We start from the raw sequence: 144179 nt of genomic DNA, 5'->3' as shown, positions 1-144179 counted from the left end.
AAATTTTCTCTAGTCTAGATAATTTTTGGCATACTAAGGTAATTTATCAGATTGACAACTTTTGGTTGGGTGGGGGGCAGTTCTGTGCACTTTCTAGCCAGATTCTGTTCAGACTAAATTAATATTTGGACCAAATGGCCCTTCATACTTTAATATCCTAAAATTACTTCCTCCACAGGACATAGGGAATCTTCTGCTTTAAGAGTCTGGGTGTGGGGTTCTCCATCAGCCTGAGACAGGCCTAGGCTCAGCTGGACTTAGAGTGGGTTGCTGGCAGAAAATCTCAGAATGAACCCTGATAAGTTGGCTTGGGAGTGATTGAATTTGGCGAGCTCAGGAAGATGATGCCATAACTTACACAGTACAGTAGTCCCCCTTAATTTGTGGGGGTTACATTCCAAGACTCCCAGTTGGATACCTGAAACCATGGATACAGTGGTACTGAACTCTATGTACTATATATTTTTCTTATAGATACATAGCTATGATAAAGTTTAACTTATAAATTAGGAATAGTAAGAGATTAACAATAATAAAGTTTACCAATATACTACAATAAAAATTATGCAAATGTGGTCCCTCTCTCATTCTCAAAATATCTTTTTGTATGTTATATTTTCAAATCGTGGTTGACTGTGGGTAACTGAAATCATGAAAAAGGGCAACTGTAGATAAGGAGGACTACTGTCCTAGAGAGTTAGTTACTCACCTTCCACTCACTTCTCAACCCCCTCCAGTCTGGCTCCTGCTTCTTCCCTAGAAACAACTTTTGCAGAAGTCATCAATAACTGATTATCACAAATCCATAGACATATTTGGTTCTACAAGGCTGAGTCCTGGCTTTCTTCTGTTGTTATTCTACATTCTCTTCCTATAGGGCCTCATCCACACCCTTGACTTCAATTATCTCCACCATGTATGTCACTCACAAATTTTTATTCTAACCCAACATTTTATCTAAACATCGGACTTGTAGGTAAAATTGTTACTCACTATCTTTAATTAGATGACATGTCAAACTCAACAGGTCTAAAGCCAAATTCCAGGCTTGTCCCAAAATTAGTCCTCAGTGTGCATTCTCAGTTTCAATGAGGGACATCATCTCGCATCCATTTACTCAAACCAGAGACCGAGACGTCATCTTCGATATCTTGTTCTGCCTTTTATTCGATCTGTTTTCAAGAACAATTGATTTTATGGAGATATCTTTTGAATTTTCTCATCTCTTTATATTTACTACTATTGCTACATCAAAGTGTTTTCTCCTACTAAAATAACCTCCTGAATGATTTCCCAACTTATACTCCTTTCCTTCTCCAATCCTGTATTGGAGTCATCTTTTCAAAACATAAATTTGTTTTGTGTTACCACACTGCCTAAAAACCTTTAATGATATCCCCACTGTATCCAATTCCTCTTGGGTAGAGGTATGATACCTTAACTTGGCCTTCAAGGCCTTCCATGGCCTGGCCTCTACATGTATTTCCTGTCTCATCTTGTGTCTGTATATTTTGGTTTCTCTTTGTTGGGTCACTGTGACCTCATTCAACTTTTCCTGTTTTTCATCTTTCCTTCCAGCATAGGCATTTTTACATATTCACTTTACCCTCCTCTTGATCTGGTTAAATTCTACTCATCCTTAGATCGTAGATCAGTAGTAATTCCTTCAGGGAATTACCTAACATCCCAAATTAGGTCTCTTGTGTACTCCCATAGCACTGAAGATCTCTGCTTCATAGCACTAACCACAGTTCTAACTTAACTTTTATTTGTCTATTATTAGATGATAGTCTTTCATTTAGACTACACTGTTAGCCTGATACGGACAGGGCCATTTAATTTTGCTAACTTTTCTTGTCAGTTAGATAATGCTACATAATAAATGACTCAAAAATTTAATGACTTGAAACATTAACCATTGCATGATAAGATTTGCTCAATGTCATTAGTTGTTAGGAACATGCAAATGAAAACCACAATGAAGTACCACCTCATACCCAATAATATGGCTATAATTTAAAAAACAAACACAGAAAATAACAAGTGTTGGTGAAGATGTGGAGAAATTGGAACCCTCATACATTGCTCATGGGAATGTGACATGGTCCAGCTGCTGTGGAAAGAGTTTGACATTTCTTTAAAAAGTTAAACATAAAATTATCATATGACACCATAATTTCACTTCTAGGTTTATACCCAAAGGAACTGAAAACAGGTATTCAAACAAGTACATGTATATATTATAACCACATTATTCACAAAAATCAAATGATAGAAACAGCCCAAATGTCCTTCAATGGATGAATTGGATAAACAAATTATGGTAGACAGGCATACCTTAGATATATTGTGGCTTCAGTTCCAGACCACAACAATAAAGTACATCACACAATTTTTTGTTTCCCCGCGGATATAAAAATTATGTTTATTTAACTTTTAAGTTCAGGGGTACATGTGTAGATTTGTTAGACAGGTAAATTGTGTGTCATGGGAATTTGGTATATAGATTATTTCATCACCCAGGCAACAAGCATAGTATCTAATAGGTTGTTTTCCAGTCTTCACCCTCCTCCTCCTCTCTACCTTCTAATAGGCCCTGGTTTCTGTTGTTCCCTTCTTTGTGTCCATATATAATCATTGTCTAGCTCCCATAAGGAAGAACATGTGGTATTTGGTTTTCTGTTCCTGCATTAGTTTGCTTAGGATAATAATCTCCAACTCCATCCATGTTCCTGCAAAGAACATGATCTCATTGTTTTTTTAATGGCTGCATAGTATTCCATAGTGTATATGTACTACATTTTCTTTATCCAGTCTACTGTTAATGGGCATTTAGGCTGGGCATTGTGGTTCATGCCTGGAATCCCAGCACTTTAGGATGCTGAGGCAGGCGGATCACAAGATGAGGAGTTTGAGACCAGCCTGGCCAACATGGTGAAACCCCATCTCTACTAAAAATACAAAAATCAGCTGGGTGTGGCTGAGGCAGGAGAATCGTTTGAAACTGGAGGTAGAGGTTGCAGTGAGCTAAGAGTGCGCCACTGCACTCCAGCCTGGGCGAAAGAGCAAAACTCCATCTAAAAAAAAAAAAAAAAGGCGGGGGGGCTTTTAGGTTGATTTTGTGTCTTTGCTATTGTGAATAGTGCAGTGATAAACATATGTGTGCATGTGTCTTTACGGTAGAATTATTTATATTCCTTTGAGTATATACCCAATAATGGGATTGTAGGGTTGAATCGTAGCTCTATTTTAAGCTCTTTGAGAAATCTCCAAACTGCTTTCCACAATGGCTGAACTAATTTACATTCCCACATGTAGTATATAAGCGTTCCCTTTTCTCCACAACCTTTGCCAGCATCTTTTGTTTTTTTACTTTTTAAGAATAGCCATTCCAACTTGTATGAGATAATATCCCATTGTCATTTTGATTTGTGTTTCTGTAATAATTAGTGATGTTGAGCATTTTTTCATGTGCTTGTTGGCTGTGTGTGTGTCTTCTTTTGAAAAGTGTCTGTTGTCCTTTGCCTACTTTTTTTTTTTTTTTTTTTTTTTACTTGTTGAATTAAGTTCCCTTTAGATGCTGGCTATTAGACCTTTGTCAGATACATAGTTTGCAAATATTTTCTCCCATTCTGTAGGTTGTCTGTTTACTCTGTTGATAGTTTCTTTTTCTGTGCAGAAGCTCTTTAGTTTAATTAGTTCCCATTTGTCAAATTTGATTTTTGTTATAATTGCTTTTGGTGTCTTTGCCATGAAATCTTTGCCAAAGCCTATGTCCAGAATGGTATTTCCTAGGCAATCTTCTAGAGTTTTTTTATAGTTTTAGGTTTTACATTTAAGTCTTTAATCCATCTAGACTTTATTTTTGTATATAGCGTATGGAAGGGGTCCAGTTTCAATCTTCTGCATATGGCTAGCCAGTTATCCCAGCACCATTTATTGAACAGAGAATCCTTTCCCCATTGCTTGTTTTTGCTGGATTTCATGAAAGATCAGATGGTTGTAGGTGTGTAGCTTTATTTGTGGGCTCTTCATTCTGTTCCCTTGGTCTATGTGTTTTCTTTTGTACCAGTACTATGCTGTTTTGGTACTGTAGCATTGTATTGTCTGAAGTTGTGGTGATACCTCCAGTTTTGTACTTTTTGCTTAGAATTGCTTTGGCCATTTAGGTTCATTTTGGTTCCATATGAGTTTTAAAATAGTTTTTTTTTTAAAAATTCTGTGAAGGGTGTCATTGGTAGTTTAATAGGAATAACATTGGATCTACAAATTGCTTTGGGCAGTGTGGCTGTTTTGACAACATTGATTCTTTCTATCCATGTGCATGAAATCCTTTTCCATTTGTTTGTGTCATCTCTGATTTCTTTCAGCAGTGTTTTGTGATTCTAATTGTAGAGATTGTTCACTTCCCTGGTTAGCTCTATTCCTAGTTATTTTGTTCTTTTTATGGCTATTGTGAATGGGATTCCTTTCTTGATTTGACTCTCAGCTTGGACGTTGGTGTATAGAAATGCTACAGATTTTTGTATATTGATTTTGTATTTTGAAACTTTGGTGAAGTTGTTATCTGATCAAGGAGCTTTTGGGCAGAGACTATGGCATTTTCGTTTGCAAACACAGGTAGTTTGACTCCCTCTCTTCCTATTTGAATGCATTTTATTTATTTCTCTTGCTTGGTTGCTCTGGCCAGGACTTCGAGTACTATGTTGAATAGGAGTGGTGAGAGTGGGCATCCATGTCTTGTTCTGGTTCTTAAGAGGAGTGCTTCCAGCTTTGCCCAGTTAGTATGATGCTGGCTGTGGGTTTGTCATAGATGGCTCTTTTTATTTTGAGGTGTGTTTCCTCAGTGCCTACTTTATTGAGGGTTTTTAACACGAAGGGGTGTTAAATTTCATTGAAAGCCTTTTCTGCATCTATGGAGATGATCATGTGGTTTTTGTCTTTAGCTCTGTTTATGTGACGAATCATATTTATTGATTTGTGTATGTAGAACCAACCTTACATCCCAGAGATAAAATCTGCTTGATTGTGGTGGGTTAGCTTTTTGATGTCCTGCTGGATTCAGTTTGCTAGTATTTTGTTGAGGATTTTTGCATCTATGTTTATCAAGCATATTGGCCTGAAGTTTTCTTTTTTTGTTGTGCCTCTGCCAGGTTTTGGTATCAGAATGATGCTGGCCTCATAGAATGAGTTAGGGAGGAGTCACCCCTCCTCTTTTTTTGATGGTTTCAGTAGGAATGGTACCAATTCTTCTTTACACAGCTGGTAAAATGTGGCTGTGAATCCAACTAGTCCTGGGCTTTTTCTGGTTAGCAGACTTTTTATTACTGATTCAATTGTGGAACTTGTCATTGGTCTGTCCAGGGCTTCAATTTCTTACTGGCTCGATCTTGGAAGGTTTAAAAGTTATATTTAAATTATACTGTAGTCTGTTAAGTGTAGAAGAGAGTTATGCCTGAAAAATGTACATACCTTAATTAAAAAGTACTTCATTGCTAAAAAATACTAGCAGTTATCTGAGCCTTCAGTAACTCATAATCTTTTTGCTGGTAGAGGGTCTTACCTCTATGATGGTGGCTGCTGGTTGATCAGGGTGGTGGTTGCTGAAGAGTGGGGGAGCTGTGGCAATTTCTTGAAATGTAAGACAACAATGAAGTTTGCTGCATTAATAGACTCTCTTTATTCACAAAAGATTTTTCTGTTGCATGTGATGTTGTTTGATAGCATTTTGCCCACAGCAGAACTTCTTTCAAAATTGTAGTCAGTCCTCTAAAACTCTGCCACTGCTTTATCAACTAAGTTTATATACTATTCTAAATCCTTTGTTGTTATTTTAACAATGTTCACAGCGTCTTCATCTGGAGTAGATTCCATTTCAAAACACCACTTTATTTGCTCGTCCTTAGGAAGCAACTCCTCACTGCCCAAGTTTTATCATGAGAGTGCAGCAATTCAGTTACATCTTCAGGCTACTCTTCCAATTCTAGTTCTCTTTGCTATTTCTACACATCCACAGGGACTTCCTTCACTGAAGTCTTGAACCTCTCAAATGTATCCATGAGGGTTGGAATCAACTTCCAGCTCCTGTTAATGTTGACATCCTGACCTCCTCTTATGAATCACAAGTGTTCTTATTGACATCCAGAATGGTGAATCCTTCCCAGAGGTTTTCAACTTACCAGATTCATCAGAAGAATCACCATTTACGGTAGCTATAGCCTTATGCAATACATTTCTTTTTTTTTTGAAACAGGGTCTCACTCTGTAGCTCAGGTTGGAGTGCAAAGGCATGATCATAGCTCACTGTGGCTTTGAACTCCTGGGCTCAAGTTATCCTCCTGCCTCCTCTTAGCCACCAGAGTAGCTGGACTGCAGGCATGTACCACCATACCCAGGTATTTTTTTCTATTTTTCAAAAAATTGAGATTGGGTCTCCTTGGGTTGCCCAGATTGGTCCTAGACTCCTGGCCTCAAGTAATCCTCCCACCTTGGCCTCCCAAAGTCTTGAGATTACAGATGTGAGCCACTTGCCTGGCCAACACAATGTATTTCTTAATAAATCTTGAAAGTTAAAATTACTTCTTGATCCATGGGCTCCAGAAAAGATGTTATGTTAGCAGGTCTCAAAGGAATGTTAATGTAATGTAAAAGCTCCTCATTGGAGCTTTTAGGTGACCAGGTGCACTGTCAATGAGCAGTAATCTTTTAAAGGAATCTTGTTTTCTGAGCAATAGGTCTAAACACTAGGCTTAAAACATTCAGTAAACCCTGCTGTAAACAGATGTGCTGTCATCCAGGTTTTGTTGTTCCATTTATAAAGCACAGACAGATTAGACTTAGCATAATTCTTAAGGGCCCTGGGATTTTCAGAATGGTAAATGCACATAGACTTCAAATTTAAGTCATCAGCTGCATTAGTGCCTAGTAAGAGAGTCAGCCTGTCCCTTGAAGCATTGACTTCTCTAGCTCTGAAAGTCCTAGATGACATCTTCTTTGAATATAAGGCTATTTTATCTATGTTGAAAATCTGTTGCTTAGTGTAGCCACCTTCATTAGTGTTCTCAGCTGGATCTTCTGGATAACTTGCTGCAGCCTCTTCATCAGCAATTGCTGCTTCAGCTTGCATTTTTATGTTATGGAGATGGTTTCTTTTCTTAAACCCCATTAACCAACCTCTGCTAGCTTCAAGCTTTTCTTCTGCAGCTTCCTTACCTCTCTCAGACAGTCTTTGATATGGTTTGGCTTTGTGTCCTCACCCAAATCTCACCTTGAATTGTAATCTCCATGTGTCGTGGGAAGGAACGATAATCCCTACATATCGAGGGAAGGAGGTGATTGGATCATGGGGTGGTTTCCCCCATGCTGTTCTCATAATAGTGAGTGCGCTCTGATGAGATCTGATGGTCTTATAAGGAGCTTCCCCCTTTGCTCACTTCTCTTTCTTCTGCCACCTTGTGCAGAAAGTGCCTGCTTCCCCTTCTGCCACGATTGTAAGTTTCCTGAGGCCTCTCTAGCCATGCAGAACTGTGAGTCAATTAAACCTCTTTCCTTTATAAAATACCCAGCCTTGGACAGTTCTTTATAGCACTGTGAGAATAGACTAATACAGCCTTAATAGAATCAAAGAGGTTTAGAGCCTTCCTCTGAATTAGGCTTTGATATAAGGAATATGTCTGGTTTGATCTTCTATCCAGACCACTCAAACTTTCTCCCTATCATCAATAAGGTTGTTTTGCTTTCATGTCATTCATGTGTTCACTGGAGTAGCACTTTTTGTTTCCTTCAAGAACTTTTCCTTTGCATTCACAACGTGGCTAACTAACTATTTGGTACACTGTGCCTAAGCTTAGGCCTGTCTTGCCTTTTAACATGCCTTCTTCCTAACTAAGCTTGATCATCTCTAGCTTTAGGTTTAAAGTAAGAAATGTGCAACTCCTCCTTTCACCTGAGCACTTAGAGACCACCGTAGAGATATTAATTGGCCTTGTTTCAGTATTGTTGTGTTTCAGGGAATAGGGAGGCCTGAGGAGAGGGAGAGAAATAAGGGCATGGCTGGTCAGTGGTGCAGCCAGAACACACACAATGTTTATTGATTAAGTCTGCCATCCTTTATGGGCATGGTTTGTGGCACCCAAAATGTTAACGTCAAAGATTCCTGATCACAGATCACCAAAACAGGTATGAAAATAATTTAAAAGTTTGGGCTGGGCACTGTGGCTCATGCCTATAATTCCAACACTTTGAAAGACTGATTGCTTGAGGCCAGGAGTTCAAGACTAGTCAGGGCAATATAGCGAGACCTCGTTTCTACCAAAAATAAAAAAAATTATCTTGACATGGTGGTGTGCACCTGTGGTCGTAGCTACTTGGGAGACTGAGATGGGAGGATTGCTTGAGCACAGGGGGTTGAAGATGCAATGAATTGTGATCGTGCCACTGCACTCCAGCCTGAGTGACAGAGTGAGATTCTGTCTCCAAAAAGAAAAAAAGAAAGAAAAAAGTTTGAAATATTGTGAATTACCAAAATGTGACACAGAGACACAAAGTGGGCACACACTGTTGTATAAAACAGTGCCAATAGACTTGCTTGATGCAGGGTTGCCACAAACCTTCGATGTGAAAAAAATGCAGTATCTGTAAAGTGTAATAATGTGAAGCAGAAGAAAATGAAGTGTGCCTGTATATATACACATTATTAAACCACAAAGAGAAATGAAGTATGCATATATATATATACACACACACACATACACATTATTAAACCACAAAGAGGAATGAAGTATGCATATATACACACACACACACACACACACACACATTATTAAACCACAAAGAGGAATGAAGTATGCCTGTATAGATACACATTATTAAGCCACAAAGAGGAATGAAGTATGCCTGTATATATATACATTGTTAAGCCACAAAGAGGAATGAAGGACTCATATATGCTATAATATGGATGAACCTCAGAGAAGTTATGCTAATGAAAGAAGCCAGATACAAAAGGTCATCTATTTTATTATTCTATTTGCATGAAATATCTAAAATAGATAAATTTATAGAGACAGAACACAGATTGGTGATAGCCGGAGGCTAAAGGAATTGGGAAATGGGGAGAAATTTGCTTAGTGGAGTGTTTCTTTTTGGCATAAAATGTTTTGGAGCTCAATAGAGATGATGCTTACACAACATTGTGAATGTACTAAATGCCATTGAAATGTTCACTTTAAAATGGTTAATTTTACATAAATAAATTTCCTTTTTTTTCTTTTTTGAGACAGGGTCTCACTCTGTTGCCCAGAATGAAGTGCAGTGGCATGATCTTGGTTCACTGGAATCTCTGACTCCCCAGCTCAAGTGATCCTACCACCGTAGCCTCCAGAGTAGCTGGAAATACTGGTGTGTGCCACCACACCTGGCTAATTTTTGTATTTTGTTGTAGAGACTGGGTTTCACCATGTTGCCCAGGCTGGTCTCTAACTCCTGGGCTCAAGTGATCTACCTGACTCGGCCTTTCAAAGTGATGGGATTATAGGCGTGAGGCACTGTGCCTGGCTTCAGTAAGTTTCTTAAATAAATCTTAGCCATTTATTATTTTACGAGAATCTGCACAGTTGGCTAGGCTCAGTTCTGTTGATCTGGATGAGGTTTAATGATCTCAAGTGGGCTCATTCATGCATTTGCAGTTAGCTGTGGCATTGATTGGGGGTTGGAAGATCTAGGATGACTTTGACTTGGATGACTTGGCTCTATTCCACACCCTCTCATTCTCCATTAGGGTACCCTGGCTATTTTCAAGGCAGAGGCAGAGGTTATGATAGCAAGGTCTCTTGAGATGTAAGTTCAGAATTGGCATCCTTATTTGTCTCCATTTAGTTGGTCAAAGCAAATTGCAAGACCAGTTTAGATTCAAGGGGTGAGAAAATAAACTTTATTCCTTAATGGGGAGCCAAAATGTTACTTTACAAAAGAGGTAGATACAGGGAAGGGTGGGGGGAATTTACAGCTGATCTATCATAGTTTTTTATCCCTAGTGCATGGTGTGCACTCAGTAAGTATTTGTTCAATTAATGAATGTCATTGAATTTAGATCAGAAGGGGATCTAGGGTCCTAATTCAACATTTGAAATTATGAGTTCCCATGAGCTGGAAAGAAAAAAAAACAACAAAAACAGAATTCTTGGAGGTATTGATATACCATCTCAGATTAGCCTAACTTTTCCAATCATAAATCAGAAACTCTTTCACTGTCTTGCAAGGAGGATGGAATACCCCATCATCATCCTCTCTGGCCCAGCTCTCTCTTTCTCCTCTCTGTTTTGGTTAGGATTTTGAGGACTTCCTAGTGTTAAATTCTGAGCTAAAACAAGTTTGGTAGCTATGCTAGTGGTGTGGCTCGCTTAAAAAAACAAATAAACTGAATCTCTAAAAAAACAGTCTGATTTATGGTGTTTGCTGATTTCTATGGTGTAAATAGTCCCATGCTGGCCAATTTCAAGCTACCAGCTTAAAGTGACTGAATGCACAGCTGGGAAAAGATGTACATTTTTGCCTCTTGAGAGTCAACAAGAGCCAACTCCAGCTTACCACTGGTTGGCTCTGTGGGGCCCAGCTCAGCAGCACCTTGGCTGCCTTACCTCCTGCTCTTCCAGGACCATCAGAGTCAACAATCGGCTCTGATTTTGTTCTTCTGACATTTGAATTGTTTCTTTCACTCATTTACTCAATGATAATTATTGAGCAACTCTCATATACAATTATGTTAGGCCGTGGAGATAAAATGATGAGCAATACGAATATGGTCTTCACTCTTATGGAACTCCCATTCTCCCTAACTGAATCAGTACTTCCAGATCCTCCTGAGGGAGTCCTATATCTCTAAAATTGTGTTCATTGAGAAGGTGTTAGTGTGGTGGGATTTCAATCTAGAGGAAGAATGCCCCTATTTTAAAAAAAGTATTCCATCCGTAGGATGAGAATGTGGTCAGTCACAGAATTGGTATTTACCACAGTCCTTTTGGACTGCTTCTTTCTGGATTGGAACCTAATATTCAATTATAGACCAGCTATATGATTCAGTTTGATGGCATTGCTTCATCACAATCTGAAAAATTATTATTTATTTAAGCATCACACAGAACGCAAAGAAATCAGAAGGCATTTAACAGCTTTACTGCGTCACATAATATTCAATGTAGTGTAATCAATACATAGTATTCTGTAGAAATAAACCATTCAGATTCTCACACATCTGAAGAAAGAAGAGATCATGCTCAGAAGTGCTTTCTTTTCACTGACTGAATGATAAGGACACCCTGGGGGAATCAAATATTCATTTAAAGACAAATACTAAGGCATGTATTATCTTTTCTTTTCAGTTGTATATAATGCTTTTTTGGTATACTATTAACCATGAACATATGTTTTCTATTTCACTTTGTTACCAACACACAGTGTGGTTTTTTCCTTTTTCCACAGGGGGTGGGAAGGTGGGGGTAGCAGTGGGAGTGGGCAGGTGGGGTGAATCAACATATAAAATATAACTATATATACATATATTTCATATTCTGTTATTTTTATATGTCGATAATATAAAATATGTCTTTTATATATATATATATATTTCAGATGACTGACTGAAGTTCCTAACACAAATTATGCTTTAGTGAACAAAAAAAATTTGTGATTTATTTACTGTGTCCAGGACCCAAACATAAAGCTTAATACAGTCAGCATCTACGACACTCGCAGCTTTAATATTAATTGCATTTGGAAAAGCAGCATAATAGCAATCTTTGTGTGGGACAAGCAGCTGGAAGGCATATTTTCAGAACACAAAGCAGCTGGTTACCCTTGGTAAGTGTAAGGAGATTGACTTGGGAAACAGTAACTCATTCCAGAAAAAGAATGCACTCTGCTCAGCAGTCAAGGTCATAGAGCCTGGAGTCGTCCTAGAAAACAGACTTACTGCTGGGGCAATTTGGTCTAACAAACTGTTATTTCCCCATGCAAAATGCATTGTCCTCCTGCCAAGTCTCATGAGCATGTAAAGAAAAATAACCACTTGTACCAATTGCTTTGGGAACCAGTGTTATTGTGGGCTGTGAGTGATAGGTTGCAGTGAAGTTCTGTGGAGGGCCCCTCAGGGACACAGAATACAAAGATCTGTGTTCTGCTAAATTTCATGAGGACTTGTGTGAGTCTTAAAACCAACTCACTGGCCAGCCTTACCATTGGAAGGAGATGTACTGAGCAGTGATCACATGTTTCTGTTTGATTCAGAACTGCATGTTGGGAGACTTGGCTGGGGAGAGCTTATGTGGGACTCCTCTTAATACCAAAATTAATTTCTCTTTGCTCCATGTTCCTACAGCACATTATTTCACCTCTAGTGGAGCATACTCTCCATTCAACCTGAACTGAGCATCTCTAGAGAGTGGAAACTATCCTGGTTTATCTTAATATTCTCTCTGTTCTTGATAGGTATAGAGTGAACATTTGTTCAGCTGAAGTGAGAGGAAATTTAATTATTTCACAGGCTTTGCAGTTCCCAGCTGATCACACATTTTCTGTTTAATTAATGGGGCCTTTAGTGGATCTGCTGCCTTGGCTACCTCTGGTACACTTGTGCCTCTTGGGCCTTGCCTCTCTCTCTTTCTATGGGAATAATTCTATCTGTCTTATCCATTTGACAGGATTTTTGGTAAAATCAAATAACAGCATATATAGAATTCTGAAAATTTTGGAAAGGACTTTGAATACTTGTAGTCTTAAATTCCTTCAAGCAGGGAGCTCCAGTGTCATCTCTCCCCAGTAGTCATTTGACTTCTGCTTGAGAGCTGCCAGTGATTCTAGTGGGCAAGATGGTTCAAAGCTATAAAGTGAGATCTGCTAACAACATCCCTTTCTTTGTTTCTCAGTAATTAGACAGGAGGGTCTCTCCTATGTCCTTATTCTACCTAGTGACAGAAAAATGAGCCCAGGTTTCTTAGTCATTTTAAGCTCAGCTATTTCAGCCAAACTCATCTCTCTGGTGGCAGAATTTAGTGCCTTGCATGCTTATAAAGTATTGGGCTTCTGGAAGGAGTCTGGTCCTGAAGAAATGCACTACATTGGCACCACTGTGAGACACAGTCCTGCTTGATTCCTGGGCACAGCACCTTTTCACATTGGTACCCACTAGAATGCTCAAGTTCCATTTATCTCAGATCATCAGCCTAGACCAGCAATTCTTAAACTTTTTGGTCTCAAGACGTGTTTACACTCTTAAAAATTATTGAAACCCCAATAATTTGTTTTTATGTGTTATATCTATCAATATTTATCACATTGGAAGTTAAAACAGAGAATTTTGAAATATTTATTGCTTTAAATACAAAAACTATTATGTGCTAACATAAATCACATATTGTTCATGAAAATATATTTTGCAAAATAAAAATTAATGTTGAGTAGATTTAAACATTTCTCCCAATGTCTTTCTATTAAGCCAATATTTGGCTTAATAGAAAATAGATTATCATATCTGTTTCTGCATTCAAACTGTTGTGATATGCTGTTTTGGCTGAAGCATATAAAGGTAGTCTGGCCTCATATAGATGTGCGGTTGGAAAATAGAAAAATACTTAATAGCATTTTCAGACACTGTCCCTATTCTCCTCAATTCTATCCCCACACTCAACAAGTGGTAGTTTTTTTTTTTTTTTTTAATTATTACGCTTTAAGTTCTGGGGTACATGTGCAGAACGTGCAGGTCTGTTACATAGGTATACACATGCCATGGTGGTTTGCTGCACCCATCAACCCATCATCTACATTAGGTATTTCTCCTAATGCTATCCTTCCCCTAGACCCCACCCCACAAGAGGCCCTTGTATATGATATTCCCCCTCCCTGTGTGCATGTGTTCTCATTGTTCAACTCCCACTTACGGGTGAGAACATGAGGTGTTTGGTTTTCTGTTCTTGTGTTAGGTTGCTGAGAATGATGGTTTCCAGCATCATCCACGTCCCTGCAAAGGACATGAACTCATCCTTTTTATGGATGCATAGTATTCCATATTATATATGTGCCACATTTTCTTTATCTAGTCTATCATTGATAGTATTTGGGTTGGTTCCAAGTCTTTGCTATTGTGAACAGTGCTGCAATAAACAATAAACACTGTCTTCCACAATGGTCGAACTAATTTACACTTCCACCAAAAGAGTAAAAGTGTTTCTATTTCTCCACATCTTCTCCATCATCTGTTGTTTCCTGAATTTTCAATGATCACCATTCTAACTGGCATAGATGGTATCTCATTGTGGTTTTGATTTGCATTTCTCTAATAACCAGTGATGATGAACTTTTTTTCATGCTTGTTGGCTGCATAAATGTCTTCTTTTGAAAAGTGTCTGTTCATATCCTTCGAACAGTTTTTGATGGGGTTTTTTTTTTTTCTTATAAATTTGTTTTAAGTTCTTATAGATTCTGGATATTAGCCCTTTGTCAGATGGATAGATTGCAAAAATTTTCTCCCATTCTGTAGGTTGCCTGTTCACTCTGATGATAGTTTCTTTTGCTGTGCAGCTCTTTAATTTAATTAGATCTTGTTTGTCAATTTTGGTTTTTGTTAGCATTGCTTTTGGTGTTTTAGTCATGAAATCTTTGCCCATGCCTATGTCCTGAATGGTATTGCCTAGGTTTTCTTTTATGGTTTTTATGGTTTTAGGTGTTATGTTTAAGTCTTTAATCCATCTTGAGTTAATTTGTGTATAAGGTGTAAGGAAGGGATCCAGTTTCAGCTTTCTGCATATGGCTAGTGAGTTTTCCCAGCACCATTTATTAAATAGGGAATCCTTTCCCTGTTCCTTGTTTTTGTCAGGTTTGTCAAAGATCAGATGGTTGTAGATGTGTGGCATTATTTCTGAGGCCTCTGTTTTGTTCCATTGGTCTATATATCGGTTTTGCTACCAGTACCATGCTGTTTTAGTTACTGTAGCTTTGTAGTGTAGTTTGATGTCAGGTAGTGTGATGCCTCCAGCTTTGTTCCTTCTGCTTATAAATGTCTTGGCTATGCGAGCTCTATTTTGGTTCCATATGAAATTTAAAGTAGTTTTTTCCAATTCTGTGAAGAAAGTCGATGGTAGGTTGATGGGGATAGCATTGAACCTATAAATTACTTTGGGCAGTATCACCATTTTCACAATATTGATTCTTCATATCTGTGAGCATGGAATGTTTTTGCATTTGTTTATGTCCTCTCTTATTTCCTTGAGCAGTGGTTTTTAGTTCTCCTTGAAGAGGTCCTTCACATCCCTTGTAAGTTGGATTCCTAGGTATTTTATTCTCTTTGTAGCAGTTGTGAATGGGAGTTCACTCATGATTTGGCTCTCTGTTTGTCTGTTATTGGTGTATAGGGATGCTTGTGATTTCTGCACATTTATTTTGTATCCTGAGAATTTGCTGAAGTTGCTTATCAGCTGAAGGAGATTTTGGGCTGATACAATGGGGTTTTCTCAATATAGCATCATGTCATCTGCAAACAGAGATAATTTGACTTCCTCTTTTGCTAATTGAATACCCTTTATTTCTTCCTCTTGCCTGATTGCCCTGGCCAGAACTTCCAATACTATGTTGAATAGGAGTGGTGAGAGAAGGCATCCTTGTCTTGTGCGAGTTTTCAAAGGGAATGCTTCCAGCTTTTGCCCATTCAGTCTGATATTGGCTGTGGGTCTGTCATAAATAGCTCTTATTATTTTGAGATACATACCATCAACACCTAGTTTATTGAGAGTTTTTAGCATGAAGGGCTGTTGAATTTTGTCGAATGCCTTTTTCTGCATCTGTTGAGATAATCACGTGGTTTTTGTCATTGGTTCTGTTTATGCGATGAATTATGTTTATTGATTTGTGTATGTTGAACCAGCCTTGCATCCCAGGGATGAAACCAACTTGATTGTGGTGGATAAGTTTTTTGATGTGCTGCTGGACTTGGTTTGCCAGTATTTTATTGAGGATTTTTGCATCAATGTTCATCAGGGATATTGACCTGAAATTTGTTTTTGTTGTGTCTCTGCCAGGCTTTGGTATCACGATGATGCTGGCCTCATGAAATGAGTTAGGGAGATTCCCTCTCTTTCTATTGTTTGGAATAGTTTCAGAAGGAATGGTATCAGCTCCTCTTTGTACCTCTGGTAGAATTTGGCTGTGAATCCATCTGGTCCAGTACTTTTTTTGGTTGGTAGGCTATTAATTGCTTCCTCAATTTCAGAACTTGTTATTGGTCTATTCAGGGATTCAACTTCTTCCTGATTTAGTCTTGGGAGGGTGTGTGTATCCAGGAATTTATCCATTTCTTCTAGATTTTCTAGTTTATTTGTGTAGAGGTGTTTATAGTATTCTTTGATGATAATTTGTATTTCTGTGGGATTGGTGGTGACGTCCCCTTTATCTTTTTTTATTGCATCTATTTGATTCTTCTCTCTTTTCTTCTTTATTAGTCTTGCTAGTGGTCTATCAATTTTGTTGATCTTTTCAAAAAACCAGCTTCTGGATTCGTTGATTTTTTGAAGGGTTTTTTGTGTCTCTATCTCCTTCAGTTCTGCTCTGATCTTAATTATTTCTTGTCTTCTGCTAGCTTTTGAATTTGTTTGCTCTTGCTTCCCTGTTTCTTTTAATTGTGATGTTAGGGTGTCAATTTTAGATCTTTCTTGCTTTCTCTTGTGGGCATTTAGTGCTATAAATTTCCCTCTACACACTGCTTTAAATGTGTCCCAGAGATTCTGGTATGTTGTGTCTTTGTTCTTACTGGTTTCAAAGAGCATCTTTATTTCTGCCCTCATTTCATTACGTACCCAGTAGTCATTCAGGAACAGGTTGTTCAGTTTCCACATAGTTGTGTGGTTTTGAGTGAGTTTCTTAATCCTGAGTTCTAATTTGATTGCACTGTGGTCTGAGAGACTGTTATGATTTCCATTCTTTTGCATTTGCTGAGGAAGTGTTTTACTTCCAATTATGTGGTCAATTTTAGAATAAGTGTGATGTGGTGCTGAGAAAAATGTATATTCTGTTGATTTGGGGTGGAGAGTTCTTTAGATGTCTATTAGGTCCGCTTGGTCCAGAGTTGGGTTCAAGTCCTGGATATCCTTGTTAACCTTCTGTCTCGTTGATCTAATATTGACAATGGGGTGTTCAAGTCTCCCACTATTATTGTGTGGGAGTCTCAGTTTCTTTGTAGTTCTCTTAAGAACTTGCTTTATGAATCTGGGTGCTCCCGTATTGGGTGCATATATATTTAGGATAGTTAGCTCATCTTGTTGCATTGATCCCCTTACCATTATGTAGTACCCTTCTTTGTCTCTTTTGATCTTTGTTGGTTTAAAGTCTGTTTTATCAGAGACTAGGATTGCAACCCCTGCTTTTTTTTGCTTTCCATTTGCTTGGTAACTATTCCTCCATCCCTTTATTTTGAGCCTATGTGTGTCTTTGCACATGAGATGGGTCTCCTGAATATAGCACACCAGTGGGTCCTGACTGTTCATCCAATTTGCCAGTCTTTGTCTTTTATTTGGGGCATTTAGCCCATTTACATTTAAGGTTAATATGTTATATGTGAATTTGATCCTGCCATTATTATGCTAGCTGGTTATTTTGCCTATTAATTGATGCAGTTTCTTCATAGCATTGATGGTCTCTACAATTCGGTATGTTTTTGCAGTGGCTGGTACCAGTTGTTCCTTTCCATGTTTAGTGCTTCCCTCAGGAGCTCTTGTAAGACAGGCCTGGTGGTGACAAAATGTCTCAGCATTTGCTTGTCTGTAAAGGATTTTATTTCTCCTTCATTAACGAAGCTTAGTTTTGCTGGATATGAAATTTTGGTTTGAAAATTCTTTTAAGAATGTTGAATATTGGCCCCCACTCTTTTCTGGCTTGTAGGGTTTCTGCTGAGAGATCTGCTGTTAGTTTGATGGTCTTCCCTTTGTGGATAACCCAACTTTTCTCTCTGGGTGTGCTTAACATTTTTTCCTTCATTTCAACCTTGGTGAATCTGGTGATTATATGTCTTGGGGTTGTTCTTCTCTAGGAATAACTTTGTGGTGGTCTCTGTATTTCCTGAATTTGAATTTTGGTCTGCCTTGCTAGGTTAGGAAAGTTCTCCTGGATAATATCCTGAAGAGTGTTTTCCATCTTGGTTCCATTCTCCCCATCACTTTCAGGTACACCAATCAAACGTAGATTTGGTCTTTTTACATAGTCCCATATTTCTTGGAGGCTTTCTTCATTTCTTTTCACTCTTTTTTCTCTAATCTTCTCTTCTCACTTTATTTCATTGAGTTGATATTCAATTTCTGATATCCCTTCTTGTGCTTGATCAATTCAGCTATTGATACTTGTTTATGCTTCATGATGTTCTTGTGCTGTGTTTTTCAGCTCCATCAGGTCATTTATGTTCTTCTCTAAACTAGTTATTCTAGTTAGCAATTCATCTAACCTTTTCTCCACGTTCTTAGCTTCCTTGCATTGGGTTAGAACATGCTCCTTTAGCTCAGAGGAGTTTGTTATTACCCACCTTCTGAAGCCTACTTCTGTCAATTCGTCAAACTCTTCCTCCATCCAGTTTTGTTCCCTTGCTGGTGAGGAGTTGTGTTCCTTTGGAGGAGAAGAGGTGTTCTGGTATTTGGAATTTTCAGCCTTTTTGCACTGTTTTCTCCCCATCTTCATGGATTTATCTATCTTTGGTCTTTGAAGTTGGTGACCTTCTGAGGGGGTCTCTGAATTAACGTCATTTTTGTTGATGCTGATACTATTGCTTTCTGTTTGTTAGTTTGTCAGGCCCCTCTGCTGTAGGTCTGCTGGAGTTTGCTGGAGGTCCACTCCAGACCCTGTTTGCCTGGGTATCACCAGCGGAGGCTGCAGAACAGCAAAGATTGCTGCCTGTTCCTTCCTCTGGAAGCTTCGTCCCAGAGGGGCACCTGCCAGATGCCAGCCAGAGCTCTCCTGTATGAGGTGTCTGTCAACCCCTACTGGGAGATGTCTCCCCATCAGGAGGCATGGGGGTCAAGGACCCACTTCACTTGAGAGGCAGTCTGTCCCTTGTCAGAGCTCAAACGCTGTTCTGGGAGATCCACTGTTCTCTTCAGAGCTGCCAGGCAGGGACGTTTTAAGTCTGCTGAAGCTGCGTCCACAACAGCCCCTTCCCCCAGGTGCTCTGTCCCTGGGAGGTGGGGGTTTTATCTATAAGTCCCTGACTGGGGATGCTGCCTTTTGTCGGAGATGCCCTGCCCCAGGAGGAGGGGATCTGGAAAGGTAGTCTGGCCACAGAGGCCTTACAGAGCTGTGGTGGGCTCCGCATAGTTGGAACGTCCTGGTGGCTTTGTTTACACTATCAGGGTAAAACTGCCTTCAAGCCTCAGCAATGATGGACACCCCTCCCCACACCAAGCTCGAGTGTCCCAGGTTGAGCTCAGACTGCTGTGCTAGCAGCCAGAATTTCAAGCCAATGGATCTTAGCTTGCTAGGCTCTGTTAGGGTGGGACCCGTGAGGGAGACCACTTGGCTCCCTGGCTTCAGCCCCTTTTCCAGGGGAGTGAACAGTTCTGTCTTGGTGGTGTTCCAGGTGCCACTAGTCTATAAAAAAAAAACAAAAAACTTCTGTGTCTAGCTCGGTGTCTGTCCAAATAGCCACCCAGTTTGGTGCTGGAAACCCAGGGCCCTGGTGGCGTAGGCACCGGAGGGAATCTCCTGATCTGTGGGTTGCAAATACCATGGCAAAAGCGCAGTATCTGGGCCTGAGTGCATGGTACAGTCCCTAATGTCGTTCCTTGGCTAGGAGAGGGAGTTCCCAGACCCCTTGCGCTTCCAGGATGAGGCAGTGCCCCACCCTGCTTTGGCTTGCCCTCCTCGGGCTGCACCCACTGTCCAACTAGTCCCAGTGAGATGAACCAGGTACCTCAATTGGAAATGCAGAAATCACCTGCCTTCTGTGTTGATCTTGCTGGGAGCTGCAGACCGGAGATGTTCCTATTCAGCCATCTTGCCAGCAATCCCCGGTAGTTTCTAAAGGTTAGTTGCAATGTGGAAGCTGAAACCATAGCAATAAATATTTTCTATTCTGTCACATTAAAATCCATTGGTTTATCTTGTACTTAGGATACATCTTTTACTCATACATAATTTCATAACATCATGTCCTGGTCTTTTGGAAAATTGGTTTACTCAGTTATGCAAATCTTCTAAGTGCTAACACATTTCATTATATAACATCCAAACTCACAGTCATTAACGTCATCAATCCGTTAATGTCATCTATTTCATGAGAAAGGTCATTAAGTACCAGGATGCTATCAAGCTCACAGGGGTGGATACAAGTTTTCAAAAATTTTTTACTTGAAAGCAAAAACTGAGTTATGGGCAACAAATTCTGTTAATTGTTTTCTTTGACATGCCAGACTCAGTTGATTCATTTTCAAGAAAATACTCAAAAATACTCAAGTCTGCCAATACTGAAATCTGAATAGTCATAATCTTTCAGTCTTTTAGGGGAATAAAAATGCTGTTCTGTGAAAAAAAGCACTTAGTTCAGACTGCAACTCAGTTGCACTCCTGCTTTACCTTTTTTTTTTTTTTTCTTTTTGAGACAGAGTCTTGCTCTGTCACTTGGACTGGAGTGCAGTGGTGTAAATATAGTTCACTGCAGCCTCAAGCTCCTGGGCTCAAGCATTCCTCCTGCCTTACCTTCCCAATTAGCTAGAACTATAGGCATGCACTACCATGCCTGGCTATTTTGTTTGTTTGTTTTTAGAAATAGGATCTTGGTACATTGCCCAGGCTGGTCTCAAACTCCTGGCCTCAAGTGACCTTCCCACCTTGGCCTCCCAAAGTGTTGGGATTACAGCTGTGAGCCACTGCTCACTGCCCAATCCTCTGCATTTTCCCTACACAACCATTGCATTTTGAAATGCAGCAAAAGTGCTTTATACATACTATCTGTTTTAGTCTGTTTTCACACTGCTGATAAAGACATAGAGCCTGGGAAGAAAAAGAGGTTTAATTGGACTTACAGTTCCAAATGGCTAGGGAGGCGTCAGAATCATGGTGGGAGGTGAAAGGCACTTCTTACATGGCAGCGGCAAGAGAATAATGAGGAAGAAGTAAAAGCGGAAACCCCTGATAAACCCATCAGATCTCATGAGACTTAATTCACATTACCAGATTAGCACAGGAAAGACCGGCCCCCATGATTCACTTACCTCCCCCTGGGTCCCTCCCACAATATGTGGTAAGTCTGGGAGATACAATTCAAGTTGAGATTTGGGTGGGGACACAGCCAAACCATATCACTGTCCATTTCCTCCCATGGGATATTAAAAATACTCATACTCAAGACATTTAATAAAATTTTAATTTGTACTGTATTATCAAAGACATTCTTAAGTGAAACTGGCTTATTTTTTGTTTAATTAAATGTGAGTGTGTGGTGATAAAGGATACAATGACAACTAGTACAGTTTGGTGCCACTGCCTTGATTCAGGCTAAAGTACCAGCAGTTTAACTCACTGTTCCTTTTGCATCATCAGTGCAAATATCAGCACCATGAAAAAGGCAAGCAGCATCTTAGTATTAATATGAGAATAGTTTCAACCCCATGGATGTCCCGAGAGGATCTCAGTGACCCTTGACAGTCTGTGAACCACACTGATTACTGCTAGCTTGGACACACAGAGCCCTCCTCATTCTAACTGGGAGGCTTCCAGTCTTTCCAGCCCTTTCATAGCCATGTTCAAACACTTGGCCTTGGGGAAGGACATTGGTTTGTTCCCCATGTTTTTAAGGGGGCATGAGGAATTTGCAAGGCTCCTCAGGTCCCTTGGGCCCAGCATCAGGTGCAGTACTGTTATTCCTTCTGTTATACTGTAGTACAGGCATCCTGAGAAGGTTCTCATCATAAGGAAGTCCTGTCAGCTCTCAGGTCCCCAGCTTTGTGTATGAGTGGGTTTGTTTTCATTAATATCGGAGCTTGGTGGGCATTTACCCTCTCAGGCACACTCCTCAACATTCTAATATTGAACCCAAATCTGCCTATTCATGCATTGACATAAATCCCATCTTTTGGACTTAAAAAAGCAATTCAAATCCTTTACAAAAATCATCCTTTTGATTTTTTCAAAAAGGCTATCAAAACCTCCCTGTCACTTCTATTCTCAAAAAATAAATGATATAATGGGAATGAGATGGACATGGGTTTAAGTTTTCCACAGTCCCTTGAAGTGTGACCTTGGGCAAGTCACTTCATTTCTTTTGTTTCTGGTTCATTATCTCTAAAGCAGAGATAATAATTCTTAACTCCTAAGGTGCTATGGTGATTTCAGTGTTTTAAGGAGGGGTCCCCAACCCCAGGGCTGCAGACTGGTATCAGTTTGTGGCCTGTTAGGAACTGGGCAGCATAGCAGGAGGTGAGCCGCATTACCACCTGAGCTCTGCCTCTAGTCAAATCAGTGGAGGCATTCGATTCTCATAGGAGTGTAAACCCTATTGTGGACTGGCATGTAAGGGATCTAGGTTGCATGCTCCTTATGAGAATCTAATGCCTGGTGATCTGAGGTGGAACAGTTTCATCCCGAAACCATCTCCCCTCCCTTCCCCCCAAGTCCGTGGAAAAATTGTCTTCCACAAAACCAGTCCCTGGTGCTGAAAAGATTGGGGACCACTGTTTTAAGGGATTAAATTTAATGCTGAGTGCATAGTAGACATACAACAAATGTTATTTCTCTTTGCTTTTTGAAAAATGTCCTACTCCTAATTTATCTTAAAATACAAATATATTTTGAAAATCTAATAATAAGGTATTATTACTAGTGGTAATGGTACCATAATATCAGTAATTTTATTAAGAATCGTTGCCCTTATCGCATGTTGGTCTTCCAAATCTATAAATTTGATCCTAGGGTCTACCAGTTGACTGTCAGTTTGGTGCTTTTTTTCTTCTTTTTGGATGAAATAATAAGGTGTAGAAATGTTCAGGAATCTGAGTTGAAAAACTTAAAACTATTCATACATTAGGCGTCTCCATAAGCAAAATCAAGATGGATGCCTCATATTTCACAGAGGGAATTAAAGAAAAGTATGACAATAAATAAATAAATCTCTTATTGTATCAGCAAAAAGAAGAAAATGGCTCCAGTGGCTTTCATTTTTCTAACAAGCAATGAACCAGTGACATAGAAGCTAAGATTTCAAGAGTATGGAAGAATGATCTAATTATGAAGCTCTCATAAACTTGGAAGTTCGTAAGAATGAAGTTGAGAGATGTGGAAATGTACCACTAAAGGATATCATGGAGTATTTGGAGATGTAAAGATTATTAATCTCTCCAGGGCCAGGCTAGCCAGTAATGGGGTGGTGATTAGGGAAGGCCTCTTACAGCTTTATTAATCTGAGACACCTATCTGGAATCTTGTTTCACAGGAATAAGCTATTTCATAAAAATAAAAAAATTTCAGATAATTAAATTATATACCTCCTGAAACTAAGACTATTTTTATTTTAAATTAGTAGTTTATAACCCGGGGGTTATGAATCAGTTCTAGGGAGTTTCTGAACTGCCTACAATTATATGGAAGATTTTGTGGGGTTTTTCTCACATGCATGTTCCTGAAGAGAGAATCTATTATTTTTAGAAGTTTTTCAAAATGAACTATAATCTATAAACACTAAGAACTACTGTTTTAATCAATTCTTGAAGTAATTTTTTCCAATTCATTATTAACTTTCCTATCTTATTTGCTACTAGTTGGGAAACTGACACATTCAGGGAAATTGATTTTACATTCTTATGATTTCAAATTCTTGTGTTGTCTTTTTGTGTTTTTTTGGTCTCCTCTCTCACAGGTAGTTACTTTTCCCTTGTTATCAGTAAGTTTGCTTCTAGCAATTTCTCCCTGCCTACTATAAAGTGGCTGCAAAATTAAATAACAAAGCTTGTTAGAATGGTAAATAGACTCTGCGAAAGAGTGTGCTATGAATAAAGTGTTCAGGTGTTCGTGTGCAGACCATGGGATATCTCTTTTGGCAAGTCAGGGACCAGTCTTGCTTACTTCTCATTCTTCACTGTGGTCTTCATGAACAAGCTGACCACATATCTATGATTTCCTGAGAGGTAAATGTGTTGTTTACACAATGTAGAATCCACTAGGATGTAAATTTCACTCTTGTGTTATTAGTTTTTGTATTAGTCAACTATTGCCACAGTAATGCTGCATTCCAAACCACCCCAAAACTAAGTGGTGCAAGCATTTATTCCTCTGCTTGTCAGCTGGAACTTTGCTAGTCTAAGTGTGTTTAGTTGGGCTTCACTCAGAACTGGGTTTTGAGTGGGTTGGATGCAGGACTACCATAGCAGTTCCTGGGTCAGTAGCTATTTGAGGCAAAGATGGGGTAAAAGAGAGGTGAGCAGAGATATATGAGAGTGCTTAAGGCCTAGGCTTGGGACTCGGACACTTGCTTCCATCCACCTTACACCGGCCATAGCAAACCACGTGGTTAAAGTCAACAATGGGGAAGGAAGAATATTCCTCCAAAAAGAGCAAGTGAATATTAGCTGAATAATTACTTAATTGACCACAAGCTGCTGCCTTTTATAAGTAAATTTAGATTTTTTTAATGGAAAAATAACTACAGATCACCTTGGCATGATTTTTTAAAGGCAGATTACACATTCTATTAAGATCTCAAAACTTCCAAAAGAAAGAACTTTTTATTGTCATTCATCCTAAGAGTGCAAGTAATGGACCAAAAAACAAACAAGGCAACAAAACAAAACAAAACAAAACAAACCAACCTCACTCAGCTTAAAATATAAAGGAAAAAATATTGCTAATATTCCCTTAGCCATAATATTTCAAACCCAATTCTGAATCACAGTTTATGGATATTGTCATTTGAGTGGCTTTCTTGAGCTCCCACGATACAGTAATCCCACAAGGGGGCAGTTTGTTGTTTCTGATAATATAGGGTCTCTCTGAATTCCCTTTCTTTTTCCTTTATTACAACATCTCTGGGTAAGTAAAGAAATTTTCCTTCATAACTTATTCATGGCTGGGAAGAAAAGTACAATCCTAGGGAGAATCACTAGAGAGAGGCATTGCCAGTCCTCAGTGACTCAGGGACAGCTCTCATTCATGTTTCCAAGGATCAATGAGAATAGCTTTCCTTAATTTAGAACAGGGAGATGCTGACCTTTATATGTACTTTCTGGCTTTTTCTGTCTTGATGTAAGTTTCTCCCTTAAAACGGGGATGACACAGCCTGTGTCTCTAAGACCTAATGAACAACACGCCACAGGCAGGACATGGGGCAATCTTGATGGGAAAGAGCATGGGACTTGGTCTCAGTTGGCCACAGTTTGAATTCTGATGGCTATTAATGAGCTGTCTGCCCTTGGGAAAGTGACCTGACTTCTCTGAGCCAAGTCACCTTATCACTAAAGAGAGTATACTCATGTCTATCTCACAGCACTGTGTGTTTTACACAAATTAGCCCTCAAAATTAGCTACCTACAAAATGGAAGGTATTCATCAGTGTACATGAGTAGGAGAAACTAAGAGAACTCTGGTTCTGGAGAGTTTTCAGTCCATGGAAGAACGACCAAAATAAAGTGAAGAGCACCTTTTGATTTTAATCTTGGATGGCATCTGTACAAAATTAAATAGAAGAGAAGCAGAGAGGAGTGAGTTTCCAAACACTCAGATGTTTATAAGAATTGTTCACAGTCATTGATTTTACACCTTGACATCCTACAAGTTTTGAAAAGGCTAATTCAGGCAATATGCTATTCCTTCCACTGATATTAGATAGATGAGAGTGGTGCAGGATGGAGAAATAAAAAAACAGAGATGGACACATTTGCCACTCTTTTCAAGTTTGTTTTTTTTCTTTTTTTTTTTTTTTTCCTGACACGGAGTCTTGCCCTGTCACCCAGGCTGGAGTGCAGTGGCACGATCTTGGCTCACTGCAACCTCCACCTCCCAGGTTCAAAAGATTCTATGCCTCAGTCACCCAAGTAGCTGGCATTACAGACGCATGCCACCATGCCTGGCTAATTTTTGTGTTTTTAGTAGAGACAGGGTTTCTACTAGTGAAGCCAGGCTGGTCTCGAACCCCTGGCTTCAAGTCATCTGCCTGTCTCAGCCTTCCAAAGTGCTAGAGTTATAAGCATGAGCCACCGCCCCTGGCTGTTATCAAGTTTCTAAATATTAACTTTTTATGGAGAGACTGTTTAACTCTGTCGTAAAAACTGTGTCACCTCTGTACAATGTAGAAGTAATCTGTAAACAAAACACTAATTGTATTCTTTAACATTTAAAATAAGTTTTCTCTAAAATGGAAAATCCCATAACAATAGTATCAATGACTATTTCTAAGCCTTCCCATGCAAGGCCCTATGCAAAATGCTTCATATGAATTATCTAATAGACCTAATAGACCTGCATGAGGACAAATATTGAACTTCTATTAAAAATAAAGACATTGAAAACCAAAGGATTTAGAATGCTGATAAGACAATATGGTTTACTTTGTGCAGTTATCCTAGATAGGAAAAAACACCACAAAATAGCCAAATAAAATAAATACAAATGGAAAGACACACACAGCTCACTACAGAGAGCACTGGTTATCAGCATTTTTCACTTAGTTCCATGGAGATATTTTTATCGACTGTCACTCATGGCTTAATGACAGGGATGGGTTCTAACAGATGTGTTGTTAGGCAATTTCATCATTGTGTGAACATCACAGAATGTACTTACACAAGCATAGATGGTGTAGCCTGTTACACACCTAGGCTATATGGCACAACCTATTGCTCCTAGGCCACAAACCAGTCTAGCATGTTACTGCACTGAATACTGTAGGCAACTGTTACACAATTTGTGTATTAAGTATTTGTGTATGTAAACATACCTAAACCTAGATCATTCAGTAAAAATATGGTATAAAAGATAAAAAATGGTATACCTATATGAGGCATGTACCATAAATGAAGCTTGCAGGACTGGAAATTGCTCTGGGTAAGTGAGTAGTGAGTGAGTGGTGAGTGAATGTGAAGGCCTAGGACGTTACTGTCTACTACTGTAGACCTTATACGTGCTGAATAGTATATGTAGGCTATACTAGATTTATAACAAAATATTTTTCATTTTTCAATAATAAATTAACCTTAGCTTACTATAACTCTTCTCTTTTATAAACTTTTTAATATTTTAAACTTTTTGACATTTTTGTAATAATGCTTAGCTTGAAACACAAGCACATTCTACAGCTATATAAAAATTCCTTTCTCTCTCTCTCTCTTTTTTTTTTTCTTAAAACGGAGTCTCGCTCTGTCTCCCAGGCTGGAGTGCAGTGGCGCGATCTCGGATCACTGCAAGCTTTGCCTCCCAGGTTCATGCCATTCTGCTGTCTCAGCTTCCTAAGTAACTGGGACTACAGGCGCCCGCCACAACGCCCAGCTAATTTTTTTTTTGTATTTTTAGTAGAGACAGGGTTTTACTGTGTTAGCCAGGATGGTCTCAATCTCCTGACCTTGTGATCTGCCTGCCGTGGTCTCCCAAAATGCTGGGTTACAGGCAAAAATTCCTTTATTTATATCTTTATACGCTTTTTTACTATTTTAAGAATTTTTTTTTTTTTTTTTTTTTTTTTTTTTTTTTTTTTTTTACTTTTTAAACTTTTGTGTTAAAACCTAAGACATAAACACACATTTGTCTAAGGCTGTACAAGGTCAGGATCATCAATATCACTATCTTCCACCTCCATATCTTGGCCCATTGGAAGGTCTTCAGGGGCAATAACAAGCATGGAGCTATCTCCTATGAAATGCCTTTTTCTGGAATCCCTCCTGAAAGGACTAGAAGACTGTTTTACAGTTAACTTGTTTTATGTGTAGAAGGAGAACACTCTATGATATTGATAAATGCTGACTCACACCTGTAATCCCAGCACTTTGGGAAACAGAGGAGAGAGGATCACTTGAGCCCAGAAGTTCAAGACAAGCCTGGGCAACATAGCAAGACTTGTCTCTACATAAAAAAAAAAAAAAGCCAGTCATGGTGGTGTGCCAGTAGTCCTAGCTACTTGGGAGGCTGAGGCAGGTGTATAGCTTGAGCCTAGGATTTCGAGGTTGCAGTGAGCTATGATTATGACTCTGTACTCCAGTCTGGGTGACAAAGCAAGACCCTGTCTCTAATAAAAATAATAAAAATTTTAAAAAGCTAAAAAAATGATAAATAGTATAGCAAATACATAAACCAATGATATAGTTGTATCAAGTATTATGTATGTTTGTATAATTATATGCACACTTTTATATGACTGGCGGTGAAGCTTTGTTTACACCAGCACCACTACAAATACGTGAATAATGCATTGTGCTATGAAGTTATGATGACTACAGTGCCACTAGGTGATAGGAATTTTTCAGCTCCATTATAATTGTATGAGACCATCTTTGTATTAAATGTATGTGATCCATCGTTGACTGAAACATCACTATGCAGCATATGACTATATTTTGAAAACAGAGATATCTTGAATTAGCGCAGAAAACTTTAATAACACTGAAATGTATAGAAAATAGGCTGAGGATTAAATTACTATTCTTTTATATCCTCTGCAACGGAGGATGTTTCTCCTTTGTGTCAAGAAACCTCTGCAGTATTTGTTAACAGTAAATTTGTAGGTTGACTGTGTAGCTGAAAATTGTCACTAGGGGGCAGCCTATCACTGAAATGTGGATGATACTTCCTGCATCATCTGATTTCAATAAGAAACTGGCCCAGGGAGTCACACGTTCTCGCCACAGCTTCTAAAGGAAAATTGATGCATTTATAAAGTGTTGAATCAGCACAGTCACTCGGTGGTGGGTAACGGAAGGAAAAAATCTTGCATAACATTAAAAGCCCAGCATAAATCAATAGTTAGGCATACAAATGTTGTGTGCTTCGATCACAAAACCTTTATGTGTGTGTGCTGAGCAGGAAAATATGAGCTAGTGTCTTTTAAAAGAGAGTCATAGTTTAACTTTTGTTGTACACACACACACACACACACACAGTTTCTCTTTTGCTCACTCTCTCGCTCTCTCTCTGAATTAAAAGCCACTGTGCAGGCAAACATTTTACAATTGGGAAGGAATTGAAACAAGAAGAAATTGATTAATTCCTTTAGCTCTTAAACCCTAGGTTTAAGCTGAGCAGAACGCTGTGGCCGGGCAGTTCCTCCCCTACTTGGTGACTTTTGCTTGACCCTATATTTTCATCTATTGTTTTTCCTCTTTGCTACTCTTTCTCTTGCATTTTATATTCCTCAAGTGATCTCACCTAACAAAATCAACAGCCCCAGCTCTGAGGAGAGTCGTCGCTGTGTTTTTTTAACCAGACTCTGAATGGTCTCAGAACATTACACAGAGGCAATATTTGAAATGTGATCCTGCCCAGTTCTCCTTTGAGCAGCAGAGCTGTCGGGTGCTATCGTATCTATGATCATAAAAGGCCTCTGAGAGCCCTAACATCCCTGAGTGACTGGTGTGACCTTGTGTAGTCTGGGAATTGGAACAGAGCTAAGGGTGGCCTGACTCACTGTCACCCAGGGCACATGTGCATGGGGTGTGCATGTAGAAACTTAGGAGCCATGCCCAAAAGCCCTTGATGCAAATGGAGCTTTAAAATGAAGAAAGAAATCTATTAGACTAGAGGTAGGAATCCACAGAAACTTAGGCCTATAGAATTAGCAATCCAGTAAGGCAGAGGCTAGAACTTGTGGCAGTAGTAGGCATGGCTGGGTGTGGGCTCTTTAACCAGACTAGGGTTTGAATCCTAGCTCTGTCTCCTGCTACCTGGATGACATTGGGTCAGTTACTTAACATCTCTGTGCTTTAGGTTTCTCCTCTACAAAATGAGTGCTTGAAATACTGCCTGGCACATAATGAATTCAATGAAGGTTAGCTATTATTATTAATGATACAGAGATGAGAGAAGGAGACTTAATGAAAATCTTAGTTTCCTCATCTGTGAAATGGGAGTAATAGTAGAATCCACTTTATAGATTATAGAAATATGGGAAGAATTATAGAGGCATCATAAGAATTATAGAGATGTTGGCCGGGCACGGTGGCTCATGCCTGTAATCCCAGCACTTTGGGAGGCCAAGGAAGGTGGATCATCTGAGGTCAGGAGTTCGAGACAAGCCTATGGAGAAACCCCATCTCTATTAAAAATACAAAAATTTGCTGGGTGTGGTGGTACGCACCTGTAGTCCAAGCTACTCGGGAGGCTGAAGCAGGAGAATCGCTTGGGCCGAGGGGTAGATGTTGCAGTGTGCTGAGATCATGCCATTGCACTCCAGCCTGGGTGACAAGAGTGAAACTCCATCTCAAAAAAAAAAAAAAAAAAAAAGGATTATAGAGATGTTAATAAGAATTACTTGAGCTGTTATATAGGAAGTACTTAGACTAGTACCTGCCTGTGGTAAGTGCTCAGTAAATGTTAAATGTTAACTATTATTGTTATTAGAAACCTGAATGGAGATAATGCTACTTTCCACTGTAAAGGACTAAAAAGAGTTGTGAGGAATGAATGTTTTCAGTGCCTCATAAACACCCAGGATGCTCCATAAATGTCTATTTGTTTAATTACCTAGCTTGAGAATTCTGTTGCTGAGGTTGCTTAGTATCCATGAAACCTAATTTCAGCAATGGGAGCCTAGTTTAATAGCATTAGTCCCACAAAGCAGTGGGTCAACTGTTCTATGTCCTGGAACCTCTTGGATAATCTGAAGATATCTATGGATTCTTACCCCAGAGAAACATACACCTGTTCACCATTTTGCGTACACATGCAGGAGTCTTTAAGCACGTCTTGAAGCCCATCCAGGGATTCTGTAGAAACCCATTTTATATTCCTCAAGTGATCTCACCTAACAAAATCAACAGCCTTGATTTTGGTCTGGAGCTAAGAATTTCTATAATAGAAGAATGTAACTAAAAGGAATTTTTTTTTTTTTTTTTTTTTTTTTTGAGACAGGGTCTTACTCTGTCATGCAGGCGGGAGTGTGGTGGCATGATCTTGGCTCACTGCAACCTCTGCCTTCTGGGCTCAAGTGATCCTCCCACCTCAGCCTCCAGAGTACCTGGGACTACAGGTGCACACCACCACGTCTGGCTAATTTTTGTACTTTTATTAATAGTACAGATAGGATTTCACCATGTTGGTGAGGCTGGTCTTGAACTCCTGGCATCAAGTAATCTGCCCACCTTGACCTCCCAAAGTGGTGGGATTACAGGCGTGAGCCACTGCACCCAGCCGAAGGGACGATTCTTTACAGATTTTATTGTCAAGAATAGGGTTAGGAAGATGCCCCAAAAGTTAGCACAGCCCCTAAACCAGTGGTTCTTAAACTACTGGTGGTGGAAATTCAATAATAACCTGAGATACTCATTAAAATTAAGATCCTTGGGCTGTTTCACCAGATATTTTAGGTTAGTAGGTCTTCAGAGTGGTATAACCCAGAAAATCAAATTTTAGCATGTGTCCTATTAATTTTTATGTAGGAGGCCCTTGAAGCACACTTTGAAAACTGTTACCTTAGCTTTGGAAAAACTTAAATCAGATCTTGTGGCCATTGGGTTCTTAGTGACGTAGAATTACAAAAGAAAAATAGAAGTCATGTCCCTCTTAAAGCTCAGTATACTATTCATCTAAACAAAAACAAGCATGAAGAAGAGGAGTAAAACTGTAGCTCTCTGGAAAGGCCTGGTAGGACTGGGGAATAATTTTCTCAATGATAAGTTTTTCCTGAGAGACATAAGTTATACTACCAAAAGATTAGATGACAGGAGGCATTTTGATCTCAATCTCAACTATATTACAGAGGTAGTTGTCTACCTTCACTCCAAAGGAGTCAACATGTGCTGTGTTATTTCATATTTGGGGGCATGTACTCATTTATTCCCCCAACCCCTATCAGCTGGTTATGATTGCTTTTCTCAGTCAGATGGCAAACTTGAGGGCAAGAACTGTATTTGGTTATTTATTTCTATTCTTGGTATAGGGTTTAGTAGATGTTGTTTTATAGACTCAATAACTGTTTAATTAAAATATAAGATGGAGAAAGGCAATAATATGAACCCTGTGGTTGTAAATCAGCATGCTTCTAGCCTTGGCAATATAGAAGGGCTTTTTGGTAAAGTGAACAACTTGAACTCACTTTGATCACATCCTTTATCAGAGGTTTCCTCTCCCAGACACACAATGTGGAGGATGAAATAAACTTCTTGAAGCTTCATTCTCATTTGACCATTCTACATAGTGTTGGGAAACATTCTTCTTACATGGACATGGCTTTTGTGGGCTCACTTTCTCTGGAGTCCTCCTTACTTCTTAAATGTTCCCAAGGTCAGGGTGGTGCTGCTTCTTTCCCTCTTGTTACACAAATGACATTGTGAATGGTGAACTCCAGATAGATCAAGGGCTAAGGAAATAGTGTCTTCTTACCCTCTGAAGCAGGTGTGGGACAATGGCCTCCAGGGTTGCTACAGAAACCCAGACAGTGCCTGCTGACTCAAAACCATCAGCCTCCAGAAAAATGAGGTTTTCAGGGGCCCAGAGTTATGAACAGCTATTTACCTCAATAAACCAGAGTATGTGGCTCTGAAAACAATGGATATTGTAGATATCATTTATATCTAAACTGTTATTTTAATACAAGAAGGCCATTTTATAAAGAATTGTCAAGCATGTAGTATTGGGCCATGTTTGGAATTCCCATCAGCCTTATTACTTCTGAGCTTCAAATTATTTGCTCCTACCTGAATGCAGTTGCCTAAGGCCTTTTTTTTAAAAAAAATATTTCTTTTCTTGGTGGCTATTTTTTAAATGGGCTTTAAAAAGCCTGGAGTCTTAGGAATGTTGCATAGAAATGTAGGCAAACAGAGAGGCAAAGTAACATAAGGCAGTGTTTTAGGCAAATATATGGTAACATAAGGAAAGCTTAAAAATGAACATTGGTGCTACCTGGCAGTGCACATCCTGTGTTTCATTAAACCCCAAACATCTGAAAAACATTTTCTGGAATTCATTGCCTTTAACTCCCAGAAGAATCTGCCTTTCTCTAAGTGACAGACAACATTATCCCCACGCCTGTGGAATCTGCTATGAGCATTCAGCAACAACAAGGGGAGGGATGAGATGGTGCCAGTAATGAGGAAACTCAAGCCATTTTTGAAAAATGAGCAGAGATCAGATGAGCTTTTACTGGCAAGAATTGAGGAATCTTTTTGAAAATATGGCTCTGCATCATAATAATCTCAAGGGAATCCAAAGTGTTTTTAAACAAAAGAACACAAGTAAAATCTTGCAAAGATAACACATACAAGTCTCCCTGGATATTCACCGGTGTTTTTTTTTTGACACTAATGAACCATTGAAGATGCTTGAAGCAGGCTAATTGAATGGAATGGAAGGATGCCACAGTTGCACAGCTGTTTTCTGAGGTCAGTTGTAGAAGTAAGGAGAGGTGAGGCTCCAGCTAGGTGCCCTTGGTGAGGTCTAATTGCCAGTGTTCAAAACTATCACCGGGAGGAACTGCCTATTGTCCCATCAAAGCTGTGATCCTGAAATGGGCAAAAATCAGTGCGCTTAAAAATGAAATTTCTAGCTATTGCTCTTTTCAACCCTTACAATCTCCCCTCTGTATTATAGTTTAGTGGACAGACTTCTCAGTGGAAGACAATAGCGTGAGAAATAAAAGCATCCGGCCGCATTCATTTATTCACATACTTTTCCAGTTGTGGGCCGGTGACCATTCTATCAGTCAGGCTTCTTGTAGGAAACAGGCACAATCAGCTGGGAACAGGATTCCCCAAGTCTGGGGAGAGCTGGAGCCCTGGAAAAGGGCACCTATGGAATGCTGGTATTGTCTGAACTCCAAGTGGGGAGGGCGCAGGGGAAATAGATCAGTTTCTCCCCTTGCTCTCTGATCTTGGCCAATGACTCCTGTGGGACAAACCCACCTGGAAGCCAGAGAGGGCAAAGTAGCCCTGTGATGTACTAAGTTCAAATCAGCCTCCTGGGGCAGAGAGCAAAGCAGAGAGTAGAGCAGAAAATGGATGAGGGGTGGCAAGCAAAAACAAACAAATGCAATCAAGCTTCCAGGACAGACCAGACAGTGCAGCATAGTGTCTATGTGCTATTTTTAAAAAAGCGATTTATAACAAATCAGATATGTATTCCCTCCCTTCTCTATAAACCATCATAGTACTCCTTCAATAAAAATTCTGCTGAAGAATGTTAAATCATGTGGGGTAGTATTTTATTTATTCTAGTTGCTTTACTTCTCTTCTCCCACCCATGAGTAGGGCACAACATATATGAATATATTTTCAGACTTCTCTGTCTACTTTTAGGTCTTCTTTAATATAAATTCACCAGTAGCAAAGACTGCAAGGTTGTACAATTTGGGCTTTTGCTAGGCAATTAGCATGTTCTCTGTAACCAAAGTTAATGATGCTGGTAAGATCTTGCAACTTAAATTACTCATCTCCTATGTTAGTTTCTCAAAGAGGATTACAATGTTGGACTTTGTGTAGGATATAGGAACTGGGATTTCAAGGCTGTTGTGGAGGTAGAAAGCTGGCTGGCTAGGAGAGAAATGAGAGATTCACTCATCTCTTCGACAAACATTTGTGAACCTCTACTTAATGCTGGGCAGTTTGCTAAGTCCAAGAAACACAAAAATAGAAAAAACTTGTGAAGCAGACCAATACTCCAAGGAATTGCAACTTAACATGATATGTGCTTTAATAGAGAAGCGAATATAGCTCTGTGATGCCATGAAGCAGAGAGTCTGGGGAATGAAAGGATTCACAGAAGAGATGACAAGTGAATTGGATCATGAAGAAAGAGTAGGGATCTGTTAACAGTAAGGCCTGGATAGAAGCATCTTTTGGGGCAGCGTGGGTGTGATTGTTTGAAGTAGGTGCTAGGAAAGAAAGTCAGAGACAAAACAATTAGGACCAGTTGGAAAAGCCTTCATTATCTCCCATATTTTGGAGTTTCTTGAACATTTAATTTAAACATAATACATGGTACTTTTTCCCCCCACATGGCACATTTTTTATGTTAACTTTTAATCTCTCCTCATTCAGGAAATAATCACCTTCATCTTCTTTGGTCATTACAATTCATCTTCTTCCCTGCTCCTTGAAAGTTTCCATAAAAATAATTTAGCATTAATTTTTTTTTTTTTTTTTTTGAGATGGAGTCTTGCTCTGTTGCCAAGGCTGGAGTGCAGTGACGCAATCTCCACCCACTGCAACCTCCACCTCCCAGGTTCAAGCAGTTCTCCTGCTTCAGCCTCATGACTAGCTGGGACTACAGGCACGTGCCACCACGCCCAACTAATTTTTGTTTTTGAGATGGAGTCTCACTCTGTCACCCAGGCTGGAGTGCAGTGGTGTGATCTTGGCTCACTGCAAGCTCCACCTCCTGGGTTCATGCCATTCTCCTGCCTCAGCCTTCTGAATAGCTGGGACTACAGGCATGTGCCACCATGCCCGGCTAATTTTTTGTGTTTTTAGTAGAGATGGGTATTGCAGGAAGTCAGGGACCCCCAACAGAGGGACCAACTGGAGCCGTGGCAGAGAAACGTGAATTGTGAAGATTTCATGGACATTTATCAGTTCCCAAATAATACTTTTATAATTTCTTATGCCTCTCTTTAATCTCTTAATCCTGTCATCTTTTTAAGCTGAGGATGTATGTCATCTCAGGACCACTATGATAATTGTGTTATCTGTACAAATTGATTGTAAAACATGTGTGTTTGAACAATATGAAATCAGTGCACCTTGAAAAAGAACAGAATAACAGCAATTTTCAGGGAACAAGGGAAGACAACCATAAGGTCTGACTGCCTGTGGGGTCGGGCAAAATGAGCTATATTTGTCTTCTTACAGAAAGCCTATAAACGGACATGCAAGTAGGAGAGATATCGCTAAATTCTTTTCCTAGCAAGGAATATTAATACCCTACAAAAGGAATGCATTCCTTGGGGGAGGTCTATCAATGGCTGCTCTGGGAATATCTGTCCTATGCGGTTGAGATAAGGAGTGAGATATGTCCTGGTCTCCTGCAGTACCCTCAGGCTTACTAGGATTGGGAAACTCCATTCTGGTAAATTTTTGGTCAGACCAGTTCTTTGCTCTTGAACCCTGTTTTCTGTTGTTTAAGATGTTTATCAAGACAAGACATGCACCACTGAACATAGACACTTATTAGAAGTTCTGCGTTTTGCCCTTTGTCCTGTTTCCTCAGAAGCATGTGATCTTTGTTCTGCTTTTTGCCCTTTGCAGCATATGATCTTTGTGACCTACTCCCTGTTCATACACTCCCTCCCCTTTTGAAATCCTTAAAAAAAACATGCTGGTTTTGAGGCTCTAGTGGGCATCATGGTCCTGCTGATATGTGATGTCACCCCCAGCGGCCTAGCTGTAAAATTCCTCTCTTTGTACTCTTTCTCTTTATTTCTCAGCTGGCCAACACTTATGGAAAACAGGAAGAACCTATGTTGAAATACTGGGGGTGGGTTCCCCTGATAGATGGGCTTTCACTGTGTTAGTCAGGATGGTCTTGATCTCCTGACCTTGTGATCTGCCCTCTTTGGCCTCCCAAAGTACTGGGATTACAGGCATGAGCCACCGCCCCCAGCCTACTATTAATTTTACAGAGAGTTACTAACTACTCAATGTTTAGACTTGAGTCTAAACTTAGATTTAGATAAGGCTCATGCATTATTTTTCCATTGCTTAAGCTATTACTGTCACCAATTTACTATTGCACAGATTCAGGCAAAGCTGGAATGTAAAGTTTGCTTTCCTTTAGAACATTCTTTGTAAGCTGATATTGGAAAACCAGGCAAGGTTTGCTTCTAGGTCTCTTTGACTTTCTTCTCTCTTTAGGGAAGAGGGAAGTTATAAAAGCAACCATTAATTTTGATGGAAAAGAGAACAGCTTTCAGATTGGTACCTGAAAGGAGGAGGCAATATTTCTCCTTCTTTGTAGAAGTAGTTTCCCCTTTACTTTGACAAGCTCTCCTGATGTGCATGGCTGGAACTTTTTCTTAGATTATTTCATGTTCCTACAATAGGTTATGACAAGAATCACTTAATTTAAACTGGATTCAATTTTTATTTACAATAAGCAAATACAAAAAGAGCCTAAATGAACCACCTAATTATTTTCCTTATTTATTCATTTTACAATAGTAATAAGCTAGCCATTGACAGGGGAAAATATTTACCGACCATAGCTGGGAAAGGTAGTCAAACTTGGTTGACTCTAGGTTTTTATGATGAATGGACAGGTTAAAGTGTCCCTTAAGTCATCACTAGTGGGAGTCACAAAATGGAAATTATAAGATATTTCAGTGCAAAAATAAAGTTAAAACTTATTGGAAAAGTGTAAAACAATATTTATTTAACATAATAAAACCAAGCAACTCTATTTTCTAAAGACTTTCAAGCTAGGGAGACATTTATTGGGGATTTTTTGGTAAAAGATCATTTCATCTAGGCAAGAGTTTAAGCAGCTTTTATCACATGATGAGAGTGAGCATAGCTTAGCTTTTCCACACCACACCATTTCCCAACAATAAAGTCATTGATCAGGTACCAGGATAACAGGATTAACCAGACTCTCCCACTTGCCTCAGTTACTCATATATTAATATATAGGACAGAAACTCCCAAGAATGCTACTATTTCTCAGATGAAGTCTCAATAATGCTGCTTTAAGGAGATGATGAAGATGAATACATAATAATCATTCACATTTACATGCCATGTTAGAATTTTTATTTACTTGTTTGTGTTATATAGAAAATTACCATGACTGAGAAGGTGGTCAATCTGGGTTGCCTATATTATGAAGTTTCTATTATGAATCAGTCTGAGAAGATTTGAGGCCTATAATATTTAAACATTTAAAAACACAATAGATGTTAATACATTGTTTTATTTCATTGTAATCCTCAAGTGATTCCATGAATAAGAAGAGTAATTATTTTTATTCTCATTTTATAGATGAGGAAAATGAATTCCACAGGGCATAGGTGATTGGGCAAAGGCTGTATAAGTGAATGAGGAAATAGGAAACTGAACTTTCCTTTGTTGATCCCAAGGCCTCAAGTTCTTCTTTTCTATACCTTTGATTGAAGGTGACATTCCCGATCCACCAGGAAATGGGCATGAATGCTGAGCTGTTCCTGCAGAGGTCACGTGTTTGCTAGGGTCTAGTCATACACTCTCCCAGCTCTCCTGGTGACCATTTGCCTATAATGGTGAGGGGACTGAATATGTTAGATTGTGGTCTAAGGTAAAGAAACAGAGAAAGGCTGATGCTCAAACAGGGGAGTAAGCGCACGAGCAAAAATCATGCTAGAGAAAGTTGTGATCCAGTTTAACAATTCAGTACTTCACAAGCATGTGCTGTGTGCCAGGACCACTGCCAGGAGCTATTAATAGAGATGAAAGGCACAATTTCTGCTCTGGAGAAACTCACAGTTTGGAGGGGTAGATAATTAGAAGACAGCGTGACAAATGCAGTATGCAAAGGGTGTTGTGGGAGCCCACAGTTAGAAATCTATACTCCAGCTGGAGCTAGGGAATAAGACTGGGGGAGGGAACTAGGAAATGCTTTCCAAAGAGTCAATCTGAGAAGAATCTTAAAGAAGTAGAAGTTAGCCTAGCAAAGGAGGAAAGGAAAAGAATGGACAATTCATATACAAAGGTGTGGGAGCAAGTGAGAGCACAGAAGATTCAAGCAGGTACCAGTCGTATTAGTCTGTTTTCACACTGCTGATGAAGACATACCTGAGACTGGGTAATCTGTGAAGAAAAGGAGGTTTAATGGACTCACAGTTCCTTGTGGCTGGGAAGGCTTCACAATCATGGTGGAAGGTGAAAGTCACCTCTTCCCTGGAGGCAGACAAGAGAAAATGAGAACCAAGGGAAAGGGGGTTTCCCCTTATCCAACCATCAGATCTCATGAGACTTATTCACTACCACAAGAACAGTATGGGGGAAACTGTTCCCATGATTCAGTTTTCTCCCATCAGGTCCCTACCTCCCTACCACAACACGTGGGAATAATGGGAGCTACAATTCAAGATGAAATTTGGATGGGCACACAGCCAAACCTATCACCAATGCATTCCTGGTGGGCTTGGGATATGGAAGGAGATGAGGCTGGAAAGAGACAGAGTCAGATTAAAAGTGGTAAAATGCCAGATTAAGTCAGGAGTTGGTACTTTATTCAGCAGACAAGGGAGAGCAACTCCAGTGTTTTTTTTTTTAATATGGGTAAAATTCATATACCATAAAATGAATCATTTAAAAGTATACATACAATTCAGTGGCTTTTTGTACATTCCATGTTGTGCAACTACCATTTCTGTCTAGTTCCAAAACATTTAATCAACTGAAAGGAAACCCATCAAAAAGTCACTCCCATTCTCATTTTTCCTCAGCCCCTGGCAACTGCTAATCTGCTTTCTGTTTCCAAGGATTTCCAATCTGGATATTTCATATAGACATAATCATACAATCTGTGAACTTACATATCTGCTTTTTTCACTTAGTATAATGTTTTTGAGGCTTATCCATGTTGTACCATATATCAATACTTCATTCCTTTTATGGCTGAGTAATATGCTATTGTATGTACCACATTTTGTTTATCCATTCAAGAGGTCATGGACATTTAGGTTGTTTCTACCTTTTCGCTACTATGAATAGTGCTGCTATGAACATTTGTATACAAAATCTTGTTTGAATACCTGCTTTCAATTATTTGGGTATATAATTAGGAGTACAGTTGGGTCATGTGGTAATTCAATGCTTAACTTTTTGAGGAACTGCTAAACTGTTTTCCACAATGGCAAGGATGATTGTAAATTCCCATCAGCAATGTACAAGCATTATCCCTAGCCCTGTCAATGTGTGTCATTTTTCATTTTAAGAAATTATATGGGTGTGAAGTGCTATCTTATTGTGGTTTTGGTTTTATATATCCCTAATGATTAGTGATGTTGAATAACTTTTTACATACTTCTTGGCCATTTTTATGTCTTCTTTGAAGAAATATCTATTCAAATTAAATTGAATTTTCTATTTGTTATTGAGTTGTAGAAGTCCTTTGTTAGCCTCTCATCACATGTGTGATTTGTAAATATTTCCTCCCATTCTGTGGGTTATCTTTTCACTCTTTTGATAGTGTTCTTTGATGCACAAATGTTGTTAGTGTTCATAAAGTCCAGTTTATCTACTTTTGTTGTTGCTTGTGCTTTTGGTGTCGTATCTAGGATCCATTGCCAAATCCAAGTTTATTTAGGTTTACCCCTATATTTTCTTCTAAAAATTTTATAGTTTTACCTCATACATTTAGGTCTTTAACCCATTTTCAGTTAATTTTTATATATGGTGTGAGGCAAGAGTCCAACTTCATTGTTTTGCATGTGAATATCTAGTTCTCTAGTCTTATATATTCAAGAGATTATTATTTCTCCATTGAATGTCTTGTCATCAAAATCAATTGACCATACATGTGTGAGTTTATTCTTCATTCTCAATTCTATTCCATTGATTGATATGCTGTTTTGATTACTGAAGTTTTGTAGTAGTTTTGAAATTGGGAAGTGTGAGTCCTCCAACTTTGGTTTTCTTTTTGAAGATTGTTTTGGCTATTGCAATTTCATTGGAATTTTAGGACCTTTTCCATATCTGCAAAAAAAAAAAAAAAAAAAAAAAAAGACTGCCAGGACTTTGATAGGGATTGCATTGAATCTATAGATTACTTTGGGAAGACATTGTTTTCCTGGTTTTCTTTAGTTCTTTGTTATCTTTTTGGTGTTATCTTTTATAAACATATTTAAGACAGTTGGTTTATAGTCTTTGTTTAGTAAGTCCAATTCCTATGTCTTCTTCCTCAAAAACAGTTTCTATTAATGTCTTTTTTCCTGTGAATAAACCATCCTCTTTTGTCTCTTTGTATGTCTAGTATTTCTTTTTTATGAAAATTCAACATTTTGAATATTACAGTGTGGCAGCTCAGAAAATCAGATTATCCCTATTCCCTGGGTTTTGGTGTTGCTGGCTGTTTGGGGTTGTTGTTGTTTGCTTGTTCAGCGACTTTTCTAAATTATCCGTACTAGTCTGTTCTTGCACTGCTAAGAAGAAATACCTAGTTTTACCTCATACATTTATATGTGTAATTTATAAAGTAAAGAGGTTTAATTGGTTCACAGTTGCACAAGCTGTACAGGAAGCATAGTGGCTTCTGCAAGGCCCCAGGAAACTTACAATCATGGCAGAAGGCAAAGGGGAAGCAGGTATGTCTTACATGGCCAGAGAAGGAGCGAGAGGGGGGGGGGGAGGTGCACACTACGCACTTTTAAACAACCAGATCTCATGATAACTCATTCACTCACTATCAAAAAACAGCACCAAGGGGATGTTGCTAAGCCATTCATGAAGGACCACCCCCATGATCCAGTCACCTCCCACCAGGCCCTACCTTTAACATTGGGGATTACAGTTCAACATAAGATTTGGTGGGGACACAGAACCAAAGTATATCACTATTTTTATAAATTCTGTATTCTTTGTCATGTTTAGCTACTGAAATCTGTATTCTATTAACTTAGTGGCCATCTAGTGTTTTGACAGAGTTTCCCTAAATGCCTGGAGTCAACAAAAGAAAAAAAAATACTTTCCCAATCTTTGCAGACAGATTGGCTGTCTGTGTAGCATGATATCAGAGCTAAGCTAGACCACTGTGTGTGTGTGTGTGTGTATAATGTGTGTATATATATACACACATATATATAATGTGTGTGTGTATATACACACACACACACACATATATATATACACACATACATTCAGCTATTTGAAGGGGGAGAAGCCTAACCTCAAAATAGCAGATGAAACCAGTGACAAAAGAATATGGGAGTAGTATAATAGTTTCCAAAGAAAATCCTGGAGTCATGCATGCCAAAAGAGTAGTCAGGAGATAATCACACTGAGTACTGAACAAACCTGGAAGAACGTTTGGCTTGACTGGAAAGTGTTTAAAAAGATTGAGTTGGAATGGGTTTTAAATGACGCTCTTGCAAGACTGAGTTGATTATATTTTCACCTTTAAAGCAAATTTTACATCATGTAAATAAAATATACCTGGACACACACATACACACAAACTTAGCAAGAACTAAGAAAGAAGATGCTAGAACTCTAAAATAAATATAGGCTACAGGAGAGGAATCAAATAGCCCTCTAGGGATTGTAAAGGAGAAAAGCAATTATTCTTTACTTTCTTAAGCTTAATGACTATGGCACTGCAAATTAAACTGGCAAAAGACAGATTAATAGAAAAAAGACATACAAGTTTTATTTAATGTTAATGTTTTATTTTTTTGTGTACACAGAAGTCTTACAGAAAAGAAAGTGAAAATCCCAAGAAGCAGTTAGGCCTGACAGCTTATATACCATTTTAAAAAAGAGAAAGAAATCTGTGAAGAAGTGACAAGACAAAGAAAAAGGTTTTGTCATTTCCATGACCTTGTTTCCCAATAGCAACTGAAAAAACAAAAGGCACAAAGATCATTATTGCTTTATTTCCATCTTTAAAATCACATGCAAGTACTTTAATTATGGAACTTAGTTTCAATCCAGAACGTGACATGGAAGAGACTAAGGAATGTGATTGTTAGCTCTGCAGCCCCTGGAAATAGAAACACACATGAGAAGAAGTGGGGATGGATAGTAAGGGTCAATTGACCCTATTCAGGCCTGCTGTAGTTGAGACATGTCTTATGTTTTCATTTGTTCTTTTGATTAGCAGTTTTATAACACCAAGGTCAGAATTAGAAAGGCAAGAACCTTACAGATCATTCCATGCCAACCCTTTAATTTTGTAGACTATGAGGAAACTGAGACCTAGAATATTTAAGTGACCTGCTCCAGATCCCACAGATAATTAATGGCAAATCTTAATTCCTTGTCTAGAGCCTTTTCATTTAACTAATTTGTATATGTCTTCCTATGTTCCAAAGAGAATCTAAAGTGGCCTACAGATATAAAAAACAATACAGCAGAATAAAATTAGAAAAAAAGTATAAAATATGAGACACACAGGAGGGAAGGGAGCATCACACCAAGGAGCCAGGACTTCGGCACATAAAAGTGGATAATTTAGACCCCTGAAGAGAAAGCAAAGACTCATTCTGGGATTGAATATAATTTTAAGGTGTTTGGTTAATGAATTTAACCTCGATTTTTGTATGTTAAAAAGAGTTTCTTTATATTTTAGCACAAAAATAATAATTCCTTAGTTTAAAAAAACCTTAAAAGAATAGTGATTTTTAAAAGGTAGTTTTTGTTTTTGTTTTTTTTAAACACAGAGAAACCAAAAGGCTAACCTGCAGAAAGGTTAGGTGGCTGAGGCAGTAGTGATTTTTTCCATTGAGGTGGTAACATTACCTTTAAGGGGTTGGAAGAGGAGATGCCAATATCTGGAATTAACATAGGTCAGCATTTCACAGTCAAGGGCTATCTGTGCGCATATCAGAACTGCCAGCTGAAGGCTGCAGAGATGATCTGGGAGGAAGTGACATGCCAAGCAGCAGTTTGATTTCATGATTAATTTAAAATTGGCAAATAAAATTGCCTGTCAATAGCCAAATAACAAAAATAGAAGGAACTCCAAGTATAAATAACTAGCTTTGTGTTTCTCTACAATATATTTTGGAAAATTAATATATTACAATGAAAATTACAATGTATTTTGTATTTTGGAAGTTAATAACTTCTTTTCTTCTTACCACCTAGCTCCCTCCACGTTAATATTTTTTTCCCCTAGAATGCAATTCGATGTTCTCTCCAACCTGTTCTAATTGCGATTAAAACCTGGGGGAGTTATCTTTTCAAATGCCAGAAAATAAGTTAGTGCCCAAGGGAATGGCAAAGCTGGAAATGTGATGTGAGTAATCACCAAACCAGCTTTTTCTCCTCCAGAACAAAAGAAGGTCTGGGAAGATGGTATCATTCACAAATCTCACATAGGAAGCCCTGGTGTTCATTTTCCCAAAAAAATAATTGTTCTGCATTCTTTGGGTCATCTGACAAACTGCTTTCTAGTGTATTGATTTGCTGCCACACTGAAAAACTAATAAATCAATAGCCAGCTTTGTTTATAAAGAGGGAAAAGTAGTGCTCACTTGAGGAACCACATAAGACTTTAGAACAGGGATTAAGTCTTGAAATAAAGAAAAATAACAATAATGCATTTGGGAGGACCTTTAATGACCCAAGAAGAAGGCCAAATAATAAGAATTGGAGAGACACTTACATACAATTAGTCCCAGGCCAGTCTCATTTTGCACAGGTTGGTATTGCAGGCAAGATGCTACGAATCCATAGATATACTGGAGTAGTGGTCCAAGAACCAGATAAGATGGTCAGACATGGTCACTTGGGTGAGAATGGTGAGTTCATGAAAGCTAATGGCATAAAGAAAGAAGTAGCTTTGCCATCAGAGAGGCATGATTCTGAATCCCTGGTCTGTTACATATTAACTGAGCTTGGCTGAGCAAGTAACTTCAACTTCCTGAGTGTCAGTTTCCTCATCTATAAATCTGAAATAATTCCCCTCCACATGCTCTTACAAACATAATGCAATGTTTCAAAAGTGACTGGTACATGATAGTTGATAAATAGTAGTGATTATTGTTAACAAGGAAACTTTTTGAGGCATGTGACTAGATCAGGAAAGAATAGGAAGCGGGTTGAAATTTTTGTTTTTTGGGTCAATTGAGCAATTTCTGGATTACAGAGAAACTCTTAACTCAAGATGGATTAAAGACCATAAAAACCCTAGAAGAAAACCTAGGCAATACCATTCAGGACATAGGCATGGGCAAAGACTTCATGACTAAAACACCAAAAGCAATGGCATCAAAAGCAATGGCAGCAAAAGCCAAAATTGACAATTGGGATCTAATTAAACTAAAGAGCTTCTGCACAGCGAAAGAAACTATCATCAGAATGAACAGGCAACCTACAGAATGGGAGAAAATTTTTGCAATCTATCAATCTGACAAAGGGCTAATATCCAGAATCTACAAAGAACTTAAACAAAATTACAAGACAAAAACAACCCCATCAAAAAGTGAGTGAAGGATATGAACAGACACTTCTCAAAAGAAGATATTTATGTGGCCAACAAACATATGAAAAAAAGCTCATCATCACTGGTCATTAGAGAAATGCAAATCAAAACCACAATGAGATACCATCTTATGCCAGTTAGAATGGTGATCATTAAAAAGTCAAAAAACAACAGATACTGGAGAGTATGTGGAAAAATAAGAATGCCTTTACACTACTGGTGGGAGTGTAAATTAATTCAGCCATTGTGGAAGGCAGTGTGGCAATTCCTCAATGATCTAGAACCAGAAATACCATTTGATACAGCAATCCCATTACTGGGTATATACCCAAAGGATTATAAATCATTCTACTATAAAGACACATGCACATGTATGTTTATTGCAGCACTATTCACAATTGCAAAGACTTGGAACAAACCCAAATGCCCATCAATGATAGACTGGATAAAGAAAATGTGGCACATATATACCATGGAATACTATGCAGCCATAAAGAAAGATGAGTTTATGTCCTTTGCAGAGACATAGATGAAGCTGGAAACCATCATTCTCAGCAAATTAACACAGGAACAGAAAACTAAACACTGCATGTTCTCATTCGTAAGTGGGAGTTGAACAATGAGAACACATGGACACAGGGAGGGGAACATCACACACTGGGGTCTGTCGGGGAGTTGGGGGCTAGGTGAGGGATAGCATTACAAGTAATACCTAATACAGATGACAGGTTAATGGGTGCAGCAAACTGCCATGGGATGTGTATACCTATGTAACAAACCTGTACATTCTGCACATGTATCCCAGAACTTAAAGTATAATAATAATAAGAAAAGCATATGGTAAGTTGCTAGAGTCACTGGAGGGAAGTCAATTGTTTATTTGGGGAAAATAGTGTCCGATTTGTCAGGAGAAAACAATTTGACATTTGTGGGAAATGTGAGAAAGGTCAGGTCAAAATATAAAACTATGGAAATTATTAACTGGATGAGATGGGGTGCTTGGTGGTATGTGGGGGAGTGTGAAATAAGTTGTCCTTACGTAATTGGAGATAGGTGGGTAAGAAATGGTATATCTAGGCTGGATTTCAGGGATTTGTATCATTCTTTGTGAGGGAAATTACCATTCAAAATGACATTAAATATTTTTGTAAGCAAGTATTCTTTCTTAAATAAAGCATAAAGAAAAAAAAAAAAGAATATTGACAATCAGTTTACCAAGGAAACTGGGGAAGCTGAAATGTTAGGCCAGGTAAGAAATTGAAAACTTCCATTATCTACTTGCCAGTTAAGCTGTCTAATTCAGGAGGAAATGCATCAGTGAGGTTTTAGGATGAGACAAATGAGTAATTCTAACAAAGGGGAATAACCCCGCATGGCATAAAGTGTTTACGTCATGAACAAGAACTGGTTTAGTCAGGTATGCATGCGTGATCCTTTAGGTAATCATAGCACAATTAAGTCCAACATTTTAGCAAGGTGAAGTAAAGCCAAAGACACCTATTTAAATACAACTCAAGCACATATCAGAAATGTTGGCTGTAATGGATTTTAAAATAACTTCTAAAAAAGCCTAGAGGCTAACTAAAAACATTAATGCAAATACATGAAAATTGTTTGCCAAAAATAAATCAAAATGTCGAGGTATTAGGAGTGAACTAAAGATTAAGTAACTAAATAAATAATTTTAGAAGCACATTGCAAAGTTTTCTGAAATCAGTAATAATGAGATTATTTTTAAATATATCAAATCACAAGCTATGTAGATACAGAAAAGTTATATTGTGGATAAAAAAGAAATAATATAGATCCAATGAATTCACTTATTCTCTTTTTCCTGATAAGAAAAGTGATCAGCATATAAAAAAGAATTCAGAAAAGACAGATTTTTCTCCCTTTTTCTGACTTTTTATTACCTGAAAAATTTGAAAACATTTCAAATTTGTAATGAAACCCAGTTTTAAGGAAAACTGCTTGAAAAAAGTTCCATAGCTTTTTAATTTTTTTATTTCAAAGAAAGATGTTAGAGAAAGATGTTAAGGCTGAACTCCATTTCCAAATTAATATTGGAAGCAGATAGTTGTGAGTTATGAAGGAAAAAGTGAGGGCACAGCAAGATCACTGGAAGTGGCTGATACCCATCCAAGATCTTCTAATGGACTCCAAACAGGGCTATTGTTCAAGACATAACAGCTGTGCATTGGGCCACTGTGGCAGTGGCTGCCGTGTGACTCCAAACGCTCTGGGGGTAGTGGTTAGAACCCGCTGGTAAGCCTATAAAGTCTGTGATAAAAGATGAGATTCCAAATAACCAACAGGTGAAATATTTTGGGGGTTTCTGGCAACAATGCTAGTACAGAGAAAACTGTGTCTGATTAACCTGCTAGTTATTTCTAGAAACAGTTATATTAAATTTTTTTTTTCAATCGTGAAAGCAATATATCCTCATTGGGAAGCAAAGGAAATACAGAAAAGTATAAAGAAGACAATAAAAATCAGTTATCACCATCCCATTACTCAGCAATACCCAAAAAATGTCTTGAAGTATATGCTTACAGTTTTTCTCCATACACGTTTTCTGTCTTTTGTAAATTTTGTATAAAAATAAGACAGTACTATTTTGTAGTGTATATCTTTCACATAAAAACATAGAAAACGCAAATCTTTCCATATCAAAAAATACATAGATTTTTTTCTAATAGTGGTATTGCTTGGATATTACGTAGTTTATGTAACTAATCTTCTATCTTTTAAATATGTAAATTATTTCAAGTTGCATAATTTAAATAAATTATTTACTTTTAAAACCAGATATTTGGCATTCAGTATATTCTTTTTTTAAAATTATACTTTAAGTTCTAGGGTACATGTGCACAACGTGCAGGTTTGTTACATATGTATACATGTGCCATGTTGGTGTGCTGCACCCATTAACTCATCATTTACATTAGGTATATCTCCTAATGCTATCCCTCCCCTGCCCTCCCCAAAATAGGCCCTGATGTGTGATGTTCCACTTCCTGTGACCAAGTGATGTCATTGTTCAATTCCCACCTGTGAGTGAGAACATGTAGTGTTTGGTTTTCTGTTCTTGCAATAGTTTGCTGAGAATGATGGTTTCCAGCTGCATCCATGTCTGTACAAAGGACATGAACTCATCCCTTTTTCATGGCTGCATAGTATTCCATGGGGGTATATGTGCCACATTTTCTTAATCCAATCTGTCACTGATGGACATTTGGGTTGATTCCAAGTCTTTGCTATTGTGAATAGTACCGCAATAAACATATGTGTGCATGTGTCTTTATAGCAGCATGATTTATAATCCTTTGGGTATATCCCCAGTAATGGGATGGCTGGATCAAATGGTATTTCTAGTTCTAGATCCTTGAGGAATCACCACACTGTTTTTCACAATGGTTGAACTAGTTTACAGTCCCAACAACAGTGTAAAAGTGTTCCTATTTCTCCACATCCTCTCCAGCACCTGTTGTTTCCTGATTTTTTAATGATTGCCATTCTAACTGGTGTGAGATGGTATCTCATTGTGGTTTTGATTTGCATTTCTCTGATGGCCAGTGATGATGAGCATTTTTTCATGTGTCTGTTGGCTGTATGAATGTCTTCTTTTGAGAAATGTCTGTTCATATCCTTTGCCCACTTTTTGATGGGATTGTTGGTTTTTTTCTTGTAAATTTGTTTGAGTTCTTTGTAGGTTCTGGATATTAGCCCTTTGTCAGATGAGTAGATTGCAAAAATGTTCTCCCATTCTGTAGGTTGCCTGTTCACTCTGATGGTAGTTTCTTTTGCTGTGCAGAAGCTCTTCAGTTTAATTAGATCCCATTTGTCAATTTTGGCTTTTGTTGCTGTTGCTTTTGGTGTTTTAGACATGAATTTCTTGCCCATACCTATGTCCTGAATGGTTTTACCTAGGTTTTCTTCTAGGGTTTTTATGGTTTTAGGTCTAACATTTAAGTCTTTAATCCTTCCTGAATTAATTTTCATATAAGTAGTAAGGAAAGGATCCAGTTTCAGCTTTCTACTTATGGCTAGCCAATTTTCCCAGCACCATTTATTAAATAGGGAATCCTTTCCCCATTTCTTGTTTTTTTCAGGTTTGTCAAAGATCAGATGGCTGTAGATGTGTGGTATTATTTCTGAGGGCTCTGTTCTGTTCCATTGGTCTGTATCTCTGTTTTGGTACCAGTACCATGCTGTTTTGGTTACTGTAGCCTTGTAGTGTAGTTTGAAGTCATGTAGCATGATGCCTCCAGCTTTGTTCTTTTGGCTTAGGATTGTCTTGGCAATGCGGGGTCTTTTTTGGTTCCATATGAACTTTAAAGCAGTTTTTTCCAGTTCTGTGAAGAAAATCATTGGTAACTTAATGGGGATGGCGTTGAATCTATAAATTACCTTGGGCAGTATGGCCATTTTCACAATATTGATTCTTCCTATCCATGAGCATGGTATGTTCTCCCATTTGTTTGTGTCCTCTTTTATTTCACTGAGCAGTGGTTTGTAGTTCTCCTTGAAGAGGTCCTTTACATCCCTTGTAAGTTGGATTCCTAGGTATTTTTATTCTCTTTGAAGCAATTGTGAATGGGAGTTCATTCATGATTTGGCTCTTTGTTTGTCTGTTATTGGTGTATAAGAATGCTTGTGATTTTTGCACATAGATTTTGTATCCTGAGACTTTGCTGAAGTTGCTTATCAGCTTAAGGAGATTTTGGGTTGAGACGATGGGGTTTCATAAATATACAATCATGTCATCTGCAAACAGGGACAATTTGACTTCTTCTTTTCCTAACTGAATACCCTTTATTTCTTTTGCCAGCCTGATTGCCCTGGGCAGAACTTCCAATACTATGTTGAATAGGAGTGGTGAGAGAGGGCATCCCTGTCTTGTGCCAGTTTTCAAAGGGAATTTTTCCAGTTTTTGCCCATTCAGAGGGTTTGTCATAAATAGCTCTTATTATTTTGAGATACATTCCATCAATACCAAATTTATTGAGAGTTTTTAGCATGAAGGGCTGTTGAATTTTGTCAAAGGCCTTTTCTGCATCTATTGAGATAATCATGTGGTTTTTGTCTTTGGTTCTGTTTATATGCTGGATTACGTTTATTGATTTGCGTATGTTGAATCAGCCTTGCATCCAGAAATGAAGCCCACTTGATCATGGTCGATAAGCTTTTTGATGTGCTGCTGGATTTGGTTTGCCAGTATTTTATTGAGGATTTTTGCATTGATGTTCATTAGGGATATTGGTCTAAAATTCCTTTTTTCGTTGTGTCTCTGCCAGGCTTTGGTATCAGGATGATGTTGGCCTCATAAAATGAGTTCAGGAGGATTCCCTCTTTTTCTATAGATTGGAATAGTTTCAGAAGGAATGGTACCAGCTCCTCCTTGTACCTCTGGTGAAATTTGGCTGTGAATCTGTCTGGTCCTGGACTTTTTTTGGTTGGTAGGCTATTAATTATTGCCTCAATTTCAGAGCCAGCTATTGGTCTATTCAGGGATTCAATTTCTTCCTGGTTTAGTCTTGGGAGAGTGTAAGTGTCCAGGAAATTATCCATTTAGGTTTTCTAGTTTATTTGCATAGAGGCGTTTATAGTATTCTCAGATGGTAGTTTGTATTTCTGTGGGGTCAGTGGTGATATCCCCTTTATCATTTTTTATTGCATCTATTTGATTCTTCTCTCTTTTCTTCTTTATTAGTCTTGCTAGCGGTCTATCAATTTTGTTGATCTTTTCAAAAAACCAGCTCCTGGATTCATTGACTTTTTGGAACGTTTTTTGTGTTTCTATCTTCTTCAGTTCTGCTCTGATCTTAGTTATTTCTTGCCTTCTGCTAGCTTTTGAATGTGTTTGCTCTTGCTTCTCTAGTTCTTTTCATTGTGATGTTAGGGTGTCAATTTTAGATCTTTCCTGCTTTCTCTTGTGGGCATTTAGTGCTATAAATTTCCCACTACACACTGCTTTAAATGTGTCCCAGAGAATCTGGTATGTTGTGTCTTTGTTCTCATTGGTTTCAAAGAACATCTTTATTTCTGCCTTCATTTCATTATGTACCCAGTAGTCATTCAGGAGCCGGTTGTTCAGTTTCCATGTAGTTGAGTGGTTTTGATTGGGTTTCTTAGTCCTGAGTTCTAGTTTGATTGCACTGTGGTCTGAGAGACAGTTTGTTATAATTTCTGTTCTTTTACATTTGCTGAGGAGTGCTTTACTTCCAACTATATGGTCAATTTTGGAATAAGTGCAATGTGGTGCTGAGAAGATTGTATATTCTGTTGATTTGGGGTGGAGAGTTCTGTAGATGTCTATTAGGTCCGCTTGGTGCAGAGTTGAGTTCAATTCCTGGATATCCTTGTTAACTTTCTGTCTCAATCTGTCTAATGTTGACAGTGGGGTGTTGAAGTCTCCCATTATTATTGTATGGGAGTCTAAGTCTCTTCATAAGTCTCTAAGGACTTGCTTTATGAATCTGGGTGCTCCTGTACTGGGTGCATATATATTTAGGATAGTTAGCTCTTCTTGTTGAATTGATCCTTTTACCATTATGTAATAGCCTTCTTTGTCTCTTTTGATCTTTGATGGTTTAAAGTCTGTTTTATCAGAGACTAGGATTGCAACCCCTGCTTTTTATTGTTTTCCATTTGCTTGGTAGCTCTTCCTCCATCCCTTTATTTTGAGCCTATGTGTGTCTCTGCATGTGAGATGGGTCGCTTGAATACAGCAAACTGATGGGTCTTGACTCTTTATCCAATTTGCCAGTCTGTGTCTTTTAATTGGAGCATTTAGTCCATTTACATTTAAGTTTAATATTGTTATGTGCAAACTTGATCCTGTCATTATGATATTAGCTGGTTATTTTGCTCATTAGTTGATGCAGTTTCTTCCTAGCATTGATGGTCTTTACATTTTGGCATGTTTTTGCAGTGGCTGGTACCAGTTGTTCCTTTCCATGTTCAGTGCTTCCTTCAGAATCTCTTGTAGGGCAGGTCTGGTGGTGACAAAATCTCTCAGCATTTGCTTCTCTGTAAAGGATTTTATTTCTCTTTCACTTATGAAACTTAGTTTGGCTGGATATGAAATTCTGGGTTGAAAATTCTTTTCTTTAAGAATGTTGAATATTGGCCCCCACTCTCTTCTGCCTTGGAGAGTTTCTGCCAAGAGATCTGTTGTTAGTCTGATGCGCTTCCCTTTGTGGGTAACCCGACCTTTCTCTCTGGCTACCTTTAACATTTTTTCCTTCATTTCAACTTTGGTGAATCTGACAATTATGTGTCTTGGAGTTGCTCTTCTCGAGGAGTATCTTTGTGGCGTTCTCTGTATTTCCTGAATTTGAATGTTGGCCTGCCTTACTAGATTTGGGAAGTTCTCCTGGATGATATCCTGCAGAGTGTTTTCCAACTTGATTCCATTTTCCCCCTCACTTTCAGGCACACCAATCAGATGTAGATTTGGTCTTTTTACATAATCCCATATTTCTTGGAGGCTTTGTTCATTTCTTTTTACTCTTTTTTTCTGTACACTTCTCTTCTCGCTTTATTTCATTCATGTTATCTTCAATCACTGATACTCTTTCTTCCAGTTGATTGAGTTGGTTACTGAAGCTTGTGCATTTGTCACATAGTTCTCATGTCATAGTTTTCATCTCTGTCAGTTTGTTTATGGTCTTCTCTGCATTGATTATTCTAGTTATCCATTCTTCCATTCTTTTTCAAGGTTTTTAGTTTCTTTTCGCTGTGTACGTAGTTCCTCCTTTAGCTCTGAGAAGTTTGATTGACTGAAGCCTTCTTCTCTCAACTCATCAAAGTCATTCTCCATCCAGCTTTGTTCCGTTGCTGTCGAGGAGCTGCATTCCTTTGCAGGGGGAGATGTCCTCTGATTTTTTGAATTTCCAGCTTTTCTGCCTGGCTTTTTCCCCATCTTTGTGGTTTTATCTGCCTTTGGTCTTTGATGATGGTGACAGACTGATGGGGTTTTGGTGTGGGTGTCCTTTCTCTTTGTTAGTTTTCCTTCTAACAGTCAGGACCCTCAGCTGCAGGTCTGTTGGAGTTTGCTTGACGTCCACTCCAGACCCTGTTTGCCTGGGTATCAGCAGCAGAGGCTGCAGAAGAGAGAATATTGCTGAACAGCAAGTGTTGCTATCTTATTCTTGCTCTGGAAGCTTTGTCTCAGAGGTGTACCCAGCTGTGTGAGTTGTGAGGTGTCAGTCTGCACCTAGTGGGGTATGTCTCTCAGTTAGGTTACTCAGGGGTCAGTGACCCACTTGAGCAGGTAGTCTGTCCATTCTCAGATCTCAACCTCTGTGCTGGGAGAACCACTGCTCTCCTCAAAGCTCAGTTGAAAATGCAGAAATCACCCATCTTCTGTGTCATTCATGCTGGGAGCTGGAGGCTGGAGCTGTTCCTATTCGGCCATCTTGGGCGCCCCCCTTCAGTATATCTTTATGTGTAATAATCTATACATATTTCTGAATCACATTATACCCTCAGAGTATAATATTATGCTCTGTGCAGCATCCAGCATATCAGACAATGATAGTATCTTTATTCTCTGAAAGGGATTTTAGAGCCCTGGCATGCAATATTTCACTATTGAAAATGATGCAAAGCCAAACATCCTTGCTTACTTACTTCTTAGGATAAATTTCTAGAAGTTGAATTCCAAGGCCAAAGGGGATGAACATTTTTAAGGCTTTTCCTACACACTGCCAAACTGGCCTCTTGAAAGGTAAGCCAGTTCAGCACCATACGCCATTTCCCCACACTCTTCTCAACACTGTATATATCACCATTCTGTTTGATCTTTATGAAATTGATGGGTTAAAAAATGCATCTCATCCTAATTTACAGCCCTTCAATTACTAATGGGGTTGATTATTTTCTTACAGCTATTTGTTTATCTTTTTCTTAGGAATCGTTAATACATATTCTTTCTGTGAAATTTCTGGGGGAGTCTTATGTTGTGCAAACAATGGGAGAATCCACTGATTTATTTTTATAAGAATGTTAAGCTTCTGGGAGGCAAGGCCTTGCCAGCAATTTGTTGGTCTCCTGGACTCACTGCTGATTTGTGTTAATGATAGGGCCTTAACTTGTAGGGAAAGACTGATTTGACATCTTAAAATATGATCTGAAAAGGAAAGGGTGCCATGGGCTTACTAATACACTGTTGGGAGCAGAATACAGGAACATGTCCTGAGACTGTGTGAAGAGAGAAAATGGCAGCTAAGACTAAAATGTTACTGGTAAAGCATTACAGTGGTGGTAGAAAACACTTACTTCAAATACTTACTTTCAAAAACATTTCACTTCTACTCAAAGTTTTTAAAAGCCAACTGTTCAGTGTTTTCCAGATCACTGTTTTCTAAAAAATTGACATACAGTAAAATAGACTTTTTCATGGCGTTAATTCTATGAATTTTAACAAGTGTAGATTTAATCACCACCACAATTAGGATGTGGAACACTTACATCTCCCCCCAAAACTTCTTTGTGCTACCCTTTTGTACCCACACCTGTCCTCTTGGCAACCACTGGTCTGTTTTCTGTCACTTTAGTTTTGTCTTTTCAAGAGTGTCATATAATTTTATATTCCCATCAGCAATATGTGAGTGATCCAGTTTTCCATATCCTCACCAGCACTTGGTATTGTCAGTATTTTTTATGTTAGCCATTGGGGTAGGTGTATAGTGCTATGTCATCATGGTTTTAATGTGAGTTCCCCTAGTAGCTAGTGATGTTGAGCATCTTTAATTTGCCACCCATATCTCTCCTCTGGATAAGTCTCTGTTCACGTCTTTTGCCTGTTGTTAAATTGGGTTATTTCCTTACTGTTGAGTTTTGAGAATTCTTTATACATTCTGGATATAAGTCCTTTGTAGGATATGCAGTTTGCAAATATTTTCTCTCAGTTCTTCTATTATTATTTTTAGACGGAGTTTCGCTCTTGTTGCCCAGGCTAGAATGCAGTGGCATGATCTCAGCTCACTGCAACCTCTGCCTCCTGGGTTCAAGCGATTCTCCTGCCTCAGCCTCCTGAGTAGCTGGGATTACAGGTGTCCGGCAACACGCCTGGCTAATTTTTGTACTTTTAGTAGAGATGGGGTTTTGCCATGTTGGACAGGCTGGTCTCGAACTCCTGACCTCAGGAGATCCACCTGCCTCAGCCTCCCAAAGTGCTGGCATTACAGGCATGAGCCACCATGCCCAGCCTTTCTATTTTCTTAACAGTGCCTTTCATATAGTAAAAGTATCAAATTCTGGTGAAGTCTCAGGATCTGTCTTGAATATGCTGTGTGGATCCTGGTGGATGATTCAAGCTCCCAATCTCAATCTCCCCCTCATCTCATCCCTATATAGTATGTGGTCTCCACACCCAATTCCCAGGACTGCCCCTTCACCTCTCCTGCTCACAAAAGTCAATTCCATTGTTAATTACATAATGCAAATAAATACTTGATTTACTTTAAAAATTCAGCATTAGGCGTGTTTATTACATGTTTATGCATGTATATGTTTACCCATTTCTGAGTCATATACCTTTTGGAGGTAGACAGTTGGTCTTCTATTCCTGCCTGAGCAACACCTGGAATATCAGAAGATGATAGAGTATCATCACTGGAAGGACTTAGAACCCTGGTCCTAAACATGTAGCCTGTGGATCAGCAGCATCAGCATTGCCTGGGGGCCAGTAGAAAGTCAAACTCTCTGACCCTACCCCAGGCCTATGAGTTCGAATTTGCATTTTAATGAGATCCCCAGGTGCACATTAAAGTTTTTGAAGCACAGCTGTACAGCTCATCTGGTTCTCACTCTTACTTTCCGAAGAAAGATACTGAGCTCCAGAGAGAACAAGGCTAGCCTTCCAGGCCAGTGGCAACAAGGGCTACAACCAGGGTGAGAACCCAGCCTCTTTCTCCATGGCCAGTGTGTTCAGCACAGCACCACCTGCCTCCAGCATTTTGGATGACTGTACATCTCAGCCTGTATGGGGAGCATCCGCATTTGTCTTAATGTGGTCTTTCTCCAAAAAGACTCCTGTCACTTCTTATTTCCAATATCCCCTAGGGATATCCAACTTTCAAAATGCAGACTTCTAAATTTTCATAATGAAATGAACTAAACACTCTTTGGGGGAATAAAGTGATTTTCCCCCTTGCATTTGTTTACTTCTCTGTAGGCTCCTGAGATGGCTAACACACTAGTTGTTAATCACACCATCTGTTCAAACAGCACTTCTAAATCATTCGATTCATACTTTTCTTTTTAAGGATTTTTTTTTTTCTGAACAATATGTTTGTGCCTGTGTTACTCCCATCATTTGGCAATGCAGTTTGAGCTATTTAAACTTTCCTATTTATTGTAAATGGCTTTTCAATCAGCAAATATTTTTTTAAATGTGCATACACCACAAAAAGCTGTGTCTACTGACTTTTCAAACATTGGAAACAGTAGAAAAATCTGTTCCAGTCTGTCTGCTGTCAAATTTTTAACCATCTGATTATATTTCAATGAAGTGTTTAGGAAGATGATTTATCTGGCTGACCCTGGGAAATTTTCCTCATTGGCCCTGAAGATGGCAGTGCTGTGCAATTCAGTACAACTCTTCACTTTTTTTTTTTTTTTTTTTTTTTTTTTTTTTTTTAACCCCTCCTCTAAAAGGAATTTCTGGAATGGCAGAAAGTGGGGGAGGATTCACTAAATCTGAACCTTCTAACACTTAGCATAAACCTCTTCTGAACCCTGGGACAATTTGGTTTATCTTTTGGTCCTTTTTGTTGTTGTTGTTTAAAGCTGTACCCAATGCGTTTCCTGTTTCCAGTCCGTATCAGAAATGGAAATAGTTTAAAGGTTATTCTCATATCATGGGTAACCAGGAAGTGCCTATATAGCTTACTGAGAAGCTGGTTTTCACAAGACTGCTTAGCTTTAAAAACAAACAAACAAAAAATCTAACAAAGGCTCAATCCAAGATAAGCAGGAGCTAAGAATACTGGCGATTCTGAATTCCTACTGGGACCACATCTTTGGGAGCTGGCCTCTCCTGGTTTCCTCTTCTTAACAACGGAGGCCTGCTGCCTGCTGACATTCGTTATATTTCATAGCGGGGCCTGGAGGGGTTTAGAGGGACACATGCTCAGGCTTCAGGCAGGATAGACCAGAGGGCAATTTCTTGGTCCTGTCATTGTTAGGATATGGACATGGGAACAGAGGTGGGGACAGTAGTGTGTAGATTCACCCAACTTGCTTTTGGGATTGTGAAAGTTTGGTGACAATTCAGCTAGCCAGAAAACATTTATTAAAAACAATTAGGGGAGAGGCCTTATATTAAGTGTTGTTATAAATAATAACCAGCAATGTAATGGGCCATAAGCCAATTCCCTTGATAAATATTTTAGCAACATCTCATTTAATCTTTACCCACAACTGTATGAGGTAGGTAATATACCTTTTTTTTTTTTTTTTTTTTTTAAATATGTAAACTGAGGGACAGAGGGGATAGGAAATGTGGTTAAGGTCCCACAACTTGTATGTAAAGTTGTTGAGTAAAATGTCCTATGGCATTGCCTAGGGCACTCCTCAAAGCGTGGTCCCTAGACCTGCACCGTCAACATCACTGAGGAACTGGTTAGAAAGGCATATTCTCCATGTGTGCCCTGGACCTGCTGAATCTGAAACTCTAGTGGTGGAGCCTGACCATCTGTGTCTTAACAAGCCCCCAAAGTGATTCTAATGCACATTAATGTTTGAAAACCACTGGACTGGCCTGGGCAGTTATGTATGATAACTTGGCAGAAAAAGATGGCGCTCCAGTGCCAAAGTGCTGCTGTGGAAGGGAAGTCCTCACTAGTTGCCGGTGGGAAGGATGGACAGGTAGCACAGCCCCTAATGTACATCTTGTTTGGGTGAAGGCTGAGCTGGTTTTAAACTTGCTTCTACTCTTGTCCTTGAGGTGAAGGGCATCTTCATCTTCCAGGAGGACCTTTCTCTCACATCACTTGCCACCACCTGTTTTCCCAACCCTCCCCCAGGCCTGGGGAATTCTTTTCTGGCTTTGAGGGGATGAGGGGATTGGAGATGGAGGTATAAATGAGGACAACTACCAAGGAATCATCTCATTTTTTGAAAGTCCAAAGCCAGGAAAAGATTCCTTTCTTTTCTACTTTCTGTGGTCTTATCCTCTATCAGACAATGAGCTTAGAATAGGTGGAATGGAAGGTGAAGAGAGATAAAAGTAGGAAGGAGAATCTACTGCTTAATGTTTCAAAATTATTGCAACACACTGGAATCCAAACTACTAGGTTTTTCATATTCCTCCTCAAAATGCCTTGGGCAGAGATCTCAGCACACAGAAATTAGAGGTAGCTCTGAGTTCTTGAAAGTGATTTGAGAAGCTCCACTTACATCTTCTCAGTGGATAAAATCTCTTCTCTGTCAAGGATCTACTGTAACTTGTTTTTTTCTTACAAGTTTGCTCTTTTAAGTAAAGCTTAGATCTATTTGGGTATTTATTATTTAGAATGCAAATTTCTTCCTAGAGAATACACCTTACTTTGCCAGATGCTTGCTGGGAATACCCTTCTCTCTCTTTCTATCTGTCCTCTCTAAATCCCTCCTTTAGCATTCATCTTAATTTTAAACTACCCTTTTAGATATCTGCTGATCACTCCAGCCAGTATTGCTCTCTGCCTTTTCTTACCATTCATATAACTTACATGTTTGCTTTCAGTTTAGAAACTTCTTTTATACTACCTTATTTTATTTTCTATTTCAAGTGAGGTTATTTCATGTATAAACATGTTTTGTCTCCTCTAAACATTGTAATCTTACAGGGATGGTAATCCCTTCAGTTAAGGAGGAAACGACTTCCTCTCTATCACTTCATGATAATGTGAATGCTGAGGTTATTTTAAGATCGTGTTGTATTGTGGATCTATATTTGGGACTAGGTCATACCCACACCAGGGATGCAGCCGCAGCTGAAAAGTAAGGTTAAGCCTAGTGTCTGTCACTAGGGGAAGGAACATATGTATTAGACCAGCACAGATGGTGCAGGAGAGAGGAAGGGAGTGCTGTCCTGGGCTTGACTTTGAGGAAGGGTTGAGATATCTATGGTGTGTAGAAGTGAAAGGGAGGTGGGGAGATTGTGGTCTTGAGGTGTGTTAAAGCCAGTATCTGTCACATGGAGTACTTAAGGTTATTTTTAAATGATGTTCAGAGATTCTTTAGGGATTCCAGAAGGTTCCAGAGAGGACTCTCAGGGATCTCGTTAAGGTGAAGGTCAGTAGAAAAGTAGAACCTGATGGAGTTTATCTCTTCACTTACTAGAGCAGCTCCAAGGATTTCTGTGTGGTTTGTTAGGGTTTGTGTAAGATTCTGCTTGAAATAAAGGTTTTTTCCTGCTGAAAAAACGACTAGGGGGACAAATGGTCTTCTTTGTAATCTGAATTGATTTCTGCATTCTCAATATTATTTATGTATTTATTTAAGACTGGGTCTTGCTCTGTTGCCCAGGCTGGAGTGCAGTGGCTCAATTTTGGCTCAGTGCTGCCTTGACCTCTTGGGCTCAAGTGATCCTCCCATCTCCGTCTCCTCCCAAGTAGCTGGGACCTCAGGTGAGAGTCACCACTTATGGCTAATTTTGTTTATTTTTTGTAGAGACAAGGTTTCACTATGTTGCTCAGGCTGATCTCAAACTCCTGTACTCAAGCGATCCTCCTGCCTTGGCCTCCCAAAATGCTGGGATTACAGGCGTGAGCTGCCATACCCAGCAACTCTCAATATTTATTTTTATTTATTAATTCTTGGGATTTTGAGAAGCTTCGTTGAAAGTATCTTAACTAAGCTATGGGACAAGTTTTTGCCTACACTGAGTTTACTCCCAGAGGTGACCCTGGGGGTGATGAAGGAAACTAGATGGAAAAGCCTCCAGGATGAAGGCAACATTGGCAAGAGGGGGAAAAATTCATTCAGGTCACGCAGCTCCTTCCCCAGCTCCTCTTCCTGACCTGATTTCTTATTCCAGTGCTAAAGAGAGTTTATTATAAAGATGCTATATATCTATACATATATTTATATATATATTTCTTTTCTATATATATACTTCTTGAATTAAATTAAGAATCCTGGTACTGTTAAAGAGATGTTGAAATTAGAGGGAAGAATACAAAAAAGGAAGGATCATTGAAGATGAACTTTTCATTTTTACAGAGGGTTGCAAGGAAATACCAAGGTCAGACATGAAAATCTACACCCAACTCCTCCCCTGCTGCACAACTTCACCATTCCCCTCCCACTCAAGCTAGATGGAACATTTGGTCTTTCTTATTAAGGGTGATATTTTCAAGAATCATAACACAAAATCTGACAGTGTCTTAACAATGAAGTGCAATCCACCTATAATGCCAAACTGGGTCCCGGAATTCTGATGTTTGGATTCTTTTCAGGGAGTCAGTGGGTATATATGATTCATTTCAGACTCTCTAATGGTTGCTCAGATTGCTTCGAAAAACAGCCTTTGGGCTGTCATTCTATTTTTTATATTAATGCTTTAGGGAAATGTCTTTTGGCTTTCCTTGGTAAAGAGATTTTGAAAAAAGGAAAGGCATTTTGCAGCAGTGGCAACAGTGATGACGGCAGCTGAGCAGCCACCTCTGTCCCAGCTGCCACCATGCTTCATAAAACTATCCCAAATAGGGTGAGTACATTTAGCAGAATGATCAATTCGCTGCCGCCATATCACTTCTATTTATAATCTTGGCAGAGCTACAAATTTCAAGGGTTTTTGAAGACAGAAGAACTTGCTACATGAAGTGATTTTAGCTCTGATCCTTTCAGAGTTTGAATTCAAGGGAGTGGGATTTTCCAGCCTCTAAAGGAGTTGATGTTCCTGCGGAACACAACAAGCTTCCTACTCACAGATGATGACTTTTAATACAGGCAAGGAAGAGGCTCACAGGGGCCTTTCTTCTAAGGAATCCTTTTATGTTTACAAGGAGTTTACAAGATAGAGATATATTTCATGTATTTTAAAGTGTTTATCCACAGATAATGTCCTTAAATCACCTAAGGGTTTATCTCACACATCTTTCTCTGTCTTGCCTCAAATTATTCATTTCCAATACTGGCCTCTCTGTTAATTAAATGGTATGTCTATGGGGGCATTTCCACTTGAATAATAATTAATGTGTTTTTTCCCAATCCAGCTGCCCATGAACTCCAGTAGATAAATTGTTTTCTATATAGCACATATTCAAGGCTGGGCTTGGATAATGATGTCCTGCTCAAATTAATTTAAAAAAGAAAATAAAAAGAAACACTGTCCAATACACAAGATCTCTTCTTTACCTTTTTACATTCTGGGTGCATTGGGAGAGGAAGAAAAATATTCATAAATAAGAGCACCAAAATACCACAGTAACCATGGTGGATGCTACATTGACCTTTTGGTTGATTTTCATAATCATTTTATATCCTTGTCTGCGTCTCCTAGTGGTTTATAAGCATACGGTTTCTGAGACATGTGTAAATTAAGATTAGGCTAAACTTGTGACAAATTTACTTCGTAATGCACAAAGTCTTCTTTTTGATTTTAGGTGTGCTTCTAATGCTTTTTAAATGAGAGGCAGAATGTGGTATAGTGGTTAAAGGCTTAGGATCTGATATGAGATCCACATTCAAATCTTGACTTCACCACTTGCAACTATGAGACCTTAGTGGGGTTCTTAACTTCTTTGTACTTGACTTTTCTCATCTATAAAGTGAGACTAATAATAGAACCTCTCACTTAGGGCTATTGTGAGGATTAATAGCATTATTTTTATAAAACAAATAGAACAGTGCCTGGAGGATACTGCTAACTACATGAACTATTAATCAGTATTTTCAAAAGGAAATGTTATAACGTTAAAGTGGATTTACTGGAAAAATTACCAAAATGTGTCTTGTTTTATACCACACTCTCGATTGACAAAAGTCTCAGAAAGTGAAATTTTAGCTCCAGAATACTATGATTTCAGTAGATGAATAGTGTAGACATCAAATGTATAGTTTTAATGAATGTGAACCTTAAAGAGAGGAACTGTAAATCTAAATGGCAACACAGTGGAGAATTGCCCGTCTCAACAGGTGAGTGAGCTTCATCCTACTATAAAGGAAGAGGAGTGGCCTTGGGGCAAAATTCCCATCAGAGCACCCTGCTTAAATAAACCCTATTACTTCATTTTCTTAGTTCAGACTTGGCCTTTCCTTACCCAGAGCAAAAATGATATAAAAATTATATAGCTAGGAAAACCAAAATTTAAAAAATATTGGCCTTACAATGCCTACTCCTGATTCAGAATAAGATTAGGGAAAGTGTCATCGAAACTGGGTTATTCCACCTGCTGATACCAAGTATGTTTAGAGAGCTTTAACCAGTCTTGATTATTGATAATGGGACCTGAGTGGGGGAGCTTCTAAACCAAAATGTTAGTATTGTTGCATAATAAATATCCAGAAAGGAAGTTGAGATCATCACAGTTAGGGAAAGCTTGTTGATGTAAGCTTTAGAGAGAAACAGGTCAACTGGAATTTCTTTTGGAAAGAAATTCCAAAAGCTTCCAAAAGAATTCCAAAATTCTAAAGCTTCAGAGCTTTAGAAATGCTATTAGATGGTCATTTTTTTCAATGCTCCCAAATTTGCTTAAAGAAATTAGGAACTCACAGATTGACCTAGCTAATGTTTATGAAACACTTCTGAGTGCTGAGCCCTGTGTTCTGCACCTTATATATTATTTTGTGCAATCCTTCTGTAATCTTAATTAATATTTTCCACTTTAAAGCTGAGGAAGCTGAGTTTCAGACACATGGCTGATAAATAAGTGAAGCTGGGATTCAGATCCAGGTTGTCCAATTGAAGTCCATGTGCTGTTAGTCTTAAGCACTCTATTCTCTTCATGAGCTCACATAAAGTGTAAAAATGAGAGTTGATAGGTATCTATACAGCTTCATCATCAATTCTAAGACCTAAGAAATAATTATGATGTGAGATTTCCATAGATATTAGTAATAATGCCAACAATTGGACTAAAATGTCAAACAGTAGAGTTTACAACACTGGGGAATAATAGTTTCCTCTCACAATTACTGAGATCAATTTTCTTCTGTTGAAGAAGAGGGCAAATCGCACAGATGAAGCTAGTCCTGAATGGAAGTGTTCCAGTAATATTAAGGCTCAGTAGTAGCACCTGGAGAAATAGCACAGCAAAGCTACTGGGCACTGCACTGACTTGATATTTGAAACTGTGAGCTTCACAGTCCGCTTAATAATTAAAGCAATTTATCTTCGGGTGAATCTAGGCCATTTTGTTATTTCAACATGAAATTCTTGGGGAATAGAGATGCCTATAGAGAATCTCTGTTGTGTAAACACTAATATGGAAAGTAAGTAGGTAACTCTTTGAAATGCTGTCAACTGTATGGCCACTAGAACTTTGGCCACCATCAGAACTAATGCCACTACAACTGACTGGAAAAGACTTAGACATTGGCAGCAAGGTGGCTTATTGGAGGGCTGCCATCACCTTGCAGAACATACAGTACAGATGAAAAAATGGCTATGCAAGTCTTTATCCTGTTCCAAAAGTCACATTAAGAAACAAATAAGATACAATGATTACTTCAAAGGCTAAAGAGTTCTGAAATTTTATGGGATGCCATTTGAAGACAGGTTTGTTCTGTCCAATTTGATAGACACTAGCCAGTAGTAGCATGTTGGCTATTGGGCAATTGAAATGCAGCTAGTCCAAACTGAAATGAGCTGCAAGTGTAAAATATATACCAGATTTAAAGACTTAGCATGGAAAAAGAATGTAAAATATCTTGATAATTTAAAAATATTGAGTATGTGTTGAAATATTTTTGATATATTGTTTTAAATAAAATACATTAGTAAATGTATTTTACCTGTTTCTTGTAGTTTTTTAAATGGGACTACTACAAAATTTAAATTGTATATGTGGCTCACATTGTATTTCTGTTGGGCAGTACCGGTAGGTATTCCATACCAGCAGCAGGTGAGGAATGAAGATAGCTTTGTCCTGCATCATGGACAGTGAAGGACTCCTTTTAAGGAGTCAGATGGAATATTTTGGTGGCCTCATCATCTCTATTGGAGTTTTAAAAATTGTATTAATTTCTGCTATTATCTTTATTACATCCTTTCTTCTACTTTGCATTTATTCTTTTCATCTCCCAGTCTTCAGTGGAATTTTTAGCTCATTTATTTTTTTATCTTTCTTGTTAAGTAAATTCACCTAAGGCTAAAGTATTGCTTTAGAAATATGCCCATATTTTTAGCATATAGAGCACTATTATTGTATAGTTTCAGGGTTTTGTTTTTTGTTTTGTTTTTGAGAGGGGCTTTTGCTATGTTGCCCAGGCTGGGCTCAAGTGATCCTCCCACTTCAGCCTCCTGAGTAGCTGGGACTACAAGCACTTGCCACCACATCTGGCTAAGTTTGTTTTTTTAAAACAATTTCCTCATTATGATTTCCTCTTTGATTAGCAGGTTACTTTTATGATACAGATATGTAATATAAATAGATTTGTGGCCTCATATGTAGTCATTTTTCCAGACAGTTCCCCTTAGGCTTGAAAAAAGAGTATATTTTCTATTCATCATATACAGGCTTATATGTATAGTATATCTTTTAGATTAGCTCTTTAATTGTGTTGCTGAAATATTTTATAAATCCTTAGTATGTTTCTTTTCTCTGCCGGATAGATTCTGAGAAAGGTGTATGAAAATCTCCCACTATGATTGTAGATTTGTCAATTCCTTTTTGTAATTTTGTCATTTTTACTTTATATATTTTGAGACTATATTGTTAAGTACATAAAAGTTCATGACTATTTAATTTTCTGATTGAATTGTTCTTTTTATCTTATATATCTATGTTTCTATTAATGTCTCTTGCCTTAAAACTCTATGTTTGATTTAAATATTGCAACACCAGCTGTCTTGATCAGTATTTACCTGGTCGATATTTGTCCATCCCTTCTTGATCATTATGTTTTGGGTGTTTCTCTCTGTTTTTGTTTTGTTTTGTTTTGTTTTGTTTAGAGACAGGGTCTCACTCTGTCACCCAAGCTAGACTACAGTGGTGCAATCATCATAGCTCACTGCAACCTTGAATGGAAACTTCTGGGCTCAAGTGATTCTCCTGCTTCAGCCTCCTGAGTAGCTGGTAATACAGCTGTAAGCCACCATGCTAATTAAAAAAAATTTTTTTTTAATAAAGCATAGGTCTCATATGTTGTCCAGGCTGGCCTTGAACTCCTGGCCTCAAACAATCCTCCTGCTTCATCATCCCAAAGTGCTGGGAGTATAGGCATGAGCCATTATACCCAGCCTTTTAGTATCTCTTAAAATAAAAAAATAGCTGGATGCTATTCTCTTTTTTAAAAATCCAAATTGAGGCAAATTCAGCCTTTTGTATTTATAATGACTAACATATTAATGCTTATTTGTCCTATCCATTTCATGTTTCTTTCTCTTTCCTTGATTTTTATTGAATTGACCCAATTTTATTTTCTCTACTTCCTCTCAAATAATTTGTAATTATACATTTGGTTTTTGCTCCTTATAGTGGTTAGCTTTTAAGTTTCTTTTTTAATTTTTTTGAGACAGGGCCTCACTCTGTCACCCAGGCTGGAGTGCAGTGGCATGATCATGGCTCACTGTAACCTCAAACTCCTGGCCTCAAGTGGTCCTCCCCTCCTGACCTCCCAAAGTGCTGGGATTACAGGCCTGAGTCACTGCACCTGCTCTAGCCTTTAAGTTTCTAACATGCATATCTGACTTAACAAAATGTAAAGTTAACCAAGTTCTCTATCTTCTTCCTGGCAAATATCAGGACTTAGAATGATTATTCCATCCAAATTTTATTTAGATTTACCAACATGCTTACTAGCTTCTTTTTCTTATTATCATTTCTTGTGTCTACTATTTTCTTCTAAGATTACCTCTATTCTTGCTGAATAATGTTATTTAGGGATTTTTTTTTTTTTCATTTAAGCTTCTATGACCAGTAAATTCTTTCATTCTTTATATCTTTTTACTTTCACTTGACATAGTTTAACTGGTGGGTAGTTACTTCCTTTTACCTCTTTGAAAATACTACTCCATTGCATACTAGCATCTGTTGCTGCCAATAGGGCATCTTCTGTCAGTCTGTGCTGTCCTTCTATACACGTGGAAGGACATTTTGAACTCCTTTGCTTGTGATGGCTCCAAAGCCACTGCCCTGCTAGGTTTCATATCCATTAAGGGTACAAACCACAAGCTGCTTTGGCCGAAGATACTATTCACTTCTCTGATTTTTGTTGTCTTTTTACACTCAAGCATTTCACACTCTGGATTTGGCCATGTAGCCAAATGTTATTGTTAGGGGCTTAATTTTTCCAAGAAGAAGAGTGATTTGCTGTCAATTCAGTCCGCCATATTGACTTGGCATTCTTTTTTTTCCTTTTTTTTTTTTTTTGACATAGTTTCACATTTTTGTTGCCCAGGCTGGAGTGTAATGGCGTGATCTCGGCTCACCATAACCTTCGCCTCCTGGGTTCAATCGATTCTCCTGCCTCAGCCTCCCAAATAGCTAGGATTACAGGTATGCGCCACCACACCCAGCTGATTTTGTATTTTTACTAGAGACGGGGTTTCTCCATATTGGTCGGACTGGTCTCAAACTCCCAACCTCAGGTGATCCGCCTGCCTTGGCCTCCCAAAGTGCTGGGGTTATAGGCATGAGCCACCATGCCCGGCCGGACTTGGCATTCTTAGTTATCTCATTACTGCTACATTCCATAGCCTCTGGAGGCAAGGCACTCCAGAGTGTAAAGACCAACAACTATGCCCACCTGACACAATGGACTTTGATCTAATGCCTGGAAGTTAGAGTTATGGATATTATTGATAAGGGTCTGAGACTCAGGGCACATATACTTGCTGAGAGCACTCGTGATGGCCCCTGATGTTCTAGTCTCAATCCCTTATTCCTGTGGTCCTTTCACCTTGGCAGGCTGCTCTCTTAGATTCCTATTTTGAATGCTCCCTGCTTAGCATTTCTACCACGGACTCTACCTCTGGTCCCCGAGACATGCCTTTTTGACCCGATGTGGGAGTGAATTGTATTTACATCCCAGCTGCAGCCCTCTCTGTGCTCCCATGGACTGCTTGCAGTTTATCAGTTGAGTCTAGTTCCTGATGATCAAACCTTCCAAATTCAGCGGACACATACTTCTGAGAGAAGCGGCAGCAACTCCTTCTACTGGAGACGGGGAGGGTAATAGGAATTTTCAGCTTGCTCCAGAAAATCTTTTCACAGAATTCCCTCTCTCTGCCCTTTGAACTTTCATAATCTTCCTATAGGTTGATAATTTAAACTTTCTTCAGCACCTGCTTTGACATGTTCACATGATTTCATTACCCCATTCTCTTTATTCTCATCTCTCTTTACTCATACTGAATAATACCCTGGTATTTTATTTTAGGGCTCTGATATTTATCACATTTTAGTGCCTATTCTAGTAACAGTAACTAGTGAGTGAGTTATTAAAAATGTCTAAAATTTTCTGTCATTCTTCATGAGATTCTCCTTTAGCATTTGTTATTATGGAATATTTTTTCTTTTCTTAAAAGTGGGAGTGCCTATGATCTATGGCCACCTATGAGGGACATGATTTTTTTTTTTTTTTTTTTTTGAGACAGAGTCTCGCTCTGTCACCCAGGCTGGAGTGCAGTGGCCGGATCTCAGCTCACTACAAGCTCTGCCTCCCAGGTTTACGCCATTCTCCTGCCTCAGCCTCCCAAATAGCTGGGACTACAGGCGCCCGCCACCTCGCCTGGCTAGTTTTTTGTATTTTTAGTAGAGACGGGGTTTCACCGTGTTAGCCAGGCTGGTCTCGATCTCCTGACCTCGTGATCCGCCCGTCTCGGCCTCCCAAAGTGGTGGGATTACAGGCTTGAGCCACCGTGCCCGGCCGGGACATGATTTTTTAAAAGTTTGAATGGAGGTTCTTATGGGAACAAAAATCACTTTTGTGGTGGCCATAAGTGTTAATCCTAATTTTGAGAGATTAGTTTTCACATGGTAGGCATTATATATAAATATTGCTGAATAAGGGATTGGGAAAGAAGCAGTCTGAAATCTGTAATGCTTGCCCTTGAATTGCAGAAGTATTGGAAAGCATTGGAGGAACTATTACCTCTCAAATTTCAGAGAGGAGCAAAACCTTTTTAGTGTGCCTTTTCTGAGTTTCAAGCACATTCTCTTTGGTGTACCTAAAACATTTTATTTATAGATGGTGGTGGTTTGTCTGCTCTTATGCTTCCTGAGTTTGTGATATTATCTTACTTTAAAATGCTTTTCAAGGATGCTTGCATCAGTGTGGTGGGGATTGGATGAAATTTAAGGTCTCTTCTAACCTAGAGATTCTGTACTTTTTTCAGAATTCTGGCATCATCCATTCACTTCACACTAGTGGTCCAGCAGAAGCGAGTTATATAGGACAGAGCTTGGGTCGCCTGTGGTGCGATTACTTTCCCAAACGTCTTCACTGGCAATGGTACACTGCCATATGGCTAAGTATAGCATGCAGGTGTCACAGATAAAATCTTCCTGAAACTTTCATGGCCTCAAACGCCAACAACCTGCTTTGAGAACACTATGTACTTCATAAGAAAAGTTAGATCTTGGTCCATGTGTGTCTCAAGAGCTATGAATTATTTAGAATGAAGATATATAGAGGAACATCTTGTTCGTTCTTAGCATTAAGCACAGTGTTGAACAGGTATTAGCTGTAGGCTTTTACATTAAAAATTATTCTCCCAAGAGTTTACATTTTCAGTCAAGTTTGCTACAGTTTTCTATCTGTTTGCATATGGAAAATAAGCATATGACAGTAATGAGACTTTTGAGTTATACTTATTTTCTTATCAATGACCATGGAACAACTGAGTTCTAGGACTCATTGTCTCTATAAAGAAGCATACTTTCTGTTCCACAAAGCTCTGAGTGTTATTTGGTAATAAAATGGGAAGATATATAGAGGAACATCTTGTTCGTTCTTAGCATTAAGCACAGTGTTGAACAGGTATTAGCTGTAGGCTTTTACATTAAAAATTATTCTCCCAAGAGTTTACATTTTCAGTCAAGTTTGCTACAGTTTTCTATCTGTTTGCATATGGAAAATAAGCATATGACAGTAATGAGACTTTTGAGTTATACTTATTATCTTATCAATGACCATGGAACAACTGAGTTCTAGGACTCATTGTCTCTATAAAGAAGCATACTTTCTGTTCCACAAAGCTCTGAGTATTATTTGGTAATAAAATGGGTTTGAGAGAGATAATGTGTAGGAACACCAAGAGGTATTATCCTCTGTTTTAGCCTCTATGCATGTTTAAATTTCTATGTTTGAATTTAGTAAATAGGAAACAGGAACATGCACATCCACATTCTAAATGATTGAGAAAGAAAGGGATAAACAAGCCACATTTTGCAAAGCATTTTAATTTGGTGAAGAAGCTGAATACAGAGAAGGAAAAGAATATAATGCTGAACTATAGTGAACTATATATATTAGCATCCATGTTGTTCTCCTAGTTAATATAAGGATAACATCTTGTATTCTATAGCATGACTGTCACTTATGTTTCCATTTATGAAAAAGTCTAAAATTAGAATTCTGAATTCCTCAAAGCAATTCTGAGTTCCTGGCATCAATGATACTGGATAATTGAGTGCATGAACCTTACCAGGTCTATAGGTATGTATACATTTACATGCATAAATGTATATGGTGGCAGCACCTCTAAGACATTCTGGCTGCTGGGAATCAACAGGGAGTTGTATATATGTGTACATTTCAGCATAACTCACAGAGATAAGATGGGTCAAAGTGAAAACTATTAAAAAGGAGGTCTCCTGGGATGAATTTTGCTGTGTTGTCCAGTGGAGGCAATTGAATAGATAGATGGATTGTGGCTTCTGAGAACACGACAACAGAAAAATTACAAGGAAATATTACCAGGAGCATTCTAGTTACCTATCGCAGGCAAGAGCTCACCAAGTAGCCTTCTCTAGTTATAATTCACATTTTTAGAAGAGTCAGTTAGCTAGTCAAAAAAGGTAGCAATAATTGCATTCTCTGTCAGTGGGAAAATAGGAAAATGAAAAACAGGATAACTTAAGTCAGAAAGGCAGAACTCACTTAGCATATTTTGAAATCTCTCAGTATGAAGTGAAAAGTAAACATCTCGTTTCCTTTGGAAGCAAAAAACAAGTTTTTTTCTTCATAATGGAGCATTATCACCTATAAAGAAAAATGAAGCAATGCTGTTTATATGTTTAATGTTTTAAAAAATAAAGACTGACAGTCACCAGAATGATGGGACAATGGATAAAGAACAGACCCAAAGATTTCCTTCCCTCCTCTGGACTCCACCCTGCAAGTTTCCCCAGAGAGGAGAATGCAGATGTGAATCAGAGCTGGCAGGGTGGAGCTCTGGAAAGCCATCTCCTGGCTCTCTCAGAGCTTGGATCCCAAGAGGATGACTGGCAGTACCACTCTGGCCCTCTGGCTATATTTCTGGAAAGATTCCAGGAACTGCCAGGGCCAACAAACCTCTTTAAGTCGTATGATTTGGCTGCAAAAGATCCTGACAAGAAATCTTGCCTTGACTTGGGAGCCAGGGGGTGGAGCAGGGGCAGGGTGAATGGAGCCAGGAATGAATTATCTGAAGGAGCACGAACATTTCTGCTTGCCTCTCTGTCCCTTTCCTGAAAGAGGCTGTGCTTGGAATCCCAGTCACATTTCTGGGCCAAGCCCCAGTGATTCAGCTGCACTACCTCTGTGGAAGAACACAGCAGAGTCTCCTCGCAGCTCTGCCTGTTCCTTCCAAAAGGAGCCACGATGCGGCACCTGGTGCAACCAACCTTCCCCTACAAATCTACAAATCTGTTCTGCTTTGGATAAGGCATTCTGGGCAGACAATGGACAGGAAAAACCACTGAGGTGCTTGCTTTTCCACATGAGGTTAAGATCTTCAACTGACAACAGGAGAAGCACAGTTCCCTGCCCCAGGCCTTGCTCAGGGTGATCATCCAAATGCCTTATTGAAAAATAACATCTTAAATGATTTAAAACTGTAATCAAGTTTGTTATTTAAATATTAATGATGCTATTTCATCTTTATCTAAATACAGCGATTGTAATTGGGATATTATTAGCTGTCCTCATAAATATAGGGTTTAAGTATCTGTCTTGGATGAGGAAGGAAACTGGGGTTTTATTTCCCAGAGGGAAGATGGAGATGTAGCGTGGGATGGGAGAAACAGCTCCAGCCTCACTGGCTTGGGTTTGAGGACTGACCCGGCCATACCCAGGCTTTGGCCTAGTCTCCCTTTTGAGCAAACTTCCTGAATCTTCCAGGTCTTCCTCTGTAAAATGAGATTCATCATACCTAGGTCATGAGATTATTCTGAAGTTTAAATACATAAATCACCCAGGACAAGACCTGGTGCATAGTAACTGGTTAAGAAATGGTGACTACATTTATATTACTAAAACAGAAGAGATAAAGGTATTAAAAATATAAAGAAGTAACTATCAACAGGAGTTATCAGGGCTCTGAGATTATGGGATCACTTTTTATTTTCTTCTTCATTCTTCATTAAAAGCAAACAAGATCATGAAGTTTATGATATTGATTTTCTACCTATAGCTATGCCTCTCTATCTCACCTCCTATGCAGGCACACATAGAATTGAGTAACTGAATGCTTTGATGAAGGTTGAAATGAGTTCTTTCTCTGGAGAGCTACCTAGGACACCAACAGTGACACTCCAGTGTGGGAGAAAACCCTTATATAGGGCTTCAGTGATCTTGAGGTTGGGGTGTCCCCTCCAAATTCGCTGGGGAGCTTTTGGCTTAGTTCAGTTTTCTCTTTCATAAAATGCTCTGATCAGAAGCATGATTCTGTAAGTCTCTTGGTGCTCTAAAGTAATGTGATGCTATGATTATCACAAAGAGAGCAAACAACCACTTCCACAATTCCAAATCATACTCAGGAGTCCTAGGGTGGAAGGGAGAATGTATACTCTAAACTGGTTTTCACGTGGAGAAAATTATTCCCTGCAAATTTCCTGTCCCCAAGCTTACGGGAAGGGAAGAGGAAGACCTGGTAGCATTCCTCTGAGGTTTTCGATTCTCAGGGCCATTCATAATCACACAGCTATAACTGTAGGCATTTGGTCAATGAGCATCCACGTCAGTCTACCTGGTGAAGGGTGGTTCTGCCTGCTTTGTCAAGTGGGCGCCTGCTCTTCCGTTTCACTGAACTAATAAATCATGAATACTTTCCTTAGCCATTTAAAAGTCATTTCCTCTCATTTTCCCTGGGCACCAGAGGCAATCTTATACTTGAAGGCTGATGTATGTGTGTGTGTGTGTGTGTCTGTGTGTGTCTCTCTGTGTGTGTTTTGATTGCTGCCTGTAAGAATAGAATGTGATAGCAAACAACTGCTAAGATTTTCCATCCAAAATTTATCAACGACCTAAATTCTAGCACTGCATTCATCAAAAAGCAAAGATGTATGCCTTGTATTACTTAACCTTTCCAAGCCACCTGCTTCTTATTATACTTTTTATTTCATATTCAACTTCCTATTTGAAATTCAAACATCTTATAATCATGTGTATGCTTTCTAAAGTGGAATATTCTAAAATCTGGTGTTTCATGTATAAAAATTGCCTTTCTGATCATTCATTTATTCAACAAATACTATTTTGTGCCGAGTGTAACCCAGTTTTCTAGACATGGAAAAGGAGTAAAGAAGGGGATGATGTCTGTCTTCATGGAGCTTAGAATTTCAGTGTGTCTGTGGTCAGGGAGCGAAAGAGACAACAGATAACTAATATTGTATATCGGACTCTTAAGAGTTCTGTAGAGCAAGCAGGGCAGGAAGATGGCAAGGTCCAGGAGTGTTTGTGTGTTGTGGGGAAGGGGTGGGGCTCACATTTAAATAGGGTTCTCAAGGAAGAAGCCACTGACAGGGTGACTTGAGGAAAGGTCTGAAGGAGATAAGGGAAAGAGGCACAGAGGAACTTGTGGAAGAGCTTCCTACTGAGAAGGAATAGCAAGTGCAAAGCCCCTGAGGCTGGAGCTGCCTGGCACGCTTGGCTGGAATGGAGTGGGTGATGGAGAGAGTAATAGGAGATAAGGTAGGAAAGAAAAGGTGACCAGATCAGAAATATAGAAGTATTTCCAAGAGGAAGAAATGATCAGTTAGTACAATTATTAGGAACTTGCACAACATCAATGAATAAAACAGATTAAAAAAAAACGTATGCCTCCTGGAGTTGACATTCTAATGAGGGGCAGCAGAAGTTAATAAAAAAACAAAAAACCAAATTGTATAGTATGCTAGAAGTGACAAATGCAGCAGGAAAGAAGTGGACAGAGAATGGTGGGGTGGGGTGGGGTGTGTGGGTGCTTAGGAGTTCACTGTAAGCTAGAACAATTTCGGAATGTAAACTTCTCAAGACTAGAGCCTAAGCTCTTTGTTCTTTTTCATATTACCTAATTCTTAGCACATCGTGGGTAACTAATACAAACTCATTGATAATGGCCCTGCTAAATAATAGTCATTCTACAGATGTTTTGGTTTCGTACGAGGGATGGTAATAGGTGAGCAAAAAGAGACACAGTCTGGCTTCCTGGAGTTTATAGTTTGCTGGTAGAGATAACATTGCTCAAATAATCACATAAGTAAATTAATGTAAAATTACAATAGTGATAGTGCTGTAAATGAGAGGTATTTGATAATAAGAAAGCATATTATGCAAAGAAGGAATGACAGTGTGTTACTCTGCCTTCAGTGTTTCAGTGGTAATATTGGCTTTCCCAGGCAAATGGCATTTTGTAGTGATGGTGAAATATGAACTAGAAATAATGCAAATATTTCGCATTCTGTTTAAAACACATACTAAACCACCCTTTGGAGAGGCAGTCGTAGCATCTCCTATATTAAGACTTTGCTTATTTGAAATTTATCTAAACAGTAACAGCCTCTTGCCAGTATAGTTTAAACCATAATCAAAAGCTGGGGAAACTTGACTCATGATCTGGAAAAGGCCTTGGGTGTGCTTAGGGCAAAGACTTTAATAGGTTCTGAGATACAAGTAAGATACTAGTGTTCTATTCCTTATATGAGGCCAGCAAGTCTGACTCCAACTCAATAACTCACTTTAGGTAAACCTATTTTCAGCTTTACTTGGAGGACATAACTCTTGGTCATTCTCTACTGTCCATTATTTTAGTTGACTGGTGATATGGTCCAACAATTGAACCAGAAATATATTCATTCAGCAGCAGCAATGACGTATTTTTCTGCATTATGCTCGTCCTTGGCAGAGGATGCTTCAGCTGCTCCCTTTGCTGCCTTGCTGTCAGTTTGATAAACGGACAGGCTTCCTTCCCAGCAGGGCTGGTGTGGTTCCAGGTTGCAGCACTGCCCACTTCAGCAGTCTGCAGGCCATTGTTCCTGCCTCCTGTGAGCTCACAGAGTCCATTTGGAGTGCACCGGGGCATTCCAAAAGACTCTTGGGCTGACAGCATCAGACCAATACAAGGAGAAAATAAAGTTTCATTTTGTTCTGTTAAATGTCTCTGCCAGACTCTACAGAGACATACTGCCAGAAGAATAAAGGGAAAGTTAATTCTGTCTGTTGCACAGAGTTATTTTGAAAATTTACCGCCAGGACCTTGCAACGGGTACATTTGTATATTTCAGCTTTTCCTTTAAGCAGTTTCTCTAACTTGGTGATTCATTCATGTGCTGAATTTTTAAAAGGCAGGAAAGAGTCAAATAGTGTATCAATGTGCACAGTTTTTAATGATAAAGACAGTGAAATAGGACATGGCAGATCATGGAGACTGAAGATAGGTTGGCCACAGAAAAACCAGTCCTGTCCAGGTTTTTCAGCAAAACTGACAACATTAGCTTATGTAAACAGACTAACTGTGGATTGATGATGTACCAGACACTTCTTTTAGGTAGATGCCCTTTTATAGTCTACTTTAAGCAAAACCATAATAACAGTAGTAGTTACATCTTTCACAGTATATTCTCTTCCCACTCCCATCCCCAGGATATTCCTGTGGGAAGGGTGAGGATTTTAGTCACCAAAACTGAGACTCAAGGACATCTAGGCCTTGGGTCAATTTCACCAAGCTAGTGGTGGTAGCAGGGATTTGTTCCAATGCCTTCCTACTTAAAGAAGGAAGTAAGGCAGGCGAGGTGGCTAACGTGTAAACCCAGCACTTTGGAAGGCCAAGGAGGGAGGATCGCTTGAGGCCAGGAGTTTGAGAGCAGCTTGGGCAAGATAGGGAGACCCCCCTCTCTACAAAAGGTAAAAAATAAAAAATAATTAGCCAGGCATGGTGGTGCATGCCTACAGTCCTGGCAGCTTGGGAAGCTGAGGCAGGAGGATTTCTTGAGCCCAAGAGTTCAAGGTTATTATAATGAGCTATGATCGTATCCCTTTACTGCAGCCTGGGTGACAGAGTGAGACCGTGTCTCAAAACAATAACAACAAAAACAATAAAAAAACTGAAAGCAAATAGAAAGTAAGAAGTTAAAAACTTTTTCTTTGTGAAAAACAGAAGGTTTCTCTACAAAAAAGCATATTGAAAATGTGAAAAAGTGGGCAGATATATCTTTTTTAAGCTAGATGAAATACAAATTTATTTTTCTTATTTTTTAATTTTTAATTTTTATTGTCTTACATATCTTTTCTGGATAAATTTTATTTATTTTTAAATTTCAACTTTTATTTTAGATACAGAAGGTACATGTGCAGATTTGTTACATGGTATCATTATTCGTCAGTATAGCCCATCTGCTCCATCAGTTTGAGAAGCCCCAAAATGACAAAATAGTAGTCATAGCTTTTAATTTGGTGGAACTCTTTCTACTTTTTTGTGTTATCTGGTGGAAGCCTCTCTGCACTGTCCATCCTCACCCCCACATCAGGATTCAGAACTTTTAATCCAGAAGAGCCTAAGGATGTAGGGATGGGAAGCACACTTCCTGCAAGTGTGTCATTGGGAGTGGTGATGAGAAGGGCCAATCCTACCTGCGAATTTCAGGCTTATGTATTCTAGTTACTTCACCATATATTGGCTATCAGTTCTGTGCACCTACAGAAGCCTGGAGGGCAGCAGCCTTGTTGGGTGTGGTTCCCCACACGGGCTCCTTAGCTGGCCTTTGAACAAGTAATTCCATCATTTTACCAGGCTGGCTTCTTCAGAGTGATGTGGTGTATGATGGGACCTGTGGATTCTCTACTCATGCACTCATTGTGGCACTTCTGCACTGCAAAATACATCCCCTGGTCTAAAGCAATGTTTTGGGAATTCCATGTTGGTAAATCACATACTATTTAAACCCTCAGATGGTGCTGGTGAAGGCACTTTGGGTAGCAAAGGCAAACTCATAATCAAAACAGGCATGAATTTTGGTGAGGATATATTGCTGTCTTTCTAGGATGGAAGGTGTCCAGTGTAATCAACTTGCTACCAAGTAACTGACCAGCTTTCTGGGGAATGTTTCCATATTGAAGCACTATATTGAGTCTCTGCTGCTGGCAGTTTAGAAATTCAGCAGTGGCAGTAGCTAGACAAGTCTTAGTGAGAGAGTCCATGCTGTTGGGCTTGTGCATGGCCTTCATCCCTGCCACCAAGTCTGCTTCATGCGTGAGACTTCTGTGCAAGCACTGGGTGACTGAGGTCAGAAGCTCACTGCCATCCCTCGGACAAGCCATCCTATCTACCTAGTTGTCCAGTACCTTTTTGAGTGCTCTAGAATATTTTCCAGTGGACATTAATACAAGATAAAAATACTCATACATGCTTTGGGCCCTCTGCCAGAGAGTCATCCACAAACCTCTTTCTCAAACATCCTTGTCTTTAAACTCTTATTCTTGCTACTTTCAGCATCCTGACTAATCAGCAAAGCCATTTGTCAGCCCAAAAGTTTGTGCGCGTCTGTGCTTTAGGCATTTTCTCTCTGGTGTATGACCAAAGTTGCTTGGAGTTATACATGCTGGGATCATTACAATTTTATACCATCTTTCAGGGCCACCTTTGAGCGGGGCTATATTGTGGTGGCACTCCATTTTCAGTTACCATAAATAGGTTGAGCTAACCTATTTGTGAACCAGGCTCACATATTTCCTCCTCTGTGAGTTGGCTGTATGGAAACCCTCATGGGAACATGGGTGTAAGCTGAAGGAGAGGCATCAGTGTAACAGAGGAAATCACATGGAAACTGGGGCCACCTACTTATGCAACTTACTTTTGTGCAATCCTAAATGTACCATTTATATCGTGCAATGGATTCCTGCTATTCCTGCATGACCTTATGACTTTGCATATCTCATAATCCCAACTCATCGGCTGGGCGCAGTGGCTCACACCTGTAATCCCAACACTTTGGGAGGCCGAGGTGGGTGGATCACCTGAGGCCAGGAGTTCGAGACCAGCCTGACCAATATGGTGGACCCTTATCTCTGCTAAAAATACAAAAATTAGCCGGGCATGGTGGCATGTGACTGTAGTCCCAGCTACTTGGGAGGCTGAGACAGGAGAATTGCTTGAACCCGGGAGGCGGAGGTTGCAGTGAGCCGAGGTCACACCACTGACTCCAGCCTGGATGACAGAGTGAGACTCCGTGTCAAAAACAAAACAAACAAACAAAAAAGTAAAAAATAATAATAATAATAATCCTAATTAATCATTGGCAGCTCCCGTTGTATAATCACACTTAATGTTCTCTACTAGGGATCAAAAGCACACCAGGGTTGCTTTTGAAGTGGTGAGTAGTTCCCTGTCTTTGAAGGTTTTACCTTGCTCTAGAATGCAGGGGTCTGTGCTGCAACTCTTACATTGGAGTTTAACAGAGACTCTGTACAGAATCTTAATCCACTAAGGCTTCCTCTAGCCCCATCCATCTTCTAAGTCAACTGCCTGAGCATCAGGGCAGCTTGCACTGCAGTCTGGACTTGTTACAGGATCCTCTCTTTTCTGGGCAACACATACCACACTTGAAAATGTCAACTTCCCAGGTCATTCAATAAATGATCCAGTATCCAAATAAGACTACCAAGTACAGTGCCTCTTTCTTAGTGGTAGGAGGTGTGGGTGCAATAAGTTTGTCATTTATATTAAAGGGGAATTAATTTTCCCACATGTTCCAGTTCATTGGAAATTTTTTTTTTTTTTTTTTTTTTGAGATGGAATCTGATTTCGGCTCACTGCAACCTCTGCCTCACGAGTTCAAGCGATTCTCCTGCCTCAGCCTCTCAAGTAGCTGGGACTACAGGCACCTGCTACCACACCCAGCTAATTTTTGTATTTTTAGTAGAGGTGGGGTTTCACCATGTTGCCCAGAGTGGTCTCAAACTCCTGAGCTCAGGCAATCTGCCCGCCATGACCTCCCAAAGTGCTAGAATTACAGGTATGAGCCACTGTGCCTGGCCCAGTTCATAGGATCTTTAAAGACATCATACATATGGTAGGTCTTTGAAATTCTGAGGGTTTTATTATCCTCCTCCTAGCATGTATGTATCTTACCAGGACACCCTGAGTACTTGCGTCTGTCCTCACCTGGTCCAAGGACCATGATGTCCTCATTGCTGTTAAGCAACATCATGCTGGTTCTGTGTAATACCAAGAAAATGAAGGTCTCTGTGGACTATATTGTGACAGAGAGCAGAATAGTTAACCTGGTCCTGGGCAAAACAGTAAATGTGTACTACTGTCTTTTCTACATGACAGCAAACTGCTTTTGATCCTGGTTTTATTGTATTGACAATCTCAGCTGGCATGGCCATGAAGAAGCAAGACAAAAAACACACAGGAGGAAAAATCTGGGGATTCTTTTTCTAGAGATGGAATACATACTTACAAATAAAATGCCTCAATGGAAAAAAACATTACCATATCTGACATGGCATATGTGATTGTGGATGCCATTTGGTTATGTTAACTTTGGTCCACTATCATTCATGATGATCCTTCTAGTGTTTGCAAGGGCCAGATAGGTGAACTGAATGAGGCTATCCCTTCATCCTTTAAGTCTTTGGTGGTGGTGCTAATTTCTGCAGTTTCTCTTGAGATGTAGGATTGCAGTTTGGGGAACTTCCCACATCCCTTCCAAACACACAGTGGCTCTTATTTCAGTGGCCAAGGAACTAATCTTGATTGTAGTAAGGGACTGGGGAAATAACCACAGAGATGGCCTGTGGACCCTTTGGACCACTATGAGATGGACATGGGCCAGGATTCTATTCATCACCTAGCTTTTACACACCTCTCTCTAATGAAGGGTCACAATAGCATTTTGAATTCCTTGTTTTCAGAGCCAACTCAGACTCTGAGTCTAAAGGTCCTTGCATGGTCTGGGTATTTTCGTTTCCCCAGTGTCTATCTGATATTCTGGTAAATAGCTTCAAGTCCCTTTGGCAAAGGATCAGGAGATATTTATTTTAAATTTTTGCAGTGGTGTTGCAGAATATTGCCAAATAGGACCTAGTCTCTTTGACAGTCAGTGAGCTCTGGATCAGAGACTGAGCTCTGTGTATGGGAACTGACTTAGATCTAGTAAATGGGTGAGTGAGTGTTTTTTCCCATTGGGGCAACTGACACCAGTTTTTTGCTTTCCAGATCTCTCCTGCTGGCTCTGTAGATGAAGTGAAACTCTAGTTGGCTGCCCATTCATCTTGCTCCCATGATTTATTAACAATTGCTACCGATTCCTATGGGTCAAAACACCCAGGTCGTCACTCTGGCCTCACTGTTTATTTCAGAAATTATGACCACCCTATTTCTGTAAGACAAATTAGCCTATCCTATTTCAGAATCCTGTCAATTCCATTGATACCAGGGAGACTGGTTCCAACGTAGCACCTCCCATTGTCAACAACACAACCAAACTTCTCCACAATGGTGGTGCTCTCCTCACTCTGCATTCTTCATTGACTGATTGTAAGAGTGTTCTTTGGACCCCTCAGGCAACATAGTCAGGTGGTGGGTTCTTTGATGTAACATAGTAAATCCATTCCAACATTTCCACCTCCCTGAGCCCTTCAACCCCTTCCCCAAAACCCTGCCAAGGCCGCACTTACCTAATTACTTTGATAAGGACCCAGCTGTGAGGAACAATTTTAGCAGTGTATTAGGACCAGTTCTATGTGTCTTTGCTAAGACATTGAACCCCATGTCACGGGAGAGGGTTCTAACATCAATACATTCTCCCTTCTCCAGCCTTATGTGCTAACCTTGTGTATGGGCATTCTAAGATCTACTCCTACACCTGTTCCCCTGGCTTCTCCTGGGCACATTAACCAGGTCCTAAAATTCTCTGGTTGCTGGGCGCGGTGGCTCAAGCCTGTAATCCCACCACTTTGGGAGGCCGAGACGGGCGAATCATGAGGTCAGGAGATCGAGACCATCCTGGCTAACACGGTGAAACCCCGTCTCTACTAAAAATACAAAAAAAATTAGCCGGGCGAGGTGGCAGGCGCCTGTAATCCCAGCTACTCGGGAGGCTGAGGCAGGAGAATGGCGTGAACCTGGGAGGCGGTGCTTGCAGTGAGCTGAGATCCGGCCACTGCACTCCAGCCTGGGCAACAGAGCGAGACTCCATCTCAAAAAAAAAAAAAAAAAAAAAATTCTCTGGTTGTACTACTTTCTTCCAAAGCTGGGATCATATACACTTCACAATGGTGCTATGGCCTAAACATTCCTATCATTATAGCTCTTACTCCACAGGATAGGAACCAATGGAGGGAGTCTGCTAATTGTTTAGTATGTAAACTTACAGATTAGAGAAATAACTGTCTGTTGGGTCCAGTCTGGAGACAGCAAGGGGAGACGGGAGCAGAATATGATGGAGAGGAGAGTATCTTATGAAGCATCTGCCTCCGATGAGGTTTTTGCAGTTTCTAGGTCAAGATTTCTCAACAATGGGATCATTGACATTTGGACTAGATAATTCTTTGTTGTGAGGGGCTATGCTGTATATTATAGGATGTTAACAGCATCCTACAATGACGTCTACCTATTAGGTTCCAGTAGCACCTCCCTCTCTCAGTGGTGATAACTGTATCTCCCCAGTGTAGACCACTGATTAAACGTTAGAAGAGGGCTCTCTTCCTGCAGCCAGGCTCCTGAAGATGTCTGCTGGGTGATGGCAGAATTCTCAGGGTGCAGCCGAGGTGAGCTATCATCAGGCTATTCCTATGCACATCTGGTAGTTATAGCAATTGCTAGAGAAAAAAGGTGGGCTAAGAAGATGTGAGCCAGGGCAAAAAATGTCTGTGACACAGAGGTATATAACACCCACTTCAGTTCCCAGATGGGAACACTAAGGCTCAGGAAGGTTAAACAACTTAAGTCGAAGCACTGGGCATAAATATATGTAAGACATAATACCTCCCTTTGAGAAATTTTCAGTCCAGCAAATTATGAAATATTATATAATAAATAATTGCATGTAAGTGTTTATAAGGTCATATGACCATCAAGTGACAAAGCTAAAAATAGAATGAGGTCTATTTGACTTCCAAATCTGTATTCATTTTAGTATTCAGATATGCCTCAGGATTTCTTTTGTATACTGCATACTAGAATTTTTGTTAAATTATTTGCATGTCTGATATCATTGAACATTTGTAGAGATCTAAATAGTGGGTATTCTCACCCCCCATTTTTTCAGATAAGAAAGGCCCTTTCTTGTACACCTTCATAGGCCATAGATGCATTACACTTAAAGAGGACATTGCTTTGTAGAGAAATCCACTGATAAAATCAATGTGGACAAGTATGGAAATGCAGGCACAGCATAATGCAATACATTGCTAGAAAAAGGAGAACCCAGTGACCGATTCCATTAACTCCATCTTCATCCTCCCACAGTGTGACTAATTAAGATATGGTCTGGTACTGAACAGCTCAACTCCTTTTAAGAGTAGCTTGCGAAACCGTGGAAACTATCTAAAAATATATAACTAATGTGAGACAAATAATGTTGTTACAAGGGAATTGATAACCAAGGATAATGGGAAAAGCAAGAAGTAGCAAGTTGGAGCTAATTACCAGGGAATGCTCCCTGACACTGAGAGTGGTGAGCCAGGATAATGGTCTCCTGAGGGGAGTGGCAGAATCACCATCAGTTAGTACATTTAAAAATAGGCAACAGAGCGCTAGAAACAGAGCTACTGGGAATAATCTTGCATTAGGCAGGAAAGGAGGTAATTGACTAAGTGACCTAATATTAAGAGCTTTCTTTCTCATGAATTTCTAGAATTCTAAAATAAATAAATAAATAAAACCTTATAGGCTGTATACAGAAATGTAGGTACCTAATGACTGCAGATGCCTAAATATAGCCTCAAATTATTCATAAATGCAAAATGAGAGCAGCCATGCCCCAGATGGAGCATAATACGAGGGTCAGAGGAAATGTAGGAGATGGACAGGGAAAGCTGAAGCACTGTTCGGAATCAGATTTCTCTGATGCTCTCAGTTGGGGCCGTGCCCAAGTGCATGTGAGCTGTAAGAAGGCTGTTTTAGTTAATCACTTAGCTCTTTCTTCCTTTCCTCATTTGGTCCTACTCTACCACAATGTCAGACTTTACAAAGACCACTATTTACAAAGACCACCTGTACCATCCCTATCTTCCAAGTCAGTGTTCTCTTTTCCTTGAAACCGGTGCATGGCGTGGTCTTAAAGCACTCTTTCCCAAGGAGTAGGCAGTCCAAAGGCTTGACTCTAAGCCATAGGAAGCCTTGCTAAAAATGCAGATTTCAGGATCTCACTGCAGCAGAGTGTCTGGGACAGGGCCTATGAATCTGCATTTTTAAGACATTCCCTAAGACTTAAAAATAATTGGCATTGTTAAATTGGAGAAACTCCCCCAAGGGATGGGCATACTGGCTAAACCAAAAGAAACCACAGGGGAGGGAAGTGTAGCCCAGCTTTCTCCCTGCTTTCCCTGATGTCTCCCTACTCCCAACCAAATAAAATCTCCTTTAAGTTTCATACAACTCTTATAAGTATGCACATACACTCACCTATAATTTACATTATGTCTACTTGCAAAATGCCTTAATAGAATTTTCTTGTTTGTCTAATATGCTAATTATTTCTCTGCTTTGTATTTGTGGTGCTGGTTTAACCCTTTGGAGAACGGGGATTATGTTTAACTCATCTTTTTTTTTTTTTTTAATCATCTTTCCTTCACAATTTTGTGGTAAAGAGTAGATATTCTTATTGAATGCAACTAAGCCAGAAATGTAAAATAAAAAGTAATAAAAACAGAGCATGCAATAGAAAGCCAGGGCGTGTTAGCTTTGCCAGTGTGAGAAGGCGTAGTCTGAAGGCTGAACACTTAGCTTGGGGTCAAGACTTGGCTTTTGCTTCTAGCTCTACCAATCATCCCGTATGAAAATTTGAGCCAATCATATGGCTTCTCAGTTTCCCTCCCTGTAAGCCAGGATAACAATCACTTTCTTTTCTTACAAAGTAGCTGAGAGAGTAAGCATGATAATATCACTATTTGACATCACGTTTCACTTATGACAGCTAAAAATGACATCAATATTATCAACATCATCATTTTACAATCTGCAAACCACTGAACAGAAGTTCAATCTGAGTTCCCCAGAGATAATTATTTTACCTTATACCAGGACATACAAGAAAGGATATAGCAGGAAAAAACAAAGATTCCAAGAATTACATCTAGTTAAAATGTATATCAGTAATCAGTCTCCTAATACAATTCCCCAGATAATGCTAGCTATAGGGACAAGAAAAATAATTGGCATTGTTTAATTTTTGACATGCTACCTAATGAACAGCTAAACCATTTTCGTAGAAGGCAAAATTACAGTGCTGCTGCTGGTGCAGCTACTGTATCTAAAGTTAATTGGATTTTCTATTATGATGAGGCTTGTTTTTCAGAATTTAATCTCGATTGCTCTGAGTTGATAGTGAGACAAGAGATACATAGAGTATGTGGAGTGAATCACGGGTTGGGGAGGAACCTCATTATGTCATAGAATCCTCAGGTATATTGGGGTGTCACAATGTGCAAGCAGGAACTAGGATTTGTGTAGAGTATATGTCTTCTAAACATGAAGATTTTCAGGAGGGAAAACTGACTGCTTGTTATTGTGGCCTCTCTCTTTCTCTTTCCTCCTTCCCCTTCTCCCTCCCTCTCTCTCTCCTTCTTTTTCTCTCTCTTCTTTCATCCCCTTTCTCTCTCATTCTCTCTCCCCTAGGCAGAGTGATGTATTTTCATTCCATTAGGATGTTGACTGTTATCTGTGCAGACTGCAACAAAACAGCCATACCAACTTCTTTTCAAGTTCAAGGAATTGCTCTACAAATTACTTAATTTAGCATGAGTTTCTCTGCTCTGGTGTTTTGAAATATGAAGAGAGTTTTCAAAGTAAGAGAACCAATTTGAAAAAGGCTCTAGCAGTTAGTAATGGGCCAGGACACAACGGAGCTTTCCCCGTTGTGAAATGAAAACAACAGTGAACACGGGTGTGGTCATATGTAATCAGGGCTGTACACCTGGGCCTCAATGGCCAGAAAGCGAGTCCCTGGGCAGGGTTTGGATGAGAAGATAGTCCCAGGGCACTCAGAGATCTGGAGGGGTTCAGAAAGGCCACTTGGCCTAGCCTCCCATAAGGGAAGCAGCTTTAGTTTAGAATTTTGACATTTTCTATGATAAAAAAGCTATTCATTAAGTCACTGTGTCTATCCACATGTATTAAGGGCATTAATTCATTAAGAGCAAACATTTAAAATACATCATATTTTGTTAGCCTTTTTGTGGTATTTCTTTATTTTTTTTAAGTTAAGAAGAGTCTTTAAAAAAAAGTGACCATGGGCCTCTTTAGACTTCTGGAGGCCCTGACTACACATGGAGCTTGCTGGAGGGGGTGACTCAGTGAGGAGTGCCTGTATACGTGCTCCTTACAGATGTGGGAGGAAGCTGAGGGAGAGAAACTAGTAGGGCAGCTGGTGAGAGCCACAGACTTAGGCAGGTTCCAAACTCTTTCAAAAGCACTTCCCCAAATATCTGCCCTTTAATGGCCCTGAACCAAAAATATAGCCTCTGTTTATATCAGTTTTTATGTTAAACCTACTCAAATATTTGTTCTAATGAAAGAATACAAAAACATTGCCTGGCACTTAAATTACTTAAAACAATTGAATAACAATGGATAAAACTGCAAACTTAAATGGAAGTGGGCTCCAGAAACTGCAAATTGCAGTTCAATCACAATTCCCCATTACAAAGTATATCTTAACCATGCAATAGCAACAAACTTACATGTAGATAGCACTTTACAGTTTACAAAGCAGGCACATGTATTTTATCTCAAGTTTCCTCAATAGAACAATACATATCATCTACAGTGACACATCTGGGCTTTGCTTTAAGGGGAAAACTGGTCTTAGTAATATGTTTGGAGAGTCATAATTTCATACTACAGATGAAAATATGAAGGTAGAGACAAGACTTTAAATCCTGTGGAATCTAGAAAAAAATTGACTTTACAGATGTCAAGGTGTATTTTGGCACTATGTAGGTACATGTCTAATTTACCCAACAATTTGCCAAGGGTTACCTGCACTACCATTGCATGCTATAAGTCAAACTGAAAGCAGGGAAGCCAGGTGAAGCTCTGCCTTCCCCACTCATCTCCTGGAAGGGTAGGGTAATGATGTGCCACACCTCATTTCCTGTTATCCCAACTTGAGGGACCCTGGCCTATCACAACTGCAAACCCCAAACTTCTCTCTATTGATAATATACTACTAGAAAAATGTCTACTGTCCCCTTACAATCTAGTAAATTAAAATATATTCCCTGTCCCTTTAGCATTGCATTTTTGGAAGGCTTCTCACTTCAAATTTGGAAAATAACAAGGAAATGTCAACAGTCTTTAAAAAGTCTCCAAAAGTACTTCCTGTAGCATCAGCCTCTCTTAAGAATCTTCTACTTGTTCTCTGCACTTTTAGAGGCATGCCCAGCAATAAGAATGTAATGATTGCATTTTAACACTTCATTCATTTTGCTTTCTAAAAGAAGATTAAATGAAGAACATTAAGCCCCTCCACATGCTAAGAATTCTGAGGAGTAACTTCAGGATGGAAGCGTATATGATCCTGCTCTTTTTCCCTAGGTATCCAGATGTTGAACTTGGACTAAGTCTCTTCCAGATGTAGTTTGGATATCTGTCCCCACTAAATTTCATGTTGAAATGTAGTCCCCAGTGTTGGAGGCACAGCCTAATGGGAGGTGTTTGGATTGAGGGGGGCAGATCCCTCATGAATGGCTTGGGCTATCCCCTTGGTGATGAGTGAGGTGTTGCTCTGAGTTCACATGAGATCTGGTCATTTACAAGTGTGTGGCATCTTCACCACCCACCCCCTCCCCCTACTCTCTTTTGCTCCTGTTTTTGCTATGTGAGATGCCTGCTTCGCCTTTGCCTTCCATCATGAGTCAAAGCTCCCTGAGGCCTCCCCAGAAGTCAAGCAGATGCCCATGCCATGCTTTCTGTAAAACCTACAGGACTGTGAGCCAATCAAACCTCTTTCTTTTTAAATTACCTGGTCTCAGATATTTCTTTTCTGGTTTTTGTTGTTGTTGAGACTGAGTCTTGCTCTGTCTCCCAAGCTGGAGTGCAGTGATCTAGGCTCACTGCAACCTCTGCCTCTGAGGTTCAAGAGATTCTCCTGCCTCAGCCTCCTGAGTAGTGGGGGATTACAGGTGCACACCACCACACCCGGCTAATTTTTGTATTTTTAGTAGAGATGGGGTTTTGCCATGTTGGCCAGGCTGGTCCCAAACTCCTGACCTCAAGTGATCTGCCTACCTCGGCCTCCAAAGTGCTGGGATTCCAGGCATGAGCCATCATGCCCAGCTACAAATATTTCTTTATAGCAATGCAAAAACAGCCTCACACACTCCCATTCACAGTTGCTTCTTGAGTTTTTCTCACTCCTCTCTTCATCTGTGATCCCACTGTTGTCTGAACCACTCACATACCCACTCTGGTCCTAGATTGCCTTTCTCAGTCTCAGTTCTGCTCCTAGGTCATCAGGCTCTTTCTCAAATCTTGTCCAAATGGCACTTAATAACCTCTTCCAGAAAACCTTTTAACTAATAAAGGAGGAGAGGGTTATTTTGTTCAAACCACATCCTTTAAAAAATACAGATCTATCACTGTTCTACTTTGTTTTAGTGTAATGGAAATATTTTTGCAGGGGCATAATTTTCATTTTTTCACTAATAAACGTTTCTTTAAATTCCACTGCTTGGTCTTTCTGAAACCAACATCTTTTCCCAGTTTTCCCAATGGAATCTTAATCTTCTCGGTTAAATTCAACTTCGTATTCAAACGTCTAAATGATCACCATATCATTATAGGCAACACGTAATGATTCATTATCAGTATGTATCAAACATAATTCTTAATGTGTAATTATGAGTACCTCATACCTTGTATATGCTTCATCTAGTAGTCTTATCCATTCCTGAACCAATCTTATTTAAAAGAAAGACATGGACAAGCAAGGTCCAAAACCAAAGTCTTCTTAAGAGTTTCCCACTCAACACAACCCCACTGGGATGAACAAGCTTGGAAGGGAATTCTAAGTGGTTCCAGAGCAAGAGCTCAAGCGAACAATCAGAAAATAGTTTGGTAGAGAGATATGTTTTAAAAAAATACTTGGGATACAAACTTAATTGATGTAGCAGGAATATTTCATTACCTTAACCAGCCAACATTAAGTGAGTATCTAGGGATGAAGATTAAAATGGTGTAGTTCCAGCCATGAAAGATATCACATTTTAGCCAAAAAACTGACATTGGAAACAGAGATCTAGAGTCTTCTAAGACATTTCAGAAAACTATTGTTCTTCCTATTTTTCATGGAAAGAAACCACTGTATCTTAGCAAGAATAAGGGACTGTGCTAGGGTTACAAGACATGGCAGCAAGTTGATCAGGATTCACACAGAAAAACTGGAGATGAAAGGGACATGGTTTTCAAAGCACTTGAGACAGAGGAATTAGTCACAGACTTCCTCTTAACCATAGGAGTCCTTATAGGTTTTCACTAATATTTTTAATACATAAAGTTGCGTTTTAGTCAAACAGCTGGAACATAATAATATCTTCTTGATTAGATAAAAAGGTTTCTTCCTGAAAATTATTACAAAAGGAGCCTAACACAGTCCCTAATTATCAAGGTAGTGAAAAAGTGTAGTAAATACTAGGTGTGGTGTTGGTGGTGTGTGTGTACATGAGCGTGAGATAAGTCAGTATTCATTTATTCTGAGCATATCTCCATCCTTCTTGTTCCTGTATCACATGTCATATGAACTCAGACTCTTGGTCAAAACAAGCCCTGACAAGGCAACTAAACATAAAGGAAGCACTCTGTAACAGGTGCAACGAGAAAAGCACCATTTTTTTCCTGAGCACACCTTGCTACTCCCTGGAGCAATTCATAGTCCTTAGTGAGGTTCTTTGCTTTCCTAGGAGATTTTTCTAAACTGTAGTCTTATGTATCAAAAACCAATATCCTAGTGCGTGTTCTAGAATTAGGAGTTTAAGTACATCAGCATTAAGCTTTGCCCTTAATGTACTAAATTAAATAGCTTATAAATTTAGAATGGTATTTCCTTGCGTTTCTTTTTCAGTTCAAACTCTAGAGCACAGTTAGCATTCACTTAGTATTTATGAGTGATAATCCTCACCAGTATGTGGCAAAGATTTGAATGTGATATTATGCAAACAAGAGTCACATTTCATGCATACAGCATATACACTGCCTGCTGAAATCATGTCTTGACAGGGGGATATATTTGGAGAAAATCCCTAGTACTCATTATCTTCAGCATGCCTCACCATTCATTTATTGACTGACTTATTCATTCAAATATTTATCGAGCTCCTACCCTATTCCAGATACTCTTTTTGCCTACACAACAACTTTCCCCTTCTTCCATGTGGCACAGCCCAAATTTAGCTGTAACATCAACTCTTGCCACACATGGCTCGGCTAAAATCCAATTGATTTAAACCAATCTTGATCTTATTCTCTTTGCAAGGGGTTGATTTCATGAGACGTACAAATCTCAGCACTGGCCAATGAAAACTGAGAGGAAGTCTGGTGGGGGGCTTCTGGGAAAGGTACTTTGCTCTTAAAAAGATTTGTATAAGGAAGGAACCGTCTGCGATGGTTAGTTTTATGTGTCAAGTTGGCTAGTCTATAGTATCCGGTGGTTCAGTTAAACACTAATCTAGGTCTGACTGTGAAGGTATTTTATAGATGTGCTTACCATCTACAAGCACTTGACTTTAAGTAGAGAAGGTTATCTTTGATAATCTGGGTGGGCTTCATCCAATCGGTCTGAATGGCTTTAAGAGCAAAAATGAGGCCTCCCTGAGGAATGAGAAACTGCCTCAAGACTGCAGCATCAGCTCCTGCCTGAGAGTCTCCTGCCTGAGAGTTTCCAGCCTGCCAACTCACACGGGATTTTGGACTTGCCAGCTCCCCAAATCACCTAAGCCAATTACTTGAAATGATACATATGTCCCTCTAGTTCTGTTTCTCAGAGAACCCTAACTGTTACACTGTCTTTTTTGAGTCTCTAGAAATTGAGATGAAAGAGTATAAACATGGGAAGAACGTGGGTGTTTGACAACGTGATTGAGTTGCTGAGTTAATCAACTCTAGACTCCCGTATTTGGGGCTTCTTGTGATGAGAGAACAAATCCCTTCATTCTTTAAGCCTTTATAAGTTGGGTCTTCTGTTACTTGAAGCTGAAAGCAACCACACTAACACAGAAACCATCAGAAAACAATGAGTATCATACATAATAGAATCACAATTAGCCAACCACAGAGAGTTTAAAATAAGGACATGATGGTCTTTGGTTCATTTTCTTTCAGATAATGAAGAACTATCACTGGCTAGAAGGTCAGACTAAGTGGGTGCCTTTAAGAGTCCAGAAATTAATTATCATCTCTATATTTATAGGACATAAAAGTAGAAAAAGAAGTGCAGTAAAAATATATTTTCCTATGGTGATAGACTGTTTCATTCTATGGAAGGAAATCTTGAAAACAGTATTCATATTCAGAAAATAATGAAGCTGTGCCTAATGCATTTGGAAATTATTCAATAATTATCTTGTTCTTTATTTTACAATTTTGAGGCCTTACCAAGAAAGGATCATCTGCATGATTTCTCATTTTAATGGCTCATAACTGGCTATTTTAGTTCTATTCCACACTCGGGGTTACAGTTAGAGTAAAATTACAAGCAGCTGTGATTCCTGCCCCAAGAAGATGTGTAGGTGTGTGCAAAATGCTTAATGTCTTCTGAACTGAACAGGTGCTGCATGGGCAGTGTATGCTGGAATGAAATAAATTCACTCTCAGGCTGAAACTATGTAATCTAGTTGAAACTATGTAATCTAGTTGCTAAGATATGGTGTTGTGAGTGCACACATATGAAATGGCGTGTATGATGGAAACACTGAAATACTCTTAAAAAGTGAAGCCTACAGTTCACTGTTGCATCATCTTCACAAGTTAATCATTTCTAGAAAATTTCACTTACTTTGAATAACAACTACACAGAAGTGCAAAACAGTAGGTGGGAGCCTGTGAGGAATGACAGACGGCAATTTGCGGGGTTCTCTTTCCTGGACCCACTCAGTACGTTTGAGGAATGTTGCAACTGCATACAATTTTAAAAACTTGTTTGAACTTTTGTTGGGTTTGGTTTTAAGTGGAAAGTAGAATTCCCCACTTTAAAAGAAAGTTTTTTGTTTGTTGTTTTTTAGGAATGCAAACTACATTTTACAACAAACATTTAAACTGCACTCATTTTTCCTTTATGTCCAGTAATAAGATGGTGGCCATTGACATTTATGGAGCACTTATCATGTACTCAGTGTGTTGGAGGTGGGGATACAAAGATGGAGAAAAGTGCAGTGATTTCCAGTGTAACAGGATATTGTAAAAAACAAAAAACTCTTCCTTATAAGGTGATGTTCTACATTATTTGGGTAAACAAATGCATAAGGAAAGGTAACATTGTAGCCAACATCTCGTTTCTCTACTGATTTGGTTATTAACATCCAGAAGCAAAGGAAGGTCTTAGAGCTCCTATTGAACTATGTCAGATGATGAGTCCTAGCAAAAGTATAAACTCTGTGGCTCCCGCAGCCTCCAGGAAACAGAAGCCACTTGAGAAGATGATCAAATGCCTTCTTTCCTCAAGGGTTAGTCTGAACTTACTCTTAACATCCTTCCCATGATAACTTGGTTAAGCTGAACATAATATATGAAACCAGACTCCTTCAGATAACTTATTAACCTATCTAGAAATTAAATATCTACTTCTGGTTTCTCAAAATGCAGCCCAGTGACCATGTGTAGGAGACTCTTGGGATGCCCAGTGCATTGTTGCTTTCCATTTCTCCAGGTCTACAAAATCAGTTTTCTGGGGAAGGGCCCAGAATGTTCATTTCTCACAAGCTCTCCTGGTTGATTTTGCATTCACTGAAGTTGATGAATAGATAACCACTGCTATTGGGTCCGATAGTATCTTTTCTTCCCAACTCATTGACCCCAGAGGCTGACCTATAAGGAGGCATCCACTAGTATCTCCCGCTCTCTGGCTTCTGGTTGGCTCTGTGGCCAGTGGACTTCTCAGTGGCGAATTGCAGGAAAGGAGGAGGGTAAGCGAGGTATTTGTTTCCTGGGCTTCCTCTTTACTGTTTTGCTTGCAGATGCCTTCTACATCTCATAGGATTTTCTCTTTTCCAATTCCCACAGTGACTCAGGCCTCTTGTCCCTTTGGGCCCAGATGTGATAACATCTCCTCTGATGTTACTCTCCCTGGAGCATTGCCCTATTCTCCTAACCCTGCCTGCACTTTATAAACAGTCTCTCTGTAAATAAACTCTCTTCCAATCTAATATGAGTCTGCCATTTGCTTTCTATAGAAATTTTGACTGAAACAGATATGGTTAGTAATATTTTGTAACTATGTAATATTTCATGACTTGTACATTTCTTCTATATTTATTTTTTGATTTTTTACAACATAAACAGGTTTAAGTAGGTTTTTTTTAAAAATCAACATTTTATGAATAAGAAAACTGAGACCAAGAGAAGTTAAATAAAAGATCACCCAGCTGGCCAGTGGGAGAAGCAGAGAGCAAGCCTGGTTTAATGCCTTCATTTAGAACTCTTTTCACTTCATCAAGCTGTCAATCCCCTTCCTTCCCCACCACAAGTTATATAAACTGATACCATTACATGATACAAGTACAACTGAAATTATATTTTTTTGTTAACATAAACACTGAAAGAATCCATGTATTTGTTTCATTTGAGGCTAAGACCCCTCTGAGGAGTAGGAGAGAAAGGCTCTCACAGGCGAGCTTCTTGGCAGTGGTGCACATGACCTTATGCATCTGCCTCTTCCACAACCTGGTCTCTGAGGATCCTTCCATCCAACAGTGGCTTAACCACTCACTCCTTTGGCTCCCTCTGTTAGGAGGCAGCCTCTACCATAGAATCCCTAATACTTTCGTCTGTATCTGTAGCTCTTCCTTCAGATTTGCAGCTCCCTAAATGCAGGGTTCTATTTTGTTTTTTCCATTTGCTACCGTATCTCCAATTTGTAGCCTATTTCTGGGTGCACAGCAGAAGCTCAATAAGTATTTGTTAACTGAATAAAAGAGCATCTATATGTCTAGTGCCTCCATATACCACTACATTATAAAATCGTGGGGCTAGGCACAGTGGTTCATACTTGTAATCCCAGAAGTTTGGGAGACTGAGGCAGGCAGATCACTTGAGCCCAGGAGTTCCAGATCAGCCTGGGCAACACAGGGAGACACTGACTCTACCAAACATTTAAAAAAATTAGCTGCCGGGCGCGGTGGCTCATGCCTGTAATCCCAGCACTTTGGGAGGCTGAGGCAGGCAGATCACGAGGTCAGGAGATCAAGACCACAGTGAGACCCTGTCTCTACTAAAAATACAAAAAATTAGCCGGGCGTGGTGGTGGGCGCCTGTAGTCTCAGCTCCTCAGGAGGCCGAGACAGGAGAATGGTACGAACCCGGGAGGCGGAGCTTGCAGTGAGCCAAGATCACGCCACTGCACTCCAGCCTGGGTGACAGAGTAAGACTCCATCTCAAAAAAAAAAAAAAAAAAAAAAAAAAAAAAAAAATTAGCCAGGCATAGTAGTGTACACCTGTGGTCCCAGCTACTCAGGAGGCTGAGGTGGGAGGGTCAACTGAGCCATCCCAAGTGAGGTTGAGCCTACAGTAAGTTGTGCTTGTGCTGCTGCACTCCAGCCTGGGCAACAGAGTGAGACCCTGTCTCAAAGATAAATAAATAAAATAAAATATCGTGGAGTCACTTCCTGCTTCTCAGTCTTTCTTATCCTCTATTCTAGCCAGTTGCCAATTTCTGTTTATTCTACTTTTGGAATCTCTGTTAGATATGTTTATTCCTTCTCATTCTTACTGTCACTACCCTAATTCAGGGTCTCAATGCTGTTTCCTTGGAGTCAGTTGTAAACGTTTTGTAAAGTAACTTCTCCTTTTTGTCTACACCCATGCCAGAGGGGTCTTGCTGGAGTTCAGCTCCAATCATCTTACTCATCACAAGCTTTTAAGGGCTACAAAGCAACAATTAAGACACCTTAGCATATCATTCAATGCCAAGAACCTTGCTACGCATTTATTTCCCCAAACATCCTTTTATATCCTCTTCATTTGAGCCCCCCCGAACTCCATCCTGTCTGTCTTCTAGTTTCTTCCCACCGCCATGTCTTTGCTGGTACTGTCATAACATCTGAAATACCTGTCTTTCTCTGGTCTATTTGTGTACACGGCTATGGTATGAAGCTACTTCTTCCATGAACTATTTCCCAATTGTGCTCTTGCTCATCTTTTTTTGGAAGTAATTTTTTTCTGGGTTTGAATTCTCATGGTACCTTATCTATATCATTTTAGTAGTATTTAATACCATCTGTGTATTAGGATTATTTATGCTACCCCTCTGTGTCTTAACCTCTCAAACAAGACAGTAAGATACTTGAGTTCAAGATGCATATTTTGTGTCCTTCTTATTAATACATATAGTGCTTCATATTTAGGACATATCAATAAATATTTGCTAAATTAATATGTGTAATTGCATAAATAAAGCATGGATAAGAAATGGGGCATCTGTATCAATGAAAGGCTAGTGAATGAGGTGATCCTGAAGCATGAATATAAATCAGAGGGATACATCACTGTAGCAAAGACATAGAGGTAAAAGAAAGTGCTTATATCACTCGACCCCCAGGGAGGGTGTATTAGGGTTTTCTAGAGGGATAGAACTAATAAGATATATATGAATGAGAGTTTCTTAAGTAGTATTAACTTACACCATCATAAGGTCCCACAATAGGCTGTCTGCAAGCTGAGGAGCAAGGAAGCCAGTCCAAGTCCCAAAGCTGAAGAACTTGGAGCCTGATATTCAAGGGCAAGAAGCATCTAGCACGAGAGAAATATGCAGACTGAGAGGCTAAGCCAGTCTAGTCTTTTCACGTTTTTCTGCCTGCTTTATATTCCTGCCACACTGGCAACTGATTAGATGGTGCCCACCCAGATTAAGGGTGGGTCTGCCTTTCCCAGCCCACTGACTCAAATGTTAATTAATCTCCTTTGGCAACACCCTCACAGACACACCCAGGATCAATACTTTGCATCCTTCAATCCAATCAAGTTGACACTCAGTATTAACCATCAAAGAGGGCTTGCTTGCCTGAGTAAAAGATGAGAACTAGGAAAATTAGACATCCGGGGAGAAGACCAGGAAGTTCATGAGGAGAAGTGAGTTGGACTGGAGGGTGATGGGCAGATATTAAATGTATTTCTTATGACACAAAATGGCAGACATCTTTGAAATGGACAGAAGATAAACTGGAAGTAAAGGAATGTTGAAGATAATGATTACACAGTACTGTAATCAAGACCCAAATAACTTGATGTGGCAACAACAACAACAAAATGGCTGAACTTGGGGACCAACAGTGAGTCAATGTGTGTGGGTGTTGATGGGATGTGGAAAGAGGAATCAAACGCAGGCAGAGGTACATCAGGGATAACTACACTGACCGTGAGGGAAAGGCTCTGAGACTCCAGATGCTCTTGGATTGTTAGTATCAGAAATGTTCAGTAGCAGCATTGACTTTGGGGATGGAGATTGCGTCAGAACTGGAGAGGGGTCAGGGCGGATGCTCAGTTCTGTGAAAGAGGTGACGGCACTCATGGACTTCAGAGGCCTCCTCTAGATGTGACAGGCATTGGATATCCATTTCAGATGGGAAATTCTGATACTCCAAGTAGTTTGTCTATGTTATTCTGACAATTCTGTCTGGGTCACAGAAGAATTCCCTTCCTACTGCAATTAAACAGTGAATATCTGATTCCACACCTAAGAGTAATTCAACATGGAGAACGAGGCATTGGGAACTCCTGGATTTTTTTTTCTAGGCTTTTAAATGCGTTAGTGAACAAGTCTAATTGCTCAATTTCCCTGCCAGAATCTTATCACTGGTTAAATGAATTCAGTAGTATTCACTTCAAAGCAATATTGTGAAGCTTAATTAATGAATGTCTTATTTATAAATTCTTACAAAGAATTGTTTTACTTCAAACCTTCAGGATAAAACCAAATTGAACCCGAGTCTTTTTGTGTCAATCGCTTTTCAAAGAAACAGTCTCTCTTTCTCCCTCTGGAGAAATCAGCATAAACAGGGCTGGAATTCATCGAAACAAAAGAATGGGGCATTTTTATCATTTTACCATAAAATGGAATTTTTCTTGGAAAGGAGGTGCTTTTGTATTCAATGTTCAATTTAGACTTGACTTTACCTTCTCCCACTGCCTGTCACTTATCGAGTCTAGGGAACACTTAGATTTAAGTGGTGAGCAGAGTTTATCCAGGGAGACAGAATCAGGGCAAAAAATCTGTTCCCTTTGCTGTCTGTGGCCTGTAACTATAGCTACATGGTCAAATATTGTTTTTTCATATCTACCTCTCTTGGGGTATGTGGGTAAATGCCAAAGAACAAAATAGTTGGAATAGTTTTGAGAAATTTCTCCACGTTTTTAAAACCCATTCATTGTATGGGAGAGATGACAAATCTATGTAGAAATCCTGTTTGGGCCTCACACAAAAATAACCCCACAGTTCTCTGTGGTATTTGGCCATCTCCTGTTTTTTTTTGTTTCAGGGTGACACAAGGTTAGATAAACCACAAGCACCATTCTACTGGAGTCAAGGTTACAGTAAAGAAAGAAAGGGTTGGTGAATGTCAGGGTCAGTGGTTATGGAAAACAGTGGTGGTGAGCTATAAAAATGGGAGCTTGGTTTTGGCAAAATTGTGAAGCAGGTAAAGATTGCCTGCGATATTCCCTCCCTTTTCCTCTCCCTACACACCTCCACTTCTCCTCTCTACCCAAAGCCCATTCTTCACATGGCTATCTGGGTCTCTGTGCACTTAAGTCTCAATGGAAACTAAAGTTCCATTGCTAAAGTACTGGCTGATGCTTGAGAGATGTGTGGAGGGTGCCGGTGGCTTAGGTCTATGCAGAGATGCCTGTGGGCCCCCTTACATAGATAAACAGGAGGGGAAATAGCTTTGGCCCAGTTAGGGTGGGGTTGGATGTAGGTGGAGTTTCTTGCTGGGAATAGGGAAGGAGGACTTAGAAACTCAAATGCTAAAATTTTAGACCTATGCAAGCTAGTAGTAAAAGAGCTGTCTCTGAATCCTTTAAAGCACAAGATATAGAGTATTGCCTGACAGCACAGAACAATAGATTACTACAACTAGGAGAAAATAATCACTTAGTTGGGACAATCAATGGCCCTTGTACCCCGCCCTAGGGCACTACATTTAATTTTCAGAATTAAACCAAACATTTTCAGAGATTCGGAATCACCTTGATATTTTTCATGTCTAGTTTCCAGCTGGAATGATATTTCAAAGTGCCAGAATTCTCATAAGACAACTACATTTTACAAATATCCAACCAATTCTGCAGAAGAGAAAGGTTTGGATGACAGTTATTAACTGTCCTGATAAACTTCATGAAAGTATCCACAATTTTGACTTCTTGTCCTGATGGAATTATAACTCCTTTTGATTTTCCATCTCTGGAATGTTTTGAAAGAATAATGGAGTGAGAAATGCTTTAAACTTATACAATTTACATCCCATAAACTTATTCTGTATAAAACTTATTGGCCCATTTTGGAAAGAAAAACTTTGTTTTTTTTTTTTTGTTTTTTTTTTTGTTTTTTGTCTTTTTTTTGGTAGTGGCTATAAATAGCTGTATCATTATAACACTGTGAAGAATCATAGACTGAGAAAAGCTGAAAAGAAAACAAGAAAAAAATTCCTGTTTTTATCTTATAGGGCAAATAAATATTGGATTTCTCACAAGAGGCTTATAAAGTATTTTATAAGCAATAAATCCTTAATCTCTTAAGGAGGCAGCATGCTATGTTGGAATAGGAATCAGAGAGCAGTTGGTCCTCTAACTGACTCTGTAATATTGGGTAAATGTGGCAGGCACTCTTGGTTGTCTACCCAAAAGCCATTCTTCTAGGCTAATAGCTCCCCTCATTAGTCAGCTCTCCTACAGCTTGACAAATTCTCACCCCAGGGATGGAATCATGATTGGTCCAAGCTAGTCAAAGGACACTGATCTCCTTTGTCAGTGAATGGGTTAGTGGTGATCATGTGATCCAATCTGGCCAATGAGATGAGAGGGGAAGACAGCTGGGGCCTCTCTTTAAAAAACTTCTTTGCACTGTAAAAAGATCCCAGCACTTTAGGAGGCTGAGGGAGGATCACTTGAGCTCAGGAGTTCCAGACTATACTAGGCAACATGGCGAAACCTCGTCTCTACAAAAAAATACAAAAATTAGCCAGGCATGGTAGCATGCACCTGTAGTCCCAGCTACTCATGAGGCTGAAGTGGGAGGATTGCTTGAGCCCAGGAGGTGGAGGCTATGGTGAGCTGTGATCATCTCACTGCACTCTAGCCTGGGGTACCAAGTAAAACCCTGTCTAAAAAAAAACAACAACAAAAAAAGGAAAAGAAACATGAAAGACATCAACTATCAACTAAGTGATCCAACATAGCATCACCAAAAAAGGGGCAAATTGACATTCAGAGTCTCCTGATATGTTGCCATGTAAACTACGTAATTGGTGATTATAACAAGCCACCAATTCTTGACAAAATGTGTAACTAGAGTTTGTTCATGAGGAAGCAGTCAAATCCAGGTTGTGTGACACTTTATTAGAAAACTGGTCTGGACTCTCCAAGAATATTAGTCTCTTAAAAGACATATAAAGAAAAGATAGAGCAACTATTCTGATTATAGGATATCAAAGGTGCTTAATCTTGATTGCATCTTGGATCAAAGGAAGGGAAAACTGCTTCGAAAGATATTGTTGAGATAAATGAAGAAATTTAAATATGGACTATATTTTAGATAAAGCTTTTAAAAATAAGTTTGTGGCATATATAACAATATACTGATTATATAGAAAATCTTGGGAGAGTTACACTGGAGAATCTCGTGGTAAACTATCACAAGGTCTGCAACTTGTTTTCAAATGATTTTGTAGCAGGACGAGCTGCAGACAAAACTCCTCAGACACTGAGTTAAAGAAGGAAGGGGTTTATTTGGCCGGGGGCATCGGCAAGACTCCTGTCTCAAGAGCTGAGCTCCCCAAGTGAACAATTCCTGTCCCTTTTAAGGGCTCACAACTCTAAGGGGGTGCATGTGAGAGGGTCGTGATTGATTGAGCAAGCAGGGGGTACGTGACTGAGGGCTGCATGCACCGGTAATTAGATCAGAACAAAACAGGATAGGGATTTTCACAGTGAATTTCTATACAATGTCTGTAATCTATAGATAACATAACCAATTAGGTCAGGGGTCGATCTTTAACTACCAGGCCCAGGGTGCGGTGCCGGGCTGTCTGTCTGTGGATTTCATTTCTGCCTTTTAGTTTTTACTTCTTCTTTCTTTGGAGGCAGAAATTGGGCATAAGGTGATATGAGGGGTGGTCTCCTCCCTTAATTTAATATTGGGGAGGGGAGAGAAAGCAAATAGCAAAAGGTCAATCTAGTGGTCCACAGACCAGTAGCAACATCACCTAGGAACTTGTTTAAAATGCAGACCCTCAGGTCCCATCACAAAAGTAATGAATCAGACTTTAAATTTTAGCAAAATTTCCAGATTATTCCTGTGCACATTAAATCTTCTGGAGGGCACGTGGTGTGGATAAACAGCTATCTGATCTCAATACACAGACAAATGCATGAACTTTGTCTGTGGACAGAAAGAGGAAAATGAAGTAGACAAGCAGAGAGAAACAGAGAGGAGAAATTACAGGGCTCTAGACAAAAGTATTCCAGTTGCTATTGCTGCATAGTAGTGTAAAGCAGCATCAATCAGTTATAATTATCTCTCATAGTTCTGGAGTCAGCCAGGTGGTTCTCCTTGGGAATCTCTCATGTAGCTGCTATTGGACGGTAGCATTGGAGTCATCTCAATGGCTTCCTTACCAGGTTCTGGGTACCTTCCTTGTCAGGTTCTGGGGCTGGAACAACTAAGATTCCTTGGGTGTCTCTCTCTGTTTTCATATGGCCAGTCCAAGTAGTCTCTGCAGCAGGACAGCTTCAGGACAGCCGGACTTCTTATATGGATGCTCAAGGTTCCAAAAGGTCAAATTTTAAGACAGTGAGCCAGATGGAAGCCATATCACCTTTTACAATATAGCTTTGGAAGTGTCCTACCACTCTCCATCATGACCCTGTTATCTCTTGAGGCATTTACAAAGGCCCACATAGTTTCAAGAGAAGGGGACATAGATTCTAGCTCTCGGTGTGGGAATGTCAAGGTTCAGGAAGAGTATGTAGGATGTAAAATATTGTTGCAGCCAATTTGGGAAAATACAATCAACCACAGAAAAGAACCTCAATTCTGGATCATCAAAGGACATTGTCCAATTGTACTTACCTTATATTTCATTAGATACCTTATATATTTCTATAAAACCCACTTTTCATTTTGTGTATGTGTGCTAGATAGGGGGGTTTCTATAATTAACAATCAAAACAGCCTTGACTAATGGGTATAAGTAATGATATTAGACATTCTTCTACTTGGCATCTGTCTTCAAAAAGAATCCATTTCAATCCTTATCTTATTCTAATAGGTCATGATTAGATTACTGGGAAGCACACACAATCTCTGATGGATACCTAGAAATATAGTAAGTCCAGTGTGTCTACCTGGTTGGTAGGACCCTTGCTATAGCAAGACAGCTAGCACGTCTGGCTAGGCTCTAAGTCGCATACTCAGTAGCAAGCACCTTTATTGATTCTGTAGCTAACAAACTGCTGTTGCAAATCTCTTGAGCAGTGCTTTTCTTGGTGTGGCTTTTCTTGGCTCAGGAATTTCGTGCATCTGAATGTCATGGGGGAGATTATTAAGATGCAGATTCCTAAACTCTATTCATACACAATCTTTAGTGTATGAAGCCCAGGAATCTGCATTTTAAAAGCTTCCTTTGTGAAGCTCTTCCTTACATTTGTGTTCTCAAACTTTAATGTAAATCTGGGATGGGGCACGTGGTCCTGCATTTTTAAGGTGCTCCCCAGTGATGTTGCTGGTCAGTGCGTCACACTTTAGTAGCAAGACCTTAAACAAGACCTCAAAAACTGTGGTGCCTGGACCAGCAGCATCAGCATCTCCTGGAAACTTGTTAGAAATGCAGATGCTTAGGCTCTACTGCACACCTACTGATATGGTTTTTCTGTGTCCCCACTCAAATCTCATCTTGAATTATAGCTCCCATAATTCCCATGTGCCATGGGAGGGACCTGTGGGAGGTAATTGAATCATGGGGGTGGTTTTTCCCATGTTGTTCTCGTGATAGTGAATAGGTCTCATGAGATCTGACAGTTTTATAAAGGGGAGTTCCCCTGCACATGCCCTCTTGCATGCTACCATGTAATAAATTTCCTTTGTAAATTACCTGGTTTCAGTATGTCTTTATTAGCAGCATGAGAATGGGCTAATACATCTAGTGAATCAGAAACTCTGGGGGTGTGGCTAGCAATCTATGTTTTAACAAACCCTCTAGCTGATTCTGATGCTCACTAAAATATAAGAACCACTGCCCTAAGGAACATCCCATTGATGGAGAGCAGAGGTTCTCAGGCACAATTTATTATCAGAATCACCTGGAGTGAGAGTGAGCCTTCTATAGGTTTCTATTCATCCTCAGGAGATGCTAATTCTGTAGGTCTGGGCTGGGCCCTGGTGATTCTGAAATTAGCCAGGCTAGACAACCACTGGTTTAGAGTGATTAGCAGGGCAGTAATGCAGAGGCAAGGCTGATGCAGTGTGATGGAGGATGCCGGGAAGGAAGAAGAGGAGGGATCAAAAAGAAATTCACAGTTACTTAAGTGATTACTATGTAACAAGCCCTGAGCTGAGTTGTTATTGTTTTTAAAGACAGGGTTTCACTATGTTGCTTAGGTTGGCCTTGAACTCCTGGGCTCAAGAGATCCTCCTGCCTCAGCCTCCCAAGTAGCTGGGACTATAGGTGGGCGCCACTGTGCCCAGCTCTGGACTGGAGGTTTTATACAATGACATTTAATTCTCCTCCTCTAGGTGTTTTTTTCTTATCAAGCTGCCCTACATGGCAAGTATTAGTATCTTCATTTGATACATCAAACACTAAAGATAAAATATGGCAAATAATTTTTCTAAAGTCATACAGCTAGTAATGGAACCAAAAATTAAAACCGGATTTCTGTTACTTTGAATCTCTTTCCACTTTACTCTGTAATCAAAAAAGAGCTTCATAAGGTGGTTGAAAGGAAGTCTGGAGACTATGATGAGGGGCTGAGGGAGGCCACCTCAGGCATTGCAACATTGAATTAATGGTATACACACCAGTTTCCCCACCTAGACAGTGGTTTTCTGGAAAGAGAGATCTATGTGGTCATTTATTCACTCAACAAACATTTATTGAAAATCTATAATACACTAAATGCTCTTCTCAGTGCTGGGGATACAGTAGTGAGAAAAATGTCCAGGTGGGTTATGAGGTTATGATCTTATTTATCTTTGTTTGTCAGTACCTACTGAAGCAGATGGCACCCCATGGATGCTATATGATTACTGCCTTATGCATTAACTATGGATGGATAATCTAGAGTTAACTGTAGAATTAGCCACAGCTAAGCTACTGAGCCAGTATGTTAACCAGTATCTAATTACATAAAGCTCTAATTTTTCTTCCTACTCTGTTTTATGGGGGGGGAGGTGCATATTGATGATAATTAATAGCATAACCAGAAGACCAAGAAATGAAATTTCTTATTTAGCAGCCATCAGTAAAATGTTCTAGGAAGAAAGTTGTAAGTTCAACTGAATTGTAAATGAGTCTTGGAAATCAACTAAAATGTCATTGATTTTTCTTACCGGTTCTAGCTGTGGGACTAATAGAGAGATTGCTGACCATCTTTCATGTGTTTCTTTCAAATATACTTTCCTGAAATGTTTTTTTTTCAGTAAGCCTTTAATTGCCTCTAAAGTGAAATTAGACACAGTAGTCAAGAACTTTTAAAATAAAGATATAGTGAGAGGAGTCCTGAAGAAAATAAACATTTAATATATTGAATTTTTAAAATAACCTGTGAAAGATTTGCCTTACTAATGTTATGAATGGAGTGCATAAAGAATACTGTTGGAGGCTGGGCGCAGTGGCTCAAGCCTGTAATCCCAGCACTTTGGGAGGCCGAGACGGGCGGATCACGAGGTCAGGAGATCGAGACCATCCTGGCTAATACGGTGAAACCCCGTCTCTACTAAAAAAATACAAAAAACTAGCCGCGCGAGGTGGCGGGCGCCTGTAGTCCCAGCTACTCAGGAGGTTGAGGCAGGAGAATGGCGGGAACCCGGGAGGCGGAGCTTGCAGTGAGCTGAGATCCGGCCACAGCACTCCAGCCTGGGCGACAGAGCGAGACTCCGTCTCAAAAAAAAAAAAAAAAAAAAAAAAAAAATACTGCTGGAGACAGTATTCTTCTCATTTGGAGACACTTCTCATTTGGAAAAGATACTGTTATGCCATTGATATTTCAAGTTTTTGAATCTCACTCCATACCTTCTATCTCTTTCCCTGAGGAAAGTCTTAGAAGAGAAATAGTAGTGCTATTGTTTAGGCTTAAGATGATTAAGAGGTAAACTAGTAGCCATCTAAGAATCCTTGCGGCATTTGTTCTCACTTGATGTTTACTAACCATTCTCCATGTTAAGTGGGCTATTTACAAAAACTTGAACTTGCAAAGTGTACCTCCAGGTGGGAGATGGAGGAGAAGGAATGACATTTATGGTTATTTAATATATATTATTCCCTTTTTATAGGGAACAAATCACCATAATAAGTAATGTTTTCAAGGTCACACAGCTAATACGCATCAGCATAGGATTGCCTAACTATAACATGAGGTCATTCCACAATATCTGAAGGAAGAATTCTTGAGAAAGGGAATATGTTATGTTTGAAGGAGAGACATAAGAGGTTATGGTAGTTTCTATTATTCAAAACTAGAATAGATTCTAATATATCTGGAGTAATCCTTATGCTCCAATATTTCATTCCCCTCTCCCAGTGAAAATGAGGGAAATGACACAGATCAGACATGGGCATTGTTTTCTTTGATATTTGGGACTGTAGAATGCAGAGTTTGCTTTCCTGACTTTCCTTCTGTGACCCCTCTGTGCTGTTCATATACTTCCTATAAACATGTTCCTCCCCCGAAACTGTAGCTTCCTGAGAGCAGGATGGAGCTTTCTTTATCCCTGCATCTCTAGCTATTGGGAGAAGGAATCAATAGTTTGTTTTACAGCAGCACTTTGATCTTTATTTCTTTCTTTTGTCTTGTTCTGTCACTCAGGGTGGAGTACAGTGGCACAATCAAAGCTCACTGCAGCCTTGAACTATTGGGCTTAAGGGATCCTCCCACCTTAGCATCCCTAGTAGCCGAGACTACAGGCACATGTAACCACACCTGGCTATACTTTGATTATTAACAAGTTCAATCTTCTGGAAGCACACTGGCAATTTATCCAACAAAACTGATTGACTACCTGGTATGTGCCACTGGAGGAAGCATGCTGGCACAGGAGACAAAATGTCAGTGAGAAACAGTACTGTCCCGGGGCTCTCTTGCTGTGGAGCTCCAGGGGCAGCAATTACACACCATATTCCGCATGCTTGGAGCTGTGCCAAGCAACCTGTGTGGCCGTGAGTGTGGGCCCTGATGTACCCCTTACCTCAAATAGCCACAAATTATATGATTTTATGCACCAAAAATAAATAAATGTGCTGTGTCTATGCATGTGACTTGAAGGATGAGCATATGTTTAACATTACCCTGTCCCATCTTTAGATTCAGGGCCATCTGATTTTACAGACTGCAGTGGAAAATTTAATGAAGCATAGGGGTAGCACAGAAGGATGTGTTCTTTCAAATAATCACATTCAACCTCCTCAACCAGAGCACTGTCCTTTCAGAAACGATAGCTTTGTAGTAATAGTCTGAACTTGTAGCTGTATTTATGCACAGTTTTCCTTCCTTCTCCGTGCTGTTCTAGAATGGAGAGCAGGGACAGACCCCACACCCTCAGTGATGGGAGCCAAATGCCAGAGACCTGTGCGCCTACTCTTTCCTCCCTTTTTTCCTTTTTGTTTGCTGCTTCCCCCAATAATCTTTCACCATTTGTCTAAACAACATCGTAGGAGGTTTCTAGTGGATCCATATACTGCACTTTCAAAACAACATTTTATCTCCCTGACTCACAGGCAGAGAGGGAAAAAAACACACCAAAACAAACCCCTACACATTCAAAATAATCTGCAAGGAAAGCCTGCATTGAAAATCACATTGCCATATAATTATCCTGTTTACAATCTCTCATACGTCTTTTCTCAAAGAAAAATGCAGATTTGGAAACAAAGCAGGAAGAAGATGCCAGAAAAGCCTGGCAAGGCTCTGACCACTGCCTGCTTAGGAATGGCCGCAGAGGGGGAGAAATCTGTTTGCAATTAGGACGACCCAGACCAGGTCCGATTACATCTGCACGCAGCCACGCTGAAGAGATTTCCAGAGTGAACTTATCATGTGGGCCTAAGTGGATAAAAGGCAACTTAGGCTGGAGCTATTACAAGAAAATAAATGGGGCCTCCCACCTTCCACTCTCGAGCTGCCCTTTTTGGGCTCACTCTTACCTCTTGAATGAAGAGGTACAAAATCACCATGATTTGGGGCCCTCTTACATTATAGTTTACAAGATTTTCATGCATTTTTCAGCAATGGACCAAAAAAAGGGGAAATAAAACGAGTGTTGTGAAGTGGTTTCCATGCTGACTGTGATTTTCAGAATGACCAGTGGATGTTAAAGAGATCACAGCAAGACCCTGAAGCAGCCAGGGTTTATCCCACCTCCCTGCTTCCAGGGACAGTACTCACACTTTGCTTCCAGGCTCTTAACGCTCCCACCATTGACTCTCTCCAATAATCCCTGGCAGGACAATGAGCTTAACCCACTCTCAAAGACAAAGCAAGGAGTTCTCGGTAAAGAATTAAAGAAATTAAGGTTTCTCCCCCTTGTCACAATGTTCTAACACAAAAATGTTCCATCAGGCTAGCTGCCACTCCCTTGTTTAAAGAACAAAAGCAAAACAAAACTTTGAGCTCCTTGTGGTGTCCTGATTTTCCCACTGGGTTTTGGTTTCATTATGCAAGTGCTTTTTGTCCCATGCAGATCAGTTCTATGTTCTTCCTAGACAGAAGAGGTAATCTGACTGCCATTCAGAAGTTTACCCACTCCACCCATGTCCCTGGTCATTCTTCTGCTCACAGACTTTTCAAATGAGTCTGTATTATTGCTTGTTAAGCCTTTTAAATCAATTCCAACAAGTTATAATAATACTATGTTGTATGGCATCTTTACTTAAAAGACCTTCTAAAGGCCTTTTAAGAGGTATTAATAATTTCCTCCACACGCACACATACCACCCATCCTGCTGCCACCACCACTGTCTACACAAAAATGAAGAAGTTAAGATAGCAATTGTTAAAGAGTCAACATTTCTATAATACTCTACCTCTCATTGCCAATTTATCAGAACTGATTCTTTACTGAACAGAGCCTATATTATGGCTATATTGTGTTTCTACAAACAAACATTTAAAAAAAAATCAGTTTTTTTTTTTGTAAATGGTGTTTGTCATAGAGTGCCCATGTATTAATACAGAACCCAAACGGGGATATTTTAGAGTAAGGAAGCACTATTTGCAATTATTGTGGGGCAACAGTCATCAACTGGCTCTGACTTTATTCTTAAGTGACTTGTCTGAATTTATGGATCTATGATCAATAGGGATCTCTGGGTTGCAAAACTCCATTTTTGCACAGCCCTGCCTTCCTCCTCCATTCCCTGACAGGAGTTATCCAGTGCTGTTGCCCACCCCTGCAAGGTGCCCATGATGAGGAGGGGCCCTGGGGACAGAGCCTCTGTAATTATTTGGAGTACCCTCATGTTTTCCATGTTTGCCTGAAGGAGGTGTCCTGGACAGTATGAAAAAACCATTGTGAGGGTGCTGTTTGGGAGCCCTGCTACATCAACACCAGAAAAAAAGACATTTACAACCAGGTGGGCAACAAAAGCTCTTTGTAAGCCATGTTTGGCCCTTTCTGGAGCCTCTTCCAGAAGTCTACCTTGGATAGGATGCCTATGTTTAGATGTGGACTAATCCTGGCTGGCTGGCTTCCCAATTAGTTATGTGAGGCCCTTAACTTCTGATGATCTACTCTTAGGAAGTCAGGCCTGCCAGGGCACTGCCTGCTCTGCTGGCCAGTGGGCTCAGAGGCCCTGGCCCTGCTTCTCCCTGGACAACTAGTTCCCATCCTCCTTTTTATTTGACTTGTCAATGCAAATACTTTCCCTGTACAGCCAAACATGTGATAATTTCTCTCTCAAAATGGTTTTTAAACATAATTATCTTCGAGATTAGTTTCATTCCCATACAAATTCAGTATTCCATCAGTGTTAATTTTGCTGAAATTCAGATTAAAATTTTTCTGGAAGTTATGATTTAAATACTGGAGGGTTAAAAATTGGCTTCCCTGGACATAGGATCATTTGGGGTCAATCTCTTCTCCCTCCCTGGATCAAAAGTATCTTTTTATTTCAAGACTGTGTGCCCACCATTTAGCCCCATTTCATGTTTTCTCAGTGAAATGGTCTTCGAGACCTTATGTCTTGATTTTGATAGACACATTTTGCTGATGGAGTAAGAATTCTCAGTTATCTAGCTGAAGGACAGGGGATTAGCGTGCCCTTCTATCTTTCTTGAGTACTGTTATAGCAATGCCAGTAATAAATGAAGAATGCTGCCTCTAACTGCCTCTTGCTGACAATTTTCAGGGACTGATTAAATATTTGCATGATGTGGCTATAGTTCTGAATAATGGCTGAGAGGTCAATGAAGAGCAACCCTACCCTCTCCCTTTCTATCTGTGGTTGCTGAAAAGACATTCAGCATTAAGCTCAGTAGCACTGTAATACAAAGATACAATATCTTTCCTCTAATGACTCATTACTATCTATTTTAAAATGTAAGTACATTTATATAAAATGATAATGTCATGGTATATCTAAGCTTTTCACATTATTGCTTTCTTTTCCCTTGCCATGTAGCCATGCATTATTTCTAATGGAAATTCAAAAATCAAAATATTATCAATTCAATTGTCAGGGGAAGGTCCGGATATTTGATTCAGTTCTTGCAGCAGTGTTAAAAAAAAAGCAGAACAAGGAGGTCTTCTGGAATGCCAGAGAAACTGTGATGAAATGTGGTGGGTCCAACTCTCTTTGATGTCATGCATCATTGCTTCTTATAGCAGCACATCATTTAGCTGACATTGCTGGGGAATGAGGTGTCCCACATAGACATGTTTTCCAGAGCTGACACTTTTTCATGCCAATACTTTTATACTTTAAGTGAAGAGTGTGGATGAAAATCTAAAATATGCAACAGTTTCTTGCTTTATTAAACAGAGCAAAGAAAGTACAAGGAATATTTTCTTTTTGATCCAGGGTTATCTAATAGTGCACCAATCCTAGAGCAGGAGGGAGGGTCTGTGTTTTAAGTTTGTGTTATTTATGGTAATTTATATCCTACTTATTCCTGAAATTACCTTGGAATGAAATACAATAAAACTGTACACAGTGGGCCAGGTTAAGCTCTCTGACAAGTGTGTAGGGTGCAGATATGTTTTATACTGAAACGAGATGTATATACTTTCAATATCAGACAGCAAAAGGGACATCTTGTTTGAAATCCAAAGAAGTTGGTTTATATATTCTCCCTCAGCTGGAGTTGTATCTTGCATCAACATGGAGGTGGGTGAAGAGGGACATTTGCTGATGCAGCTTTGAAATGACCAATGGCTCTTTCTATTTGGAACACCAGTGTCAGCCAACCCTAAAACCCTACCCAATCACAGTAGGGTCATGTTCCCAGTGTTCCCTGTCCTTGTCCCTGGTCTGCCTCCCAGCCCTCTGCCTCCCTCTTTCATCTTCTTGTCTCCAAGGACTGATATACTATTACCTCTTCTTTGATTCTCATTCTCTTTCTCCCACCTCCTCCTAAACCTTCTTTATCCTGTTTCACTTTAGGTAAACACCTGTACTTTCCACATCCTTTCTTCCACCCGGAAGCTGTCTAACTAAATTTATTCTTGCTTCTAATAAGATGACTAGCGACAAGTTATTTGAAGAGATTTGACTTAGTTTAGTGGATTAGTGGATTAGTTTGGTGGATTATGCAAGTTAATGGGTCACAATCCATAGGATAGAAATAAAGTATTGGTGTTAATAGGTTTTAAGGTTTATTTCATAGTCTCTCTTGGAAAGAAAAAAATTAATTGCTAATTGCTATAATTATCTGCAAGAAAATATGAGCATCACAGGAATGAATGCATAATGATAAAAGCACATGACAATGAACACCTGTTATTAGAAACATGTAAACATTGAAAACAATGACAACAAAACAGAAGATGGAGATTCATCCACGGCTAGCTGAAGCAAAAAGGGAACTGTTTATTTATGGTTGCTCAACAATCTCTGGATCTTATAATCTATGTTGGTTTCATTTCTTTCATGTGGACCACTCTCCTGTTTGTCTTATAGTGACTCTAAAATCAAGTTTTCTCATTAGGTTATGACTACTTAATGCTTATTACGAAGAACTACTTGCTTGAATCGGTCCATACATAATGCCACATATACTTACAGACAAAGTATTTAGCATGATTCAAATTTTGTGTCAAGAAAATTTTCAAGCTGTGTATATAACTTCAGGAAATTCCACCAGGATTATGAAGACTTTCAGAGATACGTGTCGTCTTGCTCCTGGGGCTTCCCTTCTTGTGAAGACGGAAACAGGAAAGCAGCATCCAGCTCCGTGTTTGGGTTCTGAATCATCACAACCGTTTTATGGAAATAACCAAGTATTATTCTTCAAGAAAAGATTGGAGATTCCTGATATAAGAGATATTTACATACTTGATACCTTACTCAATCTTCACAATGACTAGTTGAAAAGTGAGGCTATTGTAGCCTTGTGATATAGTTTGAAGTTGGGTAGTGTGATGCCTCCAGCTTTGTTCTTTGTGCTTAGGATTGTCTTGGTTATACAGGCTCTTTTTTGGTTCCATATGAAATTTAAAGTAGTTTTTTTTTTTTTTTTTTTTTCTGATTCTGGGAAGAAAGTCAATGGTAGCTTGATGGGAATAGCATTGAATCAATAAATTACTTTGGGCAGTATGGCCATTTTCACGATATTGATTCTTCTTATCCATGAGCATGGAATGTTTTTCCATTTGTTTGTTTCCTCTCTTATTTCCATGAGCAGTGGTTTGTAGTTCTCCTTGAAGAGGTTCTTCACATCCTTTGTAAGTTGTATTCCAAAGTATCTTATTCTCCTTGTAGCAACTGTGAATGGGAGTTCATTAATGATTTGGCTCTTTACTTGTCTATTGTTGCTATCTAGGAACACTTATGATTTTTGCACATTGATTTTGTGCAAACCTTCGACAAACCTGACAAAAAGAAGCAATGGGGAAAGGACTCCCTATTTAATAAATGGTGCTGGGAAAAACTGGCTAGCCATATGCAGAAAACTGAAACTGGACCCCTTCCTTACACCTTAGGCAAAAATTAACTCAAGATGGATTAAAGACTTAAATGTAAAACCCCAAACCATAAAAACTCTAGAAGAAAACCTAGGAAATACCACTTAGGACATAGGCATGTGCAAAGACTTTATGACTAAAACACCAAAAGCAATTTCCACAAAAGCCAAAATTGACAAATGGGATCTAATTAAACTAAAGAGCTTCAGCATAGCAGAAGAAACAAGCATCAGAGTGAACAGGCAACCTACAGAATGGAAGAAAATTTTTGCAATCTACCCATCTGACAAAGGCCTAATATCCAAAATCTACAAGGAACTTAAACAAATTTACAAGAAAAAGACAAACAACCCCATCCAAAAGTAGGCAAAGTATATGAACAGACACTTCTCAAAAGAAGACATATATGCAGCCAACAAACATATGAAAAAAAGCTCATCATCACTGATCATTAGAGAAATGCAAATCAAAACCACAATGAGATACCATCTCCTGACAATCAGAATGGCAATTATTAAGAAGTCAGGAAACAACAGATGCTGACAAGGCTGTGGAGAATTAGGAACGCTTTTATATTCTTGGTGGGAGTGTAAATTAGTTCAACCATTGTGGAAGACAGTGTGGCGATTCCTCAAGGATCTAGAACCAGAGATACCATTTGACCCAGCAATCCCATTACTGGGTATATACCCAAAGGATTATAAATCATTCTAGTATAAAGACACATGCACACATATGTTTATTGCAGCACTATTTACGATAGCAAAGACTTGGAACGAACCCAAATGCCCATCAGTGATAGACTGGATAAAGAAATGTGGCACATAAACACCATGGAATACTATGCAGCCATAAAAAAGAATGAGATCATGTCCTTTGTATGGACATGGATGAGGCTGGAAGCCATCATTCTCGGCAAACTAACACAGGAACAGAAAACCAAACACCTCATTTTCTCACTCGTAAGTGGGAGTTGAACAATGAGAACACATGGACACAGGCAGGGGAACAACACACACTGAGGCCTGTCAGTGGGTGGGGGCTAAGCGGGGAAAGAGCATTAGTATAAACACCTAATGCATGCGGAGCAACCTAGATGATGGGTTGATAGGTACAGCAAACCTCCATGGCACATGTATACCTATGTAACAAACCTGCACATTCTGCACATGTATCCCGGAACTTAAAGTAAAATTTAAAAAAATTTAAAAAAAGAAAAATAAGGCATCCCTAATATCCAATGCCCTCCCTCATACACACATAATACATTAGAATTGTGTATTCTAATGTGGATTAGGGAGAACAGCAGGAGGGAGATTGTTGTGGACTGAATGTTTGGGTCCTCCTGCTTTCTAACCCCAGGGTGATAGTATTAGGAGGTAGGGACTTTGGGTGGTAATTAGGTCATGAACATAGAGCCCTCATGAATGGGATTAGTGCCCTTATAAAGTAGGCCACAGAGAGTCATCTTGCTGCCATGTGAAGTTATAATGAAAAGTTGGCAGTCTGCAACCAGAAAGAGGGCCCTCACTAGACCTTGATCTCAGACTGGTATCCCCTGATCTCAGACTTTCAGCCTCTAAAACTGTGAGAAATAAATGTGTTGCATACAAGCCACCCAGTTTATGGTGTTTGGTAATAGCAGCCCGAACTAAGTACTCACACTTCAGTCTACTTGTAATACTCATTAGATCAAGTCAGTCAACAATAGGGCACTTTATCCCAGTTAGTAATTTTATACCTACCCCTGCAGCTTATGTAATTGCTTGAGTGAAGTGTTTTAAAACCAGGTTATCACTTTATTACAATTTTATTAGATATTAGTGTAATGATTGATGGATGGAAACAACATTAATGCTACTCTGTGTTAGGAGAGGGCTTAAAAAGATAAAAAGAACTAGATTTTACTCTCAAATTGCTTATAGTCTGCTACAAAGGTGTATGGTCAATCAAATATTAAACCACAGTAAGATAATTGCTAAAGGAAAGTTGGTGTTTTCAAGATCCAGAAAACTTAACTCTTCTCTGAGTTCTGAACTACTTTGAAAAGTAGATAATAGAGGTCAGACAGGAATAAAAAGTGGCCTTTCTTGCTAGTAATGGGTTGGAGAACATATCTTGGATCTAAGGCCAATAGGCTTTACATCCTCTCCACCCACCTTGAATTGACATTGTCTGGTAGTGGGTAGAGCAGCTGCTCTGGTTCAGACAAGGCAGCAGGAAGTAAAAAGGAAAATGTGGGTTGTTTGTGGGCAGCCAGGTCCAGACAGCATCAAAGAGGATGGATCTCTAGTGAGGAGTATTGCCCTGTCTCCCAGTTCCATCAATCAGAGGCTGATGAGACTCTTCCTCCTCTTCCCATGGGAGTAGTGAGAGGGATGGAAGTGGTCTTCCAGTGCTATTCCTTCCAGGGATTAACATTTTTTCTTTGGGTTGGAAAGTTGGCCTTTGGGTGGTATGCATATAGTGCTGTATTTATTGGATGGGAGAGAAGGGCAAAGAAGCAGGTGGGCAGCAAATGCAAATACAGAGGAAGAGTTCCTCCTGCAAATGTCTTTCTGTTGATGCCCACAGAGCCTTGGGAGAGAAGTTGTGGGATGAAGTGCATACTATATGCACTTTCCAAATTGGAACCTATATAAATCCTAGGCCTTCAGTTGCACAGCAAATAGGAAGCATTTGTTTGTCTATACCCTTAATGGATATTGCTCTGCATCTGTGCACTCAAATAAAGCAAGCATGCATACTATTACTGTACCAATGACTGCAGTAACTGATCACATATTTTTGTACACACAGTGTGACGCTAGTTCCTTTGTGATCTTTCTGTGATGACTGTGTAAGGAATTTTCTTCTAAAGAATTAAATCCTTTATGTGTAATTTTAGATTGAAATACAGTAATTTATCTGCAAAAGACTTTTGCATATGTGATAGCTGCTGCTCCAAAATAAGTAACAGATGCGTAGGGCTCCATTGAAACACAAATATGTACAAGGCATTCTTTAAATATGAAAATTTGCCATTATTAAAGATGTGTCAAGAATTTAGGCTTTTATGTCTGTCTTGTTTTATTTAGTCATGAGCAAAATATAATAGAGAAAGATCCGACGAACATCTCAGCTCAAGTCTGAAAGACAGTGGTCCAGATTAGCTTTGGGAAAATGCCAAATGTGAACTCTAAAGCAAATGCAGGGTAGAAACAAATGACAATTGTGAAATATTCAGTAAAGTACTGCCCCAGATGCCCACCCCGATCCTGACTGTAGACAGACTCTTTGGTCATGAAAATTGCTTAACAGTGTTAGAAACTTGGGCTGCTTTAAGTGCTGAAATCTTCAAGGTATATTCACGATCTTCACTACTTAGCTGATTGGCAAGAACAAATTTAACTAGTATTAGAATCGGTCCTCAAAACACAGACTAACCTTGGAATTACGATTATTAGCAATGTTTAATACAATCCTAGTCAGAACCCTAGAAACAAGACCTTAGAATCCTTTGTCCTTTCAAACTAAGGTTCTTTAATTTGCCGGTTCCAAAATTGTGTAATATATTGATAAATCCTCTTTTGAACATGACCATATTTGGGGAATATGAAAAGCTCATTATATTTTATTGAAACAACTGTTCCATTTACACAAATGTGCACTTGAATTAGTACTTAGTACTTTTCAAAATGCATCAAGAAAGCACAATTTTTGTAAGGAGTCAGCAAAACTTTATTTGCTCAAAATACCTGTAGCAGGCATTTTACCTCCTCATTAAAATGTTACTCTCTTCAGTCCTGTTTAGTGAAGCGATCTGCTATATTACCTGCCTTGAAAGACCAAACGATAAACAGATAAATGAGAATTTCTTCCTTGTTTATACGAGAAAGAAGTGCCATCCCCACTAAAAATCACCCAGAAAAGTAAGGAAAAGTTTGAAGAGTTGCAATTGCAGAATAAATTGTGTAGTGTCTTTTCACTAAATTTTCAGATAGTGCTAGCTGCCAGTGTGGTTCAATTTGGAGCAATGCTATTCAGATGATAAGAATTAATTTTCTGTGGCCTATTTTCTTTAACCTTTATATGACCTTAAAGCTTTTTTTTTTTTTTTTTTTTTTTTTTTGGTCTTTTTTTCTTTATTCTGCCTGACTTCTACTTGTGCAGTCATGGGTATCTTCAAAGCAATTTTCTGTGTGAATACTAGGTGTTATTGTGGGACTATTCATTCCACTACATAAAACATCATTTGCTTATAAACATTCTCCCCCCAAAAAAGGGGCAAAAATGAGTCATTAACATTTTCCCTATGTTTTCTTCAGCAGAGAAATGTTGGGAAAAGGAAGAATGTGGATTCTTTACATGCAGTGGCATAGTTTCTCCTGGCTATTTATAATTCACATTTCTCCCCATGCCTTCACATTTCTGCTCATGCACATGAGGTGAAAGTCACTTTTTAAAACAGAGGCTATAACTTTTAAAACTGAAATCAATAGTCAGAAATGTCTGCAAATAAATTAGGGCAGACACTTCATTGCCTCTCCTTCATGTTTTCTCTGCATGACCATTTTATTTTTAATAAGTGCTCCAGGATACTTTTCACAAGTCTTTCATTCTTCTAAAGCATATTACTTTGAATAGTATAAACACATCCATTTTACATGTAATGATAATAAGCACATAATCTTTACATAGGTTACATTGTCAAAGATCAGATGGCTGTAGATGTGTGGTATTATTTCTGAGGACTCTGTTCTGTTCCATTGGTCTATATCTCTGTTTTGGTACCAGTACCATGCTGTTTTGGTTACTGTAGCCTTGTAGTATAGTTTGAAGTCAGGTAGCGTGATGCCTCCAGCTTTGTTCTTTTGACTTAGGATTGTCTTGGAGGGGCTCTTTTTTGGTTCCATATGAACTTTAAAGCAGTTTTTTCCAATTCTGTGAAGAAACCTAAAACACCAAAAGCAACAGCAGCAAAAGCCAAAATTGACAAATGGGATCTCATTAAACTAAAGAGCTTCTGTACAGCAAAAGAAACTACCATCAGAGTGAACAGGCAACCTACAGAATGGGAGAAAATTTTTGCAATCTACTCATCTGACAAAGGGCTAATATCCAGAACCTACAAAGAACTCAAACAAATTTACAAGAAAAAAACAAACAACCCCATCAAAAAGTGGGCAAAGGATATGAACAGACATTTCTCAAAAGAAGACATTCATACAGCCAACAGACACATGAAAAAATGCTCATCATCACTGGCCATCAGAGAAATGCAAATCAAAACCACAATGAGATACCATCTCACACCAGTTGGAATGGCGATAATTAAAAAGTCAGGAAACAACAGGTGCTGGAGAGGATGTGGAGAAATAGGAACACTTTTACACTGTTGGTGGGATTGTAAACTAGTTCAACCATTATGGAAAACAGTATGGCGATTCCTCAAGGATCTAGAACTAGATGTACCATATGACCCAGCCATCCCATTACTGGGTATATACCCAAAGGATTATAAATTATGCTGCTATAAAGACACATGCACACGTATGTTTATTGCGGCACTATTCACAATAGCAAAGTCTTGGAATCAACCCAAATGTCCATCAGTGACAGATTGGATTAAGAAAATGTGGCACATATACACCATGGAATACTATGCAGCCATCAAAAAGGATGAGTTTGTGTCCTTTGTAGGGACATGGATGCAGCTGGAAACCATCATTCTTAGCAAACTATCACAAGAACAGAAAACCAAACACCGCATGTTCTCACTCATAGGTGGGAACTGAACAATGAGATCACTTGGACTCAGGAAGGGGAACATCACACACCGGGGCCTATCATGGGGAGGGGGGAGGGGGGAGGGGGGAGGGATTGCATTGGGAGTTATACCTGATGTAAATGACGAGTTGATGGGTGCAGCACACCAACAAGGCACAAGTATACATATGTAACAAACCTGCACGTTATGCACATGTACCCTACAACTTAACGTATAATAATAATAAATAAATTAAAAAAAAATAAAGGTAACTTTATATTAAATGCTTACATACATCCATATATACTAAGTTGTAGGTTAGTATGTTGAAAAAATGGAGCACTTATAAATGCTGAAAATAACACAAAGCTGTAGCCAGACTGAGTTTTGGACATGGATAATCAGAACAGTCTGTAGCCCGTCTGTGGCTAATGGGATGTTTCTCCCAGCTTTGTCACCATGGCAAATACTTTATAATACACAAACATTTGTAGTGCTAAAAATCCACCCACTCTTTTTGATTTGTTTTTTTTTTTTGTTTTTTTTTTTTTTTTTTTGAGACGGAGTCTCGCTCTGTCGCCCAGGCTGGAGTGCAGTGGCCAGATCTCAGCTCACTGCAAGCTCCGCCTCCTGGGTTCATGCCATTCTCCTGCCTCAGCCTCCCGAGTAGCTGGGACTACAGGCGCCCGCCACCTCGCCCGGCTAGTTTTTTGTATTTTTTTTAGTAGAGACGGGGTTTCACCGTGTTAGCCAGGATGGTCTCGATCTCCTGACCTCGTGATCCACCTGTCTCGGCCTCCCAAAGTGCTGGGATTACAGGCTTGAGCCACCGCGCCCGGCCCACCCACTCTTTTTGAAAGATGGCCAGGTTTTGTAAAATTACATTCCAGCTAGTGCTACCCTGCTGATTTTTAAGATAAGTTTTTTTTTTTCTGTTTGCTATTCATGTGCTTAACAAAAGACCAGAGGAACACACACACACACACACACACACACACACACACACACACACACACACATATAATTTGTAAATGTATATTGCAGTTTCATAGTTCAATTACCTTATGGAGAAATACATGTCAGTAGGTTTCTCTGATGACCAAATTTTGGAGGGAAGGAATCTATTTTGTAGTGGTGATGGTGGGGAGGGGAAATCTGTGGGTCTGTAATTCTAAACCCTATCATTTTTCCCAAATAAACATACAAGCAAAGTGAAACACATTTGTGGGACAAATATAGCTTCAAGGCAAGCCCCTTAGTCCCATGGAGAATCAGATTGCTGCCTTTAAGATCCCTGGAAGGGTTTTGTGTATATGCCTTTATAGTGAATACCACCAGGGCCAGTATTTGATTGAAGCCATAGCCTATCCTAGCTTTCTATATAGCCTCTGGAATCAGGGCTAGGAGCACCACATGCATGGACAAAGAACATATTGGGCTCCTTTCTGATCCTCCTCCTTTCTTGCCAAGACAGCAAAGTATAACACATACTCCAATTCATTCCTTTACTTAAAGGGAGGGGGAAGAAAGACTTGGTAATACTCCATTGCGGAACCAAGCAGAAATGCCAAAAACATTCAGAATACTTGTGACTGGGGGAAAATGTAGGCAAAACAGTCTTTCCCACAAGTGGGTGGAAGAGGACAAGTCACAGTTTTAAAAGCATAACATAGGTGTATAGTGCCAAAAAGGGCCAGTCTAAATATTTACATGCAATGGTGATATATGAGGAAAGGCTTAACAGAATGCTTGGAGAAAAAAGAGAATGTGCGTGTTACTGGAAGCTCTAGGCACAACAGCGGGTTTGTTGGCGACCTGTTTGAGTTTTACAAGCCTGCCTACTCTGTCTGTTGCCCCAGCATCATCCTGCCACATCATATGGTCTTTCCCAGAATCTCACAGCATCAGACAGGAAGCCAGGAGACAAAGACATCAATACATCACAGTTACGAATGCCTCCTTGAGAAGAGAAACCTCCTTAACAATTGTTGTTCATTCTAATTATTATTAACCTTCAGTAAAACCATGAACATTTATTTCTACAAATCAAGCTTTGTAGACTCAAACGATGTGCTTAGGTGTGGCAGTTCCAAGTAGCAATTATTTGCTTTGGTTTTACTTTGGAAAGCATTTGGATGCTAATCCAGAATTTGCTGTATTCAGTCAGAGCTACGGCTTGAGACAGTGGATACATAAGGGCATCTACAGACCTTGCAATCAAATTTTGCTTGTTTAAAATGCCACATGTAAATGATCAGTCCCAATGAAATTGACTGACAGCAGCACCTTTTTAACAAAAGAAGAAATTTATTTGATTTCACACTTTTGGGTAAAGTTTTATATTAACAGCACTCTCATGATGAAGACTTCTTGGGAGAGAAGATTGAGATTTTTTTTTTTTTTTCCTCCCAAGAAAAGATAATAAAACAGGAACTAAGTCTTGGTAAATAATAACAGTTTTGCTGTGGGTTTAAATATTTATTTTATTGCCCAGTGCAAAACATCTATGTTCTTAATATTTCTAATGAATTAAATACACCAAAATTAGATTCTATGCAAACAACACCTGGTGATTTAAGTCGCCCTTTTAAATAGCAATTTTAGCAACTCTCAAACACAGATAGAAATACTGCCTTCTATTTTGTTTGAAATTCATTTCCTGTCTCTAGGATATTCACTGACCTTTCAACGTTGGCCATTTTGCTTTTTTACTTTTTCCAATGAGTCTTATTCCAGTTCTCATTGACTTCATTCCATTCTTGACCTCTTTTCCCCTCAAGAAAATTAAATGCAGCCCAAAACATGTTGGACCCCAGTTAGTTTTATAGCTCTTTTTTCCTCCCTCACTACTGCATTCTTTAGTTTGTCACAAGTCAGTTGGCCGTACACATTCAATCTCCACAAACGCCTACATTCACATACAAAACAAACCCTATCTTAGATTGATTTTTCTCCCCTACAATTCTTATTTACAAAATTTGAAATCCCTTAAGCTTGTATCATAACTTCTTGGTAACCCTTAATTATATCAGTTTTATTCAACATCCTTCAGTTCCTGGAAGCAGTATTTGCTCCTATGGATATTTTTCTGTCTATCATATTTTTATTAAAACCCACAATAGTCTGTATTTTATCTTTTTCTTAGATAAGTGCATTAAAGAAGAATAATGCAAATAAAAGGGATATTTTTATGGGACATGTCCTGGGATTGTACGTTGAGTGACTATAAATAAGCCAGATATGATCCCGTTTCACCTAAAGTGCTGAAGAGGACAGAGCATTCTTATCTGTGTGATGAGATAATTTGTAATCTTCTCTTTTTCCTTAGGGCAACTAAATGCATGTGTAAGCTTGTTTGTGCTTCTAGAAACATCTTTAATATTTCCCTGAACTCCACCACAACATTTTCAGTGAAAAATAGCTCTGCAGTTTGTTTCATCATGCTAATTGAAATGAATTATTGTACCGTGCAGAGAAAGCCTTCTCTTCTAAATTAGACTTTGCAGATATCTCTGATTTACCTGCAATTGGATTACAAGAGCAAAAATAATGCTTCGGAATTATCTAGTTAGAAAAGGAATATGCATCTTAGCAAAAATGAAGTGAATAACAAAAAGGACGCCTTAAGAAAATGGTATGAGTTCATTTTTATGTATAGACAAATCAATTAGGTGTTAATTTGGAACAATTGTATGATTCATATTTTCAGCATTATGACATTACACTAGTGGTTTATTAAACTAAGATATACCTCTTATTCATCCTACATTCATGAGCCTCTGGCCAAGGAATATGCTTTTCCTTCCTCCATATTTTTCTTGTGATTTGTATTACTCTGAGGAAAACAAGACTGTACAGTTGTGTCATTTGCATTGTGCTGTTGCCTGATGAGTTAAATGCATATAATTGCCTCCCAGATTCCTTGGTCTGAATTTAGGGCTAAAACTCATGGCCCTTTCCCACCCTGAACCATTTTCTAGGCTCACTTTTATCCGAATGTTTCCCACTCCTCATGCTTTAAGGTTTCTCTGGATTCCCTGCTCCCCAGACATCTCATTCAAGTACCGGAGAGACTTGTGGTTAGACTGCATTACCACAGACTTTAAAAAATACACATGGCCGGGCGCAGTGGCTAACGCTTGTAATCCCAGCACTTTGGGAGGGCAAGGTGGGCGGATCACTTGAGGTCAGGAGTTTGAGACCAGCCTGGCCAACATGGTGAAACCCCGTCTCTACTGAGAGTATAAAAATTAGCTGGACACGGTGGCGCACGCCTGTAATCCCAGCTACTTGGGAGGCTGAGGCAGGAGAATCACCTGAACCCAGGATGCAGAAGTTGCAGTGAGCTAAGATTGCACCACTGCACTCCAGCCAGGGCAACAGAGCGAGACTCCATCTCAAAACAAACAAACAAACAAACAAAATTAAAAAAATAATAATACATGCAACAAAAACCAGAAACTTTGGATGGGCTCCTCTCTGAAAAGTTGGAAATGTCAGGAGGCAGATGACAGCCAGTGGACACCCGTGCACGTTTCTTCTTCCCCCCTCTGGTGTGGGCTACAGGTGAACACTACGATGTACTATTTGTGGGCAACGTGGCCCTCCACCCAGGAGCCCTTGAAAAGTCCCTTTCCATGTTCCTCCCTTTGTCTCCACATTCCACTCATACCACACTGCCTTTTAATCCCAGTTAAAAACTCATCTCAGCCTGAACCACCTATAGCAGGTGCTCTGGTGAAACCAATCCATCAAGTTTCATGATGTCCTGAAGAAGTGTTTTTCACACTGAGTCCCGGTACATTAGTGGTCTTGAAATCAATTTTGTAAGTCCCAATGCATTTATAATCTTTTTTTTTACTTTCTATTTTGAAATTATTAAATTGAAATTTATTTTGAATTATTCTTTTATTTTGAAATTATTATTCACAGAAAGTTGCAAAGAAATACACAGACCTTACATACATTTTATCCCACCTCCCCCAATGCCACTATCTTACATAACTATAGTACAATATCAAAACCAGAAACTTGACTTTGGTACACTCCTGAGAGCTTATTCAGATTTCACCCACAATGCATTCACTCATGAGTGGGTATATGTATGGATCCGTGCAATTTTATCCTATGTGTTCGTATAACTACCAGCACAATCAAGGTGACTATTGAAATAAAATTACCCTAGAAAATAGTACAGGTTAAGGTAAGAATTGTTCCATGAAACTGCACAGTTTTACATTAATTTTCATTCATATTCACACATGTATTACATGCATGTATATGAATATATTATAAAATATAAAATGCATTTCTTACTGTGGGTCATCAACACATTTTGAAAGTCACTGTCCTAGACTCCTGCTACTCAAAGTACAGCGTATGAACCAACAGCATCAGCCTCATTGAGAGGCTGCAACTTCAAGTCCTACCCTTGAAGTATTAAATTAGAATCTGCATTTTGAAACAGGATCCCCAGATGATTTGCATTATAGTCAAGTCTGAAAAGCACTGTCCTAGTGAACAGCTTATTGCGTCTGTAAGAGGGTAAGATACAAACTCTGTATTTAATTGAAAGCTGGGAATGAGGGCAATGACCTGCCGCCTCTGGAAAGTTCGAATAGAGACCTGGCATTGTGGGCATTTTTCCTTGCCTGCTTTTATGGGAGGCAGGGCCAGAGTCGATAGGGCACAGGCTGCTGTGGAAATGATGACTGAATTCATATCAGGAAGCTCTTTATTTTTGGGGGGGAGTATGTAATGGTTTCCATGAACACCAGGGTGCAAAACAAATTGTTGGTCCTTTTTAATTTCCATAAAATAGTGACTGATGTCTGGGGAGGGAGTTTAGCCCATGGTATTTTCTGCTTCAATAAAGGTAGTTGAAAAGCTGACTGTCCCCTGGCTTCTCAGTGCTACCCCCACAGAGAATGTTATTTTTTCTCTTCTATTCCAAGTAGGTGACTGAAAGAATATATATGGGGGAAAAAAATGAGAGAACAACTTGGCCTTGCTCATTAAGATTAGAATTCTGTATTATGTGTTCACGATTCCTGGGTGCTCTTGTTCTGTGAGCCTCATCATTCTTTATGAAATTGATAAAATGACTGAATATTATTTTTGTTGCATCTATGCTTCCATCTCAAAAAGAACCCATGTGATAGCAATTCTGTGTAAGTAGGGCTTTCCAAGATCCTGAGCTTTGGTCTTTTTGTAATGGGAAAGATGGGGCAGGATGGGGAAAGTCGAAAGGGAAGGGGGGGGCGTTGGAATGACAATAATCTAGCTCAGATTCATTCCACTACCTCCTAGCTGCTATTCTTGAAGAAAGGCTAATTAAAGTAATTAACACATTTCAGACAAAATAACCCACCCAAATATTAACAAAACGTCTTTCATAAGAAAAACACAAAATGTGGTTCTGTCTTTTTATTTCTGCTTGAGAAGGCAATATTATGAAGGAATGTGAAATCCTTTAATTAGACACAATTTAAAAGCCAGACAGAAAATTGAGATGCTGAAATTTCTACCTAGAGAAGCAATATTCATACTCAAGAGCAGCAGACAATGTACTGCACACAGACAGATGTTTTACAGTGAATTAAGATTATCTCATCACACAGGAATATTACTCTGTTATAACCACATTAAGATACACTTCTATCACAACAAGTTATAGCTTCATAATGAGATTAAAAGTCTACCCTGGTAGATGCCTCAAGCCAGATTTTAAAGAGAAATTCTGTTTTTTTCCGTTATAGGTATTTTTCTTGTATGCGTATAAATTTTACAGTTAGGAAAGAGTACAGGTGCTAAGAAGTGGATGAAGCTGAAATTGGATATTGAGAGAGTCCTGTGAACATGGAATCGAGAATTGCATGTACCTCTGTACCTATTTAGTGGGTTATTGGAAAGAACATTGGCCTGTGAATCACCAACTTTAGTGTCTAGGCCTGAACTCTATCCCTAGGTTCTGCATTCTCAGATTCGACCAACCTGAGATGAAAAATATTTGAAAAAATAACACAATAAAATACGAATTTAAAAAATGTATAACAACCATTTATATAGCATTTATCTTGTATTCGGTATTATAAGTAATCTAGAGATGATGTAAAGTATAGAGGAGGATGTGTGTTGGTTATGTGCAAATAATATACATATACACACACACACCATTTCATATAAGGGACTTGAGCATCTGTGGATTTGGGTAGCCATGGGGGTCCTGGAACCAATCTCCCACAGATACCGAGGGACAACTATATAATGTATAGTATAAAGAATACAGAATTTTCAGATTTCAACATCATCCAGGGCTCGAAGCAGCTCAGCACCATCTAGGCCATGTGACCCTCCAATATGATGTCCACCACTCACACTCTGATTACCGGTCCATTAATGAACTAAGTCTCCTATCCTGCAAAGCCCTACCCTGCAAAGGCCTAAGTTTAATGCCTGGATCCCCAATTAGTGATTCAAAAAACTTCCTATAGCCTTGTTAATTATAAAATAAACATCCTGGGTGTCTACCTACCCTCACCTCTCCATCTCCCTCCCACATCCCCTAGGCACACAGAGCACAAGCTACTGGGAGGTATATAAAACCTGGTCGTAGTTCCACCCCCAACTTTAAATAGATGTATTAAACAAATGGCTTTAGGGCTTTAAACCTTTAACTGCTAGAAGAATTAACTGGTTTCCAACCAGTCTCAAAAGAGGGTTTAATAACCTTTTAGAAAGTAAACGTGAGTCTTAATTCTATTCTCAACTATGCTGAGTTTTTCTTTTTTCAGAAGATTTTCTCACGCTTTTCTCACATACATCACCACCCTTACCCTGCCCCTACACCTACAACTTAAGATGAAATTTATGAGATTCTACTTGACTTAAAAGTGGCATCATCACAAATTAATGATATAATTATATTACCACTTGGGACAGTCACTGTGGACTTATTTGGAGAGAAAAATATTTTAGATTTCTGCCATTTCCTAATAGATTGCAGCTTGTGAGTCACTCTTTAAAAGCTGTCAGGATTTATTGTATCTTTTGCTCAAGACCCTGTGCTAGGCTGTCTTGTACAATATTATGAACTCTGGGTGTTCAATAAGCAGTTGACAATGGCGAATGAGAATCAGTCCATGAAATGCTTGGTGGCATCTTCAAGGGCCAAACATTACTCTTTGATAATGCTGAAACCTTAACTCAAATTCAAGGACAACCAGCTTTACTAGATTTTTACAGCCCATTTTAAGAACTACAGATTATTTCCCAAGACAATTATGTGGTAGCCAAAAGAGCTCCCACGTAAGCTTAATGCAACAGGACTCAATGTACCTACTGTGTAAGTTATGAACTGGCGAAAAAGATAACAAGCAAAATCTTCAGATTACTACTACTGTGAGCTGAGAAAACAGAAGTGAATGTTTCTGGTGGTTCTGAAGGTTGGGGAAAAAATAAGTATTGAAATGTGCCCCATCTTTCAATACTAGACATACCTATTTATCACCACAACTTTGGTCGGGTCGAGAGAAAGGAGTATTAGAAAAAAAAGAAGATAGAGAGAGGCGCAAAAGAGAATAAGCATGAAGAAGGCAGATGGCAGGGCAGGGTAAGAAAGTTCTTAAGCTTAAAGAGCAGAAGCCACAGTTTGTGTCTAAAACAGTGCCAGAATACAGCATTCCCTCGCCCCTACTCTACCCTGCACCCTCTCCCACCCCGGTGTATAGTCCATATGTGGGGAAAGAGATGCCAGTCATATGAAACTTGAGCTTAGAAACCACTATTCTGATTTTCTGATAATGGACATCCTTCTGACCAAAAGAAGTTAAAATTGGGAACAATATTTATTCCTTAAAAATAGCTGTGATATTGATTATAAGGGCAATTCATTCTGCTTACTAATAGTTTATTTTTTTTTTTCAGACAGGCTCTTGCTCTGTCACCCATGCTGGAGTGCAGTGGCACAATCATGACTCACTGCAACCTTGACCTCCCAGGCTCAAGTAATCCTCCTCCCTCAGCCTCCCAAGTAGCTGGAACTACAGGCACACACCAAGCCTGGCTAATTTTATCGTTGTTGTTGTTAGAGATGGGGTCTTGCTATGTTGCCGAGGCTGGTCTTGAACTCCTGGGCTCAAGTGATCCTCCTGCTTCAGCCTCTCAAAATGTTGAGATTACAGGCATAAGCTACTGTATCTAACCAATTAATAGTTTCTACTTATGAATCAGATCAAAATGCATTTGATTGTATTCTAAAATATTTATAATTATAAATTATTTCAATGATTGTAATCATGAAGAAGAAAACTATACTTAAAAAGTCAGATCTCATAAAGTTAGACAATCAGAAGGATGAAATCTCACTCATAGAACCTTCTAGAAACTGATGAAAGCTAAATGACAAAGTATTTCAATGAGAATATTGAGAACAGTAATTTCATTATGTCCATTTAGGATAAGTGGAATGAGGCAGTTTCAGCTTGAAGATAATGAATATGGGCTGTCTGATCATAGGAAAACTGCATGTCTTTTGGGAAAAGGAACTGGGAAAAATGATTAAAGAAAAAAATTATCTTTGGCTTTCAAAATATACAAATATGCACTGTTTACTGTCAAGCAGAGTGGTCATGACTGTATACTATTAGCAATATGCAATATAGTTATAAAACTGTGTTATTAAGGGAAAGACATAAGAATAGGGAAGTAGCAAAGTACGTGCAATTTGCCGACCCTTCAATTATTTGACAGCACATTCCTAGCATAAACACTCAGTATCCATCACAGAGATGTTTCCAGCAAAGAAAGCCTTGCATTGGCCAGCAGTCAGAGAACACTCCAAGAACAAAAGTGAGCCCTGCCCCCATACCATAGTACCTATTTATAGGTCAGTTTAGAAGGGATTGGGAACATACAGTTTTTCTAAGTTGGAATAAACATATCGAGAAACCTCGAGGCATTTGAAAAGCCCTAGGGAGTATGCATACTAGACCCTGGGAACAGCCTTGCTGATCAAGAATGTTGACATCAACTAAAAGCTTTGTTATCCCTCTGCAGACTGGCTCAGTCCAGCTAACCCAGCTTTCAGCTAAATTATTGAAAGAAAGAAGATGAACCTACAAAGCCATCTATTTTCATTGTTCATGAGTGGGGAGAGGAATTAGGAATTAGAAAAACTACTAAAGACAAAAATCATCTTTATTTATGATTTTATAAAGATTTTCTGGTACCTTACAGTTGTTAATAAACTTGAATTTTAATGATTAATAATGAACTGAAATTTTAGTGATTAATAATCACTCTGAGGAAATAATTTTAAAAATTCATTTAATGTTTGAAAAGCAAACATTAAGTTAGAGAAGTTAGAGACAATATATCGCTCTGGAGAGATTTATGGATTTATCTCCTGTGGCACCATCTGATTATATTCTAGGATGGTGAAGGAAAAGTGGAAATGATTCTCTCTCCTCCCCAGAGAAGATTTGTTTACATTCCAGAGTAAAGGTTTTTCTCCCTCTCTGGAGGGGAGAATGAGCAGATATGTCAGCAGTCTATAGAAGCTCCAAGCTTCATAATTTGAGGGTTCCTATCCTGTGGTATATGTGTGCATATGGTGCATGTGCAAGGAAACATTAGGCCTTTATTGAGTTGCCCTGTGGGGACTGAGGCTCAAGGTTAAGATGCTCAGTGAATAATAAATGGTCTTTGCCCTGATCCAGAGATCTTGTGTTTCCTGTCAAAAATATATATATATGCACGTACACATGTGTGCACATACACATTACCCAAGTAGGACATCACCAATAGCTCTTAGATTTAAAAGAATAACAACCCTCAAAGATAAAGTGTCTCAATAATTGAAATAAACATATTGCTTATTCCCTGCTATGATGGTTAATTTTATCTCTGTACTTGATCAGCACCCTTCTGGTTCTGTTTGTGAGGGTGTTTGGGGGTGAAATTAACATTTATTTGAATTGGTAGACAGAGTAAAGCAGATTGCCCTCTCTAACGTGGGCGGGCCTCCTCCAATTAGTTGAATCTCTGAACTGAACAAAACTGCTGACCCTCCTTTAAGTAGAAGAGAGTTCTTCCTGCTTGACTGCCTTCAAACTGAGACACTGGCTTTTATCTTGCCTTTGGACTTAAACTGCAACATCAGCTTTTCCTGGATCTCAAGGCTGCTGGCCTTTAGACTGGAACGAAACCATCAGCTCTTCTGGGTCTCTACCTTGCCAGCTCACCCTGCAGACCTTGAGACTTGCCAGTCTCCATACTTTCGTAAGCCAATTCCTTTCTATTTCAATGTACATATAGAAAGAGATTATAGAAACTAACACAACAGCAGAAAAGCAACCACCACATGTTCTCACTCATAGGTGGGAGTTGAACAATGAGAACACATGGACACAGGGAGGGAACATCACACACCGGGGCCTGTCAGGGGGTGGGAGTAGGGGAGGGATAACATTAGGAGAAATACCTAATGTAGATGCAGGTTGATGGGTGCAGCAAACCACCACGGCACGTGTAAACCTATGTAACAAGCCTGCATGTTCTGCACATGTATCCCAGAACTTAAAGTATAATAATTTAAAAAAAGAAAATATTTCCAATGAGAACAAAAAAGAAAATGTGGTATGTGTACACTATGGACCACTATGCAGCCACAAAAAAACAGCAAAATCATGTCACTTGTAGCAACATGGGTGAAGCTGGAGGCCATTATCCTAAGTAAACAAACTCAAACAAACAAACAAAAGAGATTATAGAGAACACACATCACACATGTCCTCTTGGTTCTGTTTCTCTGGAGAACCCTAATATACCTACCTTGAAATAAAGAAATATAATCAATGGCAGACCCACTTGCTTTAAGCTGATGATGTCCCAACTTTTGTCTACATCTAGAGATTGAGTATACATAAATCTGAGAATTTTCCAGGAAGTTGCTAGTTCTCTTAAGCCTGCCCACACCTCTGTGAATAGCCTTTCCTTAGTCCCTTTATTTAAACCACTGGGGTAAATTCTTCTGGGCCATGATACATTTCACTCTGGAATTCAATGCCACAGTTGAAAAGAATAAGGTATATATGAATATCCCATCAAAGTAAAATCACAAACACAAAGGTGTTGTTTCTACTTACAATGTAAAAAGTAGTCACAAGAGAATTTTACTTCCATCCAAATATTTAAAAAGCCTAAAAAAGTAAAATAATTTACAAAATCATAACTTTTCTGAAAGCTGTCAAAGGGCTGAGATCTTGGAGGTAGGGCACAAGCATCATTTCATCTTTGGTAAAGCATAGGAGGAAGCGGTAACTGACACAGAGGTGAGTAAGAAATTGGCTAAAAACTTTAGGAATTCCTAAAGCTGAATGTGGGCCAGCATATCAATTTAAAGTACCTGAAAGCCCAGATACAAGAAGAGCTCGTAGTTTGTCTTCTCCAGGAGCTTGTGAGAAAGCCTAGGAGTAAGGAAGGAGCCTGGAGACAGCCTCTTCAGGGACACAGGTTTACAGGATATGCGTGACTGCCACTGGGAAAGACTCATCAAGGACTGCACATTTCTCTGTATCCTTTCATGTGAAGCAAAAGCCTTAAGTCACTGGGGCTAGGCAGCCAAATCTCTCACCTCCAAGGCCTCTGCAGGACAGACAGAAATAAAACCCATCTGCTTCTAGGGGTAGGGTAGGATACTCTTCTTTTCAACTTCAGTAGCCAGGCAAAGAACCATTGCTGTGGAGAAAAGGTAGAAGAAAGAGTTTCTTGCTTCTGACAGAGTGAAGAAACAAACCAACAAACCCCTTTAAAAATCCAAAATTCTGAATAAAACAAAGCAGAAATCTTCTACTGCTTGGGAAGGGGCAGGAAACTCTCAGCTTCCCAAGATACACTACAGATACAAGGCAGGATTTGGCAGCCAAAGGGTGTGGTGGGGGAGTGGTAGAAACATGGAGAAGGCTTAACCCCTCAATCCCTGGCTGCCTGGCCTTAATTCAGAGACTGACGAACAGAAGCTAAAATTTACCCTATTGACCACACGGTAAGCCTCCTACTGAGTAATGAGCAGCAACAGTCTATGGGGGAGAGGCAAGAACGTGGAAAGGGATCCTATTCCGTGGTGCAGGCATGCAAAGACTGTTGAAAGCTAAGGGTGGAGCAAAAACACTAAGAAAAACCTTCTAGCACCCAAGGCCCCACACTAAGCACAAGATATGGGTGGCCCATTGCAGAAGTTATTTGAAGCCTATGGTAAACTGAGAATAACAATTGTCACAGTAAGACCCAAACGAACTCAAGTAGTCACTTGATTGATTCAATTCTCACATTAAAAGTCTGACAGGATGAAAAGTGGACACTTTTAGAAATAAATACTATTTAGTTTCATCTCTATTGTCCTTTACAAACAACATCCAGCATTCAATCAACAATTACAAGACCCATAAAACAACAACAACAATAACAAAAAAAAGACTCATTGTCAACAGGTAAAGTGAATAACAGAACCATATTCAGAGAGAGCCCGGATGTTGTCCTATTTATTAGACAGGAACCTTAAAATAACTATAATTAACATTAAGAGATCTATTGAAAAAGGCAGACAATATACATATACAGATGAAGAATTTCAGCAGAGAGATTAGACTATATAAAATGTTAAATGAAAATGCTAGAAATAAAAAGCATATCAGAGATGCAGAATTCCTTTAATTAGCTTAAAAATAGATTGAACACAGCTGAGGAAAGTATTATTGAACTTAAAGGTAGGTCAATAGAAATTATCAAAAATGAAATATGAAGAGATAAAAGAGCGAAAAAATACAGATGAGAGCATTTCAGAGCTTAAGGATAATACCAAATAGTCTAACATATATGTAATTTGAATTCTAGAAGAAGAAAGATAGAATAGACCAACAGATGCATTTGAAGAGATAATAATTAAGAACTTTCCGAAATAATAATAAGACAACAAATCACAGATCCAGGAACCCATGGCAGGATAAATTAAACACACACACGCACACACACACACACACAGATACACACCCACCCACACCCCTCTAGACACATCATAGTCAAACTGCTGAAAACCGAAGATAAATAAAAAGATCTTTAGGGCAACCAGAGAGAAAAGGAGAAATTACATACAGAGGAACAAAGAATTACGTCAGACATTTTGTCAGTAACTGCAAGCCAGAAGACACTGAGGAACATCTATAAAGTGTTGAAGAAAAATTGCAAACCCAAAGTTCTATAGCTAGCAAAAATATCTTTCAAAAATGAAGGTAAGATAAGAATTTTTTTTTCAGATAGACAAAAGTGAAGGAAAGCCACTGCCAGAAGCAAGAAATATCATAGGAGTTTATTTAGGTAGAATGAAAATTTTACTAGTTGGAAAGCTGGATATGCATAAAGAAGTGAAGAGTAAAAAAACTCGGGGAGCTGGGCATGGTGGCTCATGCCTATAATCCCAGCACTTTGGGAGGCCAAAGTAGGAGGATCGCTTGAGCCCAGGAGTTCAAGACCAGCCTGAGCAACATAGGGAGATCCCATTTCTACAAAAAAGTTTAAAAATGAGCTGGGTGTGGTGGCACATGCCTGAGGTTCCAGCTACTCAGGAGGCTCAGATGAGAGGATCACTTGAGTCTAGAAGATCAAGGCTGCAGTGAGCTATGATTACGCCACTGCACTCCAGGCTAGGCGAAAAAGCAAGACCCAGTCTCAAAAAAAGTTTTGGATTTGGATCTACATAAAGAAATATGGGGTTAAAAAAAAGACAGGGTAAAAATAACAGTGAAAATAAGACATTGCTTAATTTTTATCAACTTAGAAGATAATTGTCTAAAGCATAACAGCATTTTTCTTAAAGGACAAAATAATAAATATTTTATACTTGAGGGCTATGTAGTCTCTGTTGTAGCTACTCTTCTTTGCTGCTGTAGTGTGAAAACAAAGACAGTTTGTAAACAAGTGGATGAGCTGTAAACCAATAAAATGTATTTATAGAACACAGGTGACTGGCTCACATAATTTGCTAACATCTTTTCTAAAGCAAAATTTGTAACAATGTATTATGTGGTTATAACCTGTATAAAATATATAACCAAAATAGTACGAAAGATGGAAAGGAGGAAAAGAATGTACACTGTTGTAAGTTTCTAATACTATACTAGAAATTGTCTAAAATTATTTAAAGGTAAACTGTGATAAATTATTAATAAAAATGTATATTGTAAATGGCACAATACCTACCAGAAAAATTAAGAGAGGTATAGTTTGTAAGTCAGTAATGTAAATAAAATGGAATCATAAAAATCTTTATCCAAAAGAAGGCAGAAAAAGAGAAAAATGAACAAAGAACAGATAAGACAAATAACTGACAAGTTTATAGATTTAAATCCAGTCACATCCATAGTGACATTAACTATAAATGGTCTAAATATTCCAATTAAATGCAGAGATTGTCAGATTATATATTAAAGGAAGATCCAACTCTATGCTGTCTACAATAAATATACTTTGAAAACAAAGGCATAGACTAAAATAAAAATGATGGAGCAACTTATATCATTGTAATCCTAATCAGAAGAAAGAGCTAGCTTACCTGTATTAATATCAGATAATGTAGACATCAAAGCAAGGGATATTACCAGGGAAAATCACAACATGTTTTTGAGTGAAGAAAACTCATACAATCTAACATTTCTGTTAAAAAAAAATCAAGCATACACCACAAAACAAAACTCCATATTGCCATAGGACCATTTATGTGTGTATAAAATGCACAAGCTGAACTGGTAATAATAGTGACCGTTATGCAGGTGTGGGAGATTACCACCAGATAAAAGCGTAAATATGAGACTCAATCTCCTCATTTTGGAAATTTGGGATTAAGAAAAGAAAGTGAAAGCTCTTCAGTAAGCATGGCATAGCAGGAGAAATTCTTCTGCTTATAAAAATCAAAGGCAGTAAGCGTAAGGAAACAATAACGGTAATGTGGTAAAACCAATTTAAGTTTCTTTTATTAAAATTTTGTTACCGAAATTTCCAGCTCTTTAGGTCCAAGTTTCGGAAATGGTTCTGGAAGGTGCCAAGATAACAAACATAGCAACAAGAGCAACAAAAGTGATTAAGATAGAGACAAAGTCAAAAACTTTTCTTAAAAAACCAACAATTGATATATATTATATATAAATACATATAATATATAATATAAAATACATATATAAATACATATATAATATATAAATGTTATATATAAATATATATAATATATACATACTATATATTTTTATATGAAATATATAAAAATATATAAATATAATTATATATATATTTTTTACAGTAAGAACCATATTCCAAGCATGCAACAAAATGGTCAGGCATAGTGGCTCACACTTACAGTCCCAGTACTTTGGGAGGCCATTGCAGGAGGATCACTTCAGGCCAGGAGTTCAAGACCAGTTTGGTCAACATAGAGAGAACCTTGTCTCTACAAAAAAATTGAAAATTAACGAGGTGTAGTGATGTGCCCCTGTAGTCCCAGCTACTCAGGAGGCTAAGGCGGGAGGATTGCTTGAGTCCAGGAGGTCGAGGCTGCAGTGAGCCATAATCATGCCACTATACTCCAGCCTGGGCAACAGAGCAAGATCCTGCCTCAAAAATAAATGAGTAAATAATAAAAATAAAATAAAATAAATGAACAGTCAATACAAATACTGAAAAAGATGGAAACCATCATGCTATGATTTGGTAATCTTTTTGCATGAAAAAAAAGAAATGCTCTGGTTGGCTAGGAATGTCTAAGACCATCTTCTTTTACACATTCTGTAGAAGAGTAACTTCCATTTATGTAGTACTTCTATGGATCCTTAAGAGAATAGGTATGTCAATTTTTCTAATAAAGGGAACCGATACTGTGATAAATTAGTAAATTGTATAATGTAACACAGCTAGTGAATACAGAGATCTGGGTTGAAACCCACCTTGATGTGGCTCAAAGCCCATTTTCTCTCCTCCACTTAACATTTTTAAAGTGGCCTCTTGTTACAATTATACTGATGTTCTTGCCTTACCTCAAGATTCTAATTCAATTGGTCTGGGGTGGAGCCCTTTGTAAGTATTTTTTTTACAAAGTCCCTCACATGATGTTCATATATAGGCTGAGTGAGAACCATTGTTCTACATGTGCTGACACTCAAAACCCAATAAATGTGGAGAAAGTGACAGTAATAACATGGGCAGGAAGCATTCACATATGGAAATATATTATTGAGGAATCAATGAAATAACTCAGTTTGATCAATGAAAATACCTGTTTTGAGCTGAAGGGTTTTCTACATTCAGAGCTTATGCATTCAGTTAATGAGAAAAGTTTCTCTTGTCAATAATGATGAGGTTATAGCTTATGTAACAGGAAGTTTAATCATCACACTCTAATGGCTTCTTTGGCCTAATAGGACAGTAATGATTAAAGGCCAATCTAACACTTGCTATGGACTTTTCATCAAAGGTTGTCAATGAATACCATTAAGTCCACAACAATAACAGGGCTTCTTGTGTAATATTCAGTTCAGATTAGGAATTTGACCCTTATAGAAGCTTAGAATAGCACGTAGGCACTATTTACTGAGATCTTATTTTATGGCAGACAACTGTATGAAGAATTTTAGAAATGATTTTGTTTAATCCTCTCAGCATCTCTGTGAAATAGTAGTATTACCTTTATTTACAGATGAGAAACTTGTATTCGAAGTTCATATAACTTGCTCAGTTTTATAACTAGAAGGGGAAACCAGGATTCAAACCGAGGTCAATTTGACTTGAAAGCCAGTGCTTTTAATCTTGGTTTTATACTGCAGAAATATGAAACATAATATCGGGATAATCATAATGCCTCAATGAAGGTTAAAATATGAGAACATTTGAACATCATCCCGCTTGGCCTGCCCTAGCTCCATCTAGCTGCAAGAGCTAAGCTTTCCATGTCTGTGAGAATCCGTCTGGCAGGTGAGGTCTGGTTTGGTTTGCTGGCCGGAGCCAGAATTTCCAGGTGAGTCCCTGAGCTGCTGCTCCCTGGACCCCAGCATCAACCCCACACAGGCCCCTGGAATGCTGTGCGAGGTTCCTCATTGAGTGTGAGTGCAGAGCGAGGGCAGAAACTCCAGTGGGCCTGCGCTTCCTTCCAGCCACCACCACCCCCTTCCCGACTGACTCTAATATTTTATGTATTGATGTGAGGTCAGGCTTCACCAGGGGTAACTACAACCCTTAGGTGCTGTGAATTGTGTTTCTCAGGGGGCATCCAGCCCCAGTCCCTGTAGGTCTGACAAACCCATCTAACCCATCTCTTCTACGAATCTATTAGAAAACACCAGCATGCTTAGGTTGGCAGATGAAATACAAGATGCCTAGTTAGGTTTGAAATGCACATAAATGAGAATGATTTTTCAGTTTATGTCCCAAATATTACATGGGACATATTTATACTAAAATTGTTTATTATTTACCTGAAATTCAAATTTAATTGGGCATCCTGTATTTTTATTTGCTAACCCTGGCAACCCTAGCATGCTCACTCACTAAAATTTTGTAGGCCTGAACATCAGTGTGGAAAAAAGAAGAAAAATCCAACTTCTTGTCATAATGGAATACATATAATAAAGGTTCCAAGAGAAAACTTTAAAAGAGTTTTCTTGCTTCAGTGTCACACTTTCATAAGCATCAGTGAAAATTGGCTTAATTATCTTAATGTGATGAAACATGCCACAATTTGTCTTTCTCCTTTATATCCTGATGACATTCATAGTAAAATTGCTTTACTACACCAAAAATGTTTTCCTTATGCTTTTCTCTGACTGAAATTTCAGATGTTTTCCTTTAAAAAAAAGAAAAAACAAAAACCCTATTATACCTAGAACTAGATGGTAAAGAAGAAAAGTCCTTGACAGTGACATTGTCAAAATAAAACAATATTTATGATAATGTAAAATAATAGTGAAATTTATTGTCTAGAAATGCCAAGAGAATTTTGAAGGTTTTATTAATCCTTGTAATACTCCTTTGAGGGGATGATCATTGTCTGGGTTTTACGGATAGAAAAATGTAGGTACATAGAATTATCTTCTTTGTCCAAACTAGAAATTTGGAACACTGTGTGTAGGCCAAAATCTCAATACAGCCTCCCCGTCCCGACCACTTTGCTCATGGCTCTCAGCTTCTGAAATCCTGGCCTAAGGGCCGTGAGACAGTTAAAGGAAACAACAATTAAAAACTGAAGAGAATTCTGATAAGCGATTTTAGAAGTGTCAAGGAGTATCCCAAATGTTTATCCACTCATCAAGTTCTTGAGGGGAGGAGGGAAAGAGGAAGAAGAGCATGTTCAGCATTTCCTCCAAGCGCGAATATAAAATGTGCCTGGCCCTCAAGTGACTCGTAAAAAATAAAATAAAATCTGATATATGTAAACGAGCTCTGTTTATTCAGCCTGGATGAACGGTGATTTGTTTTTCCCGACACTGAATTTCTCTATCTTTTACAGGGCCACTAATGTACATATATTCAATATGGGAGATGTTTCCTAAATGCCATCCAAACATGCCTATTTGCTCTCATGGGATCTATGACTTTAATTAGTCCTCATGCCATTCGTCTTCAAGATCTCATCAAAGATTTACTTAAACTGTGTGTGTGTGTGTGTGTGTGTGTATGTGTGTGCTTTTCACCAGGCATGAAGCAGCATCACAGTCAGGGCCCTGTATGTGTGTCTGAGGTGGCAGGGCCACTCCAGAGAGCCAGTGGCCTTCATTCTACTTGGCTAGGTGACAAGTGGTTCCAACATGCACCCTGTGTTTTATAATGTGGCCATCTGACTATTTCTACTGTTCTAAAGTGCATAAGTGGCACATACTGTTTCACAGTGAATTGAGCCTTTTATCAGGGAGGAAATGATCCAAATTGGCATGTCTGTAAACAGATTCCATCAACACAAGCCCTTTAATAAAGACAGCCTTTGGTGGTGCTGTTCAGGGAGGACAGTGACTGATAGGGAGGTGCACCCTAGACAATTTACTGGGTAAGCATGTATCTCTGCAGCAGGATCCCTGCACGAGAATTACCCTTAGACCAAGTAAATCTAGAGATTAGTCTGGAGTCTCTTTTGTGCACTAAAAATTCAGCACATTTTTTCCATCCCTAAGCCCTTTCCTGAAAATGGGTTTCTAATATTATATCTGAATTCCTTGTTCACTGAACCTACAAGGAACGTATGGCGCAATGGAATTAAAAGATTAAACCTCAAGCCACTTGCGCTAAGTCTTTAAATGCCTTATGAAGCACAGTTTACATAGCAACTGAGTCTACAATTGGAGTGAGCAGACTCAATTGCTTTTAGAGAGTCTTAGAAACTCAGGTGTTATGAGAATTCTCTGTTAACCATTTTCCTCCTGTAGTAATAGGTCCAGTGGCATTATAATTCCCCCTGATGCACACCATTAAATTTCACTTATGATTGTATGTATTAAGGTTGTGTTTTGGCTTCATCTTAAATATTACAAGGTGACCTCATGTGATCTGGACTTGGAGATTAGGTCCTCTTTAGATATCACGTGCAGCTTCTTGAGTAATCTCATCTGAAAGCTTATTAGAGCTGTATGCCAGCTCATTTGAAATGTATGCCAGCTTATTACTATAGATGAGAAAAAAGGGGGCCAAGAAAAGTTAGTAAAATAATAATAGTATTAGTAGTAGTAGTTGTTGTAATGGCTAGCATTTGCTGAGTACTTTCTGCAGCCTAGAAACAAATGCTTTTTCCTGCATTATTTCTTTTAGGCCTCAGAGTAGGCCTGTGAGTTCTGTACTAGTATCTTCCTTAGTGTGTGGTTTTGTGCCATATCTATTTCCCTCACGGGAGGACATTGGTGTGCATTTCTTCCCCCTCTCTCCTACATCAGCAATGATTTAGCTGTCTATTAGATCATGCCCATCAGAAGGCTAACATTGTGTAAGCTCTTCCCTTTAAAAAGACAAAACAGAACTACATCAAAAAACAAAGCCTCCTCCTGACTATACTGCCCATACAGGCCACCATCCCATTTTTTGTTCCTTTTTATAGAAAAAAATCTTGAAATAGCACTTAGCTCAATTTCTTTCCTTGCATTCTTTTTTAAAGAGACAGGGTCTCACTCTGTCACCCAGGCTGTAACAATTTTTAAGAGTCAACATTTCTCTACTAAATCTGCCTCTCATTGCAAATTTATCAGAACTGGTTCTTCACTGAGCAGAACCTATTTTAGCTTTCTACATTGTGCTCCTACATTCAAACTTTTTTTGCATACATTTTTCAGTCAGAAGATCATTTTTTTTTTTTTTTTTTTTTAGAAATGGGGTCTCACTCTGTCACCCAAGCTGGAGTGCAGTGGTGCAATTATGGCTCACTCCAACCTTGAACTCTTGGGCTTAAGTAATCCTCCCTCCTCAGCCTGCTGAAGAGCTGGGAAAACAGGTGTGCACCACCAGACCCAGCTAAAATTTTTTTAAAAATTAGTATTATTCATTCTCTGGCCTCGGATTCCCAAACTGCTGGGATTACAGACATGAGCATCCTTACTCAGCCACTACATTGTTTTCTTAAATAACTCCAGCCAGAGGTTTGCCCTGCTACCCTGCCCAAGTGACTCTTGTTCAATTAATCAGTAACCTCCATGCTACTAAATTCACTGGCCAATTTTCAGTACCTCATCCACTAGAAGCTTCTGACAAAATTACTTCCTCCTCCTTGAATCACTGTTTTCCCAGAACCACACTTTCAGGTTTCCTCCTACTTCCCTGGTTACCACTCTTCCCCAGCTCTTCTTCATGTTGGAAGGCCCCAGGGCTCAATGTTGAGTCTTCTTGCTTTTCTATCCATGTATCATTCATTGCTGATCTCATCCAGACTCATGGCTTTACGTAATCTTTATGCTTCATACTTTCTATGGGCTTCTCTAAATTTGCTGTCCACCATTTTCCACCCTGCTCTCTGGGAAGGCATAGCAACACATTTCCTTGGCCTTTAATTTTCATCTGGGTTTGGCCCATGAGGGCCCTGGGATGTGACAGGAGGGTAGAAGGAAAGACAGATTGGAGTGTTTATTCTCTGTCAATTGCAACAGATTGGCTGTATTCCTCTATTGAAGGTTACATTTCTTGTCAGGTCACCCTCCCTATACAGCCACCCTCTTCAGATCTGATGAGTGTTCCTTCCCTTGCCTTTTTATACTAGGGATGTTAATAGCTCTAGACTACCATTCCTTGTTGATTTCCTTAAGTCCTACCCACACCTTTGAAAATATTTCTCTTCTCAATTACTCAGTTTGAATATACCCTTTATTTCCTGCCAGGACCTTGATGGAAATACGGTCTATATGCTGATACTCCCAAACTTACATCTCCAGTTTAGATCTCACTTTTCTGAACAGCAGACTCCTATATTCGGCTGCCTCTTCCACATCTTTATGTTCAAAACTAAACCCTAAATTTTACTTCCAAATCTGTCCTACTCACAGCCTTCACCATTTAATCAATGACAACTCCATCTTTCAATTGCTCAGACTAAACATCTTGAATCATCCTTGACTCTTATTTTCTTTCAACATCTCATATAATACATCAGGAACTTTTTAAGGCTCTTTCTTGTAAATATATCTAGAATCTAACCAATTCTCAATGCCTCTACTCCTACCACCTTGGCCCAAGCTGCTGACATTTCTTCTCTTAATTTATCGCAATAACCACCTGCATTATTGGTGGAGATTTCTTATTGGTCTCCCTTCTTTACCCTTACTACCTATAGTTTATTCCAGAACACAGCATATCACTCCTCTGCTCAAAACCCTGTGATGGATCCTGTACCCTGAGAGTGAAAGCTGAAATTCTTCCAATCATCTATAAGATGATACATGAGGAGATAACTTGATATACCTCTGAACTTTTATCTTCCTCTCTCCATTCCAGCCACATTTATTTGTTTGCTGTTCTAGAACATGCTTGGCATGCTTTCAGTCTAGAAACTTTGATCCACTGTTCTCACTCTTAGAATGTTCTTCCTTCTCATAATTATTTGACTTACTTCTTCAACTCCTTCAAGTCTTTGCTCAAAAGTCCCCTTCAAAATGAGGCCTACTGTGACCATCCAAATTGAACTGCAAACTTTCTTTCTGCCAGCTCTCTCCATTTCCCTTCCTCTGCTCCACTTTTTCTTACTGGAAACATGCATCATATACTAATGTTCTAGATTATTTATTTGTTTATTGTTTATGGTGTACCTTCCCACTCCAGCCCCACTAGAAATATAAACACCTCAAGGGTAAAGATCTTTGTTTTTTCACTAGTATGTTGCCAGTATCTAAAAGAGTGCTTGGTTCATAGTAGCAAAGCAAAAGTTTTGTTATATTAGTCTCCCGCAAATGTTCATATGTTTTGGGTTTATTTGTGTTAAACTAAAATATTTTCTAATTTGCTTTGTGTCCTCTTGTTTGACTCATGAGTTAACGTAGAAGTGCGTTAATTTTCAAGTACTTAGGGTTTTCCAGATAGCTTTCTGCTTTTGATTTCTGTTAAACTCTGTTGTGGTCATAGAACATAATTTATATTATTTTAATTCAAACATTTTTTGAGACTTTATGGCCTAGACTATGCTCTCTCTTGGTGAATGTTTCATGCGCACTTGAAATGAGTGTGTATTCTGCCATTATTAGGTGAAGGGTCTTATATATGTCAGTGATGTCAAGTTGATTGATACTGTTTTCTTTTATATCTTTGCTGATTTTCCTGTCTCCTTGTTCTAATGCTTGCTGAGACAGGGATGTTAAAATCTCCAGCTATTATTGTGAATGTGTTTATTTCGTCTTTCAATCCTGTTACTGCTTCACATATTTTGACTTTTTGTTGATAGATACATAAACATTTTTGTATTTTTATGGCTTTTTAGTAATAGACCCTTTATCATAATATAATATCCCTTTTTACTTTTGGTAGTATTACTTGTTGTAAAATCTAATTTATCTGATATTAATTAACATAACCACTTCAGTTTTTTTAAAACTAGGTTTGCATGGTATATATTTTTTTCACCCTTTTAACCTACGTATGTCTTTATATATTTAAAGTGGATTTCTTATAGATAGCATTATAGTTGCGTATTGTTTTTAATTCAGTCTGACAATCTCTACCTTCCAATGGGGTTATTTAGATTGTTTATATTTAACCTAATTATTGATATGGTTGGATTTAAGTTTACCATCTTTCCAGTTATTTGTCTCATCTCATTTATTTTTCCTTTATTGTCTTTTAAAAAATATTTTAAGATTTTAATAATTTCATTTTATCTCCACTTTTTAATTTTTCTAGTGATTGCTTTAGGGTTTACAATAAGCACTTTAAGTTACCACAGTCTACTTCCAGACATTATTATACAACTTCTCCTATAGTGTAAGAACCTTCAAACATTGTATATGCGTTCCCACTCTCATTTATTTCCTCCTCCCATGTTATTGTTTTTACACATTTTACTTCTGCATATAACCCTACCATGTTAGTATTCTGCTTTAGATCAGGGGCAGAAAAGTATGACGTGCAAGCTAAATCCCGACCATGACCTGTTTTTATACAGCCTGTGAGCTAAGAATGGCTTTTATATTTGTAAATGGTTGTATAAACAACAACAAGAACAAGGAAGAATATATAATGGAGACATTATATGACTCACAAAGCTCAAATATTATCTGGCCATTTACAGAAAAACTTTTTCAGGCTCCATCTTAATTTCCTTTTACAGATATTAGAATTAACAAAATTATCTTTTATATATACTCTTATTTTTATAATAGTCTTCATTTCTTTAATGTAGATGCAACTATATAAGAGAAGCATACTCTCTTTTCTGGTGAACTTGAACCCAGAGGATATAAGCCTGGAGTTGCAGAGGTCTTGATAAAGGGCTAGAGGATGAGGCCGACAGAGCAGAAGGCAAGACCCAGACTAGGAAGAACAGGTGACATCCTTTTTTTCTGGAGCCAGCGCTACCTTGGATTTTCCATTACATGAAACAAGAAATTCTCATTTTTGTTTGCTATTTTGAGTTAAAATGTCTGTCACTTGTACCCAAAAGATTCCTTCCTGACCAATATATTGACTTAGGAAAGGCTCTCTAGAAGCCAAAGTAATGAAAAACGAAAGTATTCACCTGAGACTTTAATGTCCAGAGCCTATTACTAACTGCTTGACTGAAGAAATCAAGTTAGACAGGGTACCCTGGAAACTAACTTTAGGGCATTAAAACAATTTTTTAAAAATAAACTTTTAATTTTGGAATAATTATACATTTACAAAAAGCTGCAAAGACATTACAGAGAGTTTTCAGATACCTTTTCCTGTTTTCCTCTACTGTGACTGTCCCACACAAGCAAGACACATTTGCCAAAACAGTGATACATTTCTATTAACTAAACTACAGATTTTATTTGGATTTCACAAATTTTCTCACTAATGTATGTCCTCTCCCTGTTCCAGGATCCCGTCTAGGATATCACATTGCATTTAATTGTTACATGTTCTTAATCTCCTCTGAGCTGTGGCAGTTTCTCCGCTATCTCTTGTTTTTCATGACCTTGACAGTTTGAAAGATACTGGTTATGTATTTTGCAGGATGCCCTTTAATTTGAGTTTGATATTTTCCTCATGATTAGAGTGAGATGATGGGTTTTGGAGAAGAATGCCACAGAGGTGAAGTAAGGCAATTTTTGACAGAGTTCATTATACGATGAGATGCGTTAACTCAATGCATGATGCATTGAGTTAAGGAGGCCTCTGATGTGGAACATGGTGGTACATGGGGGTCCTCAGTGTTTGCCATTGTTCAGAATCATAGTGCATTGAATACTAAGCATGGTACTCTTTGCATTTCAAGGAGACAAACGTACGTAGTGATTTGCTGTGAATATATGATCATGATAAATTTAAATGAGTTTTTACTTTCTGAAAATTCAAGCCACAGAGATACTAATTCATTTCAATAACTTAAAGCCTATACTTCGTACTTTAATAACATAGGCACTTTTATTTTGTGGGAACCTTTCTGCTATATAAGTCCTGTGGCTAGATTTATGCCTTTGCCTTCAGATGATTTTCATAAAGTGATTCAATAGTCATGACATTTTTTTTCTTTTTCACACACATATTCCCACACACACTGTTATCAAAGGGTTACCATTAGTCTCCAACTTATGAAGTTTTGACTCAAGAGATTTTAGCTTTACAATGGTGCTAAGTGATACTCATCTAGTAGAAACCATACTTCAAATTTTGAATTTTGATCTTTTCCTGAGCTAGCAATATGCAGTACAATACAATCTTGTGATGCGGGGGGCAGGGGCAGTGCGCCACAGCTCCCATCCAGCCATGATATCATGAGAGTAAACAACCAATACCCCTACAGTGGACCGTGCTGCCAGATGACTTTGCCCAGCTGTAGGCTAATGTAAGTGTTCCGGGTACGTTTAAGGTAGGCTAAGCTAAGCTGTGATGTTCAGTAGGTTAGGTGTATTAAATGTATTTTTGACTTATGATACTTTACATTTATAATGGGTTTATCAGGACATAACCCCATCGTAAGTCAAGGAGCATCTGTACATTGCTTCAAACAGAGATACATTATTAAATTGACTTGCTATATTACCAGGAAACAGTAACTAGATCATCTACTTCCTTCTCTCTATTAATCCATCAATAATTGTGGTAGTTATTGAATATTCATTGCGCAGAACACTGGGAAAAATCAGTAGAAGAGAAACCAAAGGACGCAGCCCTCATTCAAAATGGTCTCATGTTTTAACACAGACATTTATCATTCGATTGTAGGTCATACATGCGAAACATTGTAAGGTATTACGTAACAAAGCTGACTAACTTTCAAATGAATTCTCCTGCTGTAGACTCATTAAAAAACAACAACAAAAAACATGCTCTGTGTCCCATCAGAGCATATGTTGTTGGTTGTTGTTGTTGTTTTTTAATGAGTCTGCAGCCCATTCAGCCTTTACTCCTGAAGTATAGTGAATTTCCCTTCACTCCAGTTGGGGGTAATTGCATTTTTTGTTTGGTTTGAACAACATTTTGAAATATTTTGAGTTAGTTAATATTTTGAAAGAAGAAATTCCCTTAAACTGTGTATTCTTGGCTTCTTGTTCATCCAAAGACTTGGTATTTGTTAGGGTAGTGCTGCCCAGGGTAGACAGAATATGTAGTTCCTAACTTGTCTGTTTTAATCCTAGCTAGCTTTACTCATTTGTTGTCCCGTTTGCTCAATAGAAATTACCACTCCTGCTGTAGAGATAATTAAGATGAATCGTCTGGAACGCCAGATGAAATGGAAGTTTTGTGCTTTCAGAGTAAGGAAGGGAGTGATTTAACCCCAGTGGAATGGCACCCCCCACCCCCCAGGAATGGAATAAGGACAAAGGGAGGGTAGCAAAGAGTCTTCTGGAAGGTCATTGTCTAAGGCAGCAAGATGTGGAAGGGGTAGGAGCCTGTGAGACCTGTGATACCAACTGCTCTGCCTTGGTGAGAGTCTCTAATGACTGAGGTTGCCA

The 144179-nt window shown here is 39.0% G+C and overlaps 1 long non-coding RNA gene across 1 annotated transcript; it reads right to left on the bottom strand.

Annotated features, from left to right (window-relative positions):
• Positions 1–35445: 35445 nt before the first annotated feature.
• Positions 35446–106208, bottom strand: LOC144333387 (uncharacterized). Its single transcript, XR_013402006.1, has 3 exons — positions 106067–106208; positions 38907–39011; positions 35446–38366 (listed from the first exon to the last, which is right to left on the bottom strand). It is a non-coding gene; the product is annotated as an uncharacterized LOC144333387 (long non-coding RNA).
• Positions 106209–144179: the final 37971 nt, after the last annotated feature.

Source organism: Macaca mulatta, chromosome 12, assembly GCF_049350105.2.
Source record: "Macaca mulatta isolate MMU2019108-1 chromosome 12, T2T-MMU8v2.0, whole genome shotgun sequence".
Taxonomy (NCBI): domain Eukaryota; kingdom Metazoa; phylum Chordata; class Mammalia; order Primates; family Cercopithecidae; genus Macaca; species Macaca mulatta.
The sequence above is the reverse complement of the archived record's forward strand: the minus strand, read 5'-3'. Positions and strand labels throughout refer to the sequence as shown.